This window comes from Delphinapterus leucas, chromosome 1 (genome assembly GCF_059928025.1).
Source record: "Delphinapterus leucas isolate spDelLeu-1000000601 "Yukka" chromosome 1, BTC_Dleu_Yukka2, whole genome shotgun sequence".
NCBI classification, from domain to species: domain Eukaryota; kingdom Metazoa; phylum Chordata; class Mammalia; order Artiodactyla; family Monodontidae; genus Delphinapterus; species Delphinapterus leucas.
In genome coordinates, this window is record NC_143129.1 from 94,522,735 (window position 1) to 94,665,728 (window position 142,994).

Consider the following 142,994-nt stretch of genomic DNA (forward strand, 5'->3'; position numbering starts at 1 on the left):
TATCTCTCGCCTTCTGAGTTTGCTCTAAATCTACTAATGAGTCTCAGTTACTTTGGACTAATTGGTGCCACCAGAAGAGGAGATGTTGCCAGACTGGGGTCCACCAGGAACAACTCCTCAGCCTGCAGACTCTATCGCTGGGAGTGCAGAGTGGAGAGGAGTGGAATGATGTTTTGGTGGAAATGCTGATATTTGTCCAAGAACTTAAAGCAAGGGGAGGAGGAGGAAAAAGGTCCCCAGAAGGGCTACATTCTTGGCTCCTTCATGGCAAATGCTTGAAGCACTGTTTATTCAAATGTATAATAACAAGCACCAGAAAACAACATGCAACATTCTCCCCCCACCCCTGATCTTCAATCCCAGAAGGATACCTATGACCATGATAGTGGACGGAACTCATGTTCAGGAAAGGTCCTAGGTGGGCACCCTGGCAGGGTCAGAGTTTACTAGGGCAAAGGGCAAGTGCCCTGCCTGTTGGCCTCCTGCGGCAACTGGAGAAACCAGCACCTTCTACCTCAGGACCCACTAGGCAAGGTGGTGATGCCAGCCCTAGTTGGAGGGGACATGAGTCCTATGAGGACAGCCGCGCACTCAGCATTTGACCCAGCCCAGCCCTCTGAAGGTAATGAGGTGAAGTAGCCTTTCCTCTTAGGGTGGCTATGGAGAGAGAAGCCATAGCCTAAATCAAGGCTCTTCAGGGTGAGAACAAGCCAGCCTCTTGAAGAGGAGAAAGAGCCTTCTCTGCTCTAGGGAGAGTTCCGGGCTAGGAGTCCTTGGCAGGAGTGCATACCCACCCACCCCCTTTCCCTAGCTGAAGGGCCAATTAGTAACTTAGGCCCCCAAATGAGAACACTTTATCCATCACATTTCAGATAAATTACAAATACGTACACAGAATCCAAACAGAGTTCCAGTAGAAGCTGCTCACAGACCCTCACAGGGGCCAGCTTGAAGAAAACTGAAGGTCATCCCTTTGTTCTCTGTGTCTCTAGAGCTGTGGGCAAAACTGTCTCCCCTTGTCCTTGAGTAATCACGGGGACAGCTCAGGACAGAGAGGTTCAGACTTAGAAACACCCTTATCCCCATCTCCTATCTTCCCTCCTCAAATGCCTTCCCCCAAATCTAAAAAACAAAACAAAACACCTAATTTTTCACTGAAGGACTCTGGAGCATTTGAAGATGTAAACCTCACACTCCCCTGTCAAGTGGGGAAACTGACCCAAAGAAGAAATGATTGGCCCGAAGTCAAAGGTCCTGCCGCCTAGGTACCCCAGTAATGCACACATTACAATGGAGGGTGCTGAGGAAGGTGAGGAGGTTGGAGGGGTTGACTCAGTCCTGAGGAGAGACTGGCACAGGGCACATTTACCTTTGGGATGACATCTGGGCTAATTGGCACTGGATTGGAAAATGGCTGGATTCTGCCTTCTTCCTTCTTCCCTGGGCAGCCCTATGGCCAGGGCAGACTGAAATGTTTTGAGCTGGATGGGAGACAGATGGCCCTTATCCAGTCAGCACTGACTCTTGGGCCCTGGGGTCCGCAGAGGGACTGAGGAGGTGTCAGGAAGGGGAGACACACCAAAGACAAATATGGAACTGGGTCCCGAAGTGAAGAAGCACCAAGAGCATCAGCCTGCCCGGGACTGGGGTGGGTGTGTAGGGGGGACAGAGCTTGGAACAGATGCGGAAGCAGGGGAGGAATGGCGGGCAAAGGGAGAGGGCATGTTCTTTCGTAAAGGTGAGAAGGGGAAGTATGAAACGGGCCAGAGAAGGAGCAGGGCGGGAATAAAATGAGCAGAGAGTAAGGAAGAAATGGGCCCATCCATCCATGTCCTGGGGCTCTGGGGCAACTTAGACTCATGATGGTCCTTTCTTACCCTTTCAGAGCCCCTATCTGGCCCTACAGGAATGAAAGGAAGGCCTGGACAGACTTTGAAAAGGATCTTGAATGCCTCAGACCCAAGAGGCTGGGGAAGGGAGAGGGACAGAGAGGTGGGAGGCGGGGAGGGCTGAAATGGAGATGCTCCTAGACCCCTCATCTTGTGTCCCAAGTGTGAGACCAAGCCCAAGAAGGAGGACAGGGAGGAAGGTAAGGAGTTTCTAGGGCAAGTATGAGTTTAGAGTGTTGGTGGAAGTGCCCCAGCCTGGAGGGGTGGAAGGACTAAGGGAATTTTAAAAAAACTGATTCCCCAGCAAGTTTTCTGGCTTCTGTTTCTTTAAGTTGCAACTCAGTTGCAATTTATCTGCTCCCCACCAAGTCTCAGCCTACTTGGGACCCTCTGAAAGGCTGTTTTCTAGGCTAGTCTGCCTCCTGGGTTCCCACGTGATGGGCTCTGTGTGCAAACAGAGGCCAGAGGAGAGGGTGGGGAGCATACTGAGCTCAGGCGGATTGGAGGTCGGCGCAGACACGGGGCCTTGATGACAGCCATTGAAGAGGGGTCACTAAACCACTGGTGGGCCCTCCATGCAAGGGGGCAGGGAGAAGGCTGCCAGCCAATTTCCCCTCCCCCCACTTTTATTGACGCTGGACAGACTGATAGAAGTGGCAGCGAGGAACCAGTCTCAGGTCTCCTGACCCCAACCTTTGCCTGTAGCAGAGGCTGGTTCTCAAAGGCTGTGAGGGTACACGTAAGACCCCAAGTAAGATGCCTGGGTCCAGGCAGTAGATAAGAAGCACTGAGCTCCTGCCATCCGGGGCTCCAGCAAGAGGAGGGATAGGAAGCCACTGGGAGGGCTGCCCAGGTTTCCGACAGCTGATGCCTGCCCATCCAGTGAAGACGTCTCAAAGCTCAGAGCCCAGAATAATGGGGGAGGGGAGTTGGGGGAGGAAGAAGAGGGAGGTCCTGGAAGCCAGAGGCGGTTGAAGAGGCGCTGTCCTGTTCGGGAGTAGCCGGGTCGGGGCCGCTTACTGCTTCTCCACCGCTCCCTGCTCAGCTGCGCTCTCCTGGCCGGCGCCCTGGCCCTGGTCCTGGCCCTGCCCGTGCCACGGGGTCTCCTTGAACACAAACCAACAGTTCCCGGCCCACAGGAAGAAGCTGATAAAGCCAAAGAGCTGCAAAGACATCAGGGGGAGGGTGGCTTATGAGAATAGGAGGGCATCCTGGGAACAGGGAGGGGGAGTACCTGTGTGTTGGGGGGTGGGGGAGGTGCAGAGGGCTAGAAAGACTAAAAGAGGGCTGGATGTAGAGTCAGGGTTTAAGGCCACCACCCACTAAGGGATTCTCTGGTGAAAGTGTCTAACTCTGTCCACAGCATGCACCCAAGTTGTGGCTTGGTCACTAGGAGAACCTGGCTCCTGGAGTGGAGCACCGTGCAAAGCATAGCAAGGAGCAAGGGCTCTAGTGGCGCTTCCCACAGCGTCCGCAGGCCGTTTTCCGAAGGCCTTGTCGGGGTGGGTGGGGCCAGAGCTGTCCAAGGTGCTCCTTCCCTAGGGTAGCGACCCAGCCAGCTCTATCCAAATATTTATTCAAAATATTTAAAAACCTATCAGCAGGGAGTATTTAGGGGGAAGTGTACTGATGTCTGCAATAAACTTTGAAATGCATTAAAAATAAGATGGATCGATAGATGAAGAGAGGCAGATAGATGCAGGACAAAGCAAGTCTAGTAAAATGTTAATGGTACAGTCTAGCTGACGAGTGCGTGGCTGTTCATTGTAAAAGTCTTTCAACTTCGCCGAATGTGTGAATATTTTTACAGTAAAAGGCTGTGGGGCTAACACCTATCAGCAGGGTTCCAGCAAGGTCTAGAAGGCTCCCTGGTGTGCCAGCCATTAAACCTTTCAGTTGCTGGGCCCGGGGAAGGTTCAGGCCATTTTCAGGGCAGGGCTGAGGCGGCTGGGCTGACAGGAGGGCATTTGCAAAGCTCAGCTACTTACCAACTAATATGGAGATGTTTCAATGTTCTAACAGCTGGGGTGGCCAAATACATGCATACCAGCTAGACCCACCACTGCCCAAAGACCTTTTCCAGCCTGGAGGCCTGAGTGACAATAAGCCCCTTCTCACCCACTCTGGGTCTGCCCCCCGCTTTGAGCCCAGTCACAGCCCTAGGCTCCCCCTCCACCTGCTCATGTGTGTACATTCACACAGACTGTAAAGAGGCAGGAGGAGGGAGAGGCAGTCACAAAGAGCACGCCTGGAGGTGGGGAGAAGAGAGGGAAATGGGAGGCAGAGGGCGGAAGGAGGAAGGCACAGGAGGCTGAGTGGCTCTTGGGTTCCCCCTGCCCAAATGTCCCTCAGGGTCAGCCAGGGGCCAGCAGCCAGCATTAGGTGCAGCGGAAGCACTGGCTGCCAGTGCCGGGGAGGGCAGCTGTGAAGACACCCTCTCTGTCCCTCTCAGACCCTGCTGTGACAGGCCTGGGCAGCTGGGAGTGTGCTGCCTTCCCCAGACCCCTTCAGTGGCCACAGGTCTCACCACGGAGATGTTGGCCAGTCCCATGGAGGGCGTGGCCCCGGCACTGCACACCGCCTCCTCTCCATGGCACACAGACATGGCTGCTGTCAGGCTGGATGGTCGTGTGGCCCCCTTGACGTCAGTCAGGCCCTTGCCCCAGGCAGCTGCAGCTACCAGCCAGAAAAAGGTGAAGGAGACAGTCACACAGAAGTCCTGGGAGGAGCAGAGGGACAGGAAATACAATCAGAAAGGCCTCCATGATTCTGTACTTCTTTTCGTCTTGCCATAAGGCACTGGGATCCTGGGGTCCCAGGACAGCTGCCTCTTCCTATCCTACCCAACACCTAGAGCTTCAGGGAACTCAGATCATCCTAGGGAATCTGCCACCAAGAGAATCCCGCCAGCCAGGGCTACCCCTGCCCATGCCCTCAGAACTGAGGTCAGGTAACAATGTGCCCAGGCATCTGTTGGTCAGTGTCATCCCTAAACCCACGTGGCCTAAACTTGACACTCTCCCCACGCCCAGCCTTTCCTTTGATCACCACTGCTCAGTTACAAGTGGTGGCAGAGTGAGGGCAGACTGCAGGAGATAAATGGGGTCCCCTAAGGCACCCTTTCCACCTTGCATGCCTGGGATAGGGAGAAAGTAAAGGGGAAATAATATTGATAATAGCTAGCACTTATGGAGGCTAACTATACACCAGGTATTTTACATGCATGTTCACTTTATCCTTCCAAAACACTATTAGATAGTTATTATTTTATTCCCATTTTATAGTTGAGGAAACTGAGAGTTAGAGAGGTTAAGGAAATTGTCAAGAGCACACAGCTAGTAAGGGACGGTGCTGGGATTTGAACCCAAGCAGTCAGACTTCAGCGCCTGCTTCTTGAAGCTATTGTGCCTACTTTGAGTAGAGCAAGCGATGGGAGGTTGGTAGACGCAGAGTCCTGGGACATGGGCCTTCCACTGGCCGGAGGACCTGTGGCAGCCCCAGCACCCGAAGGGACCAGCAGCAAAGAGCTGGCAGGGAGATTGAGGAGGTTCACATCCGAGTGTCAGGGACCCAGGAAAGCCACCATGTTTGTCCTCAGCCCGGAAACGTATGTCTCCTCAGTGCCTCCACCCCATCCCTCCTGGCTGTGCCCACTCACCACCAGGGGGAAGCGCCTGTTCTCCGTGTAGATGTTGTGGAAACGCAGGTAGAGGACGAGTGCAGCTATGGTGTAGAAGAAGGAAAAGATGCCCAGGGTCACGAAGAACTCGGCGGGGGCAGAGAAGTCCCCCATGAGATGCATGGTCTTGGAGGTGGATTCATCGTCGCAGAGGGGCATCTCATACTGGACCCGGTTCAACCTGCAGGTGGCACGGAGCCCACCCTGAGCTCACGGCGATCCTCTCCCTGTGGAGGCAGTGGGCTTCCCCTGCCCCAGGAGCAGTCCTGCACTAGTTCTCACCCAAGGACTCTTACAGAACCAAGAAAGGGGCAGGTAGGGAGGAAAGTTTCTGGAGGGAACCTTGCAGTCAGGACAGGAATTTTCCTGGAATTCTGGTCAAACTCTACCTCCCTCTCAGCCACCACCCCACAGTCATCCACCCTGCCCAGATACGGTGACCCTGTATTTCCAAGTATCTCCACGACCCTTTAGATTGTAACCACAGTATATATAGTTCATCTATTTCTGGTAGCCAAACCACCAGGGAAATCAGCTTCATTCTGTCCCTGGGAAAGCACAGGTCCACAGTGGCCAAGTTAAGATTGGAATCACCCATTCTCAGGCTTTATTTAGGTCCCCCAATGAGACCACACTGGACAAAATCAAGAGAGAAAAACAAATACCCTATTATGAACAAGAGACAGCTAATCTAACTTGGCTGCTGCTACTAGAAATTTCTGAAAAGCTGAGCGCTGTCCCCATTCCCCGCTGAACACTTGGGCTCTCCCTTCTCTAAGCTCCCAAACACTCAGGAAAGAGTATTGTCTTCTACCTCCCGGCCAAGATATACCCCCTTGTATTCTGGTGGTACTGGTGAGCATCCCCCATCAGCTCTTCAGGATCTGAGTACTGACAAGCTTCCTTACCTTCAAGGCAGGGAGGAGGCTGCTGAGGGTCAAGAACCCTCCACCCCACACTGCATGGGTTCTTTCTGTAAGAGCTGTTGTTACCTGCTATTGGTTATCCATGGACTGCAACATTATTATAACAGGGATCTTTTTGAGTTTCTCTTATATTTTTCTCTGGCCAGTGTGTCTGAAATTCCTAAAGGGCAGGAAGGACCTGAGCCTTGTAATTCTATCTGAAACTGGAGTGGCACACAACAAAAGGTCTTTAGGTTTCTGGAGGAGAAAGAGACCAAGCAGGTCCTGCCAATCCAATGAGAGAGGCTATGCGGGGTCAGAATCAACTCCTGCTCACCTGAAGGGATAGCCGAACGAAACAAGGATGGTGCTCACGTCCTTGGCTTCGTTGTTGCAGCGAACCGTTGCTCCTGTTTCCCCACTGTAGGAGCCGCAGGACCCGAAGGCGAAAATAGCAAAGAGCTGAGGGAGAGTGAAGCCCCTCTGAGAGTCAGAAGGTCTCAGCTGGCCAAGGTCTATCACTTCAGAACCACCCTCTGACTCTCAGCCGGTGCAGATATGGGGGCGGAGGGAGGGCCAGGAGTCCCTTTAATCAAGTCCTTCCGGGCCAGGGACCCATGGCTTCCTTTGGTCTCCCAGCCTCAGGGTGCTGTGTTCACTGCACAGCGTGCTGCACCAAATAGCCAAATGAATAAGGTTGACTTTGACTGGTACCTGGGAGGGAGATGAAGAGGGAGAAATGGGCAGTTTCCAGGTCTCCCCATCGGATGTGACACTGGAGACCACAGGTAGCCTCCTTAAGATGATGACTAACACAAAGCAATTTAGGCTTTGGAAACTTCTATCTCAAAGTTGGACTTGAATTTCCTCCCCAAGGGAGAAGCACCCTAGAAATAGATTTCCCTGCACCAATCTAGATCAGGAGTGCATGGAATTCTTTCCATTTCTCCTTTGAAGCCATCAATGAATCTTGCCATTACCTTCTTGCTAACTTCCAATGGCTTCCTGCCTCAGTGGAGGTATAGCTAGAGGGGACAACCTCTGCCAAGCCTTCCGAGGGGCCAAGGGGGCAGGGGCCCGGCTGCTGTGTACTGCCAGCTAACTCCTCGCCCCCAAAGGCACCTTTCCTTTGGCAACTGTGCTGGCTGGATTGATGATGGCAGTCCTGGCTCAAGCCCAGAGAAAAGTATCGTCAACTTGCCTTATCAGCCTCTGCTTTTTCCCCAGTGGTGTTTCCCTTTATAATCCGTTGCTGCTGCCATTTCTCAGTGTTAAGAACCAGAGGCGTTTCAGATCACATGAATTGTTTTCCTCTTCACCTTTCATCACATTTTACTAAACCGCCTGCCTTGAATGACATGAAATTCCCTCATCCTATGATTTTCTAATTTCCTTCTGGGGATACACACTTTGGTTAGAAGGAGGTGAGAAATTGGAGTCTCTGATCCTCCCACATTATCTGTTCAGGGCTCATTTCCTGTGCACTTACCATTGGCTTGTGCACGATATAATCATTTGTATTAAGCAGTGAGCTTATTCTGTTAATTGTTCACTTTTTGTACGTTTCTTTGCGATTTGGTATCTTGGATATTAAGCACCTAGAAGACAGCTAATTCACATCCCAGTCCTGCATCCAGTGTTTATAGAATAGAGTTGTGTTCACATTATTTTGCTAATGCTTGATAGTACTGTGGAGTGAAGAGCCCTGGATCAGGAGTCTGGAAATCCAGGTCCTGGTCCTGGCCCTGTCACTAACTGGCAGGGTGACCTCTGATAAGTCATTCTGCTCTCTGAGTCTCAGTTTCCCCCTCTGTAAAATGAGGAGTTTGGAGCAGGTAATCCAAAGGCCTTTTCCAACTCTATGATTCTCTCACTCTCTGAGGGTAACGCTATCAGTGTGCCCTTGGCTGGGCTTGCCAGCAGCTGCGCTCTGTCCCTGGGTGGTGTCTGGTGCCACTGCCCCACCTTGCATCGCCTGGCCTGGCAGATCTTCTTCATGCTGGAGCCACTGACCCCTCTCTAAAGGTCATAATGGGTACCTCTCTGTTTCTAGGAGGTTTAGTTCAAACAAATGACAATTGTCTCCATCTTAAAAATCATCCAGGAAAGGAGACAGTATAACCTCTCTCCAATGCCTGCTTAACCTCCTGATCTGACTTACATTACAGAGGCTGCAATAGAGCCCTGTTTGCTCATCTTCTTGACAGGCCTGGAGAGAAGTTACTCAAAGCCTCTGAATCATTATCCTTTACATACTCCAATTTGCCTCCCTGGCATAACAGTGGAACTTCTCTAGCTCGTCCTCGTAAGAATTCTCCAATCTTGTCAGCTCTGTTTCTTGTCAGTTCTCTGATTCCTCTTGGAAGTTTCTTTGTTCCTCTTAGCTTCTGGTGCCCAGAACTGGACACAATTAAGGCGTTACATTCTGGGAAGGGCAGACAGTTGGATATATGTTTACTGTTGGCAGTTAGCCAGTGAATGGCTCTGTAATAGGTTCCCCCCAAAAGTAGGTACTCCTAACTTGGGGCAATGAAGTTAGTTATGGAGCCTGCTTTTTACTAGCACTCTCTTGACTGGCACTCCTGACCATTTACAGAAAGATGTCATTTACTGAGCATCTACTATGTACCAGGCATTGTTCTAGGCGATATGATTTATTAGTGAACAAAAGAGAAAAAAACCCTCTGTCTTCATGGAGCTCCTACTATAGAGCTGCACTATTCACAATGGTAGCCACTAGCCAAATGTGGCTATTTACATTTAAATTAATTAAAATTAAATAACACTTAAAATTCAGTTGCTCAGACACACTGGCCACATTTCAAGTGCTCCCTAGGCACATGTGACTAGCAGGTTCCATACTGGACAACACAGATTATAGAGCTTTTCCATCATTGCGGGAAGTTCTGCTATGGCCAGATGACAACCTTGAGGTTCTGAAAATCCTGAACCCTCCTTTACGATTCCTCTCTGGGCAAAATATACCCATAGTAACTTCAGTATTAACTGTATTCTCTTCTATTCTGATTCTTTGAAAGTCAGGAGCCTCTAAACACCTTATATAACTTTATTAACCAGAATATATGATTAAATTTGAACATAACACAGTCAGATGGTGTCAGGTAACAGATGACAGTTGGCTATGCAAGTGAACGGATGGAGGAATCTCAGCAAAATCTCACAGGTTCACAGAGCAAAAAGGATCTCAGAGACTATCAAGCACAATAGTCTCATTTCATAGAGGTGGAAACTGAAGTCCCAAAAGATTAAGTGACTTCCCCAAGGTCACAGTTAGCCAATGTGAGAGCCAGGCTTAGAATTCACAACTCCTGATTCCCGGTTCTGTGCTCTTTCTACATCACCCATTCATTAATCAACAAAGAGCTATCGAGCATCTACTTTGTGCCAGGTGCTGCAGAATCTAAGTTGAATAAGACCTGGTGCCTGCTCTCAAGAGTTTGCATCCAGAAAGGAGAGAGTCATGCTCAAATAAAAACCAAAACAGAACCCTGCATCACAAGAGTTATAAAGGCTGAAAAAGATCTCTACCGTGTGCAGGGAGGATTGCAAAGAGAGAGGAAGTAGCTCTGCACCTGAGACGCAGGAGCAGAGAAAGACACGCTTTCCCAGCCTCCTCTACCTTTCTGTATCAGATATGCTTTCTTCCTTAACTGTGCCAGGTGACTGAGCCACAGGGAAGAGTAGGGAAGAACAGAAACCACCCCTGTCACCAAGCACAAGGCTCTGAGCCAAAAAAGCTGGTCATAAAGAACAGGAGCCACGAAGACATGGAGACCCTAAGACAAGGGGCAACTCCAGAGCTCTGGTACCAACCAGCCTTCCTCCTCATGGACCTGCATTGCTGGGAACAGCAGTGGTCATACACTGCCACCCTCCTCCCCCTCTTCCTCCTCCTCCTCCTCCTCTTCCCCCTTCCCCTCCTCCCTCTGCATCTCTTTTTTTTTTTTAAAATAAATTTATTTATTTTATTTTTGGCTGCATTGGGTCTTTGTTGCTGTGCCCGGGCTTTCTCTAGTTGCAGTACTACTCTTTGTTGCGGTGCACGGGCTTCTCATTGCAGTGGCTTCTCTTGTGTGGAGCACAGGCTCTAGGCACGCGGGCTTCAGCAGTTGTGGTACGTGGGCTCTAGAGAGAAGGCTCAGTAGTTGTGGCGCACGGGCTTAGTTGCTCCACGGCATGTGGGATTTTCCTGGACCAGGGCTCGAAACCGTGTCCCCTGCATTGGCAGGCGGATTCTTAACCACTGAGCCACCAGGGAAGCCCTCTGCATCTCTTTTGGAAAGATGTCAGAATAACCTTGCTACTTTAAGGATGAGGCTCCACTTTGGTGCTGACTTGCTTTTTGGTGATAATCCTTTTTCAGTCCTGAGAACACTAACATTTCCACTTAGTGCAGGGCACAAGAAAGACAAGTTCTCCCCCAAATCCTATTCCCACAATCATCTCACTGGTTTTTATAGACTCTGATGGTGTACTTTCGAATTCCCCACATTTACAGAAATACCTTATTTTCATTACAGAGACCCCAGGGCCAAATAAGTGACTTTGGCACCTCAAAGGTGAATTACTGATCAAGGGCACACCAAGTTAAAGGTAACGTGACATTATCGATACAGTAACTGAGTAATCCAGGAGATTCGTACCTTACCCTCAAAGTGAGGATTTGGCAGTGACATCTGAATAATCTCACCAAAGGACAAGTCTAGCTGACAGTCTGCATAAGGGGGAAAGTTAGGGAGAAGGAGAGGTTTGGGAACAAACACTTGCTGAATACCTCCTGGACTGCCAGGCTCACCATGGTCTTCCTGAATGCTCCAATGCTTTACAGATATTAGCTCCTGTAATCCTCCCAGTGAGCTCATGAGATAGATCTTACCCTCATCTACAGATAAGAAACTGAGACCCATGAAGATTTCATCACTTACCCTAGGTTCCATAGCTAGAAAGCAGAGAAAAACTAGTTCTCCAATAATTGGTATATGCCTATGTTATTTTCCTAGCTTAGTGTAGACTTAGTGAGACCCCAGAACTGCAATTGAGGTGAGATTAATCTTTAAATTTTAAGGAGATACCCCAAGCTAAGCTCCTCACTAATAAAAGAATAACATTACTTTTATCTCACCAGGATTCCAGTAAAACCTTTGCTTTTTGTAATAGCGACAACAAAGTTTTCAATTATCATTACAATAACTGCAGGTTCGTCTGTGGTTTTTTCCCCCTTTTCCGGGCCGGAGTATTTGATCCCTCCAAGCAGGAAATATGCAAAAAGTCCCAAACGATATTTTCACTGTCATTTTGGTGCTGGTTCCTGGTGCTGGTTCCTGTGTTCACCTGCAGAGACTCAGAGCAAGTGAAACTCACTCTGAATTCAGGCTACCAGGATGGCAGTAAAAGCAAATCATGTCTCTTTATGATGCTACCCTTCGAATGAAGGCTGAGTGCAGAGCCTAGCCCTGGACTCTTGGATTGAGTATTATGAGAGAAAGGCATAACTTCCTCTCTAAGAAGCTGAGGATCTTAACAAGTCAAACAGGGGGCTTCCCCGGTGGCGCAGTGGTTGAGGGTCCGCCTGCCGATGCAGGAGACACAGGTTCGTGCCCCGGTCCGGGAAGATCCCATGTGCCGCGGAGCGGCTGGGCCCGTGAGCCATGGCCGCTGAGCCTGCGCGTCCAGAGCCTGTGCTCCGCAACGGGAGAGGCCATAACAGTGAGAGGCCCGCGTACCGCAAAAAAGTCAAACAGGTCTTAATTCTTAGGGATCAGAAATGACTGTGGGAGGAGACTAGGCATTGCTTTGTGCAGCCTTATAGAAATGTTGTGGGTATTGGTTGGGGGAGGGTTGGGAAAAGGATAGAAAGGTTAAAGAAGGAAGCTTTTCAGAATCCCTCCCATGGAGGATGATTCCATGGTCTAACAACCTCATTGTTTCCCTCATCCCTTGACAGCCTTTCTCAAATTTCCCTTAGATACATTTGTCTAGTTTAATGATAAAATTGTACCCTTACATTTCTGGTTCTGCTCCTCTGGACCACTCATAATGGATCCCTAGTTCTGGATGGTAGACACACAGAGCCTTAATATTCTTCTACGGCCCCCTCAAGTACTCAAGTGGTGGCTCATGGCACGGAAGTGGGGGGGGAGGTGAAAGAGCTCAGTCAGCAGTAGTTCCAACCGCTCTTGAGGCAGTAGAGAGAGTGGAAAGTCCCCAACAGGTCCCAGAGTTTGCACTTGGGAGCTCCGCATGCTGGCCTGTAGCCCCAGTCAGGGTCTCAGATATCCAGAGGTAACCCCAAATGCACTATTGCCCCCGAATTCCAGATCTGATGATTCTCGTCCAAAGGATGATTTAAGAATCAGCGACACAGTGCTAACTCCTGTCTCCAATGAGTTAAAAGCCCCTTAGAACTCAATCCTCCTCAGTATTAATGGTAACTTATTCCCTAGCTGAATTCTGTGCTGAAAGCACATTAATTAAGTTATTCACACACCATTTGGTGTGTGGATTGTCTAACTTAAATCTCTTCTGTGACAGTGCAATAACTGCTCTCAAAAAGTCTTTATGATTTGAAAGAGCGACTGCACCTGTCCACATTCCTAATTTATACCCAGGAGGCCTTGGGCACCACGAAGGACAGAAAACATGCTAATGTCTCAAAGTACCAGTGAGGCAGGAGAAGATGGTATTTCCCCTATACCACTGCAGGGGAAACTGAGGCCCTGGGCAAATGATTTCTTCAAGGTCACAGGATAAGTCTAACCCAAGGGCAATGTTCTAGCATGCCAACCCATTTAGAGCAGAAAGGGACCCTAGGGATGGTCTGAACATTTGATTAATATGGAAACTGAAGTCCAAAGAAGAGATTTGTCCAGGGTCAAGTAAGTAGAAAAGGCAGGTCCAGGTCTAGAACCCAGGGCCCCAGCTTTCTAGCTCAATATTCTATCTTATTCTACAAGCCACATTTTGGCTGATTTTTATTCTGTCTTACTATTTTTTCTTTTATGTAATCCTAGAGCCATGAACTCCATTCATTCATTCATCCACTCCCTCACGCAGTTACAGGAACGCAGATTACTCTAGTGACCTCAACAGGACAGCTGCCAGTCAGGACCCTGTCCCATGAATCCACCTCCAGGATCAGTCAGGTCCTGGTGGGTTTGGGGACAGGATGGTTTCCATCGCCTGCCTCCTTCCGTCCTCTGCCCTCTGCAGCTTTCCTCATTCCCACTTGTCCTCTTCGCCCCTTCCGCCACCGAGGAGTGGTATGTGCAGGATCAGAGTTCTGGAAAGGTTACACCCGGGTCCTCTCGCCCGGGTGAAATGTGAGCGCCCTGGGCAAAGACTCCTTGCACATAGAAGGACCGAATCCGGGGCTCCGCATGCTTCGTTCCTCACCCTCCTGCCACCAAGTGCTGGAGAAGCAGCCCCAGCCCGCCCCTCCCCCGCCCACCTGTCGCCGCCCCCCACCCTTCCTCCGGGACCGGCCTCAGCACCTCCCCGCCCCCCACTTCGGCCACATTGCTCGGGTCAGCGTCACAGCCCAGGCTCCCGAAATAGCCCTCGTCTGGGGCAGCGACTCACCCACTGGAGAACTTTGATGAAGCCCAGCGGCTCCTCCAGCCGCCTCCAGCGCAGCCCCACGAGCAGGCGGTCCACCTGCGGGGACAGGGCCCGGGGTCAGGGCGGTGGGGGACCCAGGAAAGCGCTGGCCCTCTTCCTCCCACTCACACCCGGGAGAGAGGGCAGAATTAGGGTCGGCCCGACACGCAGGTGGAGAAGGGGCGGCGAGAGAGCCCCAGGGGCGTGCAGGGAGTACCTGCTGGCGCGGCGACTTGTCCGTCGTGCGACTGGAGCTCTCCGTCGAGGACATGCTGGCGCGGCGGGGCCGGGGCGCGGCGCGCGGTCCACAGGGACCGCGGTGGGGCTCGGGGCTGCTGACCCGCGGCGGGGGAAGCGAGCTGTACCGAAGCGCGAGCGGCCGTTGGCGGCCCGGGATCCAGTCTGGCTGGGTGGGTCGCGGGGGCGCTGCTGCTCGCGCTCGCCGAGGCCGCGGCCGCCGCTCTACCCCGCCGGCTGCAGAAAACCCCCGAGTCCAATTCAAACTTCTGTCAAACTCGCGAACGAACTTGGCAATAGAGTCACGTGGCGTGCGCTTGAGAACCCTCCTCCCGCCCCCTTAGCTCCCGGGTCCCTGCCCGCAGGATGCCTTAAAGGGACCTGTGGCCTCTGCGGGCAGTTCGACCGCGAGGGGGCTCAGGTTCCTTGCCAGGAGCCTCCAGGGCCAGTCCCAAGCGAGACATCACAGCTGCCCCGACGCGTAGCCAAAGTCGGGAACCAGCCTGGCGCGCTGGCAATCATCGGCTCCTAGTTTATCTTTACCAATTTTCCTGGATTTGGAGCTGCTCTGTGCCGTTTTTTCTTCTTTCACACCATAATACTCAGAACCTAAAGGATTTTCATAAAGGCATTATCAGGGCTGAAATAAAGTTCTAAAACTTATGGTTAACAAACTGCTTGCTTCCAAAATCTTCAAGAGCCAGTACAGACGAAACGGGCAATAGAATGTAACTGACTTATTGTTCTGTCTAGTTAGGCGTTGCTTTAATTTGTTAACACCAAAAGCATTCTTACGTTAGTGATTTAAAAGTTATGGATCATTTAAAAGTATAAACTCAATCTCCTTTAAAATAGCCCTCGCCATTTAAATGAGAGTGAAAATATTCTTTGAGGAATGGCGGGGGAGGGGGGGTTGGCTTAGAAGATGTACTTTGTGTTGAAAAGTTGACGTTGTTGCATATGATCCACCGTAAATCGGTCCCTAATTTTCAAGATGTGTTCCGCAGGAGCCTGAATGAGTAATGATGAATATTACACATTCGGTTTACCGGAGTGTAAATATAAGTAGTGAAAGGTTAAGTGATTTGCCCAAGGTCACTGAGTGAGACAGTGGGAGGTAGCCAAAGAACCTGCCTTCACCTCCTAAGAATTGACTTGTAAAGGTGTATCCATCGCCTGGGAATCATTCCTGGAGGCCCCTTCTGGTACTTCAGGATGACTGTTTTTTGAACATTTAGCTATTATTAATACAATTTGTTCCCCCACTAAATAAGTGCCTTCCAAGGTTGGGGTGGGGGGAGTGACTGGGGTCAAGTCACCTGGGTTTGAAGGGAACTTCTCCAGTGGACTTCCATGCAAATCTAGGCTAAACAAGGAACTACTGAGTCCCCAATCCACTTCAGATTCCTTTTCTATGGAATAGGGATAATAATTTCTGTCCTTATTTCATAAAGTGATAATGAGGCTTAAGTGGTGTGAGGTATGTAAATGCCCACACTACACAAATATGAAATAATCTACTCATTACCGATGTCGACAACAATATGCATACAGAATACAACACAAGCAGAAAAGAATCAGAATAACACAGCAAAATCCACACACCCACCAACCAGCCTTGTTAAATTTTAACGCTCTTCCTCATTTGTCTCAAATCTATTCCTTAAAAACAAAATTAAAATGGCATATAAAATTGAACCCCTGTGTGTGTAGTATTCCATCCTATTACAAAATATGATCCATCACTGTTTATTCACCTGCCAAAATACATTTGGGTTATTTCCATTTTATTTTTTTACTATTATGAGTAGAGCTGTTAAAAAAACATTTTTTGTACAGGTTTTTGAGTGAAGTAAGTCTTTATTTCTAGGATAAATACCAAGAAGTAGGATTTCTAGACTATATGTCTAACTTTATATGAAACTACCAAACTGTTTTCCAGAGTGGGCTTATCATTTTGCTTTCTCACCAACAATGTATTCCAGGTGCTTTGCATCTTCTCCAGACCTTGGTACTGTCAGAATTATTTTAGCCATTCTAAAAGGTACGTGGTGGTACCTTATTGCCATTTTAATTTGCATCACCAATAGCTAACGATGTTGAACGTTGTGTATGTGCTTATTTGCCATCTGTGTATCTTCTTTGGTGAAGTGTCTGTTCAAGTCCTTTGCCCATTTTTTAGTTGGGTTGTTTCTTACAATTGAGTTCTGAGAATTCTTTATATACTCTGAATGCAAGTCCTTTGTTGGATATATGATTTGCTAATATTTTCTCCAGTCTATAGTTTGTCTTTTCGTTCTTTTAAGTGTCTTTTGCAGAGCAAAATTTTACACTTTTGTGAAGTCTAATTCATCTTTTTTAAAAAATGGATCATGATTTTGGCATCATGTCTGAGAACTCTTTGCCTAACCCTAGGTCACATGTATTTTCTCCTATGTTCTATCCTAAATGTTTATAGTTTACGCTTTCCATTCAGATATTTTTGAGTTATTTTTTGTATAAGGTATGAAATTTAGGTCAAGGTTCCTTATTTCTTCCTTCCTTCCTTCCTCCCTCCTTCTCCCCTCTCTCTTTCTTGGCATGTCCAAATGTTCTAACAACATTTTTTGAAAAGACTATTCATTCTCCATTTAATTGCTTTTGCACTTTTGTAAAAAAATCAGTTGGCCATATTTGTGTGAGTCTATTTCTGGACTGTCTGTCTAATCTATGTATCTATGCCTTTGCCAATACCACACTGTGTTGGAAACTGTAGCTTTAAAGTAAATCTTAAAATAGGGTGATATAATTCCTCCAACTTTAGTCATCTTCTTCAAAATTGTTTTAGCTATTCTAGTTCCTTTGCCTTTCAAAATAAATTTTAAGACCAGGCTGTCCATATCTTCAAAAAATTCTGCTGGGATTTTGATTAGAATTGCATTAAATCTACAGATCAATTTAGGCAAAACTAACATCATTTCCCTGTTGCATTTTCCAATCCATAAACATGGCATGCCTCTCCATTAATTTAGGTCTTTGATTTCTTTCATCAGCATTTGAACTTTTAAGCATACAGATCATGTACATGTTTTGGTAGATTTATTCCCGAGAATTTAATTGGGGGGGAGCCATTATAAATTATATAATTTAAAATTTAAGTTTCCTTTTGACAATTGTTAGTATGTAGAAATATGATTTTTTCTGTTGACCTTGTATCCTGTGACCTTTCTAAACTCACATTTTAGTTCCATGAGTTTTTTGTAGGTTCCTTAGGATTTTCTATGTAGACAATTACATTGTCTGCAAATAGGGAACGTTTTACTTCTACCTTTATAACCTGTATGCCTTTTATTTATTTTCCTTGCCTTATTGCACTGGCTAGGACTTTCAGTATGATGTTGAATAGAAGTGGTGACAGTGGACATCATTGCATTGTTCCTGATCTTAGGGGAATGTATTCAGCTTTTCACCATTTCGTATGATATCAGCTCTAGGTTTTTTATAGATGCCCTTTATCAGCTTGTGGAAGTTCCTTTCTTTTTTCCTTTTTTAAAATTAATTAATTTATTCATTTATTTTTGGCTGCGTTGGGTCTTCGTTGCTGTGCACGGGCTTTCTTTAGGTGCAGTGAACGGGGGCTACTCTTCGTTGCGGTGCGCGGGCTTCTCATTGCAGTTGCTTCTCTTGTTGTGGAGCACGGGGTCTAGGCACACGGGATTCAGTAGTTGTGGCACGTGGGCTCAGTAGTTGTGGCTTGTGGGCTCTAGAGCGCAGGCTCAGTAGTTGTGCCGCACGGGCTTAGTTGCTCCATAGCATGTGGGATCTTCCTGGACCAGGGATTGAACCCGTGTCCCCTGCGTTGGCAGGCGGATTCTTAACCACTGTGCCACCAGGGAAGTCCGAAGTTCCTTTCTATTTCTAGTTTGCTGAGAGTTTTTAATCATGGATGGATGTTGAATTTTGTCAAATGCTTTTTCTGCATCAATTGATAATGATAATGTATTTTTTCTTCTTTGGACAATTATGACAAGTATGGTAGATTACACTGATATAGTTTTTAGAATATTAAAAGGATATATAAATACATATATAAAATATATATAATTTTAAAATAAAGTGTATGTATACACACACATACGTACATATATATATATACACACATACATACATACACTTTATTTTTAGAGCAGTTTTAGGTTCACAGTAAAATTGAGCAGAAACTGCAGAGAATTCCCGCCTCCCTATCCCCTCCCTGCACGCAGCCTCTCCCATCATCAACATCCCGAATCAGTATGGTACATTTATTTGTAACAATCAATAAGTCAACACTGACATCATTATCAACCAAAGTCCATAGTTTACATTAGGGTTTACTCTTTGTATTATATAGTCTATGGATTTTGACAAATGTATAATGACATGTATTCACTCTTATAGTATCATGCAGAATAATTTCACTACCCTAAAGATATCCTGTGTCTTATCTGTTTATCCCTCCCTCCAGCCCACCCCGCAACCAACCACTGATCTTCCTGCCTCCCTATTTTTGCTTTATCCAGAATATCATACAGTTGGAATCATTCATTATGTAGCCTTTTGAGATTGGCTTCTCTCAGTAATATAAGTGAAATATATATAATAATACATAAGTTTCCTCTATGTCTTTTCATGACTTGATAGCTCATTTCTTTTTAGCACTGAATAATAGCAGTCCATTGTCACAGTTTGTGTATCCATTCACCTACTGAAGAATATCTTGATTGCTTCCAAGTTTTGGCAGCTATGAATCAAGCTACGATAAATGTCCATGTGCAGGTTTTTGTGTGGATGTAAATTTTCAACTCCTCTGGGCAAATACAGTTCAATTGCCGTATTGTATGTTTGGTTTTATAAGAAACTGCCAAACTATCTTCCAAAGTGGTTGTACCATTTTGCAGCCCCATCAACAATGAATGAGAGCTCCTGTTGCTCCACATCGTTGCCAGCATTTGGTGTTGTCAGTGTTTTGGATTTTAGCCATTTTAATAGGTGTATAGTGGTATCCCATTGTTGTTTTAATTTGCAATTTCCTAATGACATGTTATGTTGATCCTCTATTCATATGCTTACTTGCCATCTGTATATCTTCTTTGGTGAAGTGTCTATTCAGATCTTTTCCCCATTTTTAAATCAGGTTGTTCATTTTCTTATTGTTGACTTTTAAGTGTTTCTTGTATATTTTGGATAACAATACTTTATCAGATATGTCTTTTGCAAATTTTTCTCCCAGTGTTAGGTTTGTCTTCTCATTCTCTTGACAGTGTTTTTTGCATAGCTTTTTTAAAAAGTTTTAAACTTTTTAAAAAGTTTTAAATTTTAATGAAGTCTGACATCAATTTTTCGTTTCATGAGACATGCCTTTGGTGTTGTATCTAAAATGACCTCACTAAACCCAAGGTCATCTAGGTTTTCTCCTATGTTATCTTCTAAGTCTCATAGTTTTGCATTTTACATTTAGGTCTATAATCTCGAGTTAATTTTTGTGCAGAGTATAAAGTCTGTGTCTAGATTCATTTTTTTTGCACATGGATGTCCAGTTTTTCCAGCACCATTTGTTGAACAGCATATTTTTTCTCCACTGAATTGCCTTTGCTTGTCAAAGATCAAATGACTATATTTTTGTGGGTCTATTGACTGATTTTTGAATACTGAATCAGTCAGCTTTGAATTTTTGGTCATGATGTGTTATTGTTTATGTATATATATTCTATAATATATATGTGTATATTATATATTGTTGAATTCAATTTTTAAATTCTGTTGAGAATTTTTTTTTTTTTTTTTTTGGCCATGCCAGTGCACGGCATGCAAGATCTTAGTTCCCTGACTAGGGATCGAACCTGGCTCCATGCAGCGGAGGCACCGAGTCCTAACCACTGGACCGCCAGGGAATTCCCCTGTTGAGGATTTTTTTCATCTATGTTCATGAGGGCTATTGGTTTGTAGTTTTCTTTTTTGGACTCTCTTTGGTTTTGTTATCAAGGTAATGGTAGCCTCCTAAAATAAGTTGGAAAATCTTCCCTTCTCTTTTTGTTTTCTGGAGAGCTACTGCTTTTTAAAAAGCTGAAGCTGTATTGTGGCCAAATCGACTGTACATTCAAGGTAACGTCACTCAGCATTTTTTTTAATCCATGAAATTTATTCCACAGCAGGTTTTTTTTTTTTTTTGAAAATTATGCCTGTTAGGAGTAGAGGCACCCTACAAAAGGAGACTGACCACTTGCCAAATTTCTGTCCTGAATACTTTTTTGTTTCTGTGTTTATTTTAGATAATCTTGGGAGACCCTGAAGACTTTTTGGACTTCTGGTAAAATGACTTCTACTATTTGGAATCCTAATTCTGTTGGATTTGGATTTATAAACAATTTGTAAAGGCCTAATACATTTCCAAACCACTTAATCTTTGTACATACTTCAGAAGAAAATAGTTTATTTTAAGGGAAGAAATATATATATGTGTGTGTATATATGTATATATGTAAAAATCAATGGCTGTTATTGTAATGGAAAATAAAAACTATGACAATTATTGTGTGAAACAGTGATTTAAATATTTCTATTTTTTTCTGGAACCAGTGACATAGAGAAAACATTCCTCCATAAACAAAGACACGGAAGTGTGTATTGCTGAGGCATATTGGTGATCAACAAATACTTCTATTTGCCCTGAAAATCAGATGTATGAAGGGCCATAGTAGAAAATAAAATTGGAATGGCAGTTGGGGGTAAGGGCCTTAAGTGATAAGCCCTTAGACTTTATTGACTACTCACTCAGATTTTGAGCAGAAGAGGTGATAAAGAATAGATAAAGAAGAGGTGATAACTTTATTGACTACTCACTCAGATTTTGAGCAGAAGAGGTGATAAAGAATAGAGGTTAAGGGCTTCCCTGGTGGCGCAGTGGTTGAGAGTCTGCCTGCCGATGCGGGGGACGCGGGTTCGTGCCCCGGTCTGGGAAGATCCCACATGCTGCGGAGCGGCTGGGCCTGTGGGCCATGGCCGCTGGGCCTGCGCATCCGGAGCCTGTGCTCCGCAATGGGAGGGGCCACAGCAGTGAGAGGCCCGCGTACCGCAAAAAAAACCAAAAAAAGAATAGAGGTTAAGGACCCAAGTGGAGTGAGACAGATTAGTTCCAAACCTAGTTCTGCCACTTAGGAGCTATGTTTCCTTTTCAAGAGACTTAATTTTCCTAGGCTTCTATTTTCTTATCTACAGAATGGGGTTAATGACAGTATCTACTACGAAGGGCTGTTATGAAGGTTAAATAACGTAATATAAAGAGAGCCTGGTGCCTGCCACATACCAAATATTCAATAAATATTCGTTGCTCTGTGGTAGAACTGTGATTCAGAACTATTAATCTGGCAGCAGGGTGTATAAGTGATGTAAGTACATGGCTTTCCTTCTTAAAACAGAACCAGAGCCTTTCAAGGTTTGCGCCAAGAATACTTCAGGAAGTTGAATCTCCAGGTGGAGTGGCATGTGTCTGAAATTGAATTAACAAGATTTAGAGGCTACTCTGACTGAAGGTCAGGGAAGAGGGAATCATGACTGCATTACTGTTTTCTATATTCCAGTGTACCCATATACTGTGCTATTTTTAAGCACTGAAATTAAGGTATTTTTATTGGTGTAATACCATTATTTTAGACCTCGGTCAGCAGCTTTATTTACTCTTCTTAGGTCCTCTTCAAACCCTCCTTCCTCCTCCTGCTCTAACCTCCTCCTCATCAGTAACCATAAACCATTACCATTTATCACCATAAACCCTCCCATCCCCTCCTTACCACCCCATTCCAGTAACTCCCTACCTCTTCCAAACTTCATCCTCCACTACGCTCTCTCAGCAAAAATGCTGAGCGAGGACTAAAAAGGAGGAGTCTTTGAAGTAGGAAATCTCCCCATAGGGGATGGAGAAGAGTCAGACCCAGCTAGGGCCATCTGTTTTGGGCTCACAGGAGAGAAATCATTTTCAATCAGAGGAAGTAGTCCTGAAAACCCTATGGGTTGCTAAACTGGGAAGGAAAGTCTAGAAGCTCTTCCTAACCAGCTACATCATAGATGATGTGTATGGATATGTGTGGGGTAGAAGTGAAGTTGCAGAAAGCAGCAGAGCCAGTAGTGGCCAGAAGGATATTTTGTAATTTGTTTACAATTTTTGTTTTTAAATGTGTTAAATAATATTTAGTTACATTAATATTTTTAAAACTTTATAAATTCTAAACATGTAAAAAAATCCAGTATTTTGGCTTTGCAGGAAATTAAAGCAGAAAGCTTAAAAATATAATTTTGCTCTAGTATTGTAATTACTCACTAAGAGAGGAATCAAAGATGGTTTTAAGTGTGAAAGACCATTGATGACAGGTATAAAAATAGGGAATGTCACATCAGGACTATCAAACATTGTCCTGTACTGTAAGATATGATGTCATGATCTGGATCCCAAACTGCTTTCCTTCTTTTTCTTTCTTTCTTTTTTTTTTTAATTAGAGAGAGAGATTTTGTAGTTTTCCTTTGCTTTCCTTTGGTGTCAGCACAAAGTACCAAAATATTGGATTTTATTTCATTTAGTGTGCAGAATTCATAACATTTTTAAAAAATTAGTGAAACTGCTGCTAATTCATATGCCTCCAAGCAAAAACCCTCCTCTGTTGTTGCTTCCAATTTGCTTGTTGCAGAAAACCAGATGAATTAGTTTAAACTACTTTAGTGCAGACACCTGACTCAAACAGGCTTAAGCAGAAAAGGAAATTTGTTGCCTCCTGTAACTGAAACATCCAAGAGTTTTAGTCATGACTCGTTCCAGGGGCCCAAATAACATCAGAAGTGGATTCTTTCTCTGCCTCTGTCTCTGTCTATCTCTCCTCTGCTTTTCTCTCTATGTCGGTTTCATTTTCCAGCTGGATTCTCCCCCTTGATAGCCCAACAACATGTCTGGTCTTAACATCGTAACAACCTAGCAACCCCATAAGAGTTGCAGGCGAAGTTCTGGGTAGGGCTCTCAATAGCCCAGGTTGGGCCACATTCCCATTTCAGATCAGTCATGGTATGGCCAAGGGACTGGCCAGATCCTTGTACTCATTCTTGGACCTTGTGGGTAGTATCAGTCCTATCAAAACCACAACACTGAAAGTTAGAGAGAACTAGTTTCCCCAACGGAAAATCAGGGTGCTTTTGCCTAAATAAGAAAGAACAGTGAACAAGCAAAAACAAAGATGATCATTGCATCAGATAACAAACCTGTTAGAACTGCACCTAGAATCATGGCAAATTGACTCTAAGAGAGGATCGAAGAATGTTTCCCATAACTAAAGTCCATGAACTCTGGTATGTAAACTTTGTGACATCTCTTTCAGTAGTTTCAAGTGATTTTTCAGAGCTGAGGGCATGGAGATGTTCTTCTGCAGAATCATCTTCTATCAGCTCTTTAAGTGTGGGCACCTCTTAGGGTTTTATTCTCTGAATAATTAAGTTGTCACATAAATGATCTCTGGAGAAGATGAATTGTACCATAATCTGACAAGCTGTATTTCTCTCATTTGGGATTGTACCAGCAAATCATTAGGTTGTAAAGAGAACCTCACAGGGTATCTAAGCCACCTGGAGTACAGACAGAACAACCCTTAAGTGTAGAATTTAAGAACTAAAGGAATCTGGGATTGTTTTCCAGAATGCAGCTAATTTTCAAAATGAGATGTCAATTGAATAAATAGCAGCTGAACACGGTTCCATTACTGATTGCTTCCATAGTATTTATTTCCCCATTTTTCCAACAGTAGTACCCAGATTTTGTATAAGGCAAGCCATTTATGGCCAAATGGTTTAAGTAAGATAAATCCCACCTCTGGTTTTAGAAGTAGGTTCTGATTGACTTATGGCACTATTTCTGGTCATAATAATTCATTCAAGGATGGGAATATGACCCAATTTAGGCCAGTTATACTCAATTCTTGAACATCTATTTGAATGAATAAAAATCTGCCTCTTAACTGGAGGTCAATCCACATGCACATAGCTTCAGGAACTATTGGCAGCCATCCTGCACCAGGAAGGGAGAGTTTGCTGAGGATGACGCCAGTCTCAGGAAGAACTAGGAGAGAAAGACTGGGTCCTGGTCACATTATTTGAATTGCTGGGTCAAGCCATGCTTGAAGCCATGTTACTTGTGGACTTTTTTGGTAATGTGCACCAATAAATTCCCTTCACTTTTTAAAGTCAGTTTGAGTAGAATTCTCTGTTTGTTACCTGTTATTCTAAAACAAACCCCAACTGAATACAACTCTGATGCTAACCACCTGGAGGTAGTGTAAGACCACGCAGGTCTAAGGGCACGGTCCTCAGCAGGACTGCCCTTACTTCAGATGCCAGCCACACTTTGAGAGTCCCCAGGTCACCCACACTTCTGACCAACTGGCAGAAATTCAGGGGTTCCCATTATCCCATCAGGTTCAATAATTCACAAGAATAAATCACAGAACTGAATGACTCAGAAAAGCACTGCACTTAACAATTACAGTTTTATTTAAAGGATACAACCAGGGCCAGCCAAATGAAGGGACACATAGGGTGAGGTCTGGGAGGGTCTTCAACATGGAGCTCCCATATCTTCTCCCTGGGGAGCCAGGACATGTCACCTTCCCAGCACATCCGTGTTCACCAACCAGGGACTCCTCTGAACCTCAGCATCAAGATACTTTATTGGGATTTCACTGGGAAGGCATGACTGATTGGATCATTGGTCACATGATTGAACTCAGTCTCCAGCTATGTTAGAGATGTTTCCTCAAGCTCTCTCTCCCTGCTGTCCCATCTGCCTCTGCATTAATTCAATCTCTCACCTGCTCTCACCTGAACTCTTAGTACAGCTTCTTAGTTGTCATTCTTATTCCATGCCACCTTCCCACAGGTTTGGCCTCCTCACTCTGGCAGCTTCTCTGCCTTGATTAAGCCCCAGGGGATGGGCTTAGTCTGGAACAATAGGGGTGGGATTTCTTTGAGCCTGTTTAACCTGCAGTTCGAAGACATTCTTGAAGATCCTCATTATCTGAAACAGAGAATACAATTAAGGGGAAATTTAGGTTGTTTCTCCTCACTATTCCCTCTCCCTCTTGCAAAATCTGCCTTTTTAAGGTTCATGTCATCTATCCATTCATCTTTTCTCCCTTCTGAATGCAATGATCTTCCAAACTCTTGGCCACTTTTCTCATTCTCTGAAGATCTGCAAGCACCTGGCTCATGGCCTTCCTGTCCCCTCAACTTCTGCCACTCTCCTGGGCAATTATAAAGTCCATGTGGCCTCTTAGCTTCCTGTTCTCATTATTTCCAATCCAATGAATTTCTTCTCAACTCTGCATCATCCATAATCCTCTTCTGTTTTCATGCTACCATGTCTCCTTGGCTCTCGTATCAACTCTTATGGCTTTAGATACAGTCTGTGTGCTCATGACTCCTAGCTATTCTTCCAGCTCAGACCTCTCTTCTGAAATTCATACCTCCATATTCAGCTGCCTTTTCAGCATATCCCTTTATATGTCTCATACTCGGGCATCTCAAACTCAACTTCTCAAAACTTAGCTATTGCTCCTTTGAACTTCCTAGGACAAATCTGCATTTCAGCAAATGATACCATCAGCCATTCAGTTGTGCAATCTATCTTCCTCACCCCATTTTGTCCTATCAAGTCCTGTTCATTTTACCTCCAAGATATATCTTGAATCTGTTTACTTTTCACTATCCCCACTGCTACCAACCCAGGCCAATGCATCATCCCTTTTCGCCTGGACGACTGCACTAGTGTCCAAACAGGTCTCTCTCTATTTGTTCTTGTACTCATTCAATCCATTCTTTACATAGCAAGCTTCATGAGGGTTTTTTTTTTTAAGTGCAAATTTTACCTTTATTCTCCTTAAAATCTTTTAGAGGCTTCATAGGATGATGTTCAAGATCTTTTGCATGTTCGACAAGGGCCTTGCGTGATCTGGTTCCCACAGTCTTTCTAGCTTGCCTCCTGCCGCTCTCCCCTTTATTCACTGGGTCAGTCACACAGCCCTTCTCTCTTTTCTGAAGATGCCAAGCCCCCTCATGCCTCAGAGTATTTACACACACAGTCCCTTCTGCTTTGAACGTTCTCCATGCCCTACTCCAATCTTCATCTACCCCTTATTGTGTGACAGAAGCTGTGGCCTGAATAAAACACAACTCTCTCCCCTTAAGAGCTCATAGATTAATAAGAGACCTACATGTAAGCAAAAAAAGAAAAAAATTCCACCACAGTATAATAAATGCAATAGAAGTATGGCCAAAGGAAGAAATATTTATCTACCTCTGAGAGTCAGGAAAGGACATTTAAGTAGAAGAACCAGTATGTCCCAAGGACACAGGCAAGGACATGAGGAGATATAAGCAGTTTGGTGCTGCTGGTAAAGGTGAGGAGGTTGCAGGAGGTGACTTGGATGCTGTGTTGAGGGGCTTGAATTTTATCCAGTAGGCAAAGAGGGTGTCCCCTACAAAGGATTCTACGTAGGAGAGACATGAATACATATCAACTACAGTGCTATCAAACTGGTAAGTAATGGGAGAGAAAGACATCAAAAGAAGGTGAACGCAGAAAGTCAAGTAGGAGAATACTATAATAGTCCTAGCAAGTGGTGATGGCAACTGAATTAAGGCGAAGGTAGTGATAATGGAGAAGAAGATGGAATGAAGATATTTCTAAGGGGTAGAATTGATAGGACTTGGTGACTGAACAAAACATGAATCCTTGTCCTTATGGAGCTTGCATTCTAGTGTGGAAGGCAGATAATATATCCAATAAACAAATGCAAAGCAACTGACAAAGGATTAATGTCCAAAATTTACAAGCAGCTCATGCAGCTCAATATCAAAAAACCAAACAACCCAATCCAAAAATGGGCAGAAGACCTAAATAGACATTTCTCCAAAGAAGGAATACAGATTGCCAACAAACACATGAAAGAATGCTCAACATCATTAGTCATTAAAGAAATGCAAATCAAAACTACAATAAGATATCATCTCACACCAGTCAGAATGGCCATCATCAAAAAATCTACAAACAATAAATGCTGGAGAGGGTGAGGAGAAAAGGGAACCCTCTTGCACTGTTGGTGGGAATGTGAATTGGTACAGCCACTACGGAGAACAGTATGGAGGTTCCTTAAAAAACTACAAATAGAACTACCATATGACCCAGCAATCCCACTACTGGGCATATACCCTGAGAAAACCATAATTCAAAAAGAGTCATGTACCAAAATGTTCATTAGCTCTATTTACAATAGCCAGGACATGGAAGCAACCTAAGTATCCATCGACAGATGAATGGATAAAGAAGATGTGGCACATATATACAATGGAAAATTACTCAGCCATAAAAGAAACAAAATTGAGTTATTTGTAGTGAGGTGGGTGGACCTAGAATCTGTTATACAGAGTGAAGTAAGTCAGAAAGAGAAAAACAAATACCATATTTTAACACATATATATGGAAACTAAAAAAAAAAAGGCATGAAGAACCTAGGGGCAGGATGGGAATAAAGACGCAGACCTACTAGAGAATGGACTTGAGGATATGGGGAGCGGGAAGGGTAAGCTGGGACAGTGAGAGAGCGGCATGGACATATATACACTACCAAACATAAAATAGATAAGTAGTGGGAAGCAGCCACATAGCACAGGGAGACCAGCTTGGTGCTTTGTGACCACCTAGAGGGGTGGGATAGGGCAGGTGGGAGGGAGACATAAGAGGGAGGGGATATGGGGATATATGTATATGTATATCTGATTCACTTTGTTACAAAGCAGAAACTAACACACCATTGTAAAGCAATTATACTCCAGTAAAGATGTTAAAAAATAAAAAAATAATTAAAAAAACCCAAATGCATACATGATATAATCCCTTTAATGTTACAAGCTATGAAAGAAAATAGAGCAGAGTAAAATCCCAGCAAATGAAGGAGTTATTTTAGATGAAGTAGTCCCTGTGAGGGGGTGACATTTGAACAGAGAAATGAGCCATGTGAATATCTGGAGAAAGAGTATTTTAGGCAGAGTGAACAGCAAGTGCAAATGTCCAGAGATGGGAATGTGCTTGTCATATGTTTGAGGAATAACAATGAGACTAGTGTGACTGAAGCACAAAAAAAAGGAAGGGGAGAATGGGAGAAGATAATGTCAGAATATAGCAAGAGACCTCGTAGATCATGGAAAAAACCTTGGGTTTTATTTTAAGTGTGACGTGAATCATTGGAGGATTTTTGAATAGGGAAGTACCATATCCTAACTTATACTGTAAAAGGATCACTCCCAAAAGACTATCGTGGGGGAAGTGTGGAAGCTGGGTAGCCAGTTACAAGGAAGGGATCTATGTGAGAGATGATGGCGGTTTGGACTAGAGTAGTAATGATCAAGTTAGTGAGAACTGATCAGACTTGGGATATATATATATATTTTTATAAATGTATTTATTTATTTATGGCGGTGTTGGGTCTTCATTGCTGCGTGTGGGCTTTCTCTAGTTGCGGTGAGCAGGCGCTACTCTGTTGAGGTGCACAGGCTCCTCATTGCAGTGGCTTCTCTTGTTGTGGAGCATGGCCTCTAGGCATGACGGCTTCAGTAGTTGTGGCACACGGGCTCAGTAGTTGTGGCTTACGGGCTCTAGAGCGCAGGCTCAGTAGTTGTGGCACACGGACTTAGTTTCTCCACAGCATGTGGGATCTTCCCGGACCAGGGTTTGAACCCATGTCCCCTGAATTGGCAGGCAGATTCTTAACCATTGCGCCACCAGGGAAGCCCTGGGATATATTTTGAAGGCAGAGCTGATGCAATGTGATGATGGATTGAATGAGGGTAGTAGAAAAAGAGAGCAGTCAACAATGACCCCAATATTTCTGGCCTGAGCAACAGGCTGAATCACAGAGCCAGTTACTGAGATGGAGAAGACTGAAGGGAATTAGGTTTGATAAACAGGCACTCAAGAGTTTGATTTTAGAAAGGTTTAGTTTGGAATACTGTTAGACTTCCAAGTAGAATAGTTATTGGAGATATGAGTCTGGAGTTCAGGGGAGAGGTTAAATCTGTAGATATACATTTTTGGATTTATTGGCTTATAGGTGACATTTAAGATGATGGAATTGGTTAAGATTTTCTAAGATGAGTGTAAGCTAAAACTGAGTAGAAGTCCAAGGATGGAACACTAGAATACTCTAATACTTAAGGGTTGAGAAGAGAAAGAAGATCCAACAAAGAGACTGAGAAGTGTCCAGTGAGGTGAGAAGAAAATCAGTAGAGGATAGAAGCCAGGTAAAGATAGTTCTTCAAGAAAGAGGAAATGATCAACTGCTTAAATGCTGCTGTTAGGTCAAGTAAGTTGAGAATTGGATTTGGCAACATGAAGGTTATTGGTGACCTTGATAAGTCTAGGTGAGAGATGATGGTGGTTTGGACTAGAGTAGTAGTGATCAAGAGGGTAGAAGCCAGGTAAAGGTAGTCTTAGAAGAGTAGCGGGGATAAAAGACTCATAAAAGTTTTTAAGTATCAGGCTTCCCTGGTGGTGCAGTGGTTGAGAGTCTGCCTGCCAATGCAGCGGACAAGGATTCAATCCCTGGTCCGGGAGGATCCCACATGCTGCGGAGCAGCTAAGCCCGTGCATCACAACTGCTGAGCCTGTGCTCTGGAGACCGTGAGCCACAACTACTGAGCCCACGTGCTGCAACTACTGAAGCCCGTGTGCCTGGAGCCCGTGCTCTGCAGCGATAGAAGCCACTGCAGTGAGAGGCCTGCGCACTGCAACGAGGAGTGGCCCCTGCTCGCTGCAACTAGAGAAAGCCCACACGCAGCAACGAATAACCAACACAGCCAATAAGAAATAAATTTATAAAAAAAAGTTTTTAAGTATCATAAAAGGTTAAGATGCAGTAGAAAGAAAGTGAGAAGATTCTCTATGTAAAGGGGAGCAGAAAAGTAGTGTAGTAGCTGAAGAGACATATGCCATCAAGGGAGGGTTTCTTCAAGAAGGGAGGGAGGACTGGTGATGCAGGAGAGAGAGGAGAATAAGTGTGGAAGCAAAGTCCTTGAGTAGGTGAGTTCTCTGGATATTTGAATATTTAGGCCTGGAGCTCAAGAGAGGGTAGAGGCTAGAGATACAAATTTTGTAATGATTAAATTATATATGAAAGGGACAAACATGAGAGTGGATGAAATTAGGAAGAATGAAAAGCAGAAGCCAAGGAATAATCCTGAGGTATCAAAAATTAGAGGGAATAAGGGGAGAAGATCCAGTAAGGAATTCTGAGAAAGAATGTTCCCTATTTTCCAGTTATTTTTATGACCACAGCACATGGCATATTGTTTCACTTCTCATGCCTGTTAAAGCCTTTCCTTCCCTGGATTCACACCCATCTCTCATAGTACTTTACAAAAATCTTCATTAGCACTTATTTCATTGCATTTACATTATATATCTGCTTCTTCCACCAACCTGAAGGCTCCCTCTGCCAAAAGCTTTATCCATCTTCGTTTCTACAACTCTTAACATAATGCATAGTAGGTGCTAAATGAATGAGACATGGAGCAGGGGGAAGTTAATCCACAAATAGACTGTGTGATATATAAGCATCAGGAAGTGTGAATATGCCTTTTATGCCTTTCTGAAAGAAATATACATGTTGGAAGGAATTCATCAGTGAAGCTATCTGGAGTTTTCTTTGTAGAGAGGTTTTAAATGATTAGTTCAATTCCTTTAAAATATAAAATATAGAATTTCCTGTTTGTTATTGTTTCAGTGTTGATAAGCTTTATTTTTCAATAAAATTTTCCACTTCATCTGAATTGCCAAATTTATTGGTATAAAGTTGTATCCTCTTATATTTTTAATAGCTATAGGACTTGTGGTGATGCCCCTATTTTATTGCTGATATTAATAATGTGTTCTCTTAAACTTTTCCTTGATTAGCCTTGCTAGGAGGTGATTAATTTTTTGTCTTTTTGGAGATTAATAAGTTTTGCTCTTGTTGATTTTCTCGTTTTTTTGCTTTCTATTTTTATCAATTTCTGATTTTATCTTTATTTTCTTTTTTAAAAATTAATTTATTAATTTATTTTTGGCTGTGTTGGGTCTTCGTTGCTACACGCAGGCTTTCTCTAGTTGTGGTGAGCGGGGGCTACTCTTCGTTGCAGTGCATGGGCTTCTCATTGCAGTGGCTTCTCTTGTTGTGGAGCACAGGCTCTAGGCGCACGGGCTTCAGTAGTTGTGGCTCATGGGCTCAGTAGTTGTGGCTCATGGGCTCTACAGCGCAGGCTCAGCAGTTGTGGCACACAGGCTTAGCTGCTCTGCATTATGTGGGATCTTCCCAGGCCAGGGCTCAAACCCGTGTCCCCTGCATTGGCAGGCAGATTCTTAACTGCTGCACCACCAGGGAAGTCCCTTTATTTTCTTTTTAAACTGTCTTTGCAAAAATTTCCTTTCTCTCAATTTCCCTCTGAGCTCTGAATCCTAACAGTAGTTCTCAAGCCAAAGTGTCCCATTAGAGGAGTCCCAAGTCTGGAAGGAATGAACCTGCATTATTACTCCACCATGCTCAGTAGTTAGGTAGGAGTAGGTTGTGGGAAACGTGGCCTCAGTTGTGAACACACTGGTGGATCCAGATCAGTATCTGGGTTCATCAGTTAACTATGCTATGCACAGCAGGAAATCCAGTGGCACATTTTCAGAAACACCACAGTCCACTCCTTTGACCCACTGATCTATACGCTTCTTGTTGGTTTGGGGAGAAGCTCTTCCATGGTTTCCATGGGCCTCTCTTCCTGATGAGAAACTTGAAAGAGGAAGGTTAGTGGAATGAACTATAGAAATTGGTCTGGAGGCCACAGTTGATACTCATTCTCTCCCTTTTCCACTATCCACTCTAAATTCCCCTCACCCTCAGTTTTCATCTTAGCAGGTCTTGGTGGCTTATGTGGTGGTATAATCCAAACCCTTATTCTTGAGGGGACTGAGCTCCTAGTAACCACACCCTTCTTAGTCCAGAGTTGCTGCATGTGTTCACAGTTACAGTGGGGCAAGGGAGTATTAGGAGATGCCCAAGTGGATCACATGGATTCTGTAAAAAGCCGTGATACCTTCTCCTACTGATCAGGGTCAGTTATCCTTGTCATGATGGTGACTTCTCTTTTCACCTACTGGTCCCTGGAATAATGAGTCCAAAGTGCCCCAGCAGCAGTCATAGCTTACAGTTCAATGGGACCTTTGCTGTGTCCCTTAACAGGAGTGCAATCCCATTGGGGACCAGTACCTCCAGCCCTATATATCCCAGATTTGTGGGTACAGAAAGCACAAAATCCTCTAGTGGGTCATTGGTAGTAAAGGTAAATGGAGCTATTCCTGCATCCACTCCTTGGTTAGTGGACCCATGTACTTTTCCTATTGGGTTCATAAAGGCCTGGGATTTAATGTGTATAACATATCCTGAATGATAGCATCTTGTTTTTTCAGAGTTGCCTCTGCAGCATGTGGGAGGCTGGAATAATGAATAAATGAAATGAATGGCATTTCACTTGAGACTTTAGAAAGCCATTCCAGCTCTTTATCAGGTCAGCCTTTTCTGGCTGGTGCGGTACTAGGTCATGGGTCCACTCTCGTACTTCTTTTACCATGAAGCAGTTGCCCTGGTTGGATGCTATGTTATGCAGGATTCTGTGCCTGTGGATCAGACATTCCACAAATCCCAATTCAGTAATGTTGGCTGAGGATCTGTTGGTGGAAAGGAAAACCCATATCCAGAATAGCTATCTATCACTGTGAGAATGAAGCACTGGCCCCCACAGAATGGAAGGGACTCAAGGTAGTCAACTTGTCACCAAGTAGCCAACTGTCTCCATGAGTAATAGTTCCATTTTGGGGGCTCAGCATTGGTCTCTATTGCTGACATGTTGGACATTTAGGCATTAGTAGCTAGATCAGCCTTAAAAAGTTGGAGTCCATACTTTCTGGGCCCATATATAGCTTCTATCTCTACCACTGAGGCCACACCATTTATGTGTCTGTATTAGTTTCTTAGGGCTGCGTTAACAAAGTACCACAAATTTGGTGATTTAAACAACAGAAATTTATTGTCTCACAATTCTGGAAGCTAGAAGTCTGAGACCAAGGTGTCAGTAGGCTTGGTTCCTTCTGAGGGCTGTGAGGGAAAATCTGTTCCATGCTTCTCCCCTAGCTTCTTTGGTGTTCCTTGGCTTCTCCTGCATCACCCTAATCTCTGTTTTTATCTTCACATGGCATTCCCTCTGCATATTTCTGTCTTCATATGGCCTTCTGTTTATAAGGATAACAGTCACATTGAATTAGGGGCCCATCCTACTCCAGTATGATGTCATTTTAACTAACTACAACAGCAAGAACCCTATTTCCAAATGTCACATTTTGAGGTATTGGGGATTAGAACTTTAATGTATGAATTTGGGGGGGATACAATATAACCCACAACAGTGCCCATCAGGCTGGTTCCAAGGTAGCCAATGATGAAGGCTGGTAATGACAACTGCATGAGTTATTTTCTCTACTTAATTGTTTAGTACCTCTTCCCTAGTGGGTGCAAAATATGATACAAAAATCTTCACACTTCACGCCCACTCATGTATATTCACCCACAAGACTCTACCCTAGACCTTCTTGTCTTCGGTCTTCCAGTCTTTTTTCTTCCCGGCCCTTTACCAGCGGGCCAGGCCATTGACACATGCCCAAGAATCTATATATATTCTTACTTCAGTCTGTTTCTCCTTATACACAAACCAGATGACCAGGGACAATGTTTCTAACTCTACCCATTAGGAAGATTTTTCCTCTCCACCATTTTTCAAAGCTTCTCAAGTATGTGACTATAATGAGGCCACTATCTAACTTTGGCTTACATCCACATCTTAAGCTGACTCACCCATAAACCAAACTCAGGTTTTACCCCTCCTTCAGCTGGTCATGGTATTGGTGCAGTTGTGGTGGGTGACATGGGGGTCTGGACTACCTGGTCATGCAGCTTACAAGTACCTCAGTTGTGCTTGAGCTCCATCTCAGATGCACCATTTCCATCTTACAATAAATGCTGCTGGGTCCATCTGAACACCAAAAGAACCAAGGCCGTAACGGGCAGTTTTGGACACATGACTACTTGGAGTCCCACGGTTAAGTGTTCGGTTTCTACCAAGGCCTAGTATCACATTAGTAGCTGTTTCTTAAAACGTATATAATTCTCTGCTGCAGATGGCATGGCCTTGCTCAAGTTCCAGGGACTGCATTGTGATTTTTCCACTGAGGCTTACCATAAGTTCTGTCTTAAGTCAGTTTGGGCTGTTATAACAAAATACCATAGACTTTGTGGCTTAAACAACAGACACTCATTTTTTCACAGTTCTAGAGGCTGGAAGTCTGACATCAGGGTGCCAGCATGTTCAGGCTCTGGCAATCCCTTTTCCTGATTTGGAAACAGCCACCTTCTCATTCTCACTCTGTCCTCACGGGGTGGGCGGAAAGTGCTCTCTGGTATCTCTTCTTCACCATCACATTGGGGGTTAGGGCTTCAACATAAGAATTGGGCAGGGGGACAAATTCAGTCCATAACATTCCACCCCTGGCCCCCTAAAATTCATGTCATTCTTAAATGCAAAACACATTTATTCCATCCCAATAGCCCCCAAAGTCTTAACTCACTCCAGTATCAACTCTAAAGTCTCAGCTAAATATCATCTAAATCAGATATAGTGAGACTCAAGGTATGATACATCCTGAGGCAAAATTCCTCTCCAGCTGTGAATCTGTAAAATCAGACAAGTTATGTGCTTCCAAAATACAGTGGTGGGGGACGCACAGGATAGACATTCCCATTCTAAAAGGGAGAAACAGGAAAGAAGGGAAGGGGGATGCGTCCTAAGCAAGTTCAAAATTTAGCAAGAAAATTCCATTAGATCTTTAAGGTTTGAGAATAATCCTCTGGCTCAGTGCTCAGCCATCCAGGTCCAGTGGGGTGGCAGCATCACCCCCAAGGCTTTGCTGGGTAGTCCCACTCCCAAGGCTTCAGGCAGAAGCCGCCTGCCTGTCAAAACTGAGGCAGTGGCCCTGGTGATCATCTATCACTCTGTCCTGTCCAATTCAATAAATCTAACAGCCGTCCTTCATTTTTCCCCATCTCTGTCCCCTTCAGTTCAAACTGGCAGTGCTTCTGCTCATGTAATCCTGTAAACTCCTTATCAAGTGATAATCTCATCACACCATTGGTATTTGAACATGCTTTCTCATTTTTTGCAATATGGATAGGCTGAGAATCTTCCAAATCATCAAGTTCTGGTTCCTCTTTGCTTAACAATTCTTTCTTTAATTCATCTCTCTCCTTTCACATTTTACTGCTAGCAATCAGGTGAAACCAAGCCCCTCCTTCAATACTTTGCTTAGAAATCTCCTCAGCTAAACATCCAATTTTATCACTCAAATTCTACCTTCCACAAAACACTAGGACACAGTTCAGCCAAGTTCTTTACCATTTTATAACAGGGATCGCCTTTCCTCCAGTTTCCAATAACATATTCCTCATTTCTGTTTGAGATTTCACTAGATTTGCCCATAATGTCCATATTTCTAGCATGTAACTTAAAATTATTCCAGCATCTACCCATTACCCGGTTCCAAAGCTGCTTCCACATTTTTAGTTATTTTTTACAGCTGCACTCCACTGATAGTATCTCTATTAGTCAGGGTTCTCCAGAGAAACAGAACCAATAGGAGTTAGATATAGATATAGATGTAGATTTATTATAAGGAATTGGCTCACATGATTAGAGAGGCTGAGAAGTCCCAAGATCTGCAGTCCGCAAGCTGATGACTTAGGAGAACCAATGTTTAGTTCCAGTCTGAGTTCAAAAGCCTGAGAACCAGGACACCGATGGTATAAGTTCCAGTCTGAAAGTTGGCAGGCTCAAGATCCAAGAAGAGCTGATGCTTCGGTCCAAGTCTGAAGGCTAGAAAAGACCAACGTCCTAGCTATGCAGTCAGGCAGGAGGAATTCCCTTTTACTCAGCTTTTTTGTTCTATTCAGGTCTTCAATTGATTGAATGAGGCCCACCCACATTAAGGAGGGCAATCTGCTTTACTCATTCTACCAGTCCAACGTTAATCTCATCCAGAAACACCCCCCACCCCAACACACCCAGAAAATGTTTGACCATATTATTTGGGTACTCCATGTCCCAGTCAAGTTGACATAAAATTAACTATCACAAGCTCCAAAATGCATCTTTTCCCACTCTTGACACCTCTAATACAAAAGAGTCTACTGGAATATATGGCCAAGTGGCAGAGATGCTTGTACAGGAGCCTGGACCTTCTGAAGAGCCCTTCTCCTGTTCTGGGCCACAAAGCTGAAAATCTTCAATACTACCTGGTATATGGGCTGGAGCAGTATTCCCAGGTATGGAATGTATTGCTCCAGAACATAAAGAGAACTACCAAGCTCTGTGAATTCTCTTTGTGGTAGGGGATGCAAGATGCAACAATTTGTTTTTTACTTGGAAGGATATACTACTAGCACACCTCTAACCAGTGGACCCTTAAAAATTCACCAAAGTGGCAAGTCCTTGAATCTTTGTAGCATTTTTCTACTCTCTGGAGCACTGGTCTTACCAATACCTCCAGCATACTAGCCACCTCTTGCTTGTGCTTGTCTGACCAGCATAATATTATTTATGTAATGGGTCAACTACTGAAGCCTGCAGTAGTCTACAGTCATTCTCCAGGATCCATCTGCAAGGGCCAGACTGGCTAATTAAGTGGAGACATGATAGGGACCATCCTCCCTCCACCCACATTCTTTAGGTCTTTAATGGTGGCACTAATTTCCATTATGCCCCTGGTATGTGATATTTGTTTTTTTAATTCACTATGTTGGCCAGGGGTGGGTGTTTCCACTTGGCCTTCCCCACTATGATAGCTCTTACTTCACACAGGTCAAGGATTTAATGTAGGTAGGTATCACTCCAACCGCCAAATATATCAATTCCAATTACACACACAGGAACCGGAGAAATCACCATCGGGTGGGTGCATAGACACAATGGACCCACTGTAAGCTGGACTTTAGCCAGGACCCCATTTACTACAAGGCCCCCATAAGCCCCCACTCTAACAGGGGCCACAACAATGCTTTGGGTCTCAGGGTACTGATGTCAACTCAGACTCTGAGTAAATTTTCTGGTTATTCCTCTTCCCCAGTGTGTACAGTCACCAAAGTAAATGGCCACAGGTCTCTTTGGGGAAGGACTGAGGAATCATTACATGTATACTTGCTACAGTGCTGCAGGATCTGCCACCTCTTAAGTCAATGGGTTTCAGATCTGAAGAGTGGCTCAAATCCAGACACTGAACAAGGGATAATGACTTTTGGTGCAGTGCGGGGGAACCATACTCAGGCTCTTGCTTCTCCATTTTGGCCTCTTTTTGGTTGTAGATGTTAACTTTGCCCCTAGAGATGCCAAGTTCTATATCCATCTCCACAATTCGCTGTGGGTCAGGCCCCCTTGGTTGCCACTCTTGTCAGATGTTGTTGGTCTTTGTCATAATTGTAGCCTCCTGGCTTCTGGTGACTAAGTGCCACCATCTGGTCTCTCTTACTTGGGGGAAGGCGAATATCATTCCCATAGTTATTAATGAGCCCCAGCTCTGTGACTGTTTCTACTGTCAGCCCAGGCAGCAGAGAACTTCTTGGTGATGCTCTTGCCCCTCACCAAATTTCTGATGGCCTCAGTGAATGGTGTGTTTTCTGGGCCTTCCTGTTGAACATAATCTTCTGATGGGTCTTCTGGCTTCACACACCTATTCCTGCATGCCCACTTTCCTGTCTTTTTTTTCATTCTTGTACCATATGCCAGGGCAACTGGGGCATTTCTACTTTACTCAGCATTGGCCGTCACTTTCTCTAGGTTTCTAAAAGCCTCCCAGCAGTGAGTTTTTTTCATCCCCAAGAGTTCTTGCCAGGGTGTTAAATCCTGTGCCTCAAGAAAGTGCTCCCAATTCAATGAATTCCTGATTGTCTAGTCTTATATTCCAGCCACTTTGATCAAGCAACCTCAAATTTCAATTGCAGGGTACTCCCCTGGCTTCTGTCTACATATGCGAGCTAATTCTTACAGCTTTTTGTATTTAATCTCTTTCCTCTGTTATCAGGCCCAGTATGTTCTCAGCTGGGTTTTTTTTTTTTTTAATATAAATTTATTTATTTATTTTTGGCTATGTTGGGTCTTTGCTGCTGCGTACAGGCTTTCTCTAGTTGTGGCAAGCGGGGGCTACTCTTCCTTGCAGTGCACAGGTTTCTCATCGCGGTGGCTTCTCTTCTTGTGGAGCATGGGCTCTAGGCGCACTGGCCTCAGTAGTTGTGGCACATGGGCTCAGTAGTTGTGGGTCGCGGGCTCTAGAGTACAGGCTCAGTAGTTGTGGTGCATGGGCTTAGTTGCTCCGCAGCATGTGGGATCTTCCCGGACCATGGCTCAAACCCACATCCCCTGCATTGGCAGGCGGGTTCTTTTTTTTTTTTTTTTTTTTGTGGTATGCAGGCCTCTCACTGTTGTAGCCTCTCCTGCTGCGGAGCACAGGATCCAGACATGCAGACTCAGCGGCCATGGCTCACAGGCCTAGCCGCTCCGCAGCATGTGGGATATTCCCGGACCGGGGCACGAACCCATGGCCCCTGCATCAGCAGGCGTACTCTCAACCACTGTGCCACCAGGGAAGCCCGGCAGGCAGATTCTTAACCACTGCACCACCAGGGAAGTCCCTCAGCTGGGTTTTGTTAGGACTTAACTCTAGTTACTGGCCTGGCAGCCAGGACAGGAAGTAGGGGCAACTTCTATGTTGCCTCATGGGGCAGTGGCTCTGCAGTGTCTTTCAGCATGCAGAGAATAATACGAAGAGGTGAACCACCTCTGCAAACTTTGTAAGTTCATGTGGGTTTGCAGAACTAACATCCTTACAGATGTCCATCCAGAAGTCCTATCCCTTGTTTCAGGGTTTCAGGTTTTTGCAACCAGGGCCCTGACCTCCTTTGGTTGCACATTTAAATGTCTTTGGAACTCTGTTGCCTCTATCACGACCTGAGTCTGTGGCTTAACTGTGTCAGCTCTTCCACTATAGGACATAAAAGCCTCTTTGTAAGCTACTAAAGAGGTTTTCTGTCTCTCACACTTAGGCATTAACCCAGGGAGAACCCTTGCTTTCTCCTTATTCCTTTTCAGAGTGTCAATACAACTTAGCAGTAACCAGCCAACTCCACTGTCCTTGTAGGCATGTTCCCACTCATATATTTCACATGCCTGAAATTCTATCTGCAAGGGCTTTCTCCTCCACTGGGATGTTTTCCCAGGTCACTACTGATTAAATCTTTAGCAACTGGGTCACCACCTTGTGCTAGGAGCTACCCATGCCCCTATACTGCTCAGGATAGCATCGTCTTTGCTTATGAGGTAATGAGTGTGCCAGTCCTGAAATTTCAACTTATTATGTTTTCTTGGACCTCTCCTGGTACCACTTGCGCTAGTTTGGGCCCTCTGAGAGGCAGTTGCCAAGGTGGGATTTGACATGTGTATTAGCCAGGGCTGCCATAACAAAATACCACAGGCTGGGTGGCTTAAACAATAGAAATTTATTTCTCCTTTATTTCTGGAGGCTAGAGGTCCAAGATCAAGGTGTCAACAGGTTTGGTTTCTTCTGAGGCCTCTGTCCTTGGCTTGCAGATGGCCACCTTCTCACAGTGTCCTCACATGGCCCTTCCTCTGCATGTCCTCTGCAAACATGCCCCTGGTGTCTCCTTATGTGTCCAAATTTCCTCTTCTTATAAGCAATCAGCCGAACTGGATTAGGGTTCACCCTACCTAACACCTTCATTTTAACTTAATCACATCTTTAAAGGACTCATCTCCAAATGCAGTCACATTCTGCAGTATTGTGGGTTTAGGGCTTCAACATATGGATTTTGGGAAGGACACAATTCATAACAACATGCAAGATATTTTTAGGGGAACTATCTGTGAAAGATAAAAGGGAAGGGAGCAAGGGAAGGTGGGAGAGTCTGCAAACTGTGACTCAGGCCTGACACCTATGAAGGAGAGGGAAAAGAAAGGATTGAGAGTAGGCAGGGTCTCAGACCACAGCACAATTGGAAGAAAGTTCAAGCTAGGATGATGGGCTCTCCAGCCAAAACTGCCCATCAGAGACCCAAACATTACAGCAATGAAGCACATTAGCCATGTTCAGTCATTTATAAGTTAGACAGTTACAGGAACATAAAGAATTCAGTTTGGGGATCAGTTCTTACTGGTTTCTCCAGTAGTGTCTCCAGTCCACCCTGACCATTCTGCCACACTTTATTTTGCTCCAGGAGGCATGTGCCTAGCTCTCCGAGATGTTTATACACCTTTCTCAGTTTCTGAATCTAGCTCATTCTCTCATGCTTTACTCCATTCCTTTCCTTTCTGTCTTCTGTGGCTCATTTTTTCAGAGGGACACCTGGTTCAACTTTTAATGAAGCATTTATTGAATGGAATTGATTATAGGCAAGAAACTATACTAGGTGCTGGATTTTTTTTTTAATTTATATTTTTTCTGCGTTGGGTCTTTGTTGCTGCACGCAGGCTTTCTCTACTTGTGGCAAGCGGGGGCTACTCTTCATTGCAGTTCATGGGCTTCTCATTGCGGTGGCTTCTCTTGTTGTGGGGCACAGGCTCCAGGCGTGCAGCCTTCAGTAGTTGCAGCACGCGGGCTCAGTAGTTGCAGTGCAAGGGCTCAAAGGCATGCGGGCTTAAGTAGTTGTGATGTGCAGGCTCACTAGTTATGGCTTGTGGGCTCTAGAGCTCAGGCTCAGTAGTTGTGGTGCACTGGCTTAGTTGCTCCGCAGCATCTTCTGGGATCTTCCCGGACCAGGGATCAAACCCACGTCCCCTGCATTGGCAGCCGGATTCTTAACCACTGCGCCACCGGGGAAGTCCGTAGGTGCTGGATTTTTATTCCATAATGGTCCACTTTCTTGGGAGAAACCAAGATTTCCCTTCTTATCCACAATGAGAGCTACCTGTGGCTCCCTTTCACTTATGATATATAGGGCACAAACACATTTACCCAGAGGAGTCTACATTCAAATAATCTTGTGAGACATTCACCACCACATCTGATATGAGTAAGGGCTGCAGAGCACCTTGCATCCCTGGGTGTTCAGGAAATACTATTATGCTCAAGTACCTATATAGGTACATAGGTAATATTTATGTAGGTATATAGGTAGTTACTATATATTAATTTCAAGAGAACTTCAAAAGAGAGGGCATACTGAAATTAACTAAAATTTTTTAATAGAAAGGGCACATTAAGCTGACCAGAAACTAAAGGATACCATTCCTTTCTCAGAAATCTAAAAGGTCCCTGAGGATTGCCACTTGGAATTTCTCCTCAGTTTTATTGGTGCCAAACTTCTTATTGGCTAGGGACCACAAAACGAAATTCCTGTTGAATTCATGAGGGAAAGAAATAAATGTTGGGAAAAACAGATGTCAATACCCAAAAGGCTTATTTCTACATTTCCCCTACCACTGAATTGCCTTGGTCATTTACAAACCTAATCTAAGGCTAAGTTATGAACTTAACTTGAGAGAGACAGGCCTGGAGAGGTTAAGGCCTTGACCAGTGGTATATCTTTAACCAGAATCGGAACGCTTGCGTTTCCCTTTCAGTCATACACTGCCCACTAAATGACTTCCTAACTGGTTATCTTTCTGGAACACATAATTCATTTACAGTCTTTCTATGAAGCTGTGAAGTTGCTCTCCTACGCTTAGGGAATGGAAGCATGAAGCACAAAAAAGACGGCACCTTCAGCTAATTCATGAATAACAGAAAAACAGTGAACAATTTGAATCCCACATCCAGAGCTCTGGGTCACCAGGTCGAAAGCCTGTACTGGGGGCAGCGGGGAGAAATGGAAGGAAATGCTGGTAAAATTACCTTGACCGTGCGGAAACTTAAAGACTTTCCTACCGACTAGAACTCACCAACTTTTCTCAACAAACGAGCCATGAGAGAGGTGCGCTGAAGCGACTGGACTCGCCCCCGGCGCCCGCTCAGACGCACCGGAGCGCACCTCATCACCTCCCAGGTCGAGTCCTGGAGGCCGTCACACAGCACCTGGAGGAAGTCCGCGCCGGAGCCGGAAAAGCGAGGAGTCCCGCCAAAGGCCGGGCAGGTGAAGAGCGAGGAGAGACTGGGGCCAACGTGCTCTGGCGGGGATTGCGGGAGTCGGCGAGGGACCTATCAAACCAGGGTTCAGACAGACCGACTCTCCATACAAGTTCCCCAGTTGCCAATCTTGGGATGGCTTCACAACGTCTCTAAAACGTGAACTCTCACCACACACCTACCGTTCCGAGCGCCCCTAGCAACCACCAGCAATTAAAAGCGGAAGAACGACCTTTGTCCCGCCCTCTCTGGAACTACCGAGGCCGGGCGGGGGAAGCGCGTTGGCCCAGTCACCTCGGCGGGAACTCCGACCAACCAATAGAAGGCATGTACAGGAGGGCGGGCTGAAGGGGTTGCGAGCGCACGCGCAGTTGGTAACGGAGACTTGGCTGTGTGGCGGTGTGGGTGAGTTGGGTGCAGGTGGACTCGTCTTGGCCCTCAGAATCCCCGAGTGGCCGCTGCCGCTTTCTCCTGCCCTTACCATGTTTCTCACCCGGTCTGAGTACGACAGGTCTGTGTGGTTGGGGGAAATGGGGTGGAAGTTACGGGTCGGCGGGCCCGGGGCCCGGTCTGGGCCTGGGTTCTGCCGTGTCATGGGGGCGCCCCAGGATCCCGAGTCTGGCCCGGCCCGGGGATCTCTCGCCTTCCCCAGCCGCCCGCTGTGATTCCCCAGGCTAGAGTTGCGCCTGTCAGCCGCACTTGTCCTGCCGCTGAGTCACTGCTGGGTCCGAAGTCGGTGCGGAAGCGTGAAGCTCCGCTTTGTGCTTGGGGAAAGGCGGCTGGCGCGCCGCGACTCCGACCTTTAACCTGGAAAGGCCAGGAGTCACCCCTTCTCCCCTTCATCTTTTTGTGCTGAGTGTGACTGCCTTTTTAAAAATGTAAACGTGTGCCTGGAAGAAAAAGCAATTAGAGATCACTTAATGGGTTTGATCATTTCAGCTCCCTTTTCCTTCTAGGAGCACAACCTCGTTTTCCGTTTCTTAGCTGTGGGAACAGAGCAGCCATTCCTTTGATTGAGGTGTAATGGGGCGTGATGTGATGTATAGTTTCTGCAGAAGCGCGAAGGAAGTCTCAGCTTTGCCCAGATATAGTGTATGGTGTCTGATTTTATGGGAACTGGAGTTTAGAGTGTTCTCAAGAGTTTTGTCATCATGCTGATTCAACTAGACCCAGGCTTTTCTGACTTTTTAAACAGTTTAAAGCAAGTTACTTTAAATGTGTGTTGCAGCCAGATCTGTTTTTGAAATCAAAGCTGTGAGGTTGTTGTATTTGTATAAAACAAAAAATCTTTTGAGAGCTTGGAAATGTTAAGTAATATTAAATTGTACATACTTATGCTGTAGACATTTTTACTTTCAGTTTCTGTTTTGATCAGTTACGTTTCACATAGCTATTGTTTTTTTTAAATTTTAAAGCCAGGAAAGGCAGATGTTTTCTTTGTACTAGATGGCTTGAGAAGCTGCATTTCTTGTCAAGTATATGTTGAACCTGTCAAAAGTTTTATCAGTTAGAACTACCACTTTAAGAAAAAAATCCTTTTACTGACTCATAGAAGATGTATGTGAGGTTTTAAAACTGACTCCTTAAAAAAAAACAAACAAAAAAAACGGACTCCTTTTCCTACTGTCCTATAAAATAACTTTGTTAGTCAGTATTTAGCTTCCAGAGCATTGGAAAGAGTCATCTTTGGGTGATATAATTTTGAGTAAGGGGTGTGTATGATGGAAATTGTTATTCTTATCAGAAAGCCTTTATTAAGGTTTTTGTGATCATTTACTTAACATCTTTATTAACTGCTTTGTGATACTCATTTTTGTATCTTCCTAAAGAATGCCTGAAACAGTCCTTTTTTATTCACTTAGCTAAGGTACTTGAATGCTTGTCATATGGCAGTGAACAATATCATGATCCTTTTTCTCATATGGGAGACTGTCCTTTAAAGAACTATTTACAAAAGTAACTATAGTATAATTCAGAAATGTGTTCATGTCATTAGAGAAGCTCAAATCAACACTATGGGAGTTTGATGAGAGAGATTGCATTCAGTATTAGGGTATTATGGAAAACTTCAAAAGGAGCTGATATTTAAACTGAGCCTTAGGAACTTCCCTGGTGGTTCAGTGGCTAAGACTCCGCGCTTCCAATGCAGGGGGCCCGGATTCGATCCCTGGTCAAGGAACTAGATCCCACATGCATGCCGCAACTAAGAACCCACATTCGGCAATGAAGATCCCACTTGCTGCAAATAAGACCAAGCACAGCCTAAATAAATTTTAAAAAACGTAAATAAACTGAGTCTTAGATGTAAGGTTTTAATAAATATGGAGAGTGAGAGTGAATAGTTTTGAGGCAGAGAATATAGGATGAACAAAGGAGGGGCAGTGGGAAAGCATACATAGTGTTTGCGAAAATTCTAGTCTGCTGGCACATATGATACACATATGGGAATGGGGGAGATCTGGGAAAACACTATGGTGCTAGATACTGGATGGTTTTTAATATGAGATTGAGAAGTTTGGGTCTTATTTTGTAGGCATCTGTGTGGCATAAATTATAATTTTAAGAAGTTACATAATCATAATTGTGTTGTATAGAGATTAATTGACTGGATTAGAGGAAAGAGAATCAGTACCAGTTAGAAGGCTATTAAAATACTCAATGCCCTCATTGGGCATTGAGAATGGAAGGGAGTGCCGAGTTACTGTGTGGGGGGTGTGGGGGGAACTGATTTGATATGACTTGGCATATTGTTAATTATGGGAAAAGGGGAGGAGTGAGTCAGATCGTTCAGAACTTTATAGTTTGGGGAACTGGGAGATGCGAGGTGTTTTAAAGTAAAAATGAAGTAGGAATGGCAGGAGATGTAGCTGATTTTGCAAGGGTGACTGTATATTTCAGACTGGAAAATGTCAAGTGTTTGGCACTAATGGGATATCCAAATGGAAATGCTCAGGAGGCTTTCAGATTAATCAGGAGAGAGGTCAAACTGGTAATAGAGATTTGGAAGTAGTTAGTGCTTGACATGAATGAAATAACCCAGAGAAAGTTTGAAAACAGGGCCAAGAGCAGAGCCCACATTAGGAAAGACTTAGTAATACCTCAACAGGATGAAGTTCCTGAATTAGGGTGAAAATACTGTATTCGTATTCACATAGTACTTTACACTTTACAAAGTGCTTTCATAATCTGTGCAATTTAATACCAATTGTATTATGACAGAGGCAGGATAGATTGTTTTTTTTCCATTTGAGCTAATTAAAGTTAGTAAGTGGCAGAACTGGAATTTAATCCCAGGTATTCTGCCCTCGGACTTTCCTCTCAGTGATTTTTAAAAGCTGTTTCTTAGAGTCCTAAATTTCCTTTTAAATGACATTAGGGATAGTACCTCTGGGGAAAATGGGAGGCTGGAATGGTGAGATTCTCTTTTGACTCCTGATAGTTGAAAGCTTGGTCTTAGATTGCCTAAATTCTCATTCCAGTTCTGCCTCTTATATGCTGAGTGACTTTGGGCAAATTAGTCAACCTCTTTGTGTCTCAACTTCCTCATCTCTAAAATAGTATCGCTTTAGAATACTATTTCATGGGATTGTTTTGAGAATTAAGTGTGTTGTCATTTAAAGGTTTGCAACAGTGCCAGGCATATAGTACATATTCAGTAAATGTCAACTTGTATTATTATCTGTTTTATATTTGGGATATATATATATATATATATAATATTTCTTTTTTAAAAATAAGAGGTTTTGATAAAACAAATTTGAAAACAGTGCTCTATATCATCTTACACGTTATAAACTCCAGACTCCATAAACCAAGGAGCACAACTATTTTCATTCATTTGTTCAAATATTCTTAAAGTGTCCATTGTGTGCGGAAAGCTTTTATAGCTAAGACCATGATGCCTCTTCTCCAAAGGGATTTCTAACAGATGAGCAAGGAAAGGTTGGGAATTGTTTAAGGGAGAAGAGTAGTCTGGCATGTATAATGTATTGAGTGAATTAACTAGGTTAGGCTTTAGGAGCTACAACAGATCTCAGTCTGTTGTTCAGATAACAATACTGATTCATACAAATAAATAGAGAAATGTCCCTGTGGCTGACTTTTACTAAAAAGTAAGATATTAACATCAAATTCACGTAATGGGAAGAGGATAAGGATAAATGCACATTTTCTTAGGAACTGCCTGATAGTTTGGGGGCATGAATTTACCAGAGGGATTCCAAATTGATTCAAGATTGAGGCAGAAAGTCACCTGCTTTCATTTGATCAGTTTGAAGATACTATGGGAGTGGGGCAGAGGTGTTCTATGTATAGGTTCCATTCTCTTGAAGACTGTTAATGTACCAAAAAACAGCTACAGATTGTTGTGGGTAAAGGAGCATAAAGACAGTGTGTACATCTTGTAGCCATCTGAGCTAGATGTCAAGGAACTTGACTTTAGTGTCTCTATGCTTATTTTTTCTGACAATTTTAATACCTTTTTCTTTTTTTTTTTTTTTAATTATAGGGGTGTGAATACTTTTTCTCCTGAAGGAAGATTATTTCAAGTGGAATATGCCATTGAGGCTATCAAGGTATAGTATCAAGTGGGGTAGTTTTTGAAATTTCATGGCAACTTAGTACTTTGCTGGCAGAACAGTTGGAGTAAATGTGTTTTAGCTATTCCTTTAGAAAATGTTCTTTATCTCCCTTTAATCAACCACAGTTAACCTTCTTTTTAATTTTATTTTTTTAATTGAAGTATGGTTGATTTACAGTGTTGGGCATAATTAACCATTTGTATAACAATTTCAATCCCATTCCTAACAACTACTTTGGAACTTTTTAAACAAATAACTGCTTCATAGTTATGTAAGTAGCTTTTTCTTAGTGGGGTTGGAAGGACATGTTTGTGTTTATAATCTTGGCTATAAAGAAAGGGGTCTAGAATTCCTGAGTTAGCACCTGGGAGATATTTTATCATCTTGAACAAATCATTTAACTGATCACCTGTATTCTTGTTGGTAAATTTGTCAATTTGTACTAGACATTTTTGGGTCTGAATTAGAGATGTGTCCTGTAATCTAACAACAAAATCAAATAGTTCAAACCAGTATTCAAAAAATTAGTTAGAAAGTAAGCTATTTATACTAAAGTTAGTTATGTGGGATCTTCTATTTGTTGGATTATGGATAATCTAAATTCTGCTTTAGATCTAAATTAGGTCGTTTAGAATAAGGTCCAGGCATCAGTATTTTTAAGGACTACCTCAGTGATTCTTAGTGTCTAGCAAGGGTTGAGAATCACTGATCTAGTCCAACTCTTCACTCTGTTTCAATCACCTCTGCATCCCCAAACAGCTTCTGTTTTTATAGATCTAGTGACAGAATATTTTCTCACTAGATAGCTCATTCTGTTTGGAAATCGTTCATAATGGTTTAGAAATTTATCCTTTATTGAATTGAAAGTCTAGCTTCCTGAAGTTTCCTTCAGTTGGCCCTAGTTTTGCCCTTGAACCATACAGGATGTTTAAACCTCTTCCATAAGGCAATTCCTCACATATTTGAAGAGAACTATTGTGTTTCCCTCTAAGTTACCTCTTCTAGAAAGAGTGTATTGGGGGAAATAGTTGTATGAGAATCTGGAAAGGGCAAAGAAGATTCTTAGTTGAAGACATAGAAGTGAAGGTGGAAGCATTGTAGTAGATAGTGGGCAGAAAACGATGGGCCAGCTACAAAAAGTGCCTGTTTTCTATTTCTAATCATGTGTGCCCTATATTTAAACCATATGTTACTAGGAAGTCTGAGATTATCACAATTCCAAGCTGTAGCATTTATTTTGAGCCTCAGCTAAGGTAATAGTTCTATCCAGATGTGCAAGTGAAGAGTAATTCTCAGTTCTTTTGGTTCTCCTTAAGCCCCTTAGTGCTAGTAATTTCCACGTTGCTTAGAGATAACGAGATAGTATCTGATCTCTGTAGCTGTAGTTTGAGCTAGGATGGAGTAGTGCCATTAATGTATGCTGCTTAACCTGTGTAAAAATTCATACTCCTAGGTGTTGAAACAACCTTGTTGTTGTCTTGGCAACTTAGCCAATGTGAAAGCAATTTGATAACTATAAGGATTTAGTAGTATGAAAGGAGCTGGAGAAATGACTAAAAATGGCTGACAAATAGAAATTATCACGTAGAGGTGCTGTATGGATGGCATGGGTGAGATATAGCCAGCAGAGGTGGGGGCAGAGTGCCTTTTAGAGTTAGGTTTGGGGGAAGAAATGGAAATCTGTGACAGTGTCAAAATTATTGTATTATTCTGAGCATCTGGACATTGGTTACTATGCTAGTGAATTATATTAAATAAATAATACATAGTCAGTTCAAATGTTCTCTTTCTTCCCTTATCCGTCTCGCCAGTCCCAACCCAGGGTGGGGGTGGAGTTTAGTCAGAATCGTAATATTGAAATGTCTGGGGATAAATGTAATGTACAAGAGAAAATTATCTTGATTTTGATATATTTTGTAAAATAGCCTGTCTCAAAGTATTGACCCTTTTTTGGAGTAGAAGCATAGAAATTATATTTTTTAATTAATTGATTGATTGGTTGATTTTTGACTGCATTGGGTCTTCGTTGCTGCGTGCGGGCTTTCTCTAGTTGCGGCGAGCGGGGGCTACTCTTCGTTGTGGTGCTCAGTCTCTAGGTGCACGGGTTTCAGTAGTTGTGGCACGTGGGCTCAGTAGTTGTGGCTCGCGGGCTCTAGAGCGCAGGCTCAGTAGTTGTGGTGCACGGGCTTAGTTGCTCCGCGGCATGTGGGATCTTCCTGGACCAGGGCTCAAACCCATGTCCCCTGCACTGACAGGCGGATTCTTAACTACTGCGCCTCCAGGGAAGTGCTAGAAAGCTATTTAAGTTGGAGGCCAAATTGAACAAGTTGAAAATTTTTTCTTGTGCTGTGAGAACTTCCTCCACAAAATAATTACAGGGACTATTGACATTTTAGAACGGATAATTCTTTGTTGTGGGGGACAGACCTGTGCATTGTAGGCTGTTTAGCAACATCCCTGGCCTCTACCCATTAGATGCCAGTAGCACTCACTCCTCCAGTTGTGACAACCAGAAATGTCTCCAGACTTTGTTAGTTGTCCCCTAGGGGGTAAAATGGCTCCCGGTTGAGAATAACTCTGCTAGATAAAATTTTAAGGTAGGCATGGGGACTTCCCTGGTGGTGCAGTGGTTAAGAATCCGCCTGCCAATGCAGGGGACACGGGTTCGAGCCCTGGTCCGGGAAGATCCCACATGCCGCAGAGCAACTAAGCCCGTGAGCCACAACTACTGAGCCTGCGCTCTAGAGCCTGCGAGTCACAAGTACTGAAGCCCATGTGCCACAACTACTGAAGCCCATGCACCTAGAGCCCATGATCCATAGCAAGAGAAGCCACCACAATGAGAAGCCCACGCACTGCAACGAAGAACAGCCTCCGTTCGCCGCAACTAGAGAAAGCCCGTGCGCAGCAACGAAGACCCAATGCAGCAGTAAATAAATAAATAAATAAAAATTTACAAAGTAGGTATGAATTCTGTTCTTCTCTGTTCAGTTGGAGATTCAAGATCAATACACTATACATAAAACAATTAGAGGACAACTAAGTGCCAAATTAACTTCTCTGACAATGGTTTCTGACTTTTTTATTTTACAGTTGACCCTTGAACAAGGCAAGGGTTAAGGACACCGACCCTCCAAGCAGTCTAAAATTGCCCTATAATCTATTGTTATAGTTGACCCTCCATATCTGTGGTTCCTCATTCACCCATTCAACCAACCACAGATCAGTACTGTTGTATTACTATTGAAAAAAAAAATCCACATGTAAGTGGACCTGCACAGTTCAAACTTGTATTGTTCAAGGGTCAACTGTATTTTTAAGGCATATGTGCATGTAGTTTTAGTCAGAAGGTAAAATAGTTTTATAAACCTTGTAACAAAAGCAGAAATCCCTGAGCCTGCCCCTCTTTATCTTCAGCTTCTCAGATGCAACATTTTAAAGTCTTTTAGCTAATTTTCTTGGCATTTACTTCCATATCTCTAAGATAGGAACACAGACTTATTTTTTTCACCTAGGTATTATCCACAGACTTTTCATTATGAAGGATGACGACTTCTGCCCCCAGTGACACACAGATATACAGTTTCCTACTGGAGTAGAGATAGGGCAACCCTCTCAATGTATGTCATATCTGTCATAATTTTGTTAGATCATTAGTCAACATTTCTATTGGTAAGACTACGTAAATGCTTTTCATACCTGAGCTGTTTTTCTGTTTCTGCACAATAGTGTTTCCCTGGGAGTTTGTAATTCTCTTTTAAAATTTTGCCTAATTTAGTATGTAAATATCAATAATTCATCCCCAAGGTCTCTCCAAGTTATGTATATCCTCTCAAAACACTCAGGCACATTAAGTATCCTGTAAAAGATTCTTAAAGAAATCTTTGAGCCTTTGACCAGCTCTAATCGGGACTGGTTCTCTGGGCCTGCTGCACAGCTGTATACTTAGGCTCTTCTATCATCATCATCCTAGGAACTCTCTTTAACTCCCTCTTGCGTTAGATCGCAAGTCATTTTCTTTTTGATGTATTCCTTCAGTTTGGTAGAACCCGTTCTCCAATGATTTCATAAGAAAGTATTTTCAGTTTCCAAGCTTTTTTGGTTTTTTTCCTTTTTCTTATTAGTGTCCTGTTCTTGTTTTATGGATGAAAATACCTTTTTCAAGGACTAAAAAAAATGTTTTTCTTTAGATTTCTTTTTCCCCTTGAACAAGCTAGATTCTTTAGAGAGATATATTTTTAAACTGCAGATCTTGACCTATTACTGGGCACTGAATCAATTTAGTAGGTCATGGGAGCATTTCTTTTTGATGTAGGCAGGAGCAGTAGATCTCAGAATGCCTTGCTCATAGTATTGGTGAGTGTTTTCTTTTCTTTATGAAACTTTGTTTCTATTATATTTATTTCTTTGTATCTGTTTGTGTATTTTGGTCATGATATAAAGTATATTTCTTAATGTAGATTTGGGTCAGAAAATTTGAAAACTACTGCTCTAGAGAAAACTGCCTCTTCTCATTTCATGCCTTGAAGGTGTTTCTGCCTGCTCACTTCTGAGAACTGAGCAGGGAAAGAAGGCTGGGGTTCTTAACATTAAACTTGTCAATTTTTACTTAATTCCCCTGTTTTCCTGCAGTACTCTGCCTTCGATGGTGGCATCCCCCAATCTAGAGACCCTCTGTTTTACTCTCTCCAGAGTCTTCTACAGGAGTGGGAGTGGGGGCCATCATCTAGCTTTACAACGTAGGGTAAGAGATCTGGAAATCTGTCTCTTAAGCAAACGTTGAACTAATTTTATAATTTTTAGCTGTTCTGTTCCTATTTCCAGAGGTCCTTGTTGCCACCATTCCCTTTTTGGGGGGTCCTATGATAGAAATCAGGTTGTTTCTTGACTTTCTTTACTACTGGCTTAGGATTTGGATTTCTCAGGTTTGCTAAGTAAGTAATCACTAACCCATCTTCTTTCTTTAAAATTTTGTGTCTGTGTCTTTGTCCACTCTTTGTCCTAGTGGATTTATCCAGTCCCTGCTTAAGCCTTTTAATCTCCTGTTCTCAGGCTTGGAGAAGGAGTAGAGCTAATGTATGTATTCAGTCTACACCTTTACTTAGAAGTAAGAGCACTCATTTTTTACATAAAATTCTTTGACGTTTTATCTCCTGTAGTTACACATGTACCATTAAGAAAATACACAGTGAAAAGCAGGTATATATATTTAATAACTTCTAAATAAAGTCACAACTTTACACATTTGAAAAATAATACATATATGTAAGAAACATGATCATTCAGTCTACATGCGTTTTAAGCATGTTATGCACAATGATTTATGAAATTCTTTGGAATACTTTGCAATTACAGACTCCAGGAATCTGATGCTCACACTGATAGTCATTGCTTTGTAGAACTAAGTAAATATAGTGATTTACTGTAAGTAAATATAGTGATTATTTAGAGGAGAGAGCACGTATAGTTATGGAAGCCTTTATGAATGATGGGTGGAATTTGGATAGGCAAAGGGAGGAGCGTATTCCAGGTGTGACAGCATGGGCAGAACAAGGGTAGCGGATAATATGGCATGAGAAAATGGATTTGGCTATACCTGAGGGGTTTTGCTGGAGAATGATAAATAATAAAGTTGGAAGAGTAAAGTAGGATTAGGTTTTGAGGACTCTGGAAGCTTTACTTGGATTTTATGTTACAGGCAGTATAGAGAGATATTAATTCTTTAGAGAAGGAGAAGTATAATGAAAATAGCATTTTATTGTATCAGGCCATAATATGAAAGATGCATTGGGAGAGAGAGATTAAAGATAGGGAGACTAAGGAGGCTATTGAAGTAATCTTGGCATATAAAAAAATAGCTAACATTTGTTGCTCATTTACTATGTGCAAGTTACCATTTTAAGCATTTTATGTATGTGTGTTTACCCCTCTTGATGTGTAGGTATTGTTATTATTATCCCCCTTTTGTAGATAAGGAAACTGAGACAAAGAGGGGTGGGTGACTAGGATGGTGACATGGAGATGGAGAGATGAAATCAAGCTATATTGTAGACTGCTAGTGACCTTGAAAGATATTTTTATGTTGTTGGTGGTGTTTCTTTATCTTTTCTTTTTTCTTTCTTTATTATTATTATTTTTTTAAGTAAATTACTTTTCTGGAGGTCACATAGATTTGAGGGATATCACCTTTTCAGATAGATCAAGGTAGCAGAGGTAAAAAGATACCAAGTCCAGAAAAAACATTAGAGTTGTATTACTTCTTGCCCACTATGTTTAGAACTTTAGAATCTGCCCCTCTCCAAAAAACTGGCATTAGAGTTGATCATTTTCCGGACATTTTCAAGACCTTCTTGAACTTCTCCTTTAGAAGCACAAAATTCTGTAAATCAGTGCTCTTGCCATTGACAAGAATAGTACATTATTAGGGTGCTCCTTATTTTCTCTGTGTATTAGATATGGCTGATTGAAGCTTCTATCATGTGAAGATATACAGAGAGATTCTTGGTGAGTATGTAAGATTGTTCTTTGACTTCTATATGATAACCATAACCTGTTTCTCTTTAGCTTGGTTCTACAGCCATTGGGATCCAGACATCAGAGGGTGTGTGCCTAGCTGTGGAGAAGAGAATTACCTCTCCACTCATGGAGCCCAGCAGCATTGAGAAAATTGTAGAGATTGATGCTCACATAGGTAAGGAGTAGGAGAAGGCTGTTCTGTAGGATCTTGCCTGGGTTAATCAGTCTTCTTTGATGTTTCAAGGGAGGTTCATTAGGTGAACATCTTATCCCTTGTTAGTTCTCATTTTCCAGGTAGTAGGCCATTGTGCATAATATAGGTAGTAGGAAGCAGTTATAGGATTCACCTACTCCCAGACGTTCCTTTCTCCCTCAGATTTATACTTGGCAAATGTGATGGTTATTGAAATATGTGAAGGTTGAATCATAGGCCAGCTCCCTATGGTGGCTGGGTCTTCATCGATGCATAACATTAGGAGGCTACCTGGAGCAGAGGATTGTGTGGGAAGGTAGGGGTGTCCACTAAGCAAAGAGAAATTCTTAAAGATCTTCAAAGTGACTAAGGTGCAGAGAGTATAAGGATGATAGACTTTGACCCAGATCGGTACTCTTCCTCTGTTTTCAGATTTATCATTTCAATCTATCTCCCCTCACCTTCCCTTCCTCACTTTTTTGGGTCCCTGTTAAATTCCCCTGCCGTGGCTTCTGGCATCATTGTAGCATGATGAGTAGTTCTACTTATTTATAGCATGGCATTTTAGTTGACTGCCCACATTTACTTAACCTATCTAGTCATCTAATTACTGAAACGTTGGTAAAATAATTAATTGCTTGAGGGCGTCAGAATCAAATGCCATAGTGACTCAGGGAGCTTGACATTATCTCTTTCATAGATATAGAAACTGAGATTTAGTCTTTTAAGATTAGAACATTTTATCTATTTTCTCTGAAGCCATCTACCTTTTGGAGGTAGGTCAGTGTCACTTCATTCAACAAACTGAGAACCTATTATGTGCCAGACTTTGTGCTAGACACCAGGGGCACACAGAGGAATGAGACATAGTCCCCATGTGTTCCAGGAGCATACAGTTTAATAACAGAGGTAGATATGTAAATAAGTCAATGCAATTAAGTGAAGTAGGTATTAAGAAAGGCTGTAGTATATGCTTAGTAGGGGTACAATGGAGGAAACAATTAGTTTTCCCTGGGGCCAGTGGTAGTGATGTTTTCAGAAAAGGATTCCATAAAGGTGATGCTTGAGCCGAACTGAATTCTAAAAGATAAGGAAGTGTTTACCAAGTGAATAAGTGTCTGGGTGTAGCAGGGGAGAGCTTTCTGGTCGGAGGGAATAGAAGAGCAAAGCTGTGGTGGTGTAAAATATAAAATACCCTGGCACACGCAGTTTGGCATGACTGGCAGGTGGAATGTGGCAAGAAATGAGTCTGGGATCAAACAGTGGAAGTCCTTTTTACCACACTAAAGAGCTTGAACTTGATCCTTTTGCATTGCCAAGGTTTTAAGCACTGAGGAAATATGATCAGATTAGGATTTGAGAAAGCCCATTCTGATAGTAGTGTTGAAGGTACAGTGAAGGGGGCTGAGACTGGAGGCAGGGAGACCAGGTCAGAAATTTTTTTAATAATCCAAATAAAGAGATGATGAAGGCTTAACCAAGGTGGTGGCCAGAAGACGGAGAGGTAAGGACTAATGCCAGACAGGCTAATCAGACAGCAGTTGATAGAATTTGGGATTCAGTTGGTTGTGAGGGCCAGGGAAAAAGATGGAGCCTAGAAGGGAAATGAGTTGAGTCTGTGGTCTGTCCAAGTAGATATATTAAGGGAGTCATTTGGCTTTATAGGTCTGAAATGTGGGAGTGAGACCCAGGCTGGAAATTTAGATTTGAGTCATGACGTGTAACGTCACAGCCATAATCTTGGCATCTTCGGCCATCTCTCATATAACTAGTTTGTGTTTGGTCAGAAAGTGAAAAGACTTGATTTTCTTCTAGGGTCTTCCATTGTAGCTCATAGTGAGATAGTTATTTTTTTTCCCTTGTTTCTCCTGTTGGACTGTTAGTGCTTGCTTAGTTTGAAAGTGCATCACGGGCTACCAAAGAGTGCTGAAGGAATGCTTGAGGATGTAACGTGTGGAAATTCATGTTTGAGTAGCTGCTCTTCTCTGTCTCCTACCTTAATAGCTGGACTTCTGTGTCATTATGAATGGTTTTAATTTGTTAGTGATATAATTATACTTGTGTTCAGTGTAGATAATTTCCCATCTAATCTCTTAGGTATATTGCTATGGGATTGCTGAATGGCTGCCATGGTTTCACTCCAGAATTTCAGTATTTCCTGAGTGGATGAAAGAGTTCTACAAGGATTTGGCTACCGGGTCACTGTTGCTTTTACATTGCAGGTTGTGCCATGAGTGGGCTAATTGCTGATGCTAAGACTTTAATTGATAAAGCCAGAGTGGAGACACAGGTAAAATTAGCATCATCTCTCCTTTTTACCATGATGCTTGTGTTCCTTGTTTAGTGATGATATAACTGCCTGGGCTGTACTGCAGGTATCTGTGTTAATATCAGATGTAGCTCTTGGGAGTGATTTTGGGTAGAATCCCTAGTTACAACTTTCTGAGGCTTGGAGTCTAGCCATCCAACCATTGCAGCTTTGAGGAAGCCCTGGTAAATAGTGCTGACAGTCTCTTGCTTCTTTTTGACTTGCCTTATATAAAGCAAGCATTGCACTGCATTCTGTTCCCTAATTGACTTTCTGTGGGAGCACCATAGCAAGAGGTAGAAATAGCTAAAGGAATTCTCACCCCAACTGCCTTTGCAGCTAGGCTTGCAAATGACAGCTCTCCTGTAGTGAGTAATGATATGTACCAGGTGATAAATGCTGGTTAGGAATACTGATTTTTTTTTTTTTTTAACTGAGCTCCTGCTGCCTACAGAGTAGTAGACTGGTAAGAAAAAAATATCTGATTGGTAAAAATTTTTTTTTGTGCTTATTTGCAGGTTTGCTCTCAGTACTTATGTAAGAATAAGTCATTTAATTTAAACTCCAACAGAATGATAAGATAGGGCCTTTGAGGGAAAGTGGCACTCAGCTATTAGCCTTCACTTTGTGAAAAGACTAGATTTGGTGCTCTGAAGGGTTAACTCTGTTTTTCAAGGGAGCAATCCTCTCCCTTGAAAAGTCATCATTGCTTAGAGTCCTTTTGGTATAACTTTATTTCCAGAGCTATTTCTCTTCCTCTCATGCAGTCCCGAGCATTTGAGTTTAATGTTAAGGAAAACACACCAGAGCTTGAGCATTCAGTTTTTAACCACAGTTCAAAGGGATGTGTGTGGTGAGATGGTGGGCTACTTTTAATGCCATTCTTATGAAAGGTAGACCATGCTTTGCTCTTCTTTTAGAACCACTGGTTCACCTACAATGAGACCATGACAGTGGAGAGTGTGACTCAGGCTGTGTCAAATCTGGCTCTACAGTTTGGAGAAGAAGATGCAGATCCAGGTGCCATGGTGAGTTTGACGCTTGTGCGAAGCTTTCTTGCTGTCCTGTGGAACTGATGACATTTGTCCTCGGAACATGTCTTTCCTGTCTCTTCTCGTCCCCCTACTTCATAGCTATTTATCTTAATACCTCCTGCTTTTTGGTTCTAGTCTCGTCCCTTTGGAGTAGCACTGTTATTTGGAGGAGTTGATGAAAAAGGACCCCAGCTGTAAGTACCATTTGGCCATTTTTTTCCTGCTTCCTTTTTGGGAGAATTATTTTCATTTGGGATGGGACTGGTTGTTTAAATCAAGTGAGAAGATTATTGTAGAGTTGTAAAAATGAAGGGCTTCTAATTCTATAAAGTTCATTGATTCTGTGCTGCTTACACAAAAACAAATTTGGGGATTTTATGAAGAACTCCTCTACTGGAATCAGTGCTATTTCTGGAAAGAAATTAGAAGTAACTTTGTTGCTGTAGTCAAAATGTGTTTGAGCCTTGCTTTGGAATATTGATTTGATCCCTGTCCTCAAATAGTATTTAGATAGGCGTACATAAGTATCATATTTATATATACTCTCTATATAAAGTATTCTTATACATACTTCTCTTCTAAATCCCTGAGGAAATTATTATTAGTTTTCTTAAACACTTTTTAAAAGATCTGGTTTCTCCAGCCATAGAACATCTTTTGGATTTGTGCCTCGGTATTTCCTGGCTGCAGGGCCAAGCATTTATATTTTTTAGTGAGACGTTTGTTACATAAAATGCCACCGTTCTTAAGCATTTTAATCCTCTTCTTTTTGGTGGTTTTGCAGGTTCCATATGGACCCATCTGGAACCTTTGTACAGTGTGATGCTCGAGCGATTGGCTCTGCTTCAGAGGGTGCCCAGAGCTCCTTGCAAGAAGTTTACCACAAGGTAATTAAGCATTCTCACGACTTCTATTATCTTTTTTTTAAATCATGGTATAATTTACATACAATAAAATGCACAGACCTAAGAGTTCAGTTCTATGAGTTTTGACAATTGTATACACCCTTGTAACCAGCACTTAAAACAAAATATAGGGACTTCCCTGGTGGTCCAGCGGTTAAGACTCCACGGTCCCAATGTAGGGGGCCCCGGTTCGAGCTGTGGTCAGGGAACTAGATCCCACAGGCCGCAGCTAAAAGATACCGCATGCCACAACTAAGACCCGGCGCGGCCAAATAAATAAATAGATAATTTAAAATAGATACATATATATATAGCACACTTCCATCACCCTGCCGCAAAATGCTTGCCTCCTCTCCAGTCAGTCTCTTCCCCCGTTTCAGGCACATTTACCGTTGTAGATTAGTTTTGTCTGGTCTTTCTGTGAATAGAATCATACAGTTTGTATTTTCATGTCTGCCTTTTTTTGTTCAATGTACTGTTTTTGAGATACGTTCGTATTTTTGCACATTTCAGTAGTTTCTTTTTATTGATGAGTGGTATGCCATGGTATAGATATACCACAATTTGTTTATCCTTTATCTTCACAGCTTTACTTAGCAGTTTATATTTCCTAGTCTGGCTCTCCAAGCAAGTGGGCATTTGGTACTTTTTATCTTTGTGGGATGGGAAGCCTTGGTTTGGGGTAACTCATTGTAGTGGCTGAAGGCTGCCCTACTTGTCATTCAGGTGGTTCATACAGGAATGCCTGCTTAAATCAACTTCTCCTAGTATCGCTTTTACGTGTGCAGGAAATTAGATACAAAATGGGGTAAGCAAAGAGCAGATTTTCTAAACCATTGGGCTACCTTCTAGATCATTTGGGAATTATTATTCACAGGATATCATCAATATTATCTTGCTTCTAAATCAAAAGACAATAACTAGAGAAGTCTAACTCTTTCCCCTTCTTCAAAGATCACTTAACATATTAAAGTTGGTAACTTTGTTCTGGTTCAAAATAAGACTTTTTTTTCTCTGAATAAAGGTACTCTACTTATTTACCATTTACCTGAATTCTGGAGATACTTGTAATGCACTGTACTTATTGAGATGTTTGATTTATTAATATTTGCTAAATCATTTCTTCAGGGAGATATAGGGGAAATCTTTGAAGGAAGGAGGGATTATGTACAATTAATGGCTACTCTTCTTACCCTCTTTGTTTCAAGTCTATGACACTGAAAGAAGCCATCAAATCTTCACTCATAATCCTCAAACAAGTAATGGAGGAGAAGCTGAATGCAACTAACATAGAGGTATTTTTCTGTTTTATTCAGATATCATAGTTCTCATTGCTGAAGATCAAGATAGTAACATTTTTGTATGCTCAGTTCTCAAGAAGTTATTATCCTGTGAATAAGCAACTTTAGTAACGTGGTATGGCAGAAGCCAGAATTTGGTGAGTTAAAGAATAAAAGGGAGTGATGAAGTGGACAAAACAAGAATATGCTGCCTTCTCAAGAAGTAATTAATGTCAGCAGCAGGCAGCATTAAAGAAAAGGATTTTTGTCTTTTTAAGGATGGGGAAAGACATGAAAATACTTCTATAGTCTGAGAAGCAAGTAGTGGATAGAAAAATGTTAAAAGAATTAAGGGCTTCCCTGGTGGTGCAGTGGTTGAGAGTCCGCCTGCCGATGCAGGGGACACGGGTTCGTGCCCCGGTCCGGGAGGATCCCACGTGCCGCGGAGCGGCTGGGCCCGTGAGCCATGGCCGCTGGGCCTGCGCGTCCAGAGCCTGTGCTCTGCGACAGGAGAGGCCACAGCAGTGAGAGGCCCGCGTACCACAAAAAAAAAAAAAAAAAAAAAAAAAAAAAGAATTAAAAGTGGAAGTTAGATAGTGATGGAAAAGTTCTAGAAGAGAGAAGCCATGGTACAAATGAAGGAGTTGGTTTTGAAAAATAGAATTGATTCAGCATTATATTGAATACCCATTACATGCCAGGTACTATGTAGATGCCAGGGATACAGACACAGAAAATCCAGTTCCCATTAAGTAGTATAGAGGACATACAGATAATAACAGCTTGGGTTGATACTTCTGTAATAGCAATATGAATGGATTGACACAGGAACATATAACTTATACTGGGGCGTTAGGAAAGCTTACTAGAAGAGGTGAAGTTTGGAGAAGGGAAGAGAATGGTATTCCAGGAAGAGGGAACAGGACATGTAAAATAACGTTGTGCGTAAAAGGGGACTCTGAGGGATTTATCTGAATGCTAGAGTGTGAGATGTATGTAAGATAGGGAGATGACACTGGAGAGACGTGGACCAGATTCTGAATGCCCTTATTTAGGATCCTAAGAGTAGACAGCAGGATGGGAGGTAATGATGAGTAAAGTTAAGGCAGGCTTGGAGGTGAACTGGGAGAGAGGTGTTATATTTCCCTGGTGATTGTTAGATCATCTGCTGAAGGTGGGTGAATGCAACAGTGAAATTAAAAGGAATGGAAAATATTTGGAAAAGTCATTATGGATAGGGAAAAGGGAAGACAGGGATGAGTAAAAGGATTGCTGGGTCACATTAAAATACGCTAGCTGAGGCTGAAATCACAAAACAAGTTGTTGTAAAAAGTCAGGATAGTGGTTACCCTTGGAGGCATGGTATGTATGTATATTATATTTTAATTAAATTTTTAGGGCTTCCCTGGTGGCGCAGTGGTTGGGAGTCCGCCTGCCGATGCAGGGACACGAGTTCATGCCCTGGTCTGGGAAGATCCCACATGCCGCGGAGCGGCTGAGCCCGTGAGCCATGGCTGCTAGGCCTGCACATCCGGAGCCTGTGCTCCGCAAAGGGAGAGGCCACAGCAGTGAGAGGCCCACGTACCACAGGAAAAAAAAAAAAAAATTTTTTTAAAGACCAACTGAAGCTGGAATCACAAATCAGTAATTAAACCAATCAGCACTTACCAGGATACTTTTCAGCTATACTCAGCATAGATTGAGAAAATGTATATTTAGATAAATCTCTGGCAAAGGGTTGACTGGTTATGGGCAGAAGAATGGAGAGAGTACTGGAGAGTATTGTTTGTCAATCTGTCACCAATAGAGGCCAGTTCCTTAGGCTGCAGTGAAAGGGGCAAAATTGGGCACCAGAACAAGGGGCTGGCCTAATGGTGGGAAGGTCTGAGAAGAGTTGGAGAGAGGTTGGGGCTGCGGGAGGGGTGTTTGGCTTGCTTCTTCAGCAGTCATGGGGAGAGGGGGTTATGGAATGGAAATGGAAAACTTACTTCATAAATAGTTGTTTTTTCACCTTCTCAGCAAAGATTTGAAAATGCTTCCCCTTCGTGCCAGTCTCTGAGATGATGAGGCGCAAAAAATGCAACGATAGCCCATATTGACCCTTAGGAGGGATTTTGTCAGTTCCTTTTGTGCTTTGTTTTCTGTGGTACTGAATGAGATAGGGTCTTGGCATTTCTACTAAGACTATCTCCTTGCTACCTCAGAGTAATTCACATGTAGCTCTTTTGATCTCACAGTGAAGGTTCTAAGGCCTGCTTGGTTCAACTAAAACTTCAAAGATATTTTTTAGCTCATTCAGTTTCAGTGCAACTACAGTGTTGCTTTGAAGAGAGCATCAGGTGTGTGTCCCATCCACGCTCTATCATTAATCCCTGACTAGAGTTTTCTTCCCTTTAACACAGGGGCACTTCCACTTTTCCAAGCTCTAACTCATGGTTTCCAAACCTGGCTGTCTATCAGTCTTTGGCTGTCCATCAAAAATCTCTATTTTTGAAATCTCCTTGGGTGACTCTGATGCTCAGCCTAAGAAGGTCAGGCATTTGGGAGCCACTGCTCTAGAGCCCACCCTCCTCTATCTCTTTGAGGTCCCTGCTCCGCCAGTTGTCCCTTGCGTCACCAGCCTCTCCTCAACAGCCACTTCCCCTCAAAAAGGGAAAATTTCCAAGTTGCATCTTTCTTTAGAGAAACAAAAAAACAAAACCCACCTTTGTCAACCCCTCTCTCTACCTAGTATCCTTTTTTAAAAGATCAACTTCATTGAGGCATAATGTACATACTGTAGTGTGCGCTTGTTTTAAGTTTACAGTTCAGTGAATTTTGACAAAGGTATAACCCTTGTATCCGCAACCACAAAATACAGAACGTTTCTGTCGTCCCCAAAAGTTCCCTCATGCCCCTTTTTAGTCACTTCCTTCCCGCTGATCTGCTTTTTGTCACTATAGATTTGTTTTGCATGTTCTAGAATTTCTTATAAATGGATCTTACAGTGTGTATTCTTTTTGTGTCTCACTTCTTTCACTTAATAATTTTGAAATTCAGGAGTTTGTTACATTTTATTGCTATTCCATTCATCATATCTTTTAACCTTTAATTGCTAGATGATGAATCTGTATTAATTGTCTTCACTGCCTCGCCTCTCGTTTATTTCTCAATCACTGCCTTGGTTTCTGTTATTATTTCCCTGAGACTGCCCCTTGCTAAGATAACTCCTCTTTATCAGATTTCATGGTCATTTTTAAGACTTCTTATATGACCTTTTCTGAAGCAGACACCTCAAATTTTTGACAGTTGTAAAACTAAACTCATCATTTTTCCTGAAAACCATTTCCTCTTCCCTTATTTCTAATTCTGGTTGATGACACCTTCAGTGAACCTGTCATTCACAGCAGAAACCTGGAAGACTCTGACCTCCCTTTGCCTTCACCGATTTGTTTCTTTGCCTCCTTAAATAACTCTCATATCAGTGCCTCTTCTTCATGCCTATTCCTAGGGCCTTCTCTTGTTCAGGCCCTCATTTTTCTCCTGCCTTGTATGTTTTGAGATTTCCTAGCTAGTCTTCCTGCCTCTAGCCTTACCCTCCTCATTTTCATTCCATTTCCCCTGCCATTGTGCTACTGAAGTGGATTTTCTAAATTGCATATCTAATCTCAATTGTCCTCCACTTGTAAAAAGTCTTTTCTGACTCTTAACTGTCTGCAAGATAAATTCCAAACTTCTTTTCATGTCACAGTAATTCACTACTTCTTAAGGCATATGTTTAACCTGTTAGGTACCTTGCTAATTTTACATGCAATTATCTTTTAATCCTCACAATAGCCTTATGAGATAGGTATTCCTACTTCCATTTTACAGAGGAGGAAACTGAGGCTTTGAGAAGGCAAGACCTTGCCCAAAGTAACAGTATTGGTAAATGGTGGGGCCACGGTTTGAAACCAGGTCTGATTTGGGGTCCTGTCCTTTTTTTTTTTTTGCAGTACGCAGGCCTCTCGCTGTTGTGGCCTCTCCAATTGCGGAGCACAGGCTCCAGGTGCGCAGGCTCAGCAGCCATGGCTCACGGGCCTAGCTGCTCCGCGGCATGTGGGATCTTCCTGGACCGGGGCACGAACCTGTGTCCCCTGCATCGGCAGGTGGACTCTCAACCACTGCACCACCAGGGAAGCCCGGTCCTGTACTTTTTAACACTTTAATACACTATCTCTGTATGAGCTCTGAACTCCTGCTACCTCTCCATTTCATCTCATCACATATGCAACTTCTGCTCTAGTCATTCGGAATTACTTTCAGTTTTGCAAATGCATCATCTTGTTTCGTGCATTTATGCATTTGCATATTCAGTCTGCCCTCTGCTCCTTGACTGACCCATTCTTGTAGTGCTTTAAGACACAACTCAAAGATTGCTTCTCCTTGAAGCCTTCCTAGACTCCCCCTAGATTACTCCTTTGTGCCTTTATGTATGCTTCGCTCTGTTGTAACACTTACCTGACTTTAAAAGCATTTGGTGTCTAGAGCTCTTAGTAAATAAGACAGACTTTCTTCATGTTTGGATCTCTAGTGCCTTGTACAACTGTAACTAGTACACAGGTGCTTAGCAATTAATTATTGATCAAATGAATAAAAGAAAATATCTGTTTTACCTGCCTCACAGAGGTTTTTTGAAAGTAAAGTGAGGATTTCCCTGGTGGCGCAGTGGTTAAGAATCCTCCTGCCAATGCAGGGGACACAGGTTAGATCCCTGGTCCAGGAAGATCCTGCATGCCACGGAGCAACTAAGCCCGTGTGCCACAACTACTGGGCCTGTGCTCTAGAGCCCACAAGCCACAACTACTGATCCTGAGTGCCACAACTACTGAAGCCCAAACGCCTAGAGCCTGTGCTCCGCAGCAAGAGAAGCCACTGCAATGAGAAAGAAGCCCATGCACCGCAATGAAGAGTAGCCCCCGCTCACCGCAACTAGAGAAAGCCCGCGCACAGCAAGGAAGACCCAACACAGCCAAAAATAATAAAAAATAAATAAATGTATTTTTAAAAAAAGAAAGTAAAATGAGATAAATAGAAAAGTAGCTTTCATATAGATTATGTAAGTAAATGGCAAGGGGTTATTTTTACTCATCTAGTGATGGGTGCCTTCCTGAAGGCAGTATTTGGTTTAAGTCCTATTAGTATTGATTTGCAGCCTGGTTCTATAGGACTGTTCTAATTCAGAGTTGCCCAGTTTCTGGTTTTTAGCCCCTGTAATGGTTTGGGAGGACTAGCCTGTGAGCCATGGGTGACTTGACAAAAAACTCTATAGGCTCTCACTCTTCTCTGGTTTATTGACTTTGTATTTTCTATCCTCATGTCCTTAAGAAAATCATTTATATATTTTAATTTCCTTGGAATAGAACTCATGGTCTATATGGACATCACTAAATTATTTAACATACATTTTACAAATATGTTTGGGACTCTTCTGATATTTCGTGTAATTGGATAGATCTTTTAGGAGAATCTAGTGGAGACTGCAGGCTTTGAGAGAACGTTTTTTTTAGTCTGTCCCCAGACCAGATCTTCAGGTGTTTTAAGATGTGCAGTAGTAGTCTTCTTCTAAATTTTACCTGTAGTTGGGGCAGAGAATAATAAACATTATGTAACTGAGCTGTGCTAATTTTGGCAGTTTTCAAATTATACTAAATATCAGTAGTGAATGTTACTCAAAAAATGCCCTACTATGTTTAATTTTAAAGTTAAAAAAAGATAATATAAGGAAATGACATTTCAAACAAATTAAACACAAAAGCTAAAGGGAAAAGTGAAGTGGCACCTATTCCTCAGTATTACCCTAAAACATGGGACTATGTTGTCAGCAGAGATGATGGAAAACCTGGTGGTTTGGTTAAATTTGAAACTAACCATCTTCTGACCCTAGTCTTTTATTGCTTAAATACATTATAATCTGGACTGCTGGTTATTACTAATATCTTTAGTTGTAACTGATTTCCTATGGTCAGTGTTAATGAGATCTTTTCATCACCAGTCCTTTTAAAAAAACAAAACAAATGTTTTTCTTGTTAAGTTACCATATGGGCAGTTTTAGAGAAAATAATACCCACCAGTAATAGTTAATTATGTGGTGCTTATTACAATGTTCTAGACACTGTTCTAAGCACTTTACATGGATTGACACATTTAATCCTCACAACTGCCCTACGAGTTAGGTGCTTTTATCCCCATTTTACTGATGGAAATTGAGGCACAGAGTGGGCAAGTATACCAAGGTCACATACACAAGCTCAACTTGCAAGTGTGTGAATATGCTTTTAATATATTTCTAAAGGAATCTTTAACAGAAAAAACTACTGACACCAATTTGCTACTTCTTTTGTGATCCTTGTTGAAGTAACCTCAAGAAGTGACAGTGATGCCAGGCATTTGGTTAACTATTATGTGGTGGGTTAACCTCAAAATAGAAAATTTGGTCAAGAAGATTTTTATTTTGGAGTCAGACAGCTATTTTAGGAACTGCTGCTGGAAAGGATATCCCTGGGACAGCAGATCCCTTAGTTCCTAATGAACAGCTGCGTCACCAACAACTTCTCCTGACCGTGCTGGGGCTATAAGCAGGGTGATCGAGCTGAGCTTATTAAGCCTTCTCTGTTTTCTTTCCAGCTAGCCACAGTGCAGCCTGGCCAGAATTTCCACATGTTCACAAAGGAAGAACTTGAAGAGGTTATCAAGGACATTTAAGGAAGCGTGATCCTCAGAATTTCTTGGGGACAGTTTCAGTTCTCCTAGTTGCCCTTAACTTTTATTTCCAGCTCCAGTTCCTTGGAAAATCTCCAGTGTATGTGCATTTTTTTATGATGTCTGTACATAAAGGCAGTTCTGAAATAAAGAAAAATTTTGAATATTTGTTAATAGACTATTCTCTTCTAAAGCAGTCTTGTATATAAAATACTTGTGTTGGGGGCAGAAAGGATAGTGGTATTAACATCCCTATCCTGTCAGTATCCTAAAATTGTTTTAGTGGCTCTGTACAACAGAATCAACTATATTATGAATTCCTTGGTGTTGACAGATGAACTCCCAACTAGTCCAACTCCTCCTCATGTGTTATAGGTACTAATACCACTGTAAACTTCAGTTCTGTAGTTTTTCTTGAGTAAATAATTTTTTGCTGTTTTCCTTATATGAAGGAGATGCTACTAATTGACCATCAAAAGAACATATTTTGAGGCCCTCCCCAAAACTGATGGGTTGGAATAAGCCAGCTACAATGTTGTGCTATTTCTTGTGCCTTAAGAGACAATTTGGAATGAGATTTTCTTTTTTTTATGTTTTTTTTATGAAGTCAAGGATATAAAAGAATCAAATTCATGATCTTGGCCTCACTGGCAATCAATTACAAATCAGTAAGAGAGAACTGGGTAATTCAGAAGTAGTTTACATTAGACTTTGGAATATACTATGAACTTCCCCCGTTAGAGCTGCCAGCATATGACTGGTTGAGATGATTTAAAGAATCAATCTATTGGAGCCTCAAAAATGGCCATATGGACCCAGCAATCCCACTACTGGGCATATACCCTGAGAAAACCATAATTCAGAAAGAGACATGTACCACAATATTCATTGCAGCACTATTTACAATAGCCAGGACGTGGAAGCAACCTAAGTATCCATCAACAGATGAATGGATAAAGAAGATGTGGCATATATACACAATGGAATATTACTCAGCCATAAAAAGAAATGAAATTGAGTTATTTGTAGTGAGGTGGATGGACCTAGAGTCTGTCATACAGAGTGAAGTAAGTCAGAAAGAGAAAAACAAATACCATATGCTAACGCATATATATGGAATCTAAAAAAAATGGTACTGATGAACCTAGTTGCAGGGCAGGAGTAAAGAGGTAGGCATAGAGAATGGACTTGACGGGTGGGATGGTGAAGCTGGGGCAAAGTGAGAGTAGCATCGATATATATACACTACCGAATGTAAAATAGTTGGCTGGTGGGAAGCAGCAGCATAGCACAGGGAGATCAGCTCGGTGCTTTGTGACCACCTAGAGGGGTGGGGTAGGGAGGGTGGGAGGGCGGCTCAAGAGGGAGGGGATGTGGGGACGTGTATGCATATGGCTGATTTGTTGTGCAACAGCAACTAACGGTATTGTGAAGCAATTATACTCCAATAAATATCTATTAAAAGGAATGGCCACATGAAGTAGATATTGTTACTTATACTTAACAGATGAAGAATGTAAGGCTGTGTGACCATGGACTCAGAAAATTAAGCTGTTGAGACTTGAACTCAGGTTTTAAATCATCAACTCTTGGTTTTACAATGCCAGGCATGAGAAGCCTAGATACCTACTGAGTAATAGGGAAATCTCATTGAGATTTGAAATGTACTATCCACAACATGGCTAATCCACGTGTGAATAATGCAGAATTGATTGTGTATTGTCTTCATTAACATTTGTAGGAAGTTGTACTCTATGGTTTCAAATTCTGATTATTTGAATAGGCTGAATTCATATTAAATTTATACCAAATTTCCAGCAAAAAACATGTGCTTATATACATTTGGAAACTGCAATGATGGGAAACATTTGGGAAAACAGAATTTTGCTCTAGACACGCACATAAGGTAGGGAACTAAAGTTATATTGTCACCAATGTTCTTGAGACTGTCCTAGTGATTTTAACCCTGTTATTAAATATAACGTGATCATGAGATTAGTTTCCCTCGTGTTCACCTCTTATCAAATCCTAATAGAAAATGCCATTGAAAAATCCTATCTCAACTAATATTTGTTCAGATTTGACAAATTTGAGTACCTATGTACTATATGCCAAGTAATGTATTAGGCATTGGGGATAGAGCTGTGGTCTAGGTATGGTCTGTGCTCCCATGAAGCTTCTAGTGGGGAGAACTAGGCAATAAATACCCCATTTAACTCAATGTAGATTAATGCAGAAATGGACTAAACATGCTGCTTTAGGGCAAGGTGAAGTTGTGTCTCTGAATCATGTGTATTATGTAGGGAAAAAACATATACCAAGGAATAAAGTAGCTCTTAGCTTTAGCTTACACTGTACTGGTGAAACAAAAAATTTCATACCTTCTATAATTCCAATTATAGAATTCTTGAAAGAGATGGACTTTGGTTTTCTGCAGAGTTTTAAATTTTCCTACGAAGTTTCTTTTTGTGTCCATTTAAATAGAATCAGAAATAATCTTATTAGCAAAAGCAATGGTTTTGTGATACGTAACTGCTTTCAATTCATCTTTCTGCCACAGAATTTATCTTGGAGAAATGTATGGTTTTTAGTAATAAGATAAATTTACATATTTTAGTTCTGCAAGTAAGGTAAGATCTTAGGTGTGGTATTTCACAAAGGATATCTGACAGTGCAACTTTTGTATTTGGTGCCAGTGTCATTGACAAAAGTGAAATACTAAAATCATTCACTCAAACATTTTCTCAGTTCCATATTCAAGGTACCATGTCCCCAGAAGCTGATACAGTTTGAAGAAGGAAACATATTCTGTAAACATACAATAATAACTAAAAGCAATATATTAAAAAATGAAGGTACAGGTAATTCCAACAATTTAAGAGTTTAAAAGTGTATTTAGTAATTTCTCCAGGAGATGGCACTGTTGAGTTGGCTTTTTTCTTTTCGGACAGTAAGACAATAGACCATTCATCTTTGTGTCACCCAAACAAAGAAATATTCCTGTATAGCCCCTTTTCTCTCCCCGGCTAATCACATGCTACTGGAACTGACTGTCTTGTGATCTACTCCACAGTTGGCACAGATTAAAAAATAATCTCTTACAAAAATTATCTGACACATTGTAGTTAATGGAAAGGAACAAATTGTTCACCAGTTTTCATGGAGCTTTATGTCGTCAGTTCAGTAGCTGAGAACTTGGAATACTATTTTAGTGATTTTACCATCCTGCTCAGATGCCATTCAAAAATATTTTTCACTTGTCATGTCTTACTATGGTTGTTCTGGCAAAATGTAAATTTGTAAATTTTCGTTTGCAAATTAATGTGACTAGAGGATTTTAATGTAAACCTTGGGTTCGGTGCACTGCACCATTCATTTTCCTCTACAATAAATATATTCTCATTCGGGTTTACCTGCAGTTAATAGTTAAAAGTAATTTTTTTAAAAGTAATTTTTAGTTGCTTTCTTTATTTGGGTGTAACGTGTTGTATACTTTGTGTCTTTCTATTTGTTCCCTTTTCTTCTGAACAACTGGCATTCTGAAGAGATGGAGCCAATAAAGAGAACATCCAGAACTGGTTTTACCTGCACTGCATGTTCCAGAATAAAGTTATGAGTGTAGTTTCTGCGATAAAGGGAACAGCGTAGGGGTTTTGTTTTATTTATTGGAGGCGGGATGTTAATTTAGGGGATATTATATATCGAAAACCAAACTTGTGCAGTGCGCTCACTGCAGGGTTAAGGCACCCTGATAAATATGCATCTATGCAATGATCATCTCTAAAGTCGGCACTGAGCCAATTTCATAAAAGGGGGCAATTCTCTTGCCCCCTTTTACCTGCCCCTAATGCCTAAGCTACTTTCTAACTCCAGGAAAATCAATAAGCAACTCCTTCTTTGGCTTAACCCCCTGCATAAGGTGAGAGAGGAGAGACTTTCTCCAGGTTTGCGTGAGTCACGGATGTTCTGATGTCTGTCTCCATGAGACTTAGCCCACACAGTTCTCCTTCACCTTGTGTCAGCAAGGCGGCTGCTTCAGCAGACAATGGGCGCTGCAGCGTGCGGGGGTTAAAAACCAGAAGCACCGGTTCATGACGGAGCCCCGTTTTCCCACTGAGCAAACTCAGGGTTTCCCCGAGGAGATTTTCCAGGCGCTGCCACAACCCAAGGAATTTTAGGGGTGTCTCTGGGGGAGAAGAGGGGACCAACCCAGCCCCAACTTGAGGGTGCCAGAGGGAGCAACGAGGGGTCGGGTCGCCACGAAGCGGGGGCGTTCTTGTGAAGGAGGGAAGCTCCTACGCTAACTCTAGAAGCCCGGCCTTGGATACGCCGGCGAGAGGGGGATGACCTCAGCCGTCTCTGCCACGTTCCAGCCAATCAGTCCCGCAACTTGGCATCCTACTCCAGGACCCCCGAAGCCGGAGGCGACGCGAGCCAATGAGCAGTGGGCCGGGGAAGAAGGACAGGCGGCCAGCCTATGGGGGCGGAGAGGCCCGGCTGCGCGTATCCAAGGAACGCCGGGCTCGGGCTCGGGGGTGTGGCGCGGCGCCGGCGGGGGTGGGCGGGCGCGCCGGACGGCAGGTGTCGGCAGCGTAGGCATTCGGCGGCGATGGAGCGGCTCCGGGGAGCTGCTGGCGACCTCTCGCGCTGGCCCCACAGTCTCAGCCTCCTCCTCCTCCTCCAGCTGCTGCCGCCGGCGACCCTCGGCCAGGACCGGCTGGACGCGCCGCCACCGCCCGCTGCGCCGCTGTCGCGCTGGTCCGGCCCCGTCGGGGTGAGCTGGGGGCTGCGCGCGGCCGCGCCTGGGGGCCCGGCTCCCCGCGGCGGCCGTTGGCGCCGCAGCGCGCTCGACGAGGATGAGGACTGCGGCGGGGTCCGGGACTTCGTCGGCAGGCTGGCCAACAACACGCACCAGGTGAGCGGGCGCCGGGCCCGGGCACCGCCCGGACTACGAGGTGCCACCCGCGGGCCCCTGGCGGCCGGCCCGCGCACCCGGCTCCTCTTTCTCTGTCCGCGCGCCTCGCGTCCCAGCGGAGGAGACCCCGGCCGCTCGCCCGCCGCGCGGCGCCCGCGCCACCTGGGCCGCGGCCCCGAAACTACGGCGGGCGGGCGGGCCGACTCGGGCCCGGAGAGCGGTCCCCGGACGCCGCAGCCCGGGCAGCTGTGTTTCGTCACAGGGGAAGCCGGCTTAGACTTTCACGGCATTCTTTTTTTTTTTTTTTTAAGTTGTCAGAATCTCTCGAGCGTTGTTGTTTTCCGTCTGTATAAATAATTCGGATCTAGCAACGCTATACCCCAACAGGAAGCTGGAGTGGTTGGAGAAGTTGGGGCTAAACAGAAACAAACGTGTGTCCTCGCGGGGTCAGTACTTTCAGGGTGGGTAGGTGGGTGTTCAGAAATCCCAAAGCAATGATTAGGTTCCTGTGTGTGTTTTAGTAGTTAAAGGAACAAGCTTGGCAATGGGGTGACAGCGTATATGTGATCTCTCTTACGCCTTCAACTTGACCTTCTATCATGGCATTGGACTCTGACCAGGATGTCTAGATCCTGTTGTAACAAGGTTTGCAATGGTTAAGAAACACATTGCAGATACTCTGCTTTGAGCTAGGTCCTAGTCGGACACTTTAAAAATTGTGGCAGTTCTGTTTCTGGGGACAAGCAACCCAACCTCTGCACACTACCGTGTTGACAAAGCCAGTTGTTGGCAGTGTCCTGGCTACTTGCTCTAGATCAGCTCGGGCATCTTCCTCGTGTTTTTTCTAGAACTGCCGGTTTAATTGTTGCATAATGTATTTTCAATTTAATGCATTTTCTCTCATATCTCTTCCTCATCCAAAGAGAGTTGCACATGGGGACAGAGGTGAGTGGCTAACTGCACTTGTCCTCGTTGAACCACATTCTGTATCAGCCGAATCTCAGTCTTCCCTTGATCTTTCTCCCTCTGCCTGGACTCTACTTGTTACCTGTGCAGAATTCTCTGATCTGGGGACCTAGGGCAATTGCAGTCAAAGCATAAGCAGTCAGGGAGAGCTCTTGCTAAACGCAGTCCGAGCAGCAGCTGCATAAAGGTGGCCAAGCTAGTGCTGACGTGTGGGATGGGTTGGGTGCAGATAGGGCAGAATGAGAACTGGGAAGTCTTCCCGTTTGATGAGGGGGAAAAAATGTGTAGACTTCCATCTCACGGTGGAGAGTTGAGAAAGGCTTTACAACACCAGTGCCTAATTTATAACAGGAGCACTTCCTTCCTTGAGCCAGCCAGACACAGCATTCTTACTCCATATTTGGATTCTTCTCTTGCTGATTGACCTACCTTTAGGACCTGGGGCTACTGGATTTATTCCTTTAGTCAGAATCTTCCCTGGTTGGTTTGAATTTATATGTCATTTGCAATATATTGATTTCTAAAGCAAGAGGTTGAAAAACTGGCTCAGGGGGTTCTTAGGCCAGATCTACTCACGAGCAGATCTGAAACCTCATTCTTTGAAGTCCACATGTTAATAAAAAAATCTTTCCTCTTTTTCTTTTATTTTATTTAGTTATTGTTTCCAGTGACTTTTTAAACTTATTTTTTTGTCTTCTTTCATTGAGCTCATTTAAACGAACTGTTTTTGCATTTCTTAATCATCCATGGTTTCTTCAGAGATCCCATCCTTTTTGTAGCATGTGTATGTGGTAAAAGTGGAACCACTGTTAATAATCTTCACCTTAGAAATGGTTGAATAAAGCAGTTCTTAGTGGTGCACCCCCTTAACCAAGAACTGTTATCTAGTGGCCTGTTCTGCTTTTCAATTCTATAGTTTTAGAAGTCATAATAAATCATCCTGACCTCTGCTGAAGAGATCTGGTGTTGGGGGAGCCTTTATAAACAGTGTGAAATAAAAGTGTAGGCATAACAGAACAACTTTTTATTAGAAATATTGTATACTTTTGTACAGCTGGGAAAGTGCCATTTAGAGTAGTTTTTCATAAGATGACAGGATTCAATTCCCAAGAAAAATGAAAAGTTCGTTGTTCTCTTATTTGTTATAACTTGCTGTTCATGTCAAGCCACATTGCTTTATGTAGTCAGTGTACATGAATGTCCTCCAAAAGTCCAAGATGTGCTAGATACTGGGGGTGCCAAGATACAAAGAAGAGATAATTCAGACTGGAGAACGAAAAGCCTCAGAAAGTTTTAGCAAATCTCCTAGACCTGTTTCTATGGCTTATTTGGCTTTGTGAGAATATGTTGGTGTTTAACTAATCTTAAGAAAGCAAAGTAGAACTAAAGCGTGATAGTGCTTTTATAGCCTTCTGGTTTTAGGAGACCTGTGCCCTAATGACCTATATAACTCAGTCTCTTCACTCATGAAATCCAGCAAATATGTGTGTGTGCGTATTTATAAATGATTTTTTCTTAGACTAATGAATAACCTTCCTTTTGCCTTTAACCCCAAACTCTTTTCATGCCACACTGTTAACTGATTCTTTCCTTTAAGTGCTTGGAATGTTCATGACATGTATAACCTTTGTGCATGAGAGAAGTTGAGCAAGCCTAGATTTTATTAATGTTGGTTGCTAAGTTGGATTGCTTCCAAACATTCCTCCTATAAGCACCCCTTTGAGGTTAGGCATGAAGCTCTGTCTTAAAGAAACAGATGAAATGCCTTGGTCAGAGTTATGGTGGTGGCTGACAAAACTGCCTTACTTCTCATTCCTGAGTTCAGACTATTTGACAATTTCCTTAAAACTTTTAAAACTTACGATTAGTAAAGCCAGGAATGTTGTTCATTCTCTGTCCTCCTTCTGTTCCTGTCATTAACTACTTCTTTACACATAACTTCCCAACTTCTACCCCAACATCAAAGCATCTGGTTTCTTATATAAACAGGCCCTGTAGTGAGGTTGTGTTGTATGGGGTGTCAGCTCTGAGAAGAATGCGTGTATTTGTTTGCTGGTGCTGGCAGGGCTGAGTCCAGGCTGACAGGACTGAATGTGCCTGTTGGAGGCTTCAGGGAGCTGCCGCTCTTAGCCTGTTGTGGATCTTTGTCACACCCGGAAATCTGAAGGTCAGTGCATTTAACTGCCCCGGAACTTTCTAACTGCCTCATTTATCCCAGTACCCACCCTCTCTTCATACTGCCTTCCCCGCCACTCCCACCGTCACCCTCTAGTTAATCTTTCTTGAGTCCTGTTTCATCCATTCGTGCTGGGGTCAAGGAATAGGAATTCTGTAGGATCTCCTTCCTGGTCCTGGTTGAGTAGAATGAGCAAAATCCTCATGAGGACTCTGCGCCCATACAGTATATTCATCAGACTTTTAACCCCTACGGGATGTTAAAATGAATTCTGTATTGGGGATTTCAGTTAGAAGTATCAGCAAAGTTGATGAAGTATATTTATCTGGGGAAAGGTTAGTTGTCATCTGAGGTTTGGTTGAGGTGAGGGTAGAGAGCTAGCCAGGTAGGACAAGTGGCTCAAAGGGAATGCAGGGAAACAATTAGGTAAGTTCTCTGCTGACTCAAATTTTTGGTTCTGCGCATAGTGATTTTTAATTAGAAAATTAAAAATCACTATGATGAGTCTCCTGGTCAATTTCTAATGACTATTTTCTTTCTCTAATGATAATAATAATAGGCTCCTTATCCTGCTGTTTTGATCTGATATTTTGTGTTAGGTTCACATAGGCTATTAGCTTCTTTTGCACTCTGCCAATTTCAAATCAACTCTTGCCAATAAACGTTGGGTTCTCAGTGGGTGACCGCAGAAACCATGCCCCCCAACTTTGTCCTAGTTGGCTTGTTACTCATGTGATCCTCACAGAAAGGGCAGTGCTTGAGGGCAGTGGTCAGATCAGGAGAGTCACATTTCCTCTTCTTCCTTCCTACCCTTCAAGCTGTCTTTACAGAAAGTGAACTGTGCTTTGAGACTGGAGAAACGAAACGAAGTGCAGATGTTTTATATGATTAGAAGCTAATGTTAAGGTAGACCAGATATCAAATTTGACATGTAATTAAAAATGCAGCTTTTCGGGCTTCCCTGGTGGCGCAGTGGTTGATGCAGGGGACACGGGTTCGTGCCCCGGTCCGGGAAGATCCCACATGCTGCGGAGCGGCTGGGCCCGTGAGCCATGGCCGCTGAGCCTGCGCGTCCGGAGCCTGTGCCCAGCAACGGGAGAGGCCACAACAGTGAGAGGCCCGCGTACCGCAAAAAAAAAAAAAAAAAAAAAAAAAGGCAGCTTTTCTAGCAGAGGGCTGTGTGGCAATGGCTCCAAAAAAGGCTACTGCATTTGTAAATTCCTAAAAAATTTTCAGTTACCTTTTTTTTTTTTTTTTTTGCGGTACGCGGGCCTCTCACTGTTGTGGCCTCTCCCGTTGCTGGGCACAGGCTCCGGACGCGCAGGCTCAGCGGCCATGGCTCACGGGCCCAGCCGCTCCGCAGCATGTGGGATCTTCCCGGACCGGGGCACGAACCTGTGTCCCCTGCATCGGCAGGCGGACTCTCAACCACTACGCCACCAGGGAAGCCCTCAGTTACCTTTTTATTTTTTTCTAACCAGTGTTTCTGTTGCATCTTGTACTCTTCTATTTAAACGCTTGGTGAAAACTTGTTCTTCCCACTGTCTACGTGGCCTCACTGATCTGTAAGTAGGTGGTTTTGAGGAGTAATGGGGCTTGAGGAACAAACTGGTCAATTTCAGTCTGTTCTAGGCAGGGTTTTTTTTACTGACACTGTAATAGTGACTGCAGTCAAAGTTGGGTTAGTAATATGTGGCTTTGAGCTATCTGAGTTGAATGAATCTTCATGATAGACGCTTCATACCTTTAGAGGTTGTTAGGTGAATGCTGGACATGTGTTTTTTGTTTTGTTTTGTTTGTTTTGTTTTTTAAGATTGGGGCTATTTTTTCCTCCTCTGTCCTCAACCCCAGTCTCAGGAAACCACAACAAAAACAAAATCTTCCATTCAGAGCCTGTGGTGTTTTCCTGAGAAAGTTTTCTGTGAATGTAATTTATTTTCTGGTTTGCATTTCAGTATCTGGCCCTCAACTCCTCATCTATAGCATGAGAAGTTTTGGACTAGATTTAAAATGTCTAAAGAACTCTGTGATTAATATGGAAGAAGAGGAGGCCAAAGGTTGTGATCACAAATGTTTACTGGTTGTTTCCAAGTTTAGAAGCAAATTGTGGCTGTTCCGTTTCCCAGTTGAACTTGAACATAGCCTGGATTTCACATCTGGGGGTAATTTGTTACCACCTCCAGAGCTTGCTTCAGTGAAATATGAGTGTTCTTAAAGATAACAGGAGTATTTCTTTTTTCATATAATTGTGAAAGACATTTGACTTTATTTTTGGGAAATACTTTATTGTTCCTTGTTGGCTGAAAAAAATCTAATGCAAATCAAAGCTACTAGCTTGGATATTCCAAAAGCAAACCAAATAGATATCTAGCAGTAAATTTGTTTTTTCTTTTCCTTCCCTACAGCACTCTGCCAAAACTGGGGCTTTTATTTTTTCTTTTTGTCTTGGCTGCCTGTGTGCTTGAAAATAGATGGTCAGCTTCCCATTAAATACTCAGCCCTGTGCAAGTTAGAAACTTACATGTGATTAATTGGCTTGATTTATTTTCATCAGAAGAAAATGTATGGTTTTTTCCTTCTAGGGCTTATGAGTAGTATCTCTCTTATGTTTGCTTTTGTTAAGAGTTTTGCTCTTTTTTTTTCCTGTATGTTCTAAAAAGCTAAGTTCTAATATTGTAGTTGAGCCTGTTTGCAAATCTGATTCAACAGTAAGATCACCGTGAAGTACCAAGAGAAATTGAACTGGGAAGGAAAATTTTAACTGACGTTAGTACTTCCCAGACAGGATAGTTCAGATCAAATGTTTATCTGGTACCTGCTCTTTGTCAAAGAGTTTCACATCATAAATATGCTATATGAAAAGTTCAAAAAAGACTTCTTAATACTCAGATTTGAATCCTGGCTCTGCTGTTTCATAGTTGCATGGTATGATCATAGACAATCACTTAACTTCTCTGACCTTTATTTATTATTTTTTTTAAAACTGGAGAATCAGTTTTAGGATTATTTGGAGGGTCAAGTGAGAAGTTTTATCAGAATGTTTTGTTAAATGTATTGTGCAGATATCTTTCACTCAAACACTTCTGGAGTTCTGGCCTGTACGTAAGAAAAGTTAAACATTCAAAACATCCGCATTGGGCTTCCCTGGTGGCGCAGTGGTTGAGAGTCCGCCTGCCGATGCAGGGTACACAGGTTCGTGCCCCGGTCCGGGAAGATCCCACATGCCGCGGAGCGGCTGGGCCCGTGAGCCGTGGCCGCTGAGCCTGCACGTCCGGAGCCTGTGCTCCGCAACGGGAGAGGCCACAACAGTGAGAGGCCCGCGTACCGCAAAAAAAACCCAAAACATTCGCATTGATGTCATCTTAAGTATTTAGCTGTTCAGAGATGGCTTGCTGAGAGTTTGGAAGAGTTTTTGAAGAAGGCATGACCACTGCAGTGCAGTGGTCTGGGAAGGCCTCATGGATGAAGAGAGAATCAAAGTGTGGAGGGAATTCTTAGGGAGACCTGTAAAGGCATGGAGGTAGGGAAGTCCAAGACATGCTCAGGGGATGATCAGTGGGGACTTTCTGTTGGGGAGAAGTAGTTGATGAGAAGTATGAAAGACCAAGGTTTCCAGGAAAACATACAGAGAAGTAAAAAAAGATAGCTCTTCCTGCCGATGCAGGGGACATGGGTTCATGCCCTGGTCCGGGAGGATCCCACATGCCGTGGAGCGGCTGGGCCCGTGGGCCATGGCCACTGAGCCTGCACGTCCGGAGCCTGTGCTCCGCAACGGGAGAGGCCACAGCAGTGAGAGGCCCGCGTACCGCAAAAAAAAAAAAAAAAAAAATGACAGCTCTTTGTGGGGGATGGGAAAAGAGGGGAGGTATGGGGAGGGAGTCTGCCATTAGGACTTACTGGAGAAAGTGTTTTAACAGGTAGTGGTTGACATGAGGCTAGAGCTGGATAAACCAGAGGTGGAAATGGGGAGCCAAGAAGAGTTATCCTTTTGGACGTTGACTGTTACTGTGCTCTGTCCAACAGGAGAGCAGAATAGAGGGCAGGGCCGACCATCTTTTATACTTGAAGTGCTCAAGGTTCCAGGAAACAATCCAGGACTCCTGGACCTTATTGAAGGAGGTTGTGAGCCCAGGCATGAGGAACCCAGGAGCTATAAGACAGTGACCGTGAACAGATTTTTCTGAACATTTGTGAACAAGGGTAAGATTGAACTCTTGCTGATAATGTGCTTAACAGTTTGAATCATAGATTGTTAAGCTGATTAACTGGTCAGATCTCTTACCAAGAAGGCTAAATGACTTGCTTACAGGCCAAGAGCTGGGCGTAGAACACTTATGTCCCAACATGGTGCTGCATTTGGAAGTGTTTCATAGAGATATTTTAAGTCAATGCATTTGCTTTAGGAATAAAGCAGGGTTATAGACCCCAGTTGTAAGTCATGTAGTTGTGAATTCCTCTCTGCTCCTTGAGGTCATAGTTCCCTCAACAGAGCTCAATTAGCCTTTCTAAGCCTCAGCTCCCCATCATGTAAAATGAAGTATTATCATAAGGCTTCAAAGAGAGAATGTTTTGAAAACCTTGAATCCTACCACATATGTAGGATTTATGTCATTTCTATATTTTTTAAATTTATTTTATTTATTTTTGGCTGCACTGGGACTTCGTTGCTGTGCGTGGGCTTTCTCTAGTTGCAGCGAGCGGGGCCTACTCTTCGCTGCGGTGTGCGGGCTTCTCATTGCAGTGGCTTCTCTTGTTGCAGAGCACGGGCTCTAGGTGTGCGGGCTTCAGTAGTTGTGGCACATGGGCTCAGTAGTTGTTGCTCACAGGCTTTAGAGCACAGGCTCAGTAGTTGTGGCGCATGGCTTAGTTGCTCTGCGGCATGTGGGATCTTCCCGGACCAGGGCTCGAACCCGTGTCCCCTGCATTGGCAGGCGGATTCTTAACCACTGCGCCACCAAGGAAGCCCCATGTCATTTCTTAATAAGCCTGTTGATATATTACTGTGTCCATAGAGTCCAATTGTCAGCCAAATGAGCCTGATAAATACCAACTCCAGAGGAACATGTGCATAAAAGGAGACAGATGAGGCATAAATGTATTCGGTTTTATCACTTGGCAGGGTTGGGTGACAGGCTTGGGCGGAGGTGGCAAGAATGAGAGTGAGTCAAGATTGGCAGAAATGTAAGAAGCATATGTGTTCCTTTTTTTTTTTTTTAACCTTCATGATTACATCAAAATTTTAACTGGTTAATATGAGTGATACTAACAAGTGGTATTAATTGGAGTTCTTTGAGGCCGTGGTTAGGAAGGAATGTGATCACAGGTTAGACCTGGATTCAAACTTCAGTGGTAACCAGGGACAGATGACCCTTAGTGAACCTTAGTTTTTTCATCTATAAAATGGATATACTAATACGTACCCCTTAGGGTCTTTGTGAAGATTAAATGAGACAGTGTAGAATTTGGTGTGTATTCATCCTTTATTGGATGTTTTTTATAATGATTATCTACACAAAGCTTCTAATGCATTACCAGTTAGATGCTCAGGTATTTGTGTATGCACTTAAAATTTTTTTCCATAGCTGAAATATTCCAGGAGAATTAGTATGGGTACTCACAGGAACCAAATATGTATTAAGAATTATGTACTAGTTATGTGCTTGGACTTGGAGTTAAAAAAAAATTGGGTATGGTGAGGGAGAGACCATCTATTCAAAGTATCTTTCTTGAAGCTATGGGAGATGGAGGAGAAAATAACCCCACCATCATCAGATACCTGGTCATCTGGTTATAATAGTTTCAAGTATATATAGTTATTTACTTATAGTGTTAAAGAACTTGCAATTAAAAAAAATAAGGCTACTTATAATTCAATAACTATTTCTCTTCTCATTCATTAAGCTTTAAATATGCGGTTTTAAGTTGACAGCTCTAAAATAGCACTTTGCCTGTTTCACCCTGGTTCATTAACTGAGCAGTCACTATTAGCTTTGTACTCTATTGACCTCTGTAACGTTTTAAGAAATATTAGTGAGATGTGATAGGTACTCCTCAAGAACTTAGCTTGAGAGCAGGGCAGACCAGAATGTTAATGGATTCTTTTTTATAATGCACGTATACCTTTAAGGTAGTATCTCACCATTTCCTGGCCTACGTTATCAATGCTCTAGTTGAAGTTACCTTATCACCAGTCTCTTTAGCTTGCCATGTGCTCTGTTGCTTCTCCATTTTTTCATGGCATTCCTCCTGTCTGAATGCCTTTCTAGCTCTGCTTGTTTTTTTTCTGTTCTCGCCTACAACATTTAACAATGCCATGTAATCCAGCACTTTACTGTAGTATTCTATTTTGTATTCACTTTCATTTATTCAATTGGTATTGTCCAGATTATAAACACCTTAAAGGTAGTACAAGCATGACCCCTTAACTTCACCCTTTTGCCTCACATAGTGCTGGAGAAAGTGTAGTCATTAAATGTATAGTCTGGAGTCAGACAGACAGGAGCTTGAATCCTTGCTCTGCCACTTACCAGCTGTGTAACTTTGGGAGAATTATTTAACCTCTCTGACCCTCCTTCTTCATCTGTAAAGTAGCAATGGTGCTTTATATATCATGAGTGCTCAGTAAAGGTCAATATTATTATTATTCAACAACTTTTTATTGAGCACCTACTATGTGTTGGGCCTTGTACTGGGTACTGGAAACTGATTTGGAACATAACAGACAAGATCCCTGCCTTTATGGACCAGTAGAGAAAATGGACATTAAACACATATGTAATTACAAATACAATAAGTACCAAGAAGGAAAAAAGCAACTACAGGAGAATAATTGACAGAGGTCCTTTTAGCCTGGGGCACTAAGAAGCGCTTGCTGAGAAAGTACTTAAACTGGTACTGGAAGATGAATAGAATTTTTCCTGTAGGAGTGTCCCAGACAGAGAGAAAATCATGTTCACAGGCCTGGGGCTAGAAGGAGCATGGTGCACCCAGAGGTCTGGAAGAAGGCCAGTGTGGCTGTAGCAGAGGGAGGCCGGGCTGGTCCCCACACCCAGTGGGGACCGGTGAGCTTTTATGGTCCAGTCAGCTGGCCACTGGCGCATATCCTTTCATCACTTTCTTTTCTTTGAAATGAGATTAAGATGTAAAAATTAAATGCTAACAGTTTGAAATTTAACTCATTTATTAGGCATGATTAGAAATGAATTATCCCATGAAGATGAGTTTTTCGAAAACTAAGCCTAGGGTAGGCATTTAAGCCTACCCTTTTGAATGCCAAAGTTTGTTGTTTTTGTTATTTTTAATGGACATCTTTCTAAAATACATACGTCTCTGCCTTCTTTGTCAACAATATGACCTTGGATCATTAAGGAGATTAAATTATGCTGTACCACGACTCACATTATTTTAAAGTGGTATGGCATTAATGCCCTCAAGGTCTGTTGAGATTTGTGGGGCTATTTTCTCCCATTTTGAATGGCCCAGATTTATAAGCTTAGTGCCATTGTCTGCCTGTTGAAGTTTACTCTTTTTTTCCTGCAGAAATGATAGTCCCCTTGCAATATCCTGTTCCTTCTTGCTGCTGTCCCTGTCTCTAGATACAGTGTTGCCCAAATTTAACTTCTGTAAGCTAAGAAATTTTACTTCTGTAAGATGCTTCTGTAAACTGAGAAAAAGATTTCTAATTTTAGGCAATCTAACAGGTTTAGCAGATTGATTTAGAGCGACGGTCTGCAGGTTTCTCTTAGTGGTCAGGTGCATAGGGTTTTATTGCATGGACACTGTCATCAGAGGTCTCTCTCCCTTGCTTCCTTTCAGTGAATGTCCAGGTTGTTGAGGTTTCTAGATAATGGAGTTGCTGTTGCCCTTTCCTGTTGACACTAGAGTATTGTGGAGCAAGGGGCTGATTTTTTTTTTTGTTTTTTTCCCAAATGAAGGCAGAGCAGTGGAAAAGCAAACTGAGGTGTGAAATTATTGATGAGTCATAGAATTTTAAAGCTTATAGGTACTGGAAATGTTGTCATTCCAGCTTCCTCGCCTTGGTGGTGAAGTTAGGTTTTACTGCCCAAGTTCACAGAGCTGTTGGCAGAGCCGGAAATGAAATTCACATTGACCAGGTATTAGCCCAGTGCTCTCCTCTGTACCATCCTGCCTCACAGAAAACTCTGAATAATTGAATAGGTTTGCAAACTTGTATACTGTTTTATGTTTAGCCTTTTTATTTCTAAGGATAGTCTCTGGGAGGACTGGAACATTTGTGATCTTATTTTTGGCTCGTGTTTTATGGTCCTAGCAGTGCCTTATTTAACGGAACTGTATTCTGTTAAGATTTTATTCCTGCCCGCAAGAGCTTTGCCCAGGTCTTGTCCCAAAACCTCTCTTACACCATCACTGTGTCCTGTCTATCCCTGTGTTCCCTGTTTGGGGTTTGGAAGCCTAAATCTTAAATTCCCAGCCTTTATGGGATCACCAGTGCCTTGTTATTTCATTTGATTCTTATTATTCCAGTGAGTGAAGGAGCATAATTCAGTTTTACTCCTGAGGAAGTAGATTCCCAAGAGAGAAAATGATTTGTGCCCACTTTCCCAACCAGTTAGTTACTAGACCAGGCTTTAACACCCTTTTGCAGTTTTATTTTTCACAATGACAGGTTGTCTTCTGTAGGTTGAATATCTAGCATGTTTCGTCTTCATTCTTAGACTTCTGTTAAGAAGTGTGTTCATAGAGTATAAGCTCCCTGAGCACAGAGTATGTGTTATCACTGCTGTGTCTGCAGTGCCCCAAAGAGGGTCCAGCACATGGTAGGCAAGCAGATGTATTTGTTGAAAGAAGGAACATGTGTGAAGGATGGCATCATTGAATTCACTCTCTGTTTACTTGCCAGAGAGGTTGCTCCTGATGGCCAGACTGTCAGGTCATCTGCAAGTGGCTTTTAAACTGGGGCGCACCATGTGAAACTGATCCAGGCTCAGTTGTGCTGGTGTTAATTCTTTCAGTGTTTTACTTTTGATCAGGTGTGTAACTAAAGATAGGCAGAGGTTTCTCATTACCAGAATTTTTTTCCAAGCTACGGTGACTCTCGGGACCAACTTTAAGTTCTCCCAGCTATAGTAACAGTAATTTAATTAGACTTCTTGTTTGATTAGATGTGAAGACAAAGTTATTTCCGTAAAGAATGTTGTGTTTTATGGCCTTTCTCTTTTCCAGATGGAACTAGGGATTAGCCAAATGACCACAGAAATGGACATTTTTGTTAATTCATGGTCTCTAAAATGTGTGGACCTCAGGCTTTAAATGGTGGGCATTAAATGTGTGGATGAGTCTTGCATTATCCTCTGTCAAGATGGTTGTATTTCAGAGAAGGTAGTACAAGCTGTCACCTACTTTCTAACGTAATGGGTCCCTGAAAACCAATTTGGCTATAAATGCCAGTCAGTGACTCCCTGCTGCCCAGAGCTCCCCTACCAGAGGTCAGTATATGGCTATCAGTGCCACCTGGGACACTAGAAATCACTATTCAACAGATGATGGGGTGGGGAGTAATGCAGTCACCATGGAAAAACTATAAAGAAGAAACACCACCATAAATTCTGCCACTTAGAGATGGTTGCTGTTAATATTTGGAAGAATGTTTTTAACCATAAACGCACACACACACGATTTTACATGCTATTCTGTAAACCTGCTTTTTACTCAACATGTTATGAATATCTTTCAATGTCAGTAAATACCTGAAACATTTTCATTAGCACCTGGTATATTGTTTCATTGCATAACATAACGCATTTAACAAAGCTTCAGTTCTTGTCTAGAATATACAGGTATAGTAATATGGGGTTGTTATGTGGATTAAATGATGATGTGTGTAAGATGTTTAACACAGTAGATGGCCTGCAGGATGCAGTAAACCTTCAGGTGTATAACGTATTTTGTAAAGATGTGTAATTATCCCCTGATAATAAATTCCTGAGTGGGATTGCTTGGGCCATGTGGTGTGGACATTTTCAGTTCTGATTCACATCACCAAATAGCTCTCCAGAAAAGTTACAGCAGTTTATATATTCCCACCCACAGTGCACACAGGTGCTCTGGTCTCCACCCCTCACTGGATACATTTTGGCAAGCGCCTCCAACAGGTAGAAAATGTTATCACATTATTTTTCTTTGATTTTCTTTTGATTACTAGTGAGATTGAATAGCTTTTCAAACATTATTGGTCATTTCTGTGTCCTTTTGTGAATTACTTGTTTGTGTCCTTTGCCTATTTTCTTTTCTTTTAAATTTTATTTATTTTTGGCTGCGCTGGGTCTTAGTTGCTGCGCACGGGAGCTACGCTTCATTGCAGCGCGCAGGCTTCTCATTGCAGTGGCTTCTCATGTTGCGAGCATGGGCTGTAGGTGCTGGCTTCAGTAGTTGCAGTACAAGGCTCAGTAGTTGCAGCACGCGGGCCCTAGAGCACGTAGTTGTGACACGTGGGCTCAGTAGTTGTGGCGCACGGGCTTAGTTGCTCTGCGGAATGTGGGATCTTCCCGGACCAGGGCTCGGAGCCATGTCCCCTGCATTGGCAGGCGGATTCTTAACCACTCCGCCACCAGGGAAGTCCCTGCCTATTTTCTTTTGAGATCTTTGTCTTTTTCTTATTGATTTGAAAACTCTGTATTAACGCTTTATTGTGTTGCAAATAATTTTTTCCAGTTTTCTTTAACTTTATGTTCAGTATTTTGCCATTAATTTTTTTTCTAATAGTCAAAGTAATTGCTATATTAAGGGTTCTGGGTTTTGTATCATTTTTTGTAATGGTCTTCTCATTTCTAAGATTATAAAAATATTCACTCATACTTCTAGGATTTTTATGGTTTAACTTTCTGTATTTAAATCTTTGTCATATGTGGAATTTAATGCGGAGTCGGGGTGGGGGGGTAGGAAGGGAGTTAGGAATCCAGCTTTTTATTTTTCCCAAATAGCTGGCTTTTCCAAAACTCTTTTACCACTGATTTGAAATGCTTGCTTTATCATACACTAAAAGAAACTTTGTCCAGTCTTGGACTTTGTTTTGTTCCATTGATCTGTCTTATCTATTCCTGTGCCAGTGACTGTGCTAGGGGATTAATAAACCTCTCACTAGATGGGGCAAGTTTCATGCTCATCTGTTCCTGATAGACTCACGCTGACATTTGACATAGCTAATCTTAAAGTTCTTGGTTTCTGAGCTTTCTACAATAGGGTATGATTATGTAATCTGAATTGCTGTATTTACTCTGTGGCCCCTCTAGATGCTGGTTTTGGATTGCTAATCACACAAACAGTATATTTACGTGGTTTCCCTTGATTTTGACCTGCTTCTAGATCCTGCATTTGACTGACTGCTTAGCAATATGTAGTGGCCAGATCGTGTTCTCTTTGTGCTAAATAATCTGCCTCTTAAGCATACTACATTGGAGCAGCACAACTATTGTTTACCAGAAATTAAACAGGCTTCAGCTCTCTGCCACCTTCTCCATTTCATTTGTCATGTATACAGCTAATACATAACATCTTTTTTGTAACAATGCTTGAAGTAGACACTTTACCTTCTATTGGCTGGACTCCTCAACTCCTAAATGTTTTATTTGTATGTTTAGTATTTTAATATTGTAGGATATTCATTGGAAATATTGTGTTGGAGGTTTGGGGTTTTCTCTTCCTAAAGGGCTTATTCTGCCTTTCAGTTCTTTCTATCCAGAGTTTTGTCCTCTGCTCTTATTTCTTTTATTCATCTAACTTTGCCTTGATTAGAGCAGTTGAACCATAACTTATTAGTTGATTATGTTCAGCTGTATGTACCGTTGGAAACCTTCCTCATTTTTTTTTTCTTTTTACAATTTGTTTTTATTTGTATCACACAGTACAACTGTTCAAAAAACTTTATGCCATTCTGGAAAAGAAAAGGCTCCCTTAAATAGAAGGACCAAAGTGATAATGGGGAGAATAAAATAGGTTAATGCAGGAAAATGCGGTTTTGGATTCTTTATCTAATAATAGTATGATAGGCAGAAAGAGTTCCAAGTTTTACTTACAAAGGACCAAAACAAATGAAATCCTAGAAAAGAATATGGAGGCAGCCAACTAGCCAATTGACCATTACATAGGTAGAACATAACCCCCCCTTCCATTTATCCCATCGCCAAGGAGTATCATTTGCTTTTGCTTAGGACCAGGAATGTGTACATTGTGATGCTCAGAAAGGCAGCAGAGAAGCACCATATATTTTCATTCCAGAATGAACACAACATACCGTGGAATCTTTTGGGTTTAGTTTCTCCCAAGAATAGATCTGACTCTTGTGGGGTAAAAGAAAGTAAGAACCAGGCTGCCCTGGGAAACCTTTGAGTGAGTGATCCTGTGGCCTCGTCTCAGCTTTCTTTGGGTATTTCAAGAAGTACTTTTTCTTTTCACACACATTTCCTTTTCTCTATTTTTATTTTCCTTTTATTCCCACTGTAACTGTGTTTATCCTGATCTTGAAATTCTTATTTAACAAGTACTTAATAGCATCTACCGTATACGTAGCACTTTACTAGTTGGTGAAATTAATATATTTTATTTGTGTTACCCTTTGAACTTTTTCAAAATACTTGCCTATATCTTCGTGTTTGTTCTGCCTGCACAGCTCCCTCTACCATACCTTGCTATTGCTCCCAACTGCTCCCACCTCTGTCAGCCCTGCTTAAATCTTAGTGGACAGACTTTTATTTCTTCATACTCAAATATTTGAATTTCTCTTCTGTATAGTCTACTCCTGGCCGTTGCCTCTAAACACTTTGATGTGTTTATCAATTTTTGACTATATGGAATTGATGGTAACTACAGTGAAGGAGAGGAGTAAGGTCACTATTGTATGTGTGAATACCCAAGAACACATACTAGTGTTTAACAATGTTGTGGCTGGCAGTAAGGGCATAGGAAGAAACCTACTTAGCTAGTATTTACTGAAATGGTGGTAATCACGGTAGAGGGGAGATTACACACAGATCAATTTTGGTAGCAGGGGTTTGGGAATACACTTTTACGGAGATGTTCGTGGAGAACTTACTATCTATAAGACCTTGTGCTAGGCCTGACAGGAAATACCAGATCATACTGTTTGCCATCTAAGAATTCCCAACATGATTTGAGAGGTAGCCAAATATGTAAATAGTTATAGTACAAGCAACATCAGTAAGTGCTGTGAGAATAATACCTAAGAAGAGGTTATTCGAGCTCTGATAATTAGGAACTAGAGTGGTTGGTTTTACATGGAAAAATGGGATTTCAGCTGTCTTTCAGATCTTTTGCATTGGTGTAGTCCCTCTCTTGTGGCTATCAAAAAGAAACACCCACAATGTGGGAATGTAAATTGGTGCAGCCACTATGGAAAACAGTATGGAGATTCCTCAGAAAACTAAAAATAGACTTTGCCATATGGTCCAGCAATCCCACTCCTGGACATACACAGACAAAACTATAATTCTGAAAGATACATGCACTCCTATGTTTATGGCGGTGCTATTTACAATAGCCAAGACATAGAAACAGCCTAAATGTCCATCGACAGGTGAATAGATAAAGATGTATGTACACAATGGAATATTACTCAGCCATAAAAAATAATGAAATACTGTAATGCCATTTGCAATGGCATGGATGGACCTAGAGATTATCATACTGAGAGAAGTAAGTCAGAAAGAGAAAGACAAATACCATACGATATTACTTATATGTGGAATCTAAAATAGGACACAAATGAACGTAAGTACAAAACAAAAACAGACTCACAGATACAGAGAACAGACTTGTGGTTCCCGGTGGTGGGGTGTATGTGTGTGAGGGAAGGATTGGGATTTGGGGATTAGCAGATGCAAAGTATTGTATATAGAATGGATAAACAACAGGGTTCTACTGTATCGTTCAGGGAATTATATTCAACATCCTGTGATAAACCATAATGGAAAAGAATAGGTATATTGGGTTGGCCAAAAACTTCATTTGGGTTTTTTCCATAAGATGTTAAGGAAAAACCCAAACTAACTTTTTGACCAACCCAGTATGTATAACTGAGTCACTTTGCTGTACAGCAGAAATTAAACACAACATTGTAAATCAACTATACTTCAATAAAATTAAAAAAAGAAAAGAAAAGAAAAACCCACCATATAATGCTGAGGAGCGATGGATAAGTTGAGAACAGAACCTTTCTTCTTTAAAACCTGCATTTTTTTTAATGTGTAAAATTTATTGATTTTTCATATATTCAGAGAGTTATGCAATTGTCAACTACAATCATTTTTTATTTTTTTAACATCTTTATTAGAGTATAATTGCTTTACAATGGTGTGTCAGTTTCTGCTTTATAACAAAGTGAATCAGTTATACATATACGTATGTCCTTATATCTCTTCCCTCTTGCATCTCCCTCCCTCCCACCCTCCCTATGCCACCCCTCTAGGTGGTCACAAAGCACTGAACTGATCTCCTTGTGCTATGTGGCTGCTTCCCACTAGGTATCTATTTTACATTTGGTAGTGTATATATGTCCATGCCACTCTCTCACTTTGTCCCAGCTTACCCTTCCCTCTCCCCATATCCTCAAGTCCATTCTCTAGTAGGTCTGCATCTTTATTCCTGTCTTGCCCCTAGGTTCTTCTGACCATTTTTTTTTTTTTTTAGATTCCATATATATGTTAGCATACGGTATTTGTTTTTCTCTTTCTGACTTCCTTCACTCTGAATGACAGTCTCTAGGTCCATCGACCTCACTACAAATAATTCAGTTTCGTTCCTTTTTATGGCTGAGTAATATTCCATTGTATATATGTGCCACATCTTCTTTATCCATTCATCTGTCGATGGACACTTAGGTTGCTTCCATGTCCTGGCAATTGTAAATAGAGCTGCAATGAACATTTTGGTACATGACTCTTTTTGAATTATGGTTTTCTCAGGGTATATGCCCAGTAGTGGGATTGCTGGGTCATTTGGTAGTTCTATTTGTAGTTTTTTAAGGAACTTCCATACTGTTCTCCATAGTGGCTGTACCAATTCACATTCCCACCAGCAGTGCAAGAGTGTTCCCTTTTCTCCACACCCTCTCCAGCATTTATTGTTTCTAGATTTTTTGATGATGGCCATTCTGACTGGTGTGAGATGATATCTCATTGTAGTTTTGATTTGCATTTCTCTAATGATTAATGATGTTGAGCAGTCATTCATGTGTTTCTTGGCAATCTTTATATCTTCTTTGGAGAAATGTCTGTTTAGGTCTTCTGCCCATTTTGGGGTTGGGTTGTTTGTTCTTTTGATATTGAGCTGCATGAGTTGCTTGTATGTTTTGGAGATTAATCCTTTGTCAGTTGCTTCATTTGCAAATATTTTCTCCTATTCTGAGGGTTGTCTTTTGGTCTTGTTTATCGTTTCCTTTGCTGTACAAAAGCTTTAAGTTTCATTAGGTCCCATTTGTTTATTTTTGTTTTTATTTCCATTTCTCTAGGAGGTGGGTCAAAAAGGATCTTGCTGTGATTTATGTCATAGAGTGTTCTGCCTATGTTTTCCTCTAAGAGTTTGATGGTGTCTGGACTTACATTTAGGTCTTTAATCCATTTTGAGTTTATTTTTGTGTTTGGTGTTAGGGAATGTTCTAATTTCATTCTTTTACATGTAGCTGTCCAGTTTTTCCAGCACCACTTATTGAAGAGGCTGTCTTTTCTCCACTGTATATTCTTGCCTCCTTTATCAAAGATAAGGTGACCATATGTGCGTGGGTTTATCTCCGGGCTTTCTATCCTGTTCCATTGATCTATATTTCTGGGGTTTTTTTGCCAGTATGATACTGTCTTGATTATTGTAGCTTTGTAGTGTAGTCTGAAGTAAGGGAGCCTGATTCCTCCAGCTCCGTTTTTCTTTCTCAAGAGTGCTTTGGCTATTCGGGGTCTTTTGTGTTTCCATACAAATTGTGCAATTTTTTGTTCTAGTTCTGTGAAAAATGCCAGTGGTAGTTTGATAGGGATTGCATTGAATCTGTAGATTGCTTTGGGTAGTAGAGTCATTTTCACAATGTTGATTCTTCCAATCCAAGAACATGGTATATCTCTCCATCTATTTGTATCATCTTTAATTTCTTTCATCAGTGTCTTATAATTTTCTACATACATGTCTTTTGTCTCCTTAGGTAGGTTTATTCCTAGATATTTTATTCTTTTTGTTGCAATGGTAAATGGGAGTGTTTTCTTAATTTCACTTTCATATTTTGCATCATTAGTGTATAGGAATGCAAGAGATTTCTGTGCATTAATTTTGTATCCTGCTAGTTTACCAAATTCATTGATTAGCTCTAGTATTTTTCTAGTAGCATCTTTAGGATTCTCTATGTATAGTATCATGTCATCTGCAAACAGTGACAGCTTTACTTCTTCTTTTCCAATTTGAATTCCTTTTATGTCTTTTTCTTCTCCGATTGCTGTGGCTAGGACTTCCAAAGCTATGTTGAATAATAGTGGTGAGAGTGGGCAACCTTGTCTTGTTCCTGATCTTAGTGGAAATGGTTTCAGTTTTTCACCATTGAGGACGATGTTGGCTCTGGATTTGTCATATATGGTCTTTATTATGTTGAAGAAAGTTCCCTCTATGCCTACTTTCTGGAGGGTTTTTGTCATAAATGGGTGTTGAATTTTGTCAAAAGCTTTCTCTGCATCTATTGAGATGATCATATGGTTTTTCTCCTTTAATTTGTTAATATGGTGTATCAAATTGATTGATTTGCTTATATTGAAGAATCCTTGTATTCCTGGGATAAACCCCACTTTATCATAGTGTATGATCCTTTTAATGTGCTGTTGGATTCTGTTTGCTAGTATTTTGTTGAGGATTTTTGCATCTGTGTTCATCAGTGATGTTGGCCTGTAGTTTTCTTTCTTTGTGACATCTTTGTCTGGTTTTAGTATCAGAATGATGGTGGCCTCGTAGAACGAGTTTGGGAGTGTTCCTTCCTCTGCTATATTTTGTAAGAGTTTGAGAAGGACAGGTGTTAGCTCTTCTCTAAATGTTTGATAGAATTCGCCTGTGAAGCCATCTGGTCCTGGGCTTTTGTTTCTTGGAAGATTTTTAATCACATTTTCAATTTCAGTGCTTGTGAGTGGTCTGTTCATATTTTCTATTTCTTCCCGGTTCAGTCTTGGAAGGTTGTGCATTTTTAAGAATTTGTCCATTTCTTCCAGGTTGTCCAATTTATTGGCATAGAGTTGCTTGTAGTAATCTCTCATGATCCTTTGTGTTTCTGCAGTGTCAGTTGTTACTTCTCCTTTTTCATTTCTAATTCTATTGATTTGAGTCTTCTCCCTCTTTTTCTTGATGTGTCTGGCTAATGGTTTATCAATTTTGTTTATCTTCTCAAAGAACCAGCTTTTAGTTTTATTGATCTTTGCTATCATTTCCTTCATTTCTTTTTCATTTCTTTCTGATCTGATCTTTATGATTTCTTTCTTTCTGCTATCTTTGGGTTTTTTTTGTTCTTTTTCTAACTGCTTTAGGTGTAAGGTTAGGTTGTTTATTTCAGATGTTTCTTGTTTCTTAAGGTAGGCTTGTATAGCTGTAAACTTCCCTCTTAGAACTGCTTTTGCTGCATCCCATAGGTTTTGGGTCATCGTGTTTTCATTGTCATTTGTTTCTAGGTATTTTTTGATTTCCTTTTCGATTTCGTCAGTGATCTCTTGGTTATTAAGTAGTGTGTTGTTTAGCCTCCATGGTTTGTATTTCTTACAGAATTTTTCCTGTAATTGATATCTAGTCTCATAGCATTGTGGTCGGAAAAGGTACTCGATACGATTTCAGTTTTCTTAAATTTACCAAGGCTTGACTTGTGACCCAAGGTATGATATGTCCTGGAGAATGTTCCATGAGCACTTGAGAAGAATGTGTATTCTGTTGTCTTTGGATGGAATGTCCAATAAATATCAATTAAGTCCATCTTCTTTAATGTATCATTTAAAGTTTTTGTTTCCTTATTTATTTTCATTTTGGATGATCTGTCCATTGGTAAAAGTGGGGTGTTAAAGTCCCCTACTATGATTGTGTTACTGTCAATTTCCCCTTTTATGGCTGTTAGTATTTGCCTTATGTATTGAGGTGCTCCTATGTTGGGTGCATAAATATTTACAATTGTCATATCTTCTTCTTGGATAGATCCCTTGATCATTATGTAGTGTCCTTCTTTGTCTCTTGTAATAGTCTTTGTTTTAAAGTCTATTTTGTCTGATATGAGAATTGCTACTCCAGCTTTCTTTTGATTTCCATTTGCATGGAATATCTTTTTCCATCCCCTCACTTTCAGTCTGTATGTGTCCCTAGGTCTGAAGTGGGTCTCTTGTAGACAGCATATATATGGGTCTTGTTTTTGTATCCATTCAGCCAGTCTATGTCTTTTGGTTGGAGCATTTAATCCATTTACATTTAAGGTAATTATCAATATGTATGTTCCTATTACCATTTTCTTAATTCTTTTGGGTTTATTATTGTAGGTCTTTTCCTTCTCTTGTATTTCCTGCCTAGAGAAGTTCCTTTAGCATTTGTTGTAAAGCTGGTTTGGTGGTGCTGAATCCTCTTAGCTTTTGCTTGTCTGTAAAGCTTTTAATTTCTCCGTCAAATCTGAATGAGATCCTTGCAGGGTAGAGTAATCCTGGTTGTAGGTTTTTCTCTTTCAACACTTTAAATATGTCCTGCCACTCCCTTCTGGTTTGCAGAGTTTCTGCTGAAAGATCAGCTGTTAACCTTATGGGGATTCCCTTATGAGTTACTTGTTGTTTTTCCCTTGCTGCTTTTAATATTTGTTCTTTGTATTTAATTTTTGATAGTTTGATTAATATGTGTCTTGGCATGTTTCTCCTTGGATTTATCCTGTATGGGACTCTCTGTGCTTCCTGGACTTAGCTATTTCCTTTCCCATATTAGGGAAGTTTTCAACTATAATCTCTTCGAATATTTTCTCAGTCCCTTTCTTTTTCTCCTGGGACCCCTATAATTCGAATGTTGGTGCATTTAATGTTGTCCCAGCGGTCTCTGAGAGTGTCCTCAATTCTTTTCATTGTTTTTTCTTTATTCTTCTCTGCGGTAGTTATTTCCACTATTTTATCTTCCAGGTCACTTATCCGTTCTTCTGCCTCAGTTATTCTGCTACTGATCCCTTCTAGAGAATTTTTAATTTCATTTATTGTATTGTTCATCTCTGTTTTTTTGCTCTTTAATTCTTATAGGTCCTTGTTAAACGTTTCTTGTATTTTCTCTGTTCTATTTCCAAGATTTTGGATCATCTTTACTATCATTATTCTGAATTATTTTTCAGGTAGACTGCCTATTTCCTCTTCATTTGTTAGGTCTGGTGGGTTCTTGCCCTGCTCCTTCATCTGCTGTGTGTTTCTTTGTCTTCTCATTTTGCTTAACTTACTGTGTTTCCAGTCTCCTTTTCACAGGCTGCAGGTTTGTAGTTCCCATTGTTTTTGGTGTCTGTCCCCAGTGGCTAAGGTTGGTTCAGTGGGTTGTGTAGGCTTCCTGGTGGAGGGGACTAGTGCCTGTGTTCTGGTGGATGAGGCTGGATCTTGTCTTTCTGGTGGGCAGGTCCACGTCTGGTGGTGTGTTCTGGGGTGTCTGTGGCCTTATTATGATTTTAGGCAGCCTCTGTGCTAATGGATGGGGTTGTGTTCCTCTCTTGCTAGTTGTTTGGCATGGGGTGTCCAGCACTGGAGCTTGCTGGTCGTTGAGTGGAGCTGGGTCTTGGCATTGAGATGGAGATGTCTGGGAGATTTTCACCGTTTGATATTACGTGGAGCTGGGAAGTCTCTTGTGGACCAGTGTCCTGAACTTGGCTCTCCCACCTCAGTGGCACAGCCCTGACGCCTGGGTGGAACACCAACAGCCTGTCCTCCACACAGCTTAGAATAAAAGGGAGAGAAAAAAGAAAGAAAGAAGGTAAAATAAAGTTAGTAAAATAAAAATAATTATTAAGAAAAAAAATTTTTTAAGTAATTAAAAAAAAACAAAAAAAACCCCAGACAGGCAGAACCCTAGGATAAACGGTAAAAGCAAAGCTATACAGACAAAAATCATACACAGAAGCATACACATACACACTCACAAAGAGAGAAAAAGGGAAATATATATATATATATATATATCTTTGCTCCCAAAGTCCTTCTTCTCGATTTGGGATGATTCGTTGTCTATTCAGGTATTTCACAGGTGCATCAAGTTGATTGCGGAGATTTAATCCGCTGCTCCTGAGGCTGCTGGGAGAAATTTCCCTTTCTCTTCTTTATTCGCACAGCTCCCGGGAGTTCAGCTTTGGATTTGGACCCGCCTCTGTGTGTAGGTCACCTGAGGGCATCTGTTCTTCGCTCAGACAGGACTGGGTTAACAGAGCAGCTGATTCGGGGGCTCTGGCTCACTCAGGTCAAGGCTAGGGAGGGGTACGGATGCGGGGCGAGCCTGTGGCGGCAGAGGCCAGCATGACATTGCACCAGCCTGAGGCACGCCGTGTGTTCTCCCGGCGACATTGTCCCTGGATCACGGGACCCTGGCAGTGGCAGGCTGCACAGGCTCCCGGGAGGGAAGGTGTGGGTAGTGACCTGTGTTTGCACACAGGCCTCTTGGTGGCTGCAGTAGCAGCCTTGACATCTCATGCCCGTCTCTGGGGTCCGCGCTGATACCCGCGACTTGCGCCTGTCTCTGGAGCTCCTTTAAGCGGCGCTGTTAATCCCCTCTCCTCGCGCACCAGGAAACAGAGGCAAGCGAAAGTGTCTTGTCTCTTCAGCAGCTCCAGACTTTTTCCCGGACTCCCTCCCGGCTAGCTGTGGCTCACTAACCCCCTGCAGGCTGTGTTCTCGCTGCCAACCCCAGTCCTCTCCCTGGGATCCGACCGAAGCCCGAGCCTCAGCTCGCAGACCCGCCCACCCCGGCGGGTGAGCAGACAAGCCTCGGGCTGGTGAGTGCTGGTCGGCACCGATCCTCTGTGCGGGAATCTCTCCGCTTTGCCCTCCGCACCCCTGTGGCTGCGCTCTCCTCTGCGGCTCTGAAGCTTCCCCCCTCCACCACCCGCAGTCTCTGCCCACGAAGGGTCTTCCTAGTGTGTGGAAACCTTTCCTCCTTCACAGCTCCCTCCCACTGGTGCAGGTCCCGTCCCTATTCTTTGTCTCTGTTTTTTCTTTTTTCTTTTACCCTACCGAGGTATATGGGGAGTTTCTTGCCTTTTGGGAGGTCTGAGGTCTTCTGCCAGCGTTCCGTAGGTGTTCTGTAAGAGTTGTTCCACATGTAGATGTATTTCTGATGTATTTGTGGGGAGGAAGGTGATCTCCGCATCTTACTCTTCCACCATCTTGCAGCTCCTCCAGGACCTGCATTATTAAAAGGTATTTTCACTGTGTATAGAATTCTATCTTTACAGTTTCTTTTTTCCTATTCTTTAAAGATGTTGATACACTGGCTTGCATTGTTTCTGGAGAGAAGTCTACTATGATTCTTTGTTCCTCTGTATGTAATAATCATTTTTTCTTCTGGATTCTTTTAAGATTTTTATCACTGAACCAATGGATGCTAATGGATGGGGTTGTGTTTCTGTCTTGCTAGTTGTTTGGCATAGGGTGTCCAGCACTGTAGCTTTCTGGTCGTTTTTTGTGTGTTTCTGTTTGGATAGTTTCCACTGGGAGTGTCTTCCAGTTTGTTAATCTTCTCTTCTACAATGTCTAATTTCCTGTCAATCCTATCCAGTATAATTTTCATCTCAGATGTTGTAATTCTCATCTCTAGAAGTCCAATTTGAGTCTTTTTCTTGTATCTTCTGTATCCTTATTTAATGCTTATCTTTGCTCAGTCTGTTCTCTAACTTCTTTTCTTTTATATTGGAGTGTAATTGCTTTACACTATTGTGTTAGTTTATTCTCTAACTTCTTGAATGAACATATGGAGTATAATTATAACTTTTAATGTCCTTAATCTTATTATCTGTGTCATTTCCGGGTCAGTTTGGTTGATTTTTCTCTTCATTATGGGTCCTGTTTTCTTCTTTGCATGCCTGGTTATTTTTTATTGACTGTTGGACGTGGCGAATTTTATCCTCTTGGGTGCTGCATATTTTAATATGCCTGTAAATATTCTTGAACTTTGTTTTGGGATGTAGTTAGGTTACTTAACAATAGTTTTTGGTCTTGTTTTTAAGCTTTTTAGGCAAGGCTAGTATAGCATTTAGTCTAGGATTAATTTTCCTTCATTACCAAGGTAAAACTCTTCTGAGTATTCTGTCCAAATCCTTGTAAAACGTGTGGTTTTCTCCTGTGATTTTTGGGAACAGGAATTGTTTCTGGTCCTGTGTGACACACAGATACTGTTTCCTTCAATTTTTTCAGGTGTGTTTTTCCCTGGCCTCAGGTAGGCCAGGGAATCATTCATGTGATGATTAGTACTCAGATGAACACTTGGCACTGTTCTCTTTCTTTGTAGCTCTTTCCTCTTTCATACACTGAGCTATGAACTCCAGCCTCTTTGGCCTCCTCAGACTATCAGCTCATCTCTTCAAGTGAGGAAGACCTCTGGGCTCTGCCTGGGCTCCTCTTCTTTGTACCGTGGCCTGAAAATTATCTCCGGAAAGTAAGCTAGGGCAGATGTAGGCCCTCGTTTGGGATCATTGTCCTTCATTGCCGGAAGTCCAGTGTCTTGAAGACTGTTGTTTTATATATTCTGTGCTTTTTTAGTTGCTTCAGGTGGGAAGGTAAATCTGATCCATGTTACTCCATCTTGGCCAGAAGCAGAAGTCCTCTCAGAATAGAACTTCTACATTTCATTCTCATTTCTGCCTTGGGTAAATTAAGTGGATCTGGCCTTATCTTTTCACTTCATTATCCTCCTTTTCAGAGCTTTGCAAGTAGTTCTTCTAGGAAATGAATTCAATATTTATTGTCTTCCATGTGCTATTGCTATATATTAGTTGCCAGAATGAATAGGCTTGGTCCCTGCACCAGATGGGCTTCAGGTCTAGTGAGGGAGGCAGACAAGATTCTTGTTGCTATGGTTAAAAGTAACACACGTTTTGAAATATCTAAGATACTACCGTAACGTAGAGTGACGTACATTGTGTTAAACACGGTAAATAATCAAGCATTAGAATTAATGGCCTTTTGTTGACATTTGTAAATTCTGTCTCCTAACTATGACCAGATTGTCCACCCTTTTCCTGGACATCTGTAATCCTCCCGTTGAAGGGGAAGGATTGTATCTGGGGTCTTGGTTCCCCATTCTCCTGGATTTGTCTCCTTTCCATATGACCTTTTCTTTCTACCTGAGCTCTGGTCTGTTGTTAGATCTGATTTCATTTTTCTCTTTTACGTTCTCTAGTATAAGAGTGGTAAAAACTGAAATATAAAAAATTAATCATTTTTTTCTCTAGGTGGATGAGTTTTTCAGTGAGTTTGTGTGTTTTCAAAAGTAAAATTTAATTGGTTGTTGGGAAGGGAAGGGAAGGTTAAGGGTAGCAGAAGACCACAATTGTAATTCATGAACTTCACCTGCATTTTCCCAAAGGAACTCTGGATGATGAATGAGGTCAGCTATCCTTTGATTTGTTCGGGTTAAGTTGAGGGTTGCTAGCGTCATCTAATAATCCTCCTCTTTCTGTGACTGAGCAGTAGGAAGATGTGAGTAATTCCAGTGTCTGCCGATTGGGTCAGGTGTGTAGAGCATTGCCTGAAAAGTGAAAGCTTGATCAAGCTAGCCAGAGCTCCTGGGATGGGATTTTTCTTTTATCCTAGTCAGCTGTTCTGCCCAGAACCTTTCTTGGAAAGATAGCCTCTGTTTAGGTAACTGTTAGCCCATGTGATCTATCTGGTGTTTGTGGAAGCTCTGAATATTCCTGCTCTCCTCAAGGAGCTCATTGATGTAATTTCAGACACTGTATCCTCACTCAAGAGAACATGCTGTCTTGCTCTGTGTGGCATCTTACAAGACACGCTGCTGTGTCAGTTTTTAAGCTTCTGGCTCCAGATGTCTCTAGCAGACCTACTTTTTCTCAGATGCTTGGCCGGCTTACATGTATGAATAACCTTTCTGTCCTGCAGTGGCTGTGAGAAGCTCTGAGCGTTTGAGAGTTAACCAGCACTTACTGAGCAAGCCGTCTGTGTGGCACTGATTGTACTATTTACAGAGATTGTACAAGAGATTCTGTCGACCTCAGAGGTACTTACAGCACAGGGGGAAATAATATAGGTGAATTCAGTGGCCCATTTAGGAGGACCACAAAGGAAAATTAAAAGATAAGCAAAACAGTTAGTGTTTTGAGTTCTGTTTCTTCAGACTTGTCTGTTGGGAATGGTGGCTTGAGTGACCAAGCAGCTGGAATCCCACCAGCTGCTTATGGACATGTTCTATTTTGAGATCAACTTTGTGGTTTGGGAAGGATGTATAATCACTTTCAACAAATGCCTATTGAGCATGCAAAGTATCATGGTAGGCACAGGGCATACCGTGACTATAAAATTATATCCTCAGCTCCTAAGGAACTGCGCATATTTGGAAAGGCAGGACATATTTAAGATTTTTTAAATCTTAATAATATATAAGGTCTTCATAAAAGAAAAGCATAGTCGTCAACATTTAGTAGAAATATAGACTAAACTACTAACCCCTCTGGGTGGTGGGGCTGTGGCGGGAAACAGGAAGGATCTTCATTTCTTACTATATACATTTCTATATATATAGTAAGAAATTTTTACCAAGTGCTAATGCTGCCTTTTTGGTGTTATTTCTTTATCAGTTAAAAAAGTGATAGAGACTAGTAGATTATACACATAATGTTAACCTTGAATATCTCTGTGTGATAGAATTATGAATGATTTATATTTTCTTTATTATATCTATTGTACACATTTTCTATAATGGATGTATATTATTTTAAAAATAGAGAAGAAAGGAGTTGAAAACCAAAACTCAGAAGCACCTACAATAATTATTATAGCTGCATTTCCATGTGATTACCGTATTTTGGATATAATATACCAGCTTTCCCGTTTTTGTCTCCTCACTCACCACATCTCTATTAAGGTTGTTCTATTATTATTAATACTATTATTGTTGTTGTTATTATTAAATAAAAAGGTGAAACAAGGGCATTTACTCTTGCTTCTGTCCCTTGTCATTTTGGGTGAGTTAGCCTAGAAGCAGAAGGAATCCAGCTATTAGCTATTCAGCTGTACTGTGAAGGCTGCTTAGAAAAATTTTAACTGTGCTGATCGGGTTACAGTTATATCTGTCATTGTGGGCTGTGATCTCTTGTTTTAAAATATCCTAAGAATACTTTCTATATCTTTATATTTAGTTCTGTTGGAGAAGGCAAATAGATTATCCCATCTCCCCATCTGGTGCAGTGAAGAAAACTCATCTGCTTGGCTTACTTTGTATGAGAGAGAATTGAAATTTCCAACTTATTTGTAATTTAGGTTAAGTGGTTAAATACTATCTTGTCCAATTTTTTTGTTCCAGGAATCCATATCCCCTTATAATTATAAACATAATTACTTTGAAAGTAATAGTGTTCTGTATTATTTAAAGAAGTCAAAGATTGAAGAGGAGATGTCATTTCTAAATTGAGGTTTTTTTTTCCCTTATAGCATGTGTTTGATGATCTCAGTGGCTCAGTATCCTTGTCCTGGGTTGGAGATACCACTGGGGTAAGTAATGTTTTGAGTCTGTTGATTCAACCTAACAAGAAGATGGTGTAGATTTGGGGAGTTTAAGCGCTAAGTGTTTTACCTTCTGAAATTGTCTCCAACCTCAATCGTAGAAAATGCATGTTTGCTGGACAGACTTTCAGAAAGCTGTGGTCGATTTTGTTTTGCTTTAGAACTAGGAACATCTTGTGACGACCTTCTTCCCTAATAGGAAGATAAACACCTTTTTAGTCCTTGGTGGCTGCTTGGCATCAAGATGAGCAAGAAGAAGGAAGAGGAAAGAGAGTGCTATGTGTGAAAAGGGAGACTTACAGTACTAGGGAAAACTTCTGTGTGGAAGCGGAAAACTGCACATTACACATCTTGGCATTTTTCCTCCAAACTGTATTGTTCCGGTGTCGTTTCCCACAGTTAATGTTGAAGGATTGTAGCACCCATGGGCTTATCGCTGTTAGCTCCATCTTTTGTCCCTTCCCCTACCACAGAGGAGGTACTGCCAGGATCGGGGGAATGGGAGAGTCAATAAGCTCCCCCTTATCCATCCTACTATGTAGCCCATCTCCTAGTAGGAGGGATGCTGAGGATTCATTGGCCTCAAGTCTTGAATCAGGGCTTGGCATTACCTGTGTCGGTTATTACCCTGCCTGACAACGTCAGGGACCATAGCTCATGCCCCTGTAGTATTCCAGTAATGTGTGCATCAGAGCACTGAGGCACGTGATGGCTGTATCAAGAGCTGAAAGAAATATAATTTTGGCACTGAAGAGTAAGTTATAAATTAATTTTTAAGTTCCTGGTAGAATTTCTTCAAGCAGGTCTCGTTTTCTTCTAAAATTTGAGTTGTTCCCTGTTTCCCATGATTTATCCATTTATCTAAGACAGTTGCTGTCTCCAAGATTTGTTATATGGCTATTTGAGACTCCCTAGCCTCTTGTTCTAATCTTTCACAGTCTTACCTTCATGCATATTTTTCTCTAGAAAAATGCTTATTTAAAAAATTGATTTCATGGAGAGCTAACGGCCAGGGGAAGAAGAAAAGGACCGATGTGACATAGTGACTTCTATTAGAGCATCCACCCTATTCTAGCCTCTGTAAGCAGAGAGATGATTCTTGCTTGAGAATATCTTACAATAATGTGAATACAAAATAGTTAAATCCTTCCTTCACTGTAATGTGGAGTTGATTAGCTCTGTCTCACTGCTTCAAGTGTAGGCGATGAGACCATCTCAACAAAATGAGTGGAGATTTTGAATCACTGTAAGCCCTAATCACTTGGTCCTTCTTGGTTTTCAGATATAGTATTGCAATGTAGGCTACTACGAAGCAGGGCTCCTGGCAATCGTTCAGATGGTCAGTTGTTGCAAGCATGTAATTGGACTATGTTTCTTACCACATGCTTTTGTCTCTCCAGATCATTCTCGTCTTGACTACATTCCATGTACCACTGGTAATTATGACTTTCGGACAGTCCAAGCTATATCGAAGGTGAGATGCCTAGCATATGATTGGGGCATCTGACTGAGTAATGCATTGTGAATGTAAGTTCTCTGCTTTTCTCGACATGATGGGATCCAACAGTTGATTTAAAAGATCTTCCGGCCATCTTAAATTTTCACCAGACTGTCACCCTCAGCACACTTTTTAATATCTATCTACTTAGCAACCTGAAGAAGTATGAAAAGGGAACTAGTTCCAAGGAAATTAGGTTGACCTGACTGAGTGGAAGAACAGCAAAGGAAGATGAAGGAAGTGTCTATGGGGGTGCATGCATATTAATTTAAATGGATATTTGTGGGGAGGTAGCTTAGTGTTTAACCATCTTTCTATTTATTATGAGCAAAAAATGGTTTTTGTACCCCTGAAGTTATAATACTTACTGTATCTTCCAAGTGAATTTTTTTTTTTTTTTTTTTTTGGCCATGCCGCACAGCTTGCAGAATCTTAGTTCCCCGACCAGTGATCAGGCCCAGGCCGCCACAGTGAGAGCGTGGAATCCTAACCACTGGACTTCCAGGGAATTCCCCCAAGTGAATTTTTTTTAATCTAACATTTTAAGCCCCAAACATTGTTTTTAGATCAGGAGGAGGTTCTCAGATCAGACCTACCAAAGTGCCTGGTAATGATTGTGGTAATGTATGTTCTGGAACCATAGTCTGTACTGTGACATTCACAAAACTTTAGAATTATCTTCTCAAAGGTACAGCTTGGGGGCTTCCCTGGTGGTGCAGTGGTTAAGAATCTACCTGCCATGCCAGTGCTGGGGACACGGGTTCAAGCCCTGGTCTGGGAAGATCTCACATGCAGCGGAGCAGCTAAGCCTGTGCGCCACAACTACTGAGCCTGCTCTCTAGAGCCCGCGAGCCACAACTACTGAGCCCGCGTGCTGCAACTACTGAAGCCCGTGTGCCTGGAGTCCGTGCTCCACAACAAGAGAAGCCACCACAATGAGAAGCCCACGCACTGCAATGAAGAGTAGCCCCTGCTCACCGCAGCTAGAGAAAGCCCACACGCAGCAATGAAGACCCAACACAGCCAAAAATAAAAAATTAATTAATTAATTAAATTTTTAAAAAAGTATAGTTTGGTTAAAGAGTAGGGTTCTTTTCCTTACCCATAAAATTCAAAACCAGCTAATATCCAGAAGTTGTTGATTGTCTTCCCAATCATTTGTTTCTATCCCATTTTTCCCCTAGAGACCTAAAGAAATTTGACATTTCAGCAGATGACACAGAAATTACCCTCAGGGCCAAAGGATCTCCCAGGAGCCATCATACTTTCTCAGGGTTCTTTTTTGATTGTTGGTCTTGGCCAAGGTGGGAGTGAAACTCTGAGATAGATCAGCCCAACCTCCCTTCCCCAATAGGTGACCCTTGACTGCTGCTCCTGAGCCTGGAGATGGTGCTCTCTGCCCTTTAACACAGTGACTTTAGCTTAAAAATAGGCCAAGAAGGAATTGCCATCTTGGAATTGTTGTACGCTCCATGAAGGCAGGTTCTTGACTAACTTGGGGTTCTCTAGCAACTAGCCAAATGTCTGACACATAGCAGGCAGGCAGTACATATTAATTGAATGAATGAATGGCTTGCCTTCTCTAATAATTCTTAGACTAATAATATTTTTGATTTGTTTGATAAAGATTGACAATGTATTATAGAATCCTAGTTCTAGAAGGGCTATAATTTATAGGTGACTTTGTTTATTAAGTTAGAACAGTAGTTGAACCATTTCAGACATATGAAAAGTATCCTGTTTTAGAAGGGAAGAAATGCATTAAAATTTTTGTAACTTTAATAACTCTTTCCATTTTTTAAAAAAATTTGCTGTTGTAAAATCTTTCTTTATGATACAGTTTTTCTTACCAATGCACCTTTCATTAAAAAAAAAAGCAGGGCTCCCCTGGTGGCGCAGTGGTTGAGAATCCACCTGCCAATGCAGGGGACACAGGTTCCAGCCCTGGTCCGGGAAGATCCCACATGCCGCGGAGCAACTAAGCCCCTGTGCCACAACTACTGAGCCCACGCACTGCAACTACTGAAGCCCGTGCACCTAGGGCCTGTGCTCTGCAACAAGAGAAGCCCCCGCAATGAGAAGCCCGCACAAATGAAGACCCAACACAGCCAAAAATAAAATAAATAAATTTTTTTAAAAAAGCGATGTAACCATATTATAAAACATTTGGAAATTTTAAAAGAAAGAAAAAATTCACCCTAAAGTCAAGTAATCTTGTTTATTATCTTGATTTTTCCCCTATAATGTTATACCATATGGCTAGATAGTCTAGGAAGCAACATGGTATAGTGTAAAGTTGCCAAATTTTATTGGCATATAGGCCTGGGATTGGATCTCAGCATTGTCATTTGTGAGCAGAATGAACTTGGGCAAGTCATTTAACCTCCCTGAGTCTTTTTGGACGTCTGTAAAGGAAAGATGATAATAGCGGCCACCTTAGAGCTGCCGCGAGTTACGCTTTGCGGTGCCTGGCACGGAGTAAGAACTTGGTGCTCTTAGCTGCTACCGTGCCAACGGCCAGATATGGTATGTAGCCAGCATGTACTGGCACTGTGGTAGAGTTTTTTAAATGAATTGAAAGCCTTCCGAACCAGTTGATAAAAAGTGCCTGACAGCAGGTGCCTCCGTGGCTTCTACAGATGCACACCCCCCTTCCCCGCCAACATGCAGGTGTTAGTAACGCTTGGCGTTGCAAACTATAACCATTCTGATTGGTCAGTGCTCGTACCATGATACTTATCATATTCTCTCTGCTAGTAACCCATCATTTTTGTTAGGTTGAAAGAATTTATTTAATCATTATTCTCTTGGACAGTTAAGTTGTAGCTACTTTTTTCACTATTGTTAATGCTGCTGTAATCAACATCACACATATATGTCACAGAAGATGCCTATTTCCAGTTTATGTTTTGGTAGCAAATGAAAACCTCCTCTCTGATTGATCTCTACATGTTTTGAAGCCTTTATAAACTCCTTCTCTTGGTTGAATTATCTCCTAAATCTGTTGCTTGAGCCATTTTTTTGCTTGCCTTCTGAATTCACTCTTTAGTCTCTATAGTGCTCTTTAATCCTGTGGCTAGAACTGGACCTGACAGACCTGCCTCATACCCGTGGGGAGTGAAATGTGTTTTCATGACTTCTTTTCCTATTCTTTTGATTTTCAGTGTTGTGCTTACTTTGAGACAAAACCAAACCAAACAAAATGGTATCACTATGTTACTGTTTAAATACCTACCACCATCTGACTCAGCCCTTTTCCATCCTATATTTGTCTAGTCTGTGAGAAACCACTAACATGCAGTTTACCAGAGAGCAATCCTATTTGTTTCTGGTATACTATCATGTTACTAAGGTTCTTTTTCTTCATTTTGCACAGCGGGTTGTTTGGTTGTTTGGTTGGTTTTACAAAGGTCATTTTGAATATTAATTACTTCCTCCCTGCTGTGAAGTGAAAACTCTTCCAGAGTTTAGGTGGAAACTGTAAATATTCCTTGTTGCCTCTCCAGTTGGGCTGGCCTGGCCTGGCCTGGTCTGAAGTGACTCATGTTGTTGGACACACCAGCCAAGAGGCACATGTTGCTTCAGAAATGGGAAAGGGAGGGAGCAGTTTGATCGAAATGAGTCCTGAATATGCTGAGCTTGCCTAACTGAGGAATAAAATAAAAGCCTGTTGAAACTACTCTGAAGATTCTTCTGTTTTTCACAGCTTTAATGATTGTATTATTTATTGGATTATCTTTCTGTGCTACATCTTATGTACTCAAAGGTTCATTTGGGATTCAAATAGAAGGCAGCTGATCACATGCCACCTGCCTTGAGTAGTACTGCATGGAGGCGCACACAAGGAGAAGGAAGTTGTCTCTGTTAGCTGTGCAGAGTTGGAGCATACTTCAGTCGTCAGGTTGTGAAAGAGGATTGTTGAAAGATTTGGGAAATAAAGTCCCTAGACATTAGTGTTTGGGTAGAATTGAATAGTATATTAATATCTTCAATTAAAAGGAATCATGTTTGAATAGTATAAAGTTTGATTCTCTGTTAAGTAATATTAATTCATATAATAGATTATAAAGTACATTTGCCTCTCACTTGCAAATATGAAGTTAAAAAGGAAATAACTAGCTACAGTTAAGGTGATAATTTGATTTTTGGCAACTAAAAGATGTTTTGCACCTTTTTGTTTTATGGCGCCTTGAGTCTAACCTTTCATTGTAAGATTAGCTACTTAGTAAAGCACATGTAAGCATTATGTACAGCAAAATTCTGTACCAAATTACCAGAAAACTGCTGGGCTATTTTATTTGTGATTTCTATTTCCTGTTGAGAGTTGTTCAGATTTTGGAAATTAATAAGGGAATCTCTGAGAGATTTCACATTAAATTTTATTCCATAGTCAACGTAAGTTTTTCAGGATGTTACTTGAGGTTTTAAAAAAAAGGATAACTTGGGCTTCCCTGGTGGCGCAGTGGTTGAGAGTCCGCCTGCCGATGCAGGGGACACGGGTTCGTGCCTCGGTCCGGGAGGATCCCACGTGCCGCGGAGCGGCTGGGCCCGTGGGCCATGGCCGCTGAGCCTGCGCGTCCGGAGCCTGTGCTCCGCAACGGGAGAGGCCACAACAGTGAGAGGCCCGCGTACTGCAAAAAAAAAAAAAAAAAAAAAAGGATAACTTAAAGATATAGAACAGATATTAAAGCAAAGTTCAGTAAACCAACTTCTCCAAGGCATGTCGTTATGACAACTTTTTTTTTTTTTTTTTTTTTTTTTTTTTTTTGCGGTACGCGGGCCTCTCACTGTTGTGGCCTCTCCCGTTGCGGAGCACAGGCTCCGGACGCGCAGGCTCAGCGGCCATGGCCCACGGGCCCAGCCGCTCCGCGGCACGTGGGATCCTCCCGGACCGAGGCACGAACCCGTGTCCCCTGCATCGGCAGGCGGACTCTCAACCACTGCGCCACCAGGGAAGCCCCTATGACAACATTTTTAATGATATGCTTGGTTCAGTTTTCACTGCAGTAGATCATTAACAATGACTGCATATTTTAGTTACAAGGTTAGCATAAATTCCATCTACAAAATATATTTTCCTGCTTTTTATTTCTTAAAGAAAAAGTTTATTGAAATGTATGATGATGGCATTTTACTATAGCTTCACTTTTACAAACCTAGGGCATATAAAAATCATGAAACGAGGTGGTTTTCGTCACTTAAGAAATATTCCCATGAAAATACCTATTCTTCGGGTTGTCTTGTTTATCAAAGCAAAATAAGGACCTCAGTTACATACTCATATTCCTTCTGATAAAAAAAGTTTTGTGATTTTACTTACAATATTTTACCCTCTTTATTTTCCCTCTTATATTTTCAAAATAGCTATAGAAAACATGCATCCTTTTCCAGTAAGGATAACACACAATGAAATATTAAATAAAAGCACATAAGGTAGCATCAGACACTTGGGGTAAAAAAAGAGACTGAAGTATTAGGAGTTTAGTTTAATGTAAATTCAAGTTCTGCCAATTTTACCTGGCAGTGATTTCAGGTCTGTGATTCTTTTGGCACATTTTAATAACCTACATTCTCCTTACTGATCTTTTAACTGGAAATCTCAATCCAGTTAATTGTCATTATTCACCATAGTTATGTTCTACAGTCTTCGTGAATACTGAATTAGTGAATACTGAACCATTGCTCCTGGGGGAAATACAGAATTAGGTTCCTGCAAACCTCTGACCACAACATTCATTTTCATCAGTTGATCAGTACATAATCTTGTTTTGTGTGTATTTCTGTTTAAAGATACCTTATGTGTATTATTGATTCATTAACATTGAGCTCACAGCCAACTCATGCCAGAAAGAAGCTTATCTGACTCACGTGTTTTCTCCAGAAACAGTAAACAGCACTTCAACACTATGCTTGGGGGCTATTTAAACAGCAAAGCACCAACAAAAGGCACAAAAATGCAAAATGCATGGTACTATATAGACCGTGAGGACGATACTCAGGCATAGTATAAGAGCTGAAACAAGAAGGCAGAGTGGCCCCTTGTTGGACCTCAGGTGGGAACATTTTTGACTCAAATTTTTTTCTCTGCCCTGTGCATGTCTGCAAATGACTAGGAAAGTGCCAAGAGTATGCGGTTACAAATCTTAGTGAGTAGGCAGATTTGCAGGTATGGAATTTGTGAATCATGAAGATTAACTGTATAAGCTTTCCCCATTAGTGAAAACTATAAAACTATCATTTTTTTAGTTGTCATCCTTGTTGCTTTTATGTAATAATGTATAGTGACTTAATCATGGCAAAAATGAACTAAAGGAGTAGAGAAATGGTTAGTCCTGAAAGCGAACCAAATGAGGATATTTGTGGTTTTTTGATTGTTGAGAAAAGTAAAATATAAGATTCTCTGAGATATTATAAGATTCTTTTTTTTTTTTTTCGGTATGTGGGCCCCTCACTGTTGTGGCCTCTCCCATTGCAGAGCAACAGGCTCTGGACGCGCAGGCTCAGCGGCCATGGCTCACGGGCCCAGCCGCTCCGCGGCATGTGGGATCTTCCCCGACCGGGGCGTGAACCCGTGTCCCCTGCATCGGCAGGCAGACTCTCAACCACTGCGCCACCAGGGAAGCCCCAGGATTCTTTTACTGTTACTTCTCGTTAAATGTCTACAGGTCAGATGCCAGGTGTCACAAGTTCCTCTCTATTGTAAATGAAAAGTTCTCAGAAACAAAGATGTAATCCTTGGCTATTGACATTTGGGTTGAGTGTCAGTCAGCATGTGAATCTTCTGGAAAAATGCCCTCCTGAGTCTTTCATCTTACTAGGAATTTTTTTTTGCATCCGTTCATTTATTCATTGGTTTATCCATTCAGCACATTTTTTTTCTTTAACATCTTTTTTGGAGTATAATTGCTTTACAGTGGTGTGTTAGTTTCTGCTGTATAACAAAGTGAATCAGCTATATGTATACATATATCTCCATATCTCCTCCCTCTTGCATCTCCCTCCCACCCTCCCTATCCCGCCCCTCTAGGTGGTCACAAAGCACCGAGCTGATCTCCCTGTGCTATGCAGCTGCTTCCCACTAGCTATCTATTTTATATTTGGTAGTGTATATACGTCCGTGCCACTCTCTCACTTCGTCCCAGCTTACACTTCCCCCTCTCCGTGTCCTCAAGTCCATTCTCTACTTACTAGGAATTTTGATGCTATATCTTACCAGGACTCCATGTGGTGATTACCTTTTCTTTTCCCATTTATTTAAATGTCTAGATTTTTCATGTTCTTTGGGGGTATTAGGCTCTATTCCAAAAATATTTGTATTCCAGCACTATTTTTTGTTATAAATGTACATATTCTTATGTGTGTTTATACCACAGATTTAAGCAAAAGTGATCATTTATTTTTAGTAACCAGAAAGAGCAGATATTAGGATTGAGGTATAGAATTGTTATTAAAAAGACTTATTTCTAAAACAGATGGTTTTATAGGGCTTTGTTAATGTTTGACTACTGTTCATATCTCTATTATTATCATATGGAATTTGAAAAGTGATTTATTTTTCAGGGTGTTTCATTGATTTCCTCTTCCTGATACATCATGTATGCTGATATAATGCTGATAAAAAATAAAGCTACTTTAAAATAAAGTGCTATATTAAAATATATCCCTGAGCCCAATGCGGCCTCCACAAAACCCTGCTTTAAATCCTACCAGGTTGAAACTAGTCCACTGTGTTCCGTTTGTTTAACTGGCTAAAGTGTCAGAGTGTTGCAGCAGATCATTTTTGTTTCGCTCATGTCGCTTCCCTTTTCTGAAGGGCAGGGATGTGTTTGTTGTGCCAAGTTCTTGAAAAGCAAGCAGACTTGTCAGCAGGGTTGTGGAGGGTCCCCGGGATGTCGTGAAGGAGCGGCAACGTGTAAGCGGGTGATAATCGAGCCACTGCAGACCGCTTAAGACGTTGTCTGAGCTATTGATGATACAGGCACTGTAGAACTAGGACATGTTTATGCATCTCTCTCTTTTTTTTTTAAAATAAATGTATTTATTTATTTATTTTTGGCTGCATTTGGTCTTCATTGCTGCACGTGGGCTTTCTCTAGTTGCGGTGAGCGGGGGCTACTCTTCGTTGTGATGCACGGGCTTCTTATTGCGGTGGCTTCTCTTGTTGCGGAGCACGGGCTCTAGGCGCGCAGGCTTCAGTAGTTGTGGCTTGCGGGCTCTAGAGTGCAGGCTCAGTAGCTGTGGCTCGCGGGCTCTAGAGCACAGGCTCAGTAGTTGTGGCGCACGGGCTTAGTTGCTCCGCGGCATGTGGGATCTTCCTGGACCAGGGCTCGAACCCATGTCCCCTGCGCTGGCAGGTGGATTCTTAACCACTGCGCCACCGCCAGGGAAGTCCCTATGCATATCTCCTGGCCTGCTGTTGGGAAGATAAGAACTTTTGTACTCCAAAGCCAAGAAAGAGTAGTACGGGAATCAATTGGGTGGTACCTAATCCCTGTTTTATTTACCTAGGACTCTTCTCTGGGTATGTTCTGAGAGATGGGAAGACACCTTAAAGTCCCATGTAGTTTGCTTTAGCATTCTGTCGGGGACGTGTACAGACACTGAGAGATTCTTCCCTCCTGTGTCTCTCCACCTCCCTATAAGCTGATCTTTCCTGCCAGGCCACAATCCCTGGCAAGGAAGAGAAAGACCGCAGGTTGCAAAGGAAGAATTCCTAACACATAATTAAAAGTTGTCTCAAGTTTGGGGCTGAGAGTTAAGAGAACTGGACTGCAGTTTCAATTTTGCCCTTAATTAACTGGTTGACTTCTGATGAATTGCTTCCCCTTGAACCTCCTCATGTGTGAAATGAGGGATTTGGACAAGGTGAACTCTTCAGTCCCTTGTGTCTCTCATGTTCTGTGGTTCTGTGATTCTTTCTTTGTTGAGGCTGCTACCAAAATTGTACCATCTTTTAAGTCATATATACTATCATTGAAGACCACTGTACACTGCGTTTATCACTGGGCAACTAACTTGCAGTACATAGTGGTCATCACTCGTGGACATTGAAACTTAATGAATATTAAGATTTTAGCATTATATATCGTAACAGAACTGTGTATAGTATTAAACCTGTCAAAATTAAACAGCTACTGACTTTGTTTTCTTTTATTTTTTGAAATCTAAACATGGAATTTAATACCTCTCAAAGATATTGTTGGAATGAACTTTTGGGAAAAGCTTTACCAACCCAAGAGTTGAGATTAAGTTTCTTTGTCTTCCCTAGCTGAGTGCTGCACGCATTAAGAGACTTGTGCTTAGGGATGGTAACTTTGGTGGGGGACTTAACTTACAGCTTTATTGTGAGTACTGTGCATTGGTAGATTAGTTAGAAAGCCTTTGGCTACATTTACCAGAGATCCCAACTCAAACTAGCTTAAATAATAAGGGAATTCATGGCTCATAACTAAATACAGAGGCAGGATGGGTTTCAGGGTCAATTCAATCCAGGGTCGTAGGTTCTGCTTCTCTGGAATTCCAGAATTGCCTCAGCAGTGCTGTCCACTTATGTTGGCTTCATCTTCAAGTTGTGTTCTCATTGTATCAGAATGCTTATAGCACTTTTTTGTTTTGCATTCACGTGCTACAACATGGGGGTTTCTCAACCTTGTGCTGTTGACATTTGGGGCCAGATAATTCTTTGTTTATGGGACTCCTGTGCATTGTAAGATGTTTAGCAACACCCCTGGCCTCTACTTACTAGATGCCAGTAGCACCTCAACCCTGAGTTATGATAATGAAAAATGTCTCCAGACATTACCAAATGTTTACTTGGTGAGGTTGGGGGATGGGGCAAAAATACCCTGGTTAAGAACCACTGATCTAAAGGAAGACAGATCATTTCATTAGGTGGTTGTCTTAAATGTGTTTCCTAATAGACCCCAATTCCCCCCTTTTGCCTTACTGGCTCAGCCTGGATCACCCCCTCACTCCTGACCCCATCACCCATGAGGGGTTGGAACTTCTTTCCACTAATCAGGCCCACCACTGGAGGTACGGGTAGAATCACCTTCCCTGAAGCTGTGACCTCTTGAGGAGGGTGAGTGCTTCAGTAAAGTCGGCGAGAGTGATGGAAGCTGGGTGGGAACCCAACAGTGTCCGTGACCTCTGCATTCTAAATTTGTCTTTTCTTTCTTCCTCTCAGTGAGGACTATGGAAAGAACTTTAAGGATATTACAAATCTCATCAATAACACCTTCATTCGGACTGAATTTGGCATGGCTATTGGTCCTGAGAACTCTGGGAAGGTGAGACTCGTTCACACATATACAAAGCTGTGCATGATACCATATACAGGGCTGTCAGATGTTGATATTTGAATGATCCAGTGGTACACAGCAATATATTTAGTTTACTATTACTGTGTTTTAAAAATTAAACATGATTTAATACTGATCACAAAAGAATGGAATTTAGCACACAGATTCTTTTTTTGGACCCTGTCCAAGAGGCACCAAAACTCTTCATAATTATGTGGTGGTTATTTAGCATTATAAGGTATACATCTTAAGGCAACATTTTAGTCTTTGGGGAAACTGGCTAATCTCAAACTGACCAGGCTCAACTTCATAGATATAATGTACTGGCTCAATTCAGGACAGTATTTTTTGATCAGACTAATACTTGAAGGAGTAGAGTGTACCAATTAATCTGTTTTTTTAACTCTTCTTACTTTTGGAACTGAAATTTTCTTAACAAATGTCTGGTGAAAATGGTGCAAGAACTTGCTGTAGTTTCATAGTATTATACCCTGATGCCGAACTTCCTTCTCCCTGATCAGGTGATTTTAACAGCAGAAGTGTCGGGAGGAAGTCCCGGAGGAAGAATCTTCAGGTCATCCGATTTTGCAAAGAACTTTGTTCAGACCAATCTCCCTTTTCATCCTCTGACTCAGATGATGTATAGTCCTCAGAATTCTGATTACCTTTTAGCTCTCAGCACTGAAGTAAGTTAGGTGAAGCGCTTGTCTTGCCTTTTGCACTTTTATAGTCTCAAAATATACTGTCTTAAAACGACCCTGTAGGTAATGCTTTTTATGTTGGACTGTTTTCTAGTGACTTCTTAATGGTATGAAGTATGTATTTTTTGCATTTTTTCCTATATGGTAAAGGGCACAATTTTCATGTGCTATCTATTCCAGATAAGTATGATGTCTAGTTGTCATTACAATTTTTAAAACTTGAACAGATATGTGCTGTTGGAGTAATGAACTAGAAAACAGTTTAATGTAATCCTTCTTGTTCTACAGGGGACAAGCATAAATTGTCAAACTCCTAATGATGTTATTGTTCCTTTCCTATGACCAAACCACATCTTTATAATTTTTTTGTTTAGGTCCTTGGTATAAAAGCCTGTTGATTTCTGTCTTTGACACCCATGTATTAAATACCCAGCGCCCGCTACCACATTCCTGTACTCTCCCCAGAAACCAGTGTCCCTCCCTGTCCCTCCTGCCTCTCTTCTGAAAGTTCCCTGAGGAGCAGCTCAGCTTTTCCTTTCCTGGAGGATCAGTCTCCTGTATCATGAATGTTAAGGGCCCAGAGTGGCTGAGTTGCTAGACTGTGGTAGTCATAATTGCCCTCTATATTTATGTGGCTGTCTCTCATCTTATTGCTTAGAGTGTGGTCTAATGACCAGCAAACATCAGATAGAAACCCTTGGGACGCTGGTTTAAGATACAAACTCCTCGGCCCCGATCCAGATATAGTATGTTGGTGACTTCTGGTTGTGAGGTTGCTCGTGTTTTTAACAAGCTCCCCAGCTGAGCCTGCACACTAAAATTTGAGAGCTGTTGCCGTAATGACCATTGTGGGGAAAGAACTAGGATTATCAAATATAGACAAGTTGGGCTGAACAAACAGATGGCATGGAGAGGAGGAGAAGGGCACTTGGAAGAGAGGTCTGGGTTCTGGGCCTTCTTTGGGCAGATCTTTGAGTTGAGGTGAGGCTGGAGGACTCAAGGAAGGTCAGAGTTAAGCTTAGCCAAAGGAGGCCAGAGGAAGGAAACTCGCCTTCTGGGTAGGCTTTAGATCTTAACGCAACAATTCCTGGGAATTGGCTTTCAGCAGCTTGAGCTGAAGGCCCTTCAAGGGAACAGAGAGACCCCCATAGGAATGGACAGAACCATTGATCTGCCTTTGGCCACCCCATCACAATTATCAAGTATCTTACGCTTATCAAAGCAGGCTATCCTCAGGAAGAGGCAGGCACAGTCTGCCTTTATACCTGAAATTGCTTCCCATTAAGGGTAAGTCTGAAGTACAAGTAATCAGGGTGGAGAAGATGGGCCAATTTGTACTGAAGTGCAAATAGGTGATACCAGACCCTTTCCTGTTTCTGAGTAGAATTAGGTAGATTAGAAATGCTGGGAGGTGAACATAACCAGAGGAGGAAAAGTTAAAGAAAGAAGAATGGTGGGTGAGAGTGGAGGAGCACTGAAGGTAATTCTGCCTAGGTCTGCACCATTTAATTTCAGCTGTACTGGGACACCTCTGTCCCACCTCCACTGAATCTGGGCCCGCTAGGCTCGTGTTGCCAACGTCACTGAAATTGTCAGTCTCTGCTGCACTTGACAGTATTGACCAATCCTTCCACTTGCTTGGCTTCTGTGACATCATTCCCTTTGTTTTTCTCCTACCTTCTAATGGTTGCTTCTTGGTCTCTTTTTTAAACTCCTTTCAACCTCCCCTTAAATCCCTGCTCATTTTACTCTGAACAGTCTCTTCCACTCTTACCATTTTACTACCACTGTAATGCGTAAGAGTCTCAAACCCCTGTCTCTGGTCCTGGCTTCTTCCTAGGGCTGCAAATGCCTATCTTGCTGTCCCCTGGGTATCTCTAGCTAGATGTCCCACGGGTCCCTCAAACTCAATCTAAAGCTGACGTCTTCCTTGCTGTGTCTCAGACATGTTCTTCCCTTCATCCTTATGCTGGCTAAAGATTCCACAGTGCTGCTTTCCCCTCACCCAGAATCCCAGAGTGTTCAGCTCTCTCTCTCTCTCTCTCTCTCTCTCTCTCTCTCTCACACACACACACACACACACACACACACACACACACACACACACACACACACACACACACACACACACACACTCCGTCCTGCCCTACAGGAAAAGCCGTCCAGTTCTACGGACTCCAGCATCTAAATTCTTCCTGAGCCTCCTCCTCCCAGCCGTGGTGTCAGGCCTCACTAACTCTTAATGAACTAATGTGGCAATTAGTCACTGCTTTTCCTGCTTCTAGTTTGAACCCTCTGAAATCCATCTTTCCCACTGTCGTCCAAGTATTCCTCTTAAAAAAGTAAAACTAGTTGTGTCATTCACCTACTTCAAGTACCTCATATAAAAGAAAGACCAGATTCCTCAGCATGGCATAGAAGGAGTGCACCCCCAACCCAGCACTGGCTCCTCCTGCCTTCACCTTGGAATGTGTGCTCCACCTGTGTCTGAAGGCTTTAGCTCCCTGCATACACTGAGATGTTTCATCACCTCTCTGCCTTTGCTTGTACTAGTCTATCTTTGTGCAGTGATATCTCATCTCCCATTTGCCTTCTTTTGCTTACACTGCTCATCATTTAAGACTCAGCTGTCTTCTTCACAAACCATCTCTGATGCAGTGTCCCTCCTTTCCCTGCTCTCACCCCAGAGACCATATTTCCGTAACACTTACCACATGTATTGAACTTCCTTATGTGCACCCCTTGTTAAACTGTGAGCTCCTTGAGAACGGGGAGTGTGTCGTATTCATCTTTGTATCCCCAGTGCAACGTCTGGTATGGTGCCTGGCACACAGTAGGCACTTCATAAGCATTTGTTATCCTGAACTTACAAGACCCCAAAGGGCCCCCATAAACCGTGTGTGTGTCTGTGGAGCTCAGGAAGCTTGGATGGAACTTCAGTGTGTGTTTTTACTGTCCTGAATGATTGGATATGAGTTATTAAAGGTCATACAAGCAGCTGCACAGGATAAAGCTGGAATTTTGATAAGTCATTTATAATCTTTCAGAATGGCCTGTGGGTGTCCAAGAATTTTGGGGGAAAATGGGAAGAAATCCACAAAGCAGTATGTTTGGCCAAATGGTGAGTAACAGAACATTCCATCTGTGCAGGGCCCTAAACCTTTCCTGACGGTGCTGCCAGAAGTCACAGGAATAAATATTGAGCGCTTACCATGTGCCGAGTACTCTTCAGGGTGCCATAAGGGATGCGAGAGAGGGGTATGCCGCAGACCTTGACCTGGAGGAGCTTCTGATTCTTCTGGGAAAGAAGACTTAGTCTCACTAAGTTTTAGAATGTAAAGTATAAAACAAGGCACATTAGTGAGTAGCTGCTGCCTGCAAATGGTTGATTTTATGTAAATGGTGACACCGGTTGCAAGAGCATGAAGTACAGCGTTGATCTGGGGACTTACATACTTCTCTGCACACAGAGGTCTCCTCTAGAGATCCATTTCAGTTATGTGGAATGTAGTGAGGCATCAGGAAGAAAGCTCAAAGAGCTTCCCGACTGCCAGAGTCACACGGTCTGTGCACCAAAATCCATTCACTTCTCTCAGTGCCCCTCCCCAACCCCGGCTTACAGACGATGGAGGGAGGGAGGAGACTCCTACTTGGGAGTCCTGTCACCTTTGTTCTAACCTGGACCAGCTGCTAGTCGAGGCTTAACCTCTCTGGGCTTTAGTTTGTTCCTTCTGTGAAAGGAGATTTGTTTGGGGGATTTGGGGGACGGTTGAGCAAGAATTATGAGCCTTCACACCTCCAGAACTCTGATTAGGCTCAGACCCTTGTGTAGAGCCTCTTTCTTCTCTCTCTTTGACTAATTGCAGCAAGTTTGTTGATCTGGTGTCCCAGTTGATAGCAGGTTGCTGCCAGAGGGGGGGCACGTGAGTGTGAACAGCAAGCACAGGCCGGCCTGAGAGTCCACTGCCTGGGAGCCACACGGAGGCAGGAGAACGCTCAGAGTAGGCAGACAGAGAACGCAGCGGGATGAAAGGACTTAGCGCTGTGCCAAGAGAGCACACAGGCCTCAGTAACTTCCAATAGGAACACTGTTACCGTTTCATACGGTTGACGTTGACAACGATGGTCCGTAATCCCAAGGAAGAGTTCACTGTTTAATGTCCTCTACTTAGGGAGATAGGGAAATGTGTAATATAGACATTGCCAAGTATATCTACCAAAATAAACTATTAAAAATGGTGCTTAAGTAAAGCGTCCTTTTTTAGAAAATGCTGGTTAAATTAGGTTTCTACAGCACCACTGTGGTACACGTGCCACATCTGCTTAATTTTATGTATTTTAATTAATTGTGTTTATATCTTATATGGTCTTATCAGGAAGGAATTTTTAAACTAACAAAGTTAACAAATTATTTCGCTCCTGATAGACCTAAAATATGTAAGGTGTGTTCAAATAAGACTATAATAATTTTGATCATTAAAACTCACCTTTACATCTGTATATCAAATCAGCACAGTGTATGCTTTAAATATCTTACAATTTTATTTGTCAGTTATACCTCAGTAAAGCTAAAAGAAATAAATAGAAAACTCATCTTTAAAACTAAAAAGTTATTTTTAAATGGTATTTTATTTTGTATCCTATACAAGATTTTTTACTTTTGTAACTTGTTTCTCTGCATGGTGTCTAAATATAAGATCTGGGCTGCTGGTAACTATTTACTCACCTTTTAGATCTTTGGTTTCTAGGAAGTTACAATCTAAAGTTCTGAAAGAACATGCTCAGACCCAGCACCCTTTTTTAATTGAGTTACAGTTGATTTACAATATTATATTAGTTTCAGGTGTATAACATAGTGATTCAAACTTTTATAGATTATATTCCATTTATAGTTAAAAAAACATTGGCTGTATTCTCTGTGCTGTACAACATATCCTTGTAGCTTATTTATTTCATACATAGTAGTTTGTGCCTCTTAATCTCCCACCCCTGTCTTGCCCCTCCCCTCCTCTCTCTCCCCGTTGGTAACCACTAGTTTGTCCTCTGTGTCTGAGACCCAGCACCTTTTGCTGGTGCTAATCTATAAGTACTATCAAGGCCTGAATCTAGTTCCCTGGAAACTCCCTTTCCAAGTTAGAATTTAAATAATTCAACCTCTGACCTAGTTGTCTATTTGAGGTGAAAGAACTAAATTATTTAGTTCATGCAAAGCATTGAACTAGGTTCTAAGGGGAAACAACAAAGCATAAAACTTAGTACCTGCCCTGAAGAACTCAGTAGTGTAGTAGGAGAGCTAAGACAAACACTATGCAATTAAAATAGCCAAACAGGAGACGAAGGAGTGCCAAGTGGCTGACACAGAGTAGCACAGGGCTCTTGCACAGGGTTTCTCAACCACAGCACTAATGATGTTTGGACTGGACAGTTCTTTGTTGCAGGGGGGAAAGCCTGAGCATTGCAGGATGTTTAGCAGCATCCCTGGCCTTTCCCCACTAAACAGTTGTAACAGTCCCCCTCCCCCAGTTGTGACAACCAAGAATGTCCCTTGGGAGCAAAATCGCCCCTGGTCGAGAACCACTGCTCTAGAAGTTTGCACCAAAGAAGGCTTCCCGTTAGAGTGACAGGGAACGCTTCATGGAAGAGTTAGATTTTAACCTGGAGCCTGAAGATTGGGAGGGTAAGATTTGGTCACACGAGAGAAAAGTGTTTTAAGAAGGAAATAATATGAGCAAATGCAAGAGGCAGGTTTGGAGAGTGTAAGGAGACCAGTTTGACCAGCTGGAAGAGTTCACATAAAGAAGTAGTGGCGTGTGGAAAATGCCTGGGGGCCAGACTGTGGGAACCTTGATGTGAGGCTGTGAAAGAATCGGTGTACAGCATCCAAGAAGGCTGTTTTGGCTGGTACCCATAGGTGACCCTTATTAGACCTGCTTGGAACTAAGTGACTAAGGTTGATGCAGTCTGTTAGCAGTCTTGAACCGTGTCTTTTCTCTGTCTTTGCCTCACTGTAGGGGATCAGAAAACACCATCTTCTTTACCACCTATGTGAATGGCTCCTGCAGTAAGTATATTTTAGTCCCAGAAAAGAGTGTCCTGGTGTCCATTCATGGTAGAATATTCTGTAAGAGGGTTGTAAGAGGTAGAAGCATCAAAGATGTTTCCATTCTCTTGTTATTTTAATAGCTAAAGATAGCTAGCTGTTAGTGATTTTTAAAATCTTGAAAGTACAAACAACCAAGTCTGTACTCTGCCTCAATCAAATAAAAAATGAAGGCTATACACAGAGACAGTATACTTAATTTTAGCAGTGTATTTACATAAAGTAAATATGAAGCTGCAAACAATAACAAATTGAAATGCATAGTGATTTCTGCCAAAGAACATGGATTGTGTTTGTGTAGGTGGAAGCCGCTGGCTTTCCAATCAGCGGCACAGTTTCAAAGCTGAAAGCATAATCTTTCATTTATTCATTCAGCAGACTCATTTCATTTATCCATTCATTTGAGCACCTGCAGTAGTTTGCTAAACACCATTCTCAGGACGGCGAGAACGAGACACCCAAGGCCTGCTCTTATGGAGCCTCAGTTCAAGTAGGGATGTTGGATGATCAACAGGAAAACCGAAACTCAAACAAGACAACTTCAAATACAATAAGATAATTGCAAACTGTGTCGTGAAGAAAGTAAAGCAGGATGCTGTGGTGTTTTTATGCAACACTGTACTGGAATTATTAAGTAAACTGTCTTTCTGTCCAATATAAAACCTCACATGTATAAAGATAAAACCCAACTGTGAATTTCCTGTGTCTAATTCTATATCCTTTTATATTGTTACCTGATTAACATGCATAAGATTAAAAATTCTTTTGCTATAAAACTAAGAACAATTCTAAAACAATTGTTTTGAACTAGAGGCTCACAAGTAAGTGAAATTTTAATTAATATTTTGTCTTGTTTAAGAAGCTGACCTTGGGGCACTGCAATTACGGAGAACTTCAGACTTGGGAAAAAGCTTCAAAACCATTGGTGTGAAAATCTACTCATTTGGTCTTGGGGGACGTTTCCTTTTTGCCTCTGTGATGGCTGATAAGGTGGGTGTTTGCCTCTTCTATATGGGTTCTGATATTTCTGTAAATATGCCTCAAATAGATAGCTTTTACTACATGTACTGATGGAGTTACTTGCCCTTTGCATATTTAATATCACTAAGATTTGGAGGTGATTCTTTTTATAGAGGCTGATTGACTCTTCTGGGCTCCTCTGTACTTTGGCCTATGTCACCAACTGAATTCTGGTATCTGTTTTGGGATATGTAGACCCAGTGTTTGGGCTTTACTCAGACATGGATTCTGAAAAAAGCAATCTACTTGCCTTTATTATTCAATAAAGATAATGGAAATATGTAACATTAATTGAGTACCTGCTATATACTAGGTATATAGGTTCTGGGAATATAGCAGTGAACAAAACAGATAAATGTCCTGCTCTCAGAGTTTCTATTCAAGTAGGGAGATAGATACTAAACTGATCAATATGATATAACATCAGGTAATGATTAAAGCTGTGAAGAAACCTAAAGCAGAGTGAATACGTAGAAAGAGGCGGGAATTGGAGCAGCGCTGTTTTATTTATTTATTTGTTTGTTTGTTTATTTATTTCGCTGTGTGGGATCTACACTGTGGTGCACAGGCTTCTCTCTAGTTGTGGCGCGTGGGCTCTAGTGCATGTGGGCTCTGTAGTTTGCAGCACACAGGCTCAGTAGTTGCGGTGCACAGGCTTAGTTGACCCGCGGCCTGTGGGATCTTTGTTCCCCGACCAGGGATCAAACCCGCATCCCCTGCACTGGAAGGTGGATTCTTAACCACTGGACCACCAGGGAAGTCCCGGAGCAGCACTGTTTTAGATAGGGTGGTTTGGATAGGCTCTCTGAGACCTGACTGAAGTGAGAGCACAGCCGCATGGACATCTAGGCTGAGGAAGCAGTGAGTGCAAAGACCCTCAGGCTGGAGTATGCTTGGAATACTGAAGAAAAGTGAGAAGAGCAGCATGGCTGGAGCATAGGGAAGGGTGGTCCAGAGATGGGCAGCCAGTGGCCAGATCGCACAGGGCCTTTGTAGGTTGTGATTAAGACCTTGGCTTCCATTCTTCACGTGTTGCGAAGCTGTGAAAAGGTTGCAAGCAGGGGAATGGCGTAACTGGCCTTCTCTTCTGACAGAATAGGTGTGCGTAGAGTAGCCTCATGGGGCAGGAATGGAAGCAGCAGGAGCAGCAGTGAGAGAGATGGTACGTTGGACCAGGCTGTTAACAGTGGATGAGGGGAGACACGGTAAGGTTGTGGATATATTTTTAAATGTATCGCCAATAGTGTTTGCTGATGGATTAGATGCGGATTGTGAGAGAATAAGATGAACCAAGGGTAACTTTAGAGTCTTTGGCTTGAGCAACTGGGTGAATGGTGGTGCCATTTACTGAGACGGCAAAGACTGCAGGAGAAGCAAGTTTGTGGGAAGAAAATCAAGAATTCAGCTTTGGATGCGAGATGCCTATTAGGTATCTAGGTGGAAATGTCAAGTAAACACTTGGGTGTATGAATCTTCCGAAATTGTATGATGTAATCATGTGGCATAATCTCACCTGGCCACGTGACTAGATGGTATCTTGTGGAGGAATGAGTCAGTCGAGAAGAGGTGGGAGGGCTGAGCACCTGGTGCCCTGAATCACCCCAGCGGGGAAAGGTTGGAAAGAGACCGTTCAAGGCAGCAAAGAGGACTTCGAGGGAGGGACCAGTGAGGTGGGGGAAGTAAGACAGGTGATGTCATGAAAGCCAAGTGAAAGAAATGTTTCAAGGAGGAAGAAGTGGTCAGCTGTGTTAAACTCAGCTGAAATGTGTCGTTAGATGAGTTCTGAGAATTATCCACTGGAGCTGGAAAAGTATAGGTTGTTGGTGACCTCGATGAAAGCAGTTTCCTTGGAGTACTGAAGTTAAAAGGCTGATTGGAGTGGGTTCAGAGAGAACTGGAGATGGGGAAGTAGACATAGTAACTACAGATCACGCCCTGGAGCACTTTCATAATAATCCTCCCAACAACCCTATAAGTTCATACTGTTATCTCGGTTTTTATTTGAGGAAATTGAGTAACTTGTCTAGGGTCACCCAGAGGTGGAACCCTGGTGGAAACCAGACTGTCTAATTCCAGAGGTAGTCGCCTATACACTGTGCTGTTACAAAATTAAAATTCTGCTGTATGCTTTTGAACTCTAGTTTCTACCTATAACAGTGACAGTAAGATTCACAGTAAACATCTAAGATGTGAGTTAGAAAAATAAGTTAAATGTACTTGTCACTGAAGAGTATTTAACATAAGGAGGCCCTGGGACTAATTCTTGTGCCCTGCCTAAACTGTGTCTAGAAGCTATTTTAAACTATTTATCAGACAGTACGTGTTAATTGCCTCCTCAACAGACTCCTTTTAACAGCTAAATACTCCCTGATCAGCTTCATTATATTAATTTCTGACTCTCCTTGGCCTCTTCCCAGCCTGGCATGTTCCCTCCATCATGGCTGTTCTGAGAGCCTTCCTTAAAAGAGGAGACATGTCATGTATAGCTGATTCACTACAGCAGAGATGAACACACCATTGTAAAGCAATTATACTCCAATAAAGATGTTAAAAAAAAAGAAAAAGGAGACATGTCACATTTTGACTTTCCTCATGATCTCCCAAGCCTGCGTTTCATCTCCATTTTCTAGACCCTTAATTATCTAATTCTTGGATTATGCCAGGACTGTCTCAAAGGCACCAAACTTCTATGCAGCAGTCATCATTTTAAGAATTATCTGAGGGCTTCCCTGCTGGTGCAGTGGTTAAGAATCCGCCTGCCAATGCAGGGGACACGGGTTCCAGCCCTTGTCCAGGAAGATCCCACATGCCGCGGAGCAACTAAGCCCGTGAGCCACAACTACTGAGCCTGCGCTCTAGAGCCTGCGAGCCACAACTACTGAGCCTGCGTGCCACAACTACTGAAATCCACGCGCCTGGAGCCTGTGCTCCACAACAAGAGAAGCCACTGCAATGAGAAGCCTGCGCACCACAACGAAGAGTAGCCCCCGCTCACCGTAACTAAAGGAAGCCCGCGTGCAGCAACGAGGACCCAATGCAGCCAAAAATTAATTAATTAATTAATCAATTAGAAAATAAAAAGAATTATCTGAGCAAGCATATGCGAATGGCTATAGAGCCAAACTAATGATGGTCCCGACAAACCCTAATCTCTATTGAAGGAAATTGGCATGTCAGAACTTGGGAGGTTAATATCTTAGGGGGTCACACCAGAATGAAGAAGCCAAAGAGCAAACCAGGCTAACCTTACTTACAATAGGATGGATTGTTCCAGTGCCTGGATCTTGCAAGAGGTTAGAAATAGCTTTGGTAATTGGTACTAGGACCTTTCATTTTTAACAGTTGTACCCAGTGAGGAAATGGATAATGATTCATATAATTAATAATGTACCTACTCGTGTCACTGCACGTGGCATCTTGGTAGAGAATTTAAAAGATAAATATTGGCATTTGTTCCAGGATACAACAAGAAGGATTCATGTGTCAACAGATCAAGGGGACACGTGGAGCATGGCCCAGCTCCCCTCTGTGGGGCAGGAACAGTTCTATTCTATTCTAACAGCTAATGATGACGTGGTGTTCATGCATGTAGACGAACCTGGAGGTAAGAGCTGTGCAGCGGCTCACCCTTGAAGCACAGAGATTTAAGCTCCGAACCCTACTTTAGTAGCTTTCCTTCTTACGTGTCAATTCTTCCTTTTACCCCTAGGAATTTATTACTGGCCTACTGAATACTCTGTCTTAGAGATGATACGTAGCCTATGTTAAAAAGGCCACTTGCTTTGACCCTCTAAGGCGGTTTGTACAGTATGTCCAGGTGTTCTAGAGCAGTGCTGCTTAAAGAATGGTCGGAGGACTGGTACTGATTTGCAAATTCTTTATTACCAAATATGTATGGAAAGCAAGAGCGAGCATTTAGAAACTCTTACAGCCCTTTGACAAAGAAATTTTGTATCTGTTGACTCTAATAATAAAAAAAAATTTTAAGGATTGTATTTTTTCTTTCTTTTGTATTTCATTTTTCTAGTGATAAATTTTTGTTATATTTACAAAAGCATCAGTTTGTGACATAATTGAAATCTTAAAATTGATCCTTCACCACAGTTTGAGAAGCATTATTTTAGCGTGTAAAGATTTAAAGATGTGTAAGATATGAAGCTAAATACAGTGCCTCTGCCACCAGAGTGTAACTGAGAAGAGCTCTTCTGGAACACCTGATTAATTTGTTCCACAAACCCAGCAGCTGCTATGTTTCAGGCACTAAGCTGGGCACTAGAATTAAAGATGGCCACGAAGACCTTGAGTTTCAATCCTTCATTGACTCTCAGGCCTGCGTGTACATCGTGAAGGGAGAGAGTTGGCTGATGTGTGCAGTCAGTCAGTCATGTGTCATCTGTATTACTAGACTATTGTTTTCTCTCTGTTCCCTCCCAAGACTTAGTGTTTTTCTTTGTTTGCCTATTCCAGATACCGGATTTGGCACTATATTTACCTCGGACGATCGAGGCATTGTCTATTCCAAGTCCTTGGACCGACATCTCTACACAACCACAGGTGGCGAGACAGACTTTACCAACGTGACCTCCCTCCGTGGGGTCTACATGACAAGTGTGCTCTCAGAAGGTGGGTCTCGGCACAGCTCTCCTTCAGCTGAACATGTTGGGAGTGGAGGCTTTTGGGGAAACTGAGGATCCTATCCTCCCCAGTAATGTTGCTTGCCTAGTCAACAAGGCTATCCATGTAAATTCTGGCTCTCTATTTTAAATAAGTTATGGTAAATAGAACTAAGAAAGAACAAAACAGCAGCAGGCAGAAAGAAAGATTTGGGGGGTTCTACATTGTTTATAAAATGAGTCTTCTGTGTTGGGAGGTTCAGGCCTACAGGAAGGAGTTTAGACCACTTAGGCTTTTCGCCTTGTGTAGGGCGGAGTGATAGCCAGCCGGGATTCCTCTTGGCGTTCTTTCTCTTCACTGGTTCTCAGACCTTACCTTTACTGTGGCCCAGTTGCACAAGTAAACACATTACTCTAAAGTACAAAGATTTGTTTAGGTTTTGTTTTTTTATGTATTCACTTTTTGGAAGGAGGTGGGGGATGTTTGTTTTCACTTTGTGAAGACCCTGCAAAGTCCAAGTGATTTTGACACCCTAGTTCCTCCCTGACCTCACTTCTAGCTCCTCTCTGCTTTGCTCACTCTCCTGTAGTCACTCCAGCCCTCTGCCAGTCCTTAAACACACCAGAATCGCACACTCGTGGCTGAGAGATTTGCACTGACTGTTCTCTCTCTTTCCCCAGATATCTGCAAGGCTGACGCTTTCCTCCTCCCAGCCTTTGGCCGTGTTACTTTCTGATGAGACCTGCCCTGACTATCCTATTTTAAATGTCAGTCTGCCTGCCCCTACACACGCACACTCTCAGTCCCCCTCTAGCTGTGCAAGTCTTTTCCATAGCACTTATTTTCTAACATCCTATCTAATTTACCTATGTACTATGTCTAGTGTCTGTCTGCCTCACCCTACTAGAATATATATTTCACAGAGTTTTTTTTCCTGATTTGTTCACTGATATATTCCCAAAGCCTTACAGCAATTTTCACATAGTGGACAGGCAGTAAAACATCTATTGAATAAATGAAATTTACCTTATTTGCTTTCTTTTTTGATTCTCCTTGAGAAACTCAAAGCATAATATCTTTGAATTTAAACCTGCAGCAGTTTATATCATTAAGAATAGAGAATGGAGAAGACACATGAAGAAAAAAAAGGAAAAGGTAAAAGAGGGATAGGATATGGAGTGGCAGAGAGACAAAATTAGGAATTATTAACTGAGACTTACGCAGATACATTCAAATCTTGAGATTCACTAAAACAAGCCCCGTATCATGGCCTTGTCTGAGTCACGATTAGAATGCCTTCCCACTGTAGATTTTACTTCCAAGGCAAGCAAACAAGGAGGAAGAATAGATGTCAGCCTGTTAGTGCTGGTAAGGAGATAAAGGTATCTTTTTATAAGAGCATCAGTGTAGATGATTTCGGGGATCAGTTGGATCCTGATCAGGTGGGAAGCCTCTTTCAAATATCATACTCACCAGCACTGAGCCATTTCACTGGATGTAACAAGCTTGTGGGACTCCAGAGTTCTAACGGTGTTATATAGTCTCTGTTAGGAGAGAGTTATGCAATGATAAACTGAAGTTAATAGGGTGCTTCCAGTGTATCAGGCTTAATATCATCCTTTTCCTATTCAGATAATTCTATCCAGACTATGATCACTTTTGACCAAGGAGGAAGGTGGAAGCACCTGAGGAAACCTGAGAACAGTGAATGCGATGCTACTGCAAAAAATAAGAACGAGGTTTGTTTTACTGCAACTGTCATATGTATTTGGAGCAAAGCAGCCATTCTGTTCCGCTCTTATTAGTGCCAGGCTTTTGAATAATGAAGTTTTGTACTTGATGAGGGTCTACAGATAAAGGTGGAAAATTTGGAAATGAGGGGTTGAAATTAACTAGGATGTAGGAAATAGGAACGGCGAAGAAAGACCGAAATATTATGGCTTATTTGTCTTTAACGAAAAACAAAATTGAAGGCTAACAATTTGTGTTGTACTAAACTGCTGAATGAAAACATAGTGGACAGACGGGCCGGTGGTTAGTTAGGAGTCATGATGGCAGCTATGAAACTTCAGGAGTTCTACAGAAAGCCACAGACCAGCCATTCATGAGCAGTGCAAAGCTGTACTGGCCAGAAACAAATGAAGGAGAACTTGGTCTCTCTTCCCCTCTGCCAAAGCTCCACGTGGCCGGTGGGTATGGGTGGTGACCCGGTGTGGCATGTGGAAGCAGGAGATGAGCCCTCTGAGGAGAGACCAAGAGCTAGAAATACAAACGCATTGCTCCAGGAGATCCCAGGTTTCATGATTGACAGGTCTTGACAGCCAAGAAAAAAAGGAAAAACAAACAAACAAACAAAAAACAAGCTTTATGTCTGACTTTTACAGAATTTGAGAGGAGCTTAGTGGAACCCTGGGAGTTTTCTTCAAGAGTGACAGTGTTGGTAATTCCAGGCTCTCCTCAGAGTACCTGTGGCTGATACGCACTCTGCTCTCCCAGCTGGGCTTTCTGGTACACCACCCCTGTCACACCCTCTCTCTTCTCTGTATTCATGAGTGCTGTGGAGTGTCTCTCCCTATCCTGCTCCCCTTTTTCCATCCCTCCGCCCTGGCCTTGCCCTGCACCTGCCCTTCTCACCTTAAGCCTGGGCAGGTACAGTGGCCTCTTTACTTACCTTGAAACCCTCACGCTGCTGTGTCTCTCCCTCCCCAACACTCTTTGTGGTTCCCCTTTGCCTGTGATCTGGCGAATGAAGGTCCCCTCCTCCCCTGTCAGGCTACCTTCTGCCTTTTCATTGTCATTGCCCATTTTATCACTGGCACACCCCTTGTAATTTCTGCTGCTCCCGGAACACCCTGCATGTAGCTGCCTCTTGCCCACGTTATTCCTGGGGAGGTTGTACCTGTCTCCCCTACCCCCAGTTCATTAGGGTTAGTGGAAATCCTAACCATCCTTAGTGCCCATCTTCAGTTAGAACTAATCATTGCTCTTCGTTTCATTAGCAGTTTGCTTGAAGCTTTTTTTTAATTGCAGTAAAATATACATGGCATAATATTAACATTTTAACCAATTTGAACCTCTTGTAAAGCACTAATTTTCATCCTGCTTTATACCTGAACTAGTTTCTGAGAAATATTTCTTAAAGACAGGACTGGGGCTTATTCAAATCACCACCACATCTTGTACAGCATCTGAAGTATGTCAGGCGTTCATCAAGTTTATTTGTGTGGAATCATACTTTAAATATTGATCAGAGGCTTTGGTGTAGTGCAGGAATACAGTAAACTAAGACAGATTACACATGTGAAAATAACTGCATAGTTTTTTCCCAAATATACTAATGCATTTCAGAATCAAGAATATCCCACTGAGCCTATAACTCAATAACAAAAAAACAACCCACATTAAAAATGGGCAAAGGACTTGAATAAACATTTCTCTAAAGAAAATATACAAATGGCCAGTAAGCACATGAAAAGATGCTCAATACCACCAGTTATTAGGGAAATTATTAGGGAAATGCAAATCAAAATTTTTGATTTGCAAGAGATCAACCTCAGATCCATTAGAATGGCTACTATCCAAAAAGTAAAAAATAATAAGTGTTGACTTGGATGTGGAGAAATTGGAACCCTTGTGCACTGCTGGTGGGAATGAAAATTGTGTAGCTGCTATGGAAAACAATATGAGGGTTCTTCAAAAAGTTAAGTGTAGAACTACCATATGATCCAGCAGCTCCACTTCTGGGTATATATCCCAAAGAATTGAAAGCAGTGTCTCAAGAGTTACTTGAACATGCATGTTTGTAAGCAGCATTATTCACAATAGCTGAAAGATGGAAGCAGTCTAAGTGTCCACTGACAGACGAATGAATAAGCAAAATGTGGTGTATAAACACAATGGAATAATATTCGGTCTTATAAAGGCAGGGTGTTCTGGCACGTGCTGCACCATGGGTGGACTGGAAGGACATTATGCCAAGTGAAATAAGCCAGTCGCAGAAGGACAAACACCGTATGGTTTCACGTCTATGAAGTACCTAGACTAGTCAAACTTACAGAGACAGAAAGTAGCATAGTAGTTGCCAGCGTCGGGGGAGGCGGGGATGGGGAGTTACCGTTTCACAGGCGCAGAGTTTCAGTTTTGCAGGACACAGAAGTTCCAGAGATGGACGGTGGTGATGGCTGCGCAACAGTGTGAGTGTACTTAACACTGCTGAACTGCACACTTAAAAATGGTTAAGATGATAAATTTTATGGTATGTGATTTTTACCACAATTTTTTTTAACAAGAGTATCCCACGGAAGTCTGGGTTAATACATTCAAAGCCTTATTAGAAGACTCTCTGAGATGAGAAAGAAAATTGCACCTCTGGTTTTAATCTAAGCTTTGCTTTCTTTCCACAGTGCAGCCTTCATATTCACGCTTCCTACAGCATCTCCCAGAAACTCAACGTTCCAATGGCCCCACTCTCAGAGCCTAACGCTGTCGGCATAGTCATCGCCCATGGTAAGCAGCCCACCCTCACTTCCGCAGGAAGAAGTGGCTGAGCACACTGAAACTCAGTCACAGTGTCGAGCCCTGTGAGAAAACCACCATACGTGGCTTTCACCATCCTTTGCGGAATTTCTTGCAAGATAATGATACTGTGGGTTTTTCATAGACTCTCATCAGAGAGCAACATGACTTCTCCCTTTACCAAATTGTCAGTGGCCTTTTTTTCAATTACAAGAGGCATGATGGGAAATAATCAGAATAAACTCATTCAGAATTATTCTCTTGACAGTAAATCCTCCCTGTTTCATTGCTGATATGTGCTGATGAGATGGTGGATTGTGTTGTAGGTAGCGTGGGGGATGCCATCTCAGTGATGATCCCAGATGTGTACATCTCAGATGATGGGGGTTACTCCTGGCTGAAGATGCTGGAAGGACCTCACTATTACACCATCCTGGATTCCGGAGGCATCATTGTAGCCATCGAGCACAGCAGCCGTCCTATCAATGTGATTAAGTATGCGTGAGCTCAGCTCCACCCACGCTATCTGCATAGAGAGCAACTGTGGGATGTTCGTCAGTTTGTTGGGGGGAAGTTACAGTCCCTGATTCAGATTAGTGCATTCTACAGAGCTGTAGGGAAGGTGCTTGAAAGGATTGCATTTAGAGCAACTCAAGTTAAATGGCTTTGTTTTTTCCTCTGACTCCCTCTAGCTAACACTTTTCGTCACTTTTAAAAAATACTCTTCTCCCTCCCAACAAGAATATTATGGGAGCATTTAAGCACTCTGGAGGGGAAATGACTCCTTAAGTACAAGTTCTTATTATATAATTTCTGTTTGTTGACTTGGAAGCCCATTCTTACATGAGTCACTATCCTTTTTCCCTTTGGAAGAATTTTTTTTTTTTTTTTTTTTTTTTCCCATTTTGCGGTACGCGGGCCTCTCACTGTTGTGGCCTCTCCCGTTGCGGGGCGCAGGCTCCTGACGCACAGGCTCAGCGGCCATGGCTCACGGGCCCAGCTGCTCCGCGGCATGTGGGGTCTTCCCGGACCGGGGCACGAACCCACATCCCCTGCATCGGCAGGCGGACTCTCAACCACTGCGCCACCGGGGAAGCCCTGGAAGAATTTTTATAAAGGCATTTTCTTCCATAATATTTGAGTGAATCCCTTTTCCCCGTTAACTATAGGTGTTAAAAATTAATATAATAGTAAGCCATCACCTAAATATGAGAGTTTTTCTCTGATTTGTTACCAAACAGCCGGTGGTTTCCTGATATTCCCATAAATGTTGATCCTCTCTCATGATCTTTCTCTAATTGTGGTTTCAGGTTCTCCACAGACGAGGGTCAGTGCTGGCAAACCTACATGTTTACCAGGGAGCCTATCTACTTTACTGGCCTGGCTTCAGAACCTGGAGCTAGGTCCATGAACATCAGCATCTGGGGTTTCACAGAATCTTTCCTGACTCGCCAGTGGGTCTCCTACACCATCGATTTTAAAGATATCCTTGAAAGGAACTGTGAGTGTCTCCTTTGAACTTTTCTACCAGAAACTTGTGAGCCCATTTTCCTAAATAACCGATTCAGTTTAATTTCTTCTAGCTGGAATAAGAAAATCATGTGTGTGAAAGAGGACTGAAGGATGGCCCATGTGGGTTAGCAGGCAAAGGGATGGTACCAGAAAAGCACTTCCCTCTTTGGATTAGCACTGTCCAAGAGAAATAAAATGAGAGCCACGTATATAATTTAAATTATTCTATCAACTAGCTACATTATAAAAGTAAAAGAGGCAAAATTTATTTTAATAATATGGTTATTTCAGTATGTCCAAAATATTATCATTTTAACATGTAAGCAATGTTTTTAAATTATTAATGGAACATTTTACATTCTTTTTTTAAGGTATTTTAATTTTTGTATTGGAGTACAGTTGATTTACAATGTTGTGTTAGTTTCTGCTGTACAGCGAAGTGAATCAGTTATACGTATACATATGTCCACTCTTTTCTAGACTCTTTTCCCATGTAGGTCAATACAGAGTACTGAGTAGAGTTCCCTGTGCTCTACCGTAGGTCCTTATTAGTTATCTCTTGTATATATAGTAGTGTGTAGTGTGTATATGTCAATCCCAATCTCCCAGTTTATCCCTCTCCCCGCTTTCTGCCCTGGTAACCATAAGTTTGTTTTCTACATCTGTGACTCTATTTCTGTTTTGTAGATAAGTTCACTTGTACCTTTCTTTTAGATTCCACATACAAGCAATATCATATGATATTTGTCTTTCTCTGTCTGACTGACTTCACTCAGTACGACAATCTCTAGGTCCATCCATGTTGCTGCAAATGGCATTATTTCATTCTTTTTATGGCTGAATAATATTCCATTGTATATATATACCACATCTTCTTTACGCATTCCTAAATGTCAGTGGACATTTAGGTTGCTTCCATGTCTTGGCTATTGTAAACACTGCTGCAATGAACATTGGGGTGCATGTATCTTTTTGGATTATGGTTTTCTCTGGATATATGCCCAGGAGTGGGATTGCTGGATCATATGGTAGTTCTATTTTTAGTTTTTTAAGGAACCTTCATGCTGTTCTCCATAGTGGCTGTACCAATTTACATTCCCACCAACAGTGTAGGAGGGTTCCCTTTTCTCCACACCCTCTCCAGCATTTATTATTTGTAGACTTTTTGGCGATGGCCAGTCTGACCGGTGTGAGGCGATACCTCATTGTAGTTTTGATTTGCATTTCTCTGATAATTTGTGATGTTGAGCATCTTTTCATGTGCTTTTTGGCCATCTGTTACGTTCTTTTTCTTCTAACTAGGGCCTCAAAATCCAGTGCATATTCTACACTCACCCTTATGGTAAATCTCAATTCAGACTAGCCACATGTGGACATCTAGGAGAGTATATTTTGTACTTTAGATCTCTGTAGCATTTTCTGAGAGTGTTTTCTGCTTGTAAGGATAATGCATGTTTTTGTTTGTCTAAAATTATTTCATAACACTTCAGGGTTTTTCACACTTGATTACAGCAGAACTGTAGAGGAAACTCTAGAGGAAAGTGTGTTACAAAGACCATCTAACTGACTGTGTCACTTATCAAAATGTTGAAGTGAGGAAGTTTTCATGCAGAGTTTGGCTTGACCATTTCAGAGTGCTGTGACTTCAAACTGGAAGGCATGTTAAAGACCCAGAAAATGGCTTCAGAGAAGTTAAAGTACTCATTGCAAGGTGTTCCTAAAGAATCACAAGCAAACCCAGGCCCCCAGTACCAAAGATGCTGACATTGTACTGAAAACATGGAGGATTAAAAAAAAAAACTGGAGAAAAAGTGATGACTCCCTGTGACCCGTAGTTGCGTTCTGGCATAATATGATAGAAGACTTAAGTTTCGAGAAGCTCTGGTTAAATTTGGTCCTGACTGTTATTAGGCTGTGTTGGGGGCCCGTTTCCTCAGCATGTTACTTTAGTGAGTCCTGCAAGAAGCAGAAGCACTCAGTTTGGACCTTACTTTTCTACAAGATGTTTCAATGATTTAAAATCGGAGAGTCATTATAATCTAAATTCACTAAATAGGCTGTAAAGGAGCTGGCTTATGAGTTTTCCCCTCAGCAGGCAGCTCTGCAGTTATCCCTGAAGTTTAACATCATTAAAAGATTTGTTAACCCCTGCCCTTTTTTAAAAAAATTTATTTATTTTATATTCACTTTTGGCTGTGTTGGGTCTTCGTTTCTGTGCGAGGGCTTTCACCAGTTGCAGCGAGCGGGGGCCACTCTTCATCGGGGCCACTCTTCATCGCGGTGCGCAGGCCTCTCACTGTCGCGCCCTCTCCCGTGGCGGAGCACAGGCTCCAGACGCGCAGGCTCAGTGGTTGTGGCTCACGGGCCTAGCCGCTCCGCAGCATGTGGGATCTTCCCGGACCGGGACACGAACCCGTGTCCTCTGCATTGGCAGGCAGATTCTTAACCACTGCGCCACCAGGGAAGCCCCAGCCCCTGCTCTTTAACAGGCCCTGTTCTGGTCTTCACATCCCAAAAGATAAAAACCTAATCCACAGTCTTTAGGCCACAGCCTTTGAGTCATTTTTCCAGGAGTGGATGATATGACACACTAAGCCAGGTTGACTGTCATCACGGTCTTCATTTGAAAGCCAGTCAACAAGAGTTAAAAGTCTAGAAAGTAGGTTTCCCCTTCTGTTTGAAGCAGACTAACCCATAGTGAAATTAAACCCATGCTTTTGGCTAATTGGTGTCTTGTCCTAAAGGCAAGCATCTGGTTGCTTACCTGACAGCTCCTGCTGACCAAGGGCACAGGTGTGCAAGACTTAAAGACAGAAGCTTCTCAGTCTGGAAGGCACCTTAGAGGTTCTCCATCCAGCTCCCCACTTCAAAAATAAGGTTTTTCCTAGAACTCAAATGGGTCGTGAGATGCAAAGACTCCTCCCTTGGTATGAAGAAAAGCCCATTGCTGGTAGGCTCCCACTAATGTTAACTTTCATTTGCAATTCTAAAAGTGAAGCAATAGGTTGAGTCAGACATCCCTACTTTTCCTCTCCTCGTTCTTCCTATTGCCTGGCAGCTGCCTCACATGGGTGGGTTCTGTCCCATGCAGTTTCCTGAACAGCCTGTCTTTCTTTTAGGTGAAGAGAAGGACTATACCATATGGCTGGCTCACTCCACAGACCCTGGAGATTATGGAGATGGCTGCATTTTAGGCTATAAAGAACAGTACCTACGGCTACGCAAGTCATCCGTCTGTCAGAATGGTCGGGACTATGTTGTGACCAAGCAGCCGTCCGTCTGTCCCTGCTCCCTGGAGGACTTCCTCTGGTATCAGCATCCCTCAGATCCCTATCAGCCATTTCCCGTGCTGGAGGAGGCAAAAGACAGTTCAAAAATATTTAAATCCTTTTCTTTCCCTTCTTCCTCAAGAGTGGAGTACTGTTGCTTCTTATTAAGGAAATTGAGGCACAGAGAAAGGGGACAAGAGTTGTTAATAATTGGACAGATAACATTGTGTCAGTTACTTATTGGCCAGAACCAGCAACAACCCCTGGACATCCTGACTTGGCAGTGGCGGGAAGGAGAGAGGTACATAAGGAGGATGAGGATTAAAAAGGAGAGAGAGAGAAGATGATAGGGCAGAAACACCAAGAAAAGTGGTACAGGAGCTCAGAGGAAACGACTTTAGCAAGCAGCCTGACAGCCTGGGTGAGGCAGGTAGGGTACTAGGTTTGGGGCCGTCTGCAGGACTGAAGGCAGAAAGAGTGTGGATCTGTCCTGAGACAGGAGGTGACATCAGCATGTATGGTCTGTATGTCCCATCAAGGCTTAGAAGCCATCAAGGTGGACTCCCTGGAGTTCAGGACCATCCAGGCTTAAGGGTTAGTTTCTTGGCTGGCACAGGGTTAGCTGATTATACAAGGGCAAGGGAGTCCCTAGGTAGCCTAAGCGAGGTAACTTAGGGCAAATAAGAGGAACTGCTTCACATCACAGGTACTAATCTTATGGAACTTGTTACCTGCAAAAGATACTGACAGGAGGTAGAAGTGGATTTGGAAAAGAAGGCAGGCAAATAGATAGCAGTCCTGTCCTCCCACAATGTATTCTCCTGAACTGCAGGTGACAGAGAATGCAGGACTGAGCAAACTGCAGCCTGACCCAGTGTGTTTCCTCCTGCGTGGCTCATATCTGTGGAATGGCCAGGGGTCCTCCCTTCTCTATTTCCGCAGGGGAAAATATCACTCAGATCACTTTGATGTTGTAATAGGGCTAGAGCTTATTCATACTGTCAAACTCTGAAGGGCTGTCTCCCATCCTTAACTGCACACAGGGTGGCTCCCGGTCACCTGAGCTTCTGCTGTTTTCCAAACATGTGGTGCTTTTTCAGAGCTCCATGCCACTGTGCATGCTGCTGCTGCTTCCTGGAAGTCTTTCCCTGCTTGACCCCCAAGCCTGGTGAATTCCTACTTGGCCTTTAATACTTAGCTCAGATACCGTCTTCTTAAAGCCTTCCCCAGATTTTCCTCATCTAGGCTCCTAATACAGCACTTCCCGTATTTTAATTATTGGGTATAGATTTGCTTCCACCATTAAACTCCAGACTCTTTGAGTGCATATTGTATTGGATAATCACACAGTCATAATGACAGCCGCTGACGTTTTCTAGCAGGACGTCCGTTTACACTTGCCCTCAGCAGCCCTGTGAGAGAGGTACTCTGGTTATTTCCATTTCACAAAGGGAGAAATGAAGGTACAGAGAGGTTATGACTAATTTGCCATCATGTGGCAGAGCTGCGATGTGAACCTGGCCATTCAGCTCCAGAGCCTGCCCACTGTACCCCACGTGCTTGAGAAATGTGTACTTTGTGAGTGGGAAGGGTATGGTCCCTGAAATTTTGGATTGAACACATAAAATTTTTGCCAGAAATTTCTCCTTGCTATTGGAGGTGTGGTGTCTTCTGTATCTTTTGTTCTCTCTACCCTCTCCCTTAAATATTTGTCAGAAAGCCTTGAAGTACAAGCAGCATCTATATATTCACCAAATATTCATTGAATATTTTCTATGCACAGGGCAGTGCAAAGTGATAACAGGAAGTTTATTATAGACTCTCCTGGTAAGATGCACATAATTTTGTTTGAAACAGAAGGTGGGATCCTTGGGGATTTAGAAAAGGGAGAGACTATTCCATCCAGAGCTGAAAGGAGGTAGGTGGGTCAAAGAAGGCTTTGTAGAGGAGGTGGCATTTGGGCTGAGCCCTGACGAGCCGTAGGATTTGACCATGCATATCTGGGAAGAAGCAGGTCGTTAAAGCACGCGGACTGATGTGGGCTTAGACCACCCCAACAGCGTGATCAGGAAGGGTGTGCTGGGAGATAGACCACGAGGGGAAGTTACAGTAGTCACGATGAAGTGAGTGGGTCCAGATGGGGGTGCTCAGGCTGTTTCCGACTTAGATGGTGGGAAGGAAGGTAGTGTCCTGGACAAACGGAGGAAATGACCGGAGGGACTGGCATGAAGGAGAAAGTGTGATGTATTTTGAATGTTTTGTTTATTTGAGGTTCTGTCAGCAGATTTAGATGGCAGTGTCCAGCAGATACTTGGAAATGTAGGATTAGAGCCCAAGAGAGGTAAAACCTAGAAGTTTTAGTTGCAACAAATAGTTAAGCTCATGAAGGGGGAGTTAAGAGAATGAATTATAGGATCTTGGAAAACATCTGCACTTTTGGGTTAGGAAGAGAGCAGAGCAAGCAGTGACCAAAGAAACAGACGAGTGCCGCTCTCAGGGCCTCAGTGGGTGGGGCACAGCATTGTGGCAAGTGCCCCACAATAGGTGGTCAGAGTGAACGAGACAGAGAGAGCCCCCTAGGTTGGATGACTGGTGAGCCCTGGGGGGGGCCACAGACATTCATTTTCAAGGTTGCAGAAGGGGGTCGAAGCCCAAATGCATAGAATAAAAAGTAAACGAGTACAACAGAACAAGGAAAAAATATTTTTTAAGAAATCTGGCCAGTAAAGGAGAGGATGGTGAAGGAAGGGGACAGGTTCAGGCTAAGGAGAAGCCTCCAGGTGAGTGGGACTAGTGGTCACTGCCACACTGCCCATAGAACGAGCCCCCGCCCAGGGGCAGTAGGAAGGATGGGGCCGAGGCCGCTCGTGTCCTTTCTTTGGGGAAAGCAGAGAAAGAGCAGATGGGTGGCGCTATGGAGAGATGGGATAGAATGGAGGGCAAGAACAGGCATTCACATTGGCGGCAGGGACCATCTAAGAAACTAAGAGGGACACGGAAGTGGGGAAGGCAGGAAAGGTTTAACATACCCGCCATGGGTAGAGCATGGGTAAATGAGTTATTTGGAGAGAAATAAAAGAGTCGCTGAGTGTCCCAGAGCTTAGATCTGTTGCTGATGTACTATTTCTCTGTGTCTTAGTCACGTGAGTCCCCACCCCCTGCAGGCTGCCCTCCTTCCCTTGCCGGAGCCTGAGCCGTCCGTGTGGGACTCCTAGCTACTGAGTCTGAAGCCCAATCCATAAGCTCTTTTCCCTCAGTTCAGCCCTCCCCATGTGCTTTTTTTCCCTAAACCTCTTTATATGTCACAGGCTTCCTTAGCTTCTCTCTGGCAACCCAAGACTGGAATATTGACCATCCACTGCCCCCTACAAAGCCTTCATTGCTAGTCGCTTCCTGTCTCTCAGCAACTTTGAAAGACACCTTATTTGCTGATTCTTACAGTGATTTTGGCTACTTCCGTCCAGAAAATGACTCCAAGTGTGTGGAACAGCCAGAACTCAAGGGCCACGACCTAGAGTTCTGTCTGTACGGGAGAGAAGAGCACCTGACGACAAATGGGTGAGATGGCTGCTTCTCCCGTATCGGGACTGAGTCTCCACTGTGCAGAGTGAAAGCTGCGTCTCTCCGCATAGTTCTGAGCAGTAGTTGAGAGCACTCTAGAAAAATACTGTCTACTAAAACTTTCTGTGATGGGGGAAATGTTCTGTAATCTGCTGTGTCTGATGCGGTCGCCACTAGCCCTGTGTGGCTGTTGACACTAGTGTGAGTGCGGGACTGAAGTAATTTTAATTAATTTAAGTGTAAATTGCCACCACAGTAGAGAGCGCTGCTCTAGAGGAGGCTCACTGCCTCCTTCCCTGATAAACACTCCCCTCCCCTGTGGTTTATGTACCGCGTGTTGACGTGCTTTCCCTGGTCACAGTTCTTTGACACAGTCTCTTAAGGCAGAAAGGTGGCATGTCCCTGCAGCAAGGCAAGGGATGTGTGGTCTGTCCAAGGACTGAAACTACACAGAATATCCCCAAAACATCCCTTCAGATCTCCCCCAAGGCCTGAAAGATGGTGTAATGACCAGAAGTTTTTCTGCCACTTCTCAAATCTTGTTTCCAGGAAGTAAGCAAGAATCCAGAAGTACATCCTTGTATTCTGTTAACAAATTTTCTCTGCCTCTCAGGTACCGGAAAATTCCAGGAGACAGATGCGAGGGCGGAGTGAATCCTGCTCGAGAAGTGAAAGACTTGAAAAAGAAGTGCACAAGCAACTTTCTGAGTCCAGAAAAGCAGGTATGTTAAAGTAGATCTGGTTTAGATACAAGTGGGGTTTCAAGTTCTGCCAGGAATAGTCAAAGTCAAGAACTCTGTTACTGAGTACAAGTGGCCAGACTACTTCTGTCAGGCTTCCCTTCGTACAGGAAACTGCCAGGATGAGGGATGGTCACATAACCCAACGCTAAGCTCATCTACCGAAAACGTTTTTGTTGGGGGAAAAAAAATGGTATTCAGTAAAGTTTTTCCAAGTCTTAGGTGCATACGGTTGAGGAAATTTCTGAGGCTCAGAGTCATTTAGGAAAAAGACTCAAGAAGTTCGGCTGTAAAGGGCTGGAGTTTTACACATGTGGAAGGGAGGGCACTGGACCATAGGTAGGGTGGGTCTCTTTGCCGAGTCATGTCAAGTGTGTTCAGAATGAAAAACTGAACTATGGTAATAAGGGGCTGGTTCTGATTTAGAAGCAAGTTTTAGGGTTGATTACAGTTCTGTAGCACTGAACTCTCTGGCTGGAATATGGGGATATGGTAAAGAGGAAACCTCTTGATAAAGAAGCACTGGCCCAGCAGTGAGACTTGGGGCAGTAAACTGTGGGCCCCAGGTTCCTAATCTGGAAATTGAGAGGTGGACAATCTGCAGTTCCCTCCTATCTAACCTTCTAAGGGATGAGGGCCTGACAAGGGGTGGGATTAAGAAGGCAGTGGGAGAAAAATGTGTGGGTGTGTGTACTTGTCGGGGGCAAGTTCCTCCTTCTCTGCATCCCCGCCCTGCACTCCTGGTGGCTGTCCTCAGAGTGTTTGTGTGTGTGATTGCACAGGACTCCCGCCCACAGGGACACAACTTGTCCCAGAATCCAGCTCCGCCTCCTCTTGGATACATTGAAAACACACACACCCTATCTCCCACCCAAAAGCAGGTAGGTCACACTCAAACAATGATACGGAAAGCTTATTTGTAAAAACATACAACAACTTAAGTAAAAAGTAAATCTCGGTGTCATAGGATGGCTTGCCTAACGTAACATTGGCACAGCTCCTTTCCAGGTAATGGCCCTGTTTTAGATTCATTCAGCCCACTTATTATCATAGTCTCCCTTTCCTGCTTCACCCTTAAAAGCTCCAAGACTTATAAACAGTGGTAGTGGGGAACAGTCACAATTACCATTTGATCTAGGTAGTTGCTACGACTTCCAGTGTAACTTTGAAGTGGAAGCCACTGAGTTTGCACCACTCCGACAGCTTTAAGGCAGTTGAAGTTCTGGTTTCCCTCTGCCAGCTGTGATATTCTCCTGGTAGCACTGAGATGGTTCATCTTGGGGGCGGGGGGTTGGGAAAGTATCATCATTAGGTGCCTAGAGACTGCAGATCATTCAACAGAGAAATAGGGGAATGAGCAGCCTCTTTGAATTCAGTCCGAGAATATGCACACCCAAAATTGTTTGTGTTTGTGTTTTAATTTATCAAGAATTCCAAGTCAAATTCTGTTCCGATTATCCTGGCTACTGTGGGATTGATGCTGGTCACAGTCGTAGCAGGAGTGCTCATTGTGAAGAAGTACGTCTGTGGGGGAAGGTAAGGAACGGAAATCAATCAAACCAGAAAGTCCACCGAGGGCAGACGGTTGAGTCAGCCCCTGGCAAAAACTAACTAGTTGAAGTGATGTTACTGAAACATCAGGCCCAAATCTTTCCTTACATTTTCCATATGCCAGCTACGGGCTGTGCTTCCTGTATGTGTGACTCATTCTGCAAGTGTGTAAAACTTGGAAAATCCACCGTCCTATAAGAAATGCACCCCTCCTCACCATGTGAGAGCTGACGGTGGTTTCCACCCACAGGTTCCTGGTGCATCGATACTCTGTGCTCCAGCAACATGCGGAGGCCAATGGTGTGGATGGTGTGGATGCTTTGGACACGACCTCCCACACTCATAAAAGTGGTTATCATGATGACTCAGATGAGGTGAGACTATTTCTTCTTGAGGGGTGGTCCAGAAGTTTTTAAAAAGGGTGATCTTTGGGCTTCCCTGATGGCGCAGTGGTTGGGAGTCCACCTGCCGATGCAGGGGACACCGGTTCGTGCCCTGGTCCGGCAGGATCCCACATGCCACGGAGCGGCTGGGCCCGTGAGCCATGGCCGCTGAGCCTGCGCGTCCAGAGCCTGTGCTCCGCAACGGGAGAGGCCACAACAGTGAGACGCCCGCGTACCGCAAAAAAAAAAAAAAAAAAAAAAAAAAAAGGGTGATCTTTTCTTACTCATGATCAAGATAATGATTGAAGCAAAGGAGGGTATAAGCTAGAAGCAGCAATTTAATGACTGTAAGACTTGGCCAGCCCAGAAACTAGGTAATGGCTTTCAAAATAGGGATTTTTTTGGTCTGTAAATAATACGGCCTATGTCTTTCTTTTCAGGACCTCCTGGAATAGCTCCTCAAAGGAGCTGGGACTGAGCACAGATGATGGAACCGCAGTACCTCTTACACTCCCTGTGGCTCCGACTTGGGGAAATAAATTTCCCGTTGCGAGGGACCCAGCTCTGTTTCTGCTGCTTCCATCAAAGCCAAAAGGACCTACACTAAAGAAATGGGGGGTGGGGACCCTAAACACTCTTACAATTGGCCCTGAGAAGAGAGGGAAAATTTTTAATTCTTTAACTTTTCATTTCAAGTTCTGTCTTTTTGCAAGGTACGGGCCCTTTTCGGTTTTGTTTTTGTTTTTTAAGGGAAATGAAATGGAATTGAAGGGAACTTTTCACTAACCCCACTGTTGCATGTTTTGCATGGCGCCTGCCCCAGGGCACCTGCCGGCTTCAGCATCAACTCTCACAAAGCACTTGGTGCCGTCCCTGGGCTGTGCTGGCAACACGAAGCAGCCGCAGAGATGAGCACAGAGGCTGCGATGACTGGCACAGCCTGGGCAGCCTTTCTCCATCTGGGGACAGCCCCGCTCCAAGAACACTGCACACCAGCTCCTCACACAGATCCCTGCTTTTGTTGTTGTTGTTTTTTCAGGGACCATAGGCCACAGTGATTTTTCTTTTCCCCTGTTTAATTAAGCAATACCCTCATTAATTGCCCTTTGGCAACTAACTTACATGTGCTTCCAAGACACTAAATCAGGAAAACTTAAAGGGTAATATTTTTAACTTGGGGCAGGAAAAAGGGAGCAGCAGAGAATTGACTAGATTTAGCACCTATTAAAGGAGAAACTCTTGCTTCTTCCGAGATCTTTCAAGCCATGCTTTGTGTGTGTGCCAGTGGACTTGCTCAAGGCCTGGGTTCAGGCTTGCCCGGGCTGTGTGCCCAGGCTGAGCGAGCTCTTCGCTGGAGTGGCTGGTGGCATGGGCCGTGCAGCCCCTGAGGATGGCACGTCACAGTCTTCTGCGTCCCCTCCTGCCTGCTGTGCTGGCTCCTTGGTGAATCATTAGAATGGCTGCTTATTTGCTTCCTCTTAGGTTGCTGCTCTGCATGGAGCCATGACTAGACATGTTTTCAGATTTAGGCTTTTTTAAAAAAATCAGAATTTTATTACCACACTCTCCTCCTCTGCCCTTTTTCCCAGCTTTGCCAAGTAATTTGTTGGCATGAAACTTTTGGCTGAACCAACTGAAAAACACACTTCTAGTGTAGATGATGTTTCGTGTGATACATTAAGTTCGTATTTTAAATTTAAAAAAATTTTCCTTTCGACATTTTTAAAAATGAAATAAATTAGAAAATGTAGCAAGATGGATTTTGGGGTGGCCATATAGTGATGGAAAGCTGCAATCGTTAGTTTTAATACAGCTCGACTATTTGCTATACAGGAATATAGTAGCACGTTTTCAGTCTTAGCATACCTACTGTGCCGGTCACAGTTTCTCCCAATAATTATGATTGGGACATTCTTTGATAAACTGCTGTTTTGTTGCTAGTTCACTTTATGGCTAGAAAGTCAGGAAAAAGTAAATGTGCCAAATTAACTGTTGTCAGAATGCGTGAGCAGATGGCTGAGTTCTCTCCTCACCAGAATGGATTCACAGCCGCAGGGAAAGTGGGGGAGGGAATGGATGGAGAATTCTAGAGACTTTGAAACTGCAGTAAACTTAAATGAGTCAGGGAGCTATAAAGTTAGGGCAGTTTTTGTAAAGAGAGTTAATACTTGTTAGAGCCAGAGAACACTAGGCTTTTAGGAAAAGCTCATTCCTTTTACAAGGTTTTTAAATTAAAAGTAATTCCAAAGATATACCGGCTCACAAATGATTAAGTATCGGCTTTTGTCCCCGGTCGCCCTCACCTCCTGCCCAAAATGAATTTGATGTCCAGAAAAGACCTACTTACACCATACACCTCTTCTCCCCACATATACCCGCTCGGGTAGGTGTGCTGATATATGGTAATTCTCTGATTAGTTTTAAGATAGGAAAGTTAATATTCTTCTCTAACCGTATAAGATTAGGGCTCTTTGCCTATAATGATATTTCTATAGAACTTGGCAGTTTTCACAGCACTTCTTCTCTTGCATTTGAACCTTACAACATTCTCGTGAGATTTAAAAAAAAAAAAAAGGCGGGGGTTGTAATCCCCGTTAGAGATGGAGCTGAGGTACAAAAAGGGAGCAAGTCGCCAGGGTCCCTGTGTGTTACGAGCACCGCCAGTGGTTGTCTTCAGATCTCGTATACATTTTGATGCGCGCCAGTGCTGAGCACCTGGAGCTGGGCTGCTTTCTTATAGATGACTTGCTATGCTTTAGGATGCGGATCAGTGACATTTCTTTCAGAGCAGTATTTAGCTCTTTTTTGCCACCTTGGTAAACAGAAGAGTTTATTCTCCTGTTTTTCATGGCTGAAAACAAAAGTAATGGTAATTTTGAATATGTGTTTAGAAACCGCCCCTCACCTTGTTGAGGGTCACTGTTCAAGAGTGCAGGAATGGAATCTCCATTGATGAGTCACCCTCTTCATTCTTCTTGTCCTCCCACCACTGGCTGGCTATCGAGCTCAGTTGGTTTGAGGACTGCTAACAAGCCTGGCTAGTTAGCCTTCTGGGTCAGCCTGCACTCACACAAGTGTATGCCCTCAGCCAGAGAGGAAAACGGCCTAAATCCATGACAGCTTCTAAGAAAAGAAGATTTCCAATTTGTCCTATCGATGTTAGGTTAGGAGAATTATCTTTGAAAGTAAAGTTGTGTAAAGTCTCAGGCTTGATAGCAAAAGATTATTTCAACAATAGAAGTTAGCACTGTAAGGTAGGTTGGACATATTAGACCGTCCAAAGTGACCTGAGCT

At 42.6% G+C, this 142,994-nt stretch overlaps 3 protein-coding genes and 1 long non-coding RNA gene across 9 annotated transcripts in view; 2 read left to right on the forward strand and 2 right to left on the reverse strand.

Moving 5' to 3' along the window:
- Positions 1-1,503: 1,503 nt before the first annotated feature.
- Positions 1,504-14,416, reverse strand: SYPL2 (synaptophysin like 2). Its single transcript, XM_022584149.3, has 7 exons — positions 14,308-14,416; positions 14,073-14,147; positions 6,811-6,935; positions 5,548-5,749; positions 4,417-4,608; positions 2,910-3,052; positions 1,504-1,549 (listed from the first exon to the last, which is right to left on the reverse strand). The coding sequence occupies exons 1-7, from the start codon at positions 14,359-14,361 to the stop codon at positions 1,504-1,506; spliced, it is 837 nt and encodes a 278-aa protein (XP_022439857.2). The 5' UTR covers positions 14,362-14,416.
- Positions 14,417-22,694: 8,278 nt separating this feature from the next.
- Positions 22,695-42,870, reverse strand: LOC111180077 (uncharacterized). Its single transcript, XR_002646102.2, has 3 exons — positions 42,438-42,870; positions 36,182-36,368; positions 22,695-25,389 (listed from the first exon to the last, which is right to left on the reverse strand). It is a non-coding gene; the product is annotated as an uncharacterized LOC111180077 (long non-coding RNA).
- Positions 42,871-42,990: 120 nt separating this feature from the next.
- Positions 42,991-66,326, forward strand: PSMA5 (proteasome 20S subunit alpha 5). Of its 3 annotated transcripts, none has more exons than XM_089918593.1 (9): positions 42,991-43,026; positions 47,129-47,195; positions 53,766-53,892; positions 56,133-56,200; positions 57,139-57,246; positions 57,388-57,446; positions 58,037-58,139; positions 59,366-59,452; positions 63,412-66,076. In XM_089918593.1, the coding sequence occupies exons 3-9, from the start codon at positions 53,844-53,846 to the stop codon at positions 63,622-63,624; spliced, it is 687 nt and encodes a 228-aa protein (XP_089774719.1). In that variant the 5' UTR covers positions 42,991-43,026; positions 47,129-47,195; positions 53,766-53,843; the 3' UTR covers positions 63,625-66,076. The 3 variants fall into 3 exon arrangements, with proteins under 3 accessions (XP_089774719.1, XP_022439859.1, XP_089774711.1); XM_022584151.3 differs by lacking the exons at positions 42,991-43,026; positions 63,412-66,076 and adding exons at positions 43,029-43,132; positions 66,083-66,326; XM_089918585.1 differs by lacking the exon at positions 42,991-43,026 and adding an exon at positions 43,029-43,132 and having other exon boundaries at positions 63,412-66,075.
- A 3,940-nt stretch (positions 66,327-70,266) lies between these two features.
- SORT1 (sortilin 1) overlaps positions 70,267-142,994 on the forward strand; it is a 74,436-nt gene continuing 1,708 nt past the window's right edge. Inside the window, exons 1-21 of one of the 4 annotated variants that reach the window (XM_022584152.3) lie at positions 70,267-71,072; positions 99,864-99,923; positions 101,336-101,409; positions 111,620-111,722; positions 112,256-112,420; positions 115,483-115,556; positions 118,447-118,496; positions 119,395-119,525; positions 123,015-123,159; positions 124,023-124,178; positions 125,802-125,908; positions 128,573-128,675; positions 129,011-129,179; positions 129,995-130,185; positions 133,316-133,505; positions 136,907-137,023; positions 137,640-137,748; positions 138,549-138,647; positions 139,196-139,302; positions 139,568-139,691; positions 140,141-142,994. The exon at positions 140,141-142,994 is cut by the window's right edge and continues 1,708 nt beyond it. In XM_022584152.3, coding sequence (XP_022439860.2) covers positions 70,635-71,072; positions 99,864-99,923; positions 101,336-101,409; positions 111,620-111,722; positions 112,256-112,420; positions 115,483-115,556; positions 118,447-118,496; positions 119,395-119,525; positions 123,015-123,159; positions 124,023-124,178; positions 125,802-125,908; positions 128,573-128,675; positions 129,011-129,179; positions 129,995-130,185; positions 133,316-133,505; positions 136,907-137,023; positions 137,640-137,748; positions 138,549-138,647; positions 139,196-139,302; positions 139,568-139,691; positions 140,141-140,155 — 2,727 coding nt within the window. In that variant the 5' untranslated portion in view covers positions 70,267-70,634 and the 3' untranslated portion in view covers positions 140,156-142,994. The remainder of the gene's footprint in view (positions 71,073-99,863; positions 99,924-101,335; positions 101,410-111,619; positions 111,723-112,255; positions 112,421-115,482; positions 115,557-118,446; positions 118,497-119,394; positions 119,526-123,014; positions 123,160-124,022; positions 124,179-125,801; positions 125,909-128,572; positions 128,676-129,010; positions 129,180-129,994; positions 130,186-133,315; positions 133,506-136,906; positions 137,024-137,639; positions 137,749-138,548; positions 138,648-139,195; positions 139,303-139,567; positions 139,692-140,140) is intronic. The other 3 variants (XM_022584153.3, XM_022584155.3, XM_022584154.3) reach the window with 3 other exon arrangements.

What these genes read in the sequence shown, in the direction of transcription:
- PSMA5 (XM_089918585.1), top strand. Translation starts at nt 43,104, where the DNA reads ATGTTTCTCACCCGGTCTGAGTACGACAG. An exon ending in AAGCCAGAGTGGAGACACAG is followed by an intron (nt 56,201 to 57,138) that starts GTAAAATTAGCA and finishes CTCTTCTTTTAG; the next exon opens with AACCACTGGTTCACCTACAA. An exon ending in TGAATGCAACTAACATAGAG is followed by an intron (nt 59,453 to 63,411) that starts GTATTTTTCTGT and finishes TTTTTTTTGCAG; the next exon opens with TACGCAGGCCTCTCGCTGTT.
- SYPL2 (XM_022584149.3), bottom strand. Translation starts at nt 14,361, where the DNA reads ATGTCCTCGACGGAGAGCTCCAGTCGCACGACGGACAAGTCGCCGCGC. An exon ending in ACAGGCGCTTCCCCCTGGTG is followed by an intron (nt 4,609 to 5,547) that starts GTGAGTGGGCAC and finishes TGCTCCTCCCAG; the next exon opens with GACTTCTGTGTGACTGTCTC. An exon ending in GACTGGCCAACATCTCCGTG is followed by an intron (nt 3,053 to 4,416) that starts GTGAGACCTGTG and finishes ATGTCTTTGCAG; the next exon opens with CTCTTTGGCTTTATCAGCTT.